Source organism: Schistocerca piceifrons, chromosome 2, assembly GCF_021461385.2.
Source record: "Schistocerca piceifrons isolate TAMUIC-IGC-003096 chromosome 2, iqSchPice1.1, whole genome shotgun sequence".
Lineage (NCBI taxonomy): Eukaryota > Metazoa > Arthropoda > Insecta > Orthoptera > Acrididae > Schistocerca > Schistocerca piceifrons.
This window is the reverse complement of record NC_060139.1, coordinates 1,027,903,746-1,028,047,924: the sequence shown is the minus strand read 5'-3', so window position 1 is coordinate 1,028,047,924 and position 144,179 is coordinate 1,027,903,746. Positions and strand designations below refer to the sequence as shown.

The 144,179-nt window shown below is 41.5% G+C and overlaps 1 protein-coding gene and 1 non-coding gene across 2 annotated transcripts; one reads left to right on the top strand and one right to left on the bottom strand.

The window, feature by feature from the left end:
• Nucleotides 1-10,789: 10,789 nt before the first annotated feature.
• On the bottom strand, nt 10,790-10,861 carry Trnah-gug. Its single transcript has one exon. It is a non-coding gene; the product is annotated as a tRNA-His (tRNA).
• A 23,958-nt stretch (nt 10,862-34,819) lies between these two features.
• LOC124776690 (platelet-activating factor acetylhydrolase-like) lies at nt 34,820-126,759 on the top strand. Its single transcript, XM_047251793.1, has 10 exons — nt 34,820-35,060; nt 77,907-78,004; nt 87,605-87,719; nt 92,638-92,803; nt 100,616-100,742; nt 115,623-115,736; nt 115,835-115,926; nt 116,468-116,656; nt 126,214-126,353; nt 126,459-126,759. Exons 1-10 carry the CDS (start codon nt 34,928-34,930, stop codon nt 126,536-126,538), a joined length of 1,254 nt encoding a protein of 417 aa, XP_047107749.1. The 5' UTR covers nt 34,820-34,927; the 3' UTR covers nt 126,539-126,759.
• The last annotated feature ends 17,420 nt before the right edge of the window (nt 126,760-144,179 follow it).

The window sequence follows — 144,179 nt, the reverse complement described above, 5'->3', positions numbered from 1 at the left end:
AGGATTGGAAAAGGGCACAGATCATTCCCTTTTTCAAGAAGGGACGTCGAACAGATGTGCAGAACTATAGACCTATATCTCTAACGTCGATCAGTTGTAGAATTTTGGAACACGTATTATGTTCGAGTATAATGACTTTTCTGGAGACTAGAAATCTACTCTGTAGGAATCAGCATGAATTTAGAAAAAAACGATCGTGTGAAACCCAGCTCGCGCTATTCGTCCACGAGACTCAAGAGGGCCATAGACACGGGTTCACAGGTAGATGCCGTGTTTCTTGACTTCCGCAAGGCGTTCGATACAGTTCCCCACAGTCGTTTAATGAACAAAGTAAGAGCACATGGATTATCAGACCAATTGTTTGACTGGATTGAAGAGTTGCTAGATAACAGAACGCAGCATGTCATTCTCAATGGAGAGAAGTCTTCCGAAGTAAGAGTGATTTCAGGTGTGCTGCAGGGGAGTGTCGTAGGACCGTTGCTATTCACAATATACATAAATGACCTTGTGGATGACATCGGAAGTTCACTGAGGCTTTTTGCGGATGATGCTGTGGTATGTCGAGAGGTTGTAACAATGGAAAATTGTACTGAAATTCAGGAGGATCTGCAGCGAATTGACGCGTGGTGCTGGGAATGGTAATTGAATCTCAATGTAGACAAGTGTAATGTACTGCGAATACGTAGAAAGATAGATCCCTTATCATTTAGCTACAATATAGCAGGTCAGCAACTGGAAGCAGTCAATTCCATAAATTAGCTGGGAGTACGCATTAGGAGTGATTTAAAATGGAATGATCATATCAAGTTGATCGTCGGTAAAGCAGATGCCAGACTGAGATTCATTGGAAGACTCCTAAGGAAATGCAATCCGAAAACAAAGGAAGTAGGTTACAGTACGCTTTTCCCACATGTGAAGTACACTTGTTCACCCACTGCTTGAATATTGCTCACCAGTGTGGGATCCGTACCAGATAGGGTTGATAGAAGAGAGAGAGAGAAGATCCAACGGAGAGCAGCGCGCTTCGTTACAGGATCATTTAGTAATCGCGAAAGCGTTACGGAGATGACAGATAAACTCCAGTGGAAGACTCTGCAGGAGAGACGCTCAGCAGCTCGGTATGGGCTTTTGTTGAATTTTCGAGAACTTACCGGAGTATGGATGTAGATGTAGATATCCTGGTAAAGGAAGCCTCTGAATTGTTAAATTTTTAAGTGGTGCTCAGTCATACCAATAATTTCAGAGTCAACATCTATAAGCAGTTCACTAACTTTATCACTAATACCTCTTATATTTTGATGAAATATGGTAATTCCTTCTCTGCTTGGTAACATGTCGGCCTCTGAAGGTGAGCCCTTAGAGGAACTTCATTTAAACAGGTATATCTATCAGCTGACTTCAATCTAAAAAAGGTTCAGCTCTAACACCAACGTCTACAGTAATTTTTCCACCCACTACACTGTCGCCTATTAGCTTTGCCAGCCTCCCTTCACATACCTATTGAGGTGTAGGCCATGCCTAGTGAAACCCTATCTACTGATAGATCCACCTGGCACCACTGAAATGTGACCCAAGTCCTCTGCCATCAGTGCCCTCCACAGCCCCATGTTAACACACCTAACAGCCGCATTAAGATGAGGCTGATCATGATGCTGAAACAGTTACACGAAATGCACATTAGTGCCACCAGTTTCAGTAGCTATCTTTGCCATGTCACCACTTATATCATGTGGCCCGTCCATATCAAGACTGTTCCCTGCTCCACCCACTATGTCTTCCTGATCCTCCTTCATAAAATTCCTACATAACTCCCCTATGCTGTCAATCACCTCAGCCAACCCTGCAATAGGGTTGAGTTGTTTGGGGGAGGAGACCAGTCAGCGAGTTCATTGGTCTCGTGGGATTAAGGAAGGACAGGGAAGGAAGTCGACTGTGCCCTTTCAAAGGAACCATCCTGGCATTTGCCTGTAGCGATTTAGAGAAATCACAGAAAACCTAAGTCAGGATGAGTGGATGCAGGATTGAACAGTTGTCCTCCCGAATGCGAGTCCAGTGTGCTAGCCACTGCGCCACCTTGCTCAGTCCTGCACTAGACTTCACAATGCTGGTGACCTGGTACTCACTCCCCAACACTTCCTGCAACTGCTGGCCCACACCTCTACCACGCGAACTACCTAGCAGCAGAACATCCTTCTTTCTGTTCAGCTTTGCAACTGACCTAGGCCTCCTAACTGCTGAGGACTGCTACACATTCCCTACATCTACAGCTACACGAGGCTTATCTCCAGTCAACTTTGACAGTTGGTCAAATCTATTGCATATACGCAAAGTATAACTGTCTGAAAACCTCCTTCTCCTACCTACCTTCTTGCCAACTGCCACTTCCCAATTCCCATGACCCTTCACCCTCCTCAATCTATCTAATTTCTCCTTAGTGTGTTGTAACTACACCTGAAGGGCACAGATCTTATGCTCCTGCTCCTCTATCAACTTATTTCTACTACAGATTCCGCATTCGCAGGATAGGATCTCATATATAGAGTTTAGTTTCTACAGGAACAAGTGATACAGGGCTGTAGTTCCCTGGTATGTTTTTATCATCATTTTTGTATGCTGGAGGTACAACTTTAACTATAAGGCACTTAGGGAAGTACTGTCACCAAAAATTTTTTTACATGATACAGCAGGTGCAATCTGATTTCCTTATTTATATATTTTAGAACATAGGTACTGGAATGATAGTAGTCCTCTGTTCTGGAGTTGTTCTGTTTGTTTACTGAGTTAGTAATGTCTGTAGGAACAATTGTTCTTCAAGTGAATCTTTCTTTTGTCTTACTCTGTGAATGCAGAAGAAAATCTTTAGCATCAGTTGTAGCTTTACTTTGTGATGAAAGGGAGTTTGCAGAGTTTTTAACTTTATCATATACAAATCACCATAAAAACTGATGTTTTCTTTCATGCCTCAATAATCCAGCACATTGCAGGCACATGTTCGGTAACATGCAGGCCACTGCTTTCTGGCAATATTTGTGGCAGTAGAATTCCAGGCCACAAATATTCTACATCTACATCAATACTCCGCAAGCCACCTGACGGTGTGTGGTGGTGGGTACCTTGAGTAACTCTATCGGTTCTCCTTTCTATTCCAGTCTGGAACTGTTCGTGGAAAGAAGGATTGTCGGTATGCCTCTGTGTGGGCTCTAATCTCTCTGATTTTATCCTCATGGTCTCTTCGCGAGTTATACGTAGGAGGCAGCAATATACTGCTTGACTCTTCGATGAAGGTATGTTCTCGAAACTTCAACAAAAGCCCGTACCGAGCTACTGAACGTCTCTCCTGCAGAGTCTTCCACTGGAGTTTATCTATCATCTCCGTAACGCTTTCGCGATTACTAAATGATCCGGTAACGAAGCGCGCTGCTCTCCGTTGGATCTTCTCTCTCTCTTCTATCAAACCTATCTGGTACGGGTCCCACACTGCTGAGCAGTATTCAAGCAGTGGGCGAACAAGCGTACTGTAACCTACTTCCTCTGTTTTCGGATTGCATTTCCTTAGGATTCATCCAATGAATCTCAGTCTGGCATCTGCTTTACCGACGATCAACTTTATATGATCATTCGATTTTAAGCCACTCCTAATGTGTACTCCCAGTTAATTTATGGAACTAACTGCTTCCAGTTGCTGAACTGCTATATTGTAGCTAATGATAAGGGATCTTTTTTTCTATGTATTCGCAGCACATTACACTTGTCTACATTGAGATTCAATTGCCATTCCCTGCACCATGCGTCAATTCGCTGCAGATCCTCCTGAATTTCAGTACAATTTCCAGCCAACTTTCTGTCCCTTTTACTATGTGGGCATTTTGACCGTTTATTAATGCGAGCAGTTCTGGGACCTTTCTATAGACGCTCCTGCAGTTTACTATTAGCACATTAATATTGTTATTCCCTGTTGCATTTTGCCTACTCCTACCTTGCTGCATCTCAGGAGGCGTCTTGTTGGGCCTAGGGAGGGTATTCTCTAACCTAAAAAACCCACATGTGCACTGCACACGTACTCCGCTACCCTTGTAGCCGCTTCCGGCGTGTAGTGCACGCCTGACCTATTCAGGGGGACCCTACATTTCTCCACCCGATAGCGGAGGTCGAGAAATTTGCACCCCAGATCTCCGCAGAATCGTCTGAGCCTCTGGTTTAAGCCTTCCACTCGGCTCCAAACCAGAGGACCGCGATCAGTTCTGGAAACGATACTACAAATACACTCCTGGAAATAGAAAAAAGAACACATTGACACCGGTGTGTCAGACCCACCATACTTGCTCCGGACACTGCGAGAGGGCTGTACAAGCAATGATCACACGCACGGCACAGCGGACACACCAGGAACCGCGGTGTTGGCCGTCGAATGGCGCTAGCTGCGCAGCATTTATGCACCGCCGCCGTCAGTGTCAGCCAGTTTGCCGTGGCATACGGAGCTCCATCGCAGTCTTTAACACTGGTAGCATGCCGCGACAGCGTGGACGTGAACCGTATGTGCAGCTGACGGACTTTGAGCGAGGGCGTATAGTGGGCATGCGGGAGGCCGGGTGGACGTACCGCCGAATTGCTCAACACGTGGGGCGTGAGGTCTCCACAGTACATCGATGTTGTCGCCAGTGGTCGGCGGAAGGTGCACGTGCCCGTCGACCTGGGACCGGACCGCAGCGACGCACGGATGCACGCCAAGACCGTAGGATCCTACGCAGTGCCGTAGGGGACCGCACCGCCACTTCCCAGCAAATTAGGGACACTGTTGCTCCTGGGGTATCGGCGAGGACCATTCGCAACCGTCTCCATGAAGCTGGGCTACGGTCCCGCACACCGTTAGGCCGTCTTCCGCTCACGCCCCAACATCGTGCAGCCCGCCTCCAGTGGTGTCGCGACAGGCGTGAATGGAGGGACGAATGGAGACGTGTCGTCTTCAGCGATGAGAGTCGCTTCTGCCTTGGTGCCAATGATGGTCGTATGTGTGTTTGGCGCCGTGCAGGTGAGCGCCACAATCAGGACTGCATACGACCGAGGCACACAGGGCCAACACCCGGCATCATGGTGTGGGGAGCGATCTCCTACACTGGCCGTACACCACTGGTGATCGTCGAAGGGACACTGAATAGTGCACGGTACATCCAAACCGTCATCGAACCCATCGTTCTACCATTCCTAGACCGGCAAGGGAACTAGCTGTTCCAACAGGACATGCACGTCCGCATGTATCCCGTGCCACCCAACGTGCTCTAGAAGGTGTAAGTCAACTACCCTGGCCAGCAAGATCTCCGGATCTGTCCCCCATTGAGTATGTTTGGGACTGGATGAAGCGTCGTCTCACGCGGTCTGCACGTCCAGCACGAACGCTGGTCCAACTGAGGCGCCAGGTGGAAATGGCATGGCAAGCCGTTCCACAGGACTACATCCAGAATCTCTACGATCGTCTCCATGGGAGAATAGCAGCCTGCATTGCTGCGAAAGGTGGATATGCACTGTACTAGTGCCGACATTGTGCATGCTCTGTTGGCTGTGTCTATGTGCCTGTGGTTCTGTCAGTGTGATCATGTGATGTATCTGACCCCAGGAATGTGTCAATAAAGTTTCCCCTTCCTGGGACAATGAATTCACGGTGTTCTTATTTCAATTTCCAGGAGTGTAGTTAGCTCAGATTCCACCCAGCGAGCGAGGCTTTCCGCCTTCACCAACTCCGCCAACCGCCTGTACGAACTGAGGATGACCTCTGAACCCAGACGGCAGGAGTCATTGGTGCCGACATGAGCAACAATTTGCCGTCTGGTGCACCCAGTGCTCTCTACCGCCGCCGGCAGGGCCTCCTCCACATCTCGGATGAGACCGCCCGGCAAGCAGACAGAGTGAACAGTGGCTTCTTCCCCAACCTTTCCGCTTTTTCCCTAAGGGGCTCCATCACACACCTAACGTTGGAGCTCCCAATAAATAATAAACCCCTCCCCCCGTGTGCCTGCTCGGACCTTGCTGAAGGAGCGGCCACATGTCCACTCACAGGTAGACCAGGCGATGCTACACGCCCAGCTTCCACCTTGACCCTCCGCCTCGTGCGCCGCGAACGCCGCTGAACCCGCCACTCCCCTTGGGGATAGGGTGGCCCAACCGCGCCCGGTACCCGCGAAGGTGTCTCGACAGCAGGGACAGTGGGTGAAGCATGTAACACCTGGGGTGTACCATGCGACGCACCAGACTCCCCACTGCCGCTACATTCCGAGGCAGCAGCCTGAAGACGGCTTACCGCGGCCATCAACACGTTCAGCTGTTCGTGAACAGAGGCCAGCTCCTCCTGCATCCGTACACAGCAGTCACACATCCTATCCATCCTAAGAAATCAATTTACTGTAGAGAGTTAATCAACTTTTAATTAGACTGGTAATTCACTAAAGTCGGCTGATAGTTGACTAAACTGTGGTTACTAGACACTTCTTGTAGAAAACAATGAAAATAGCACTGCCTGTCTCTGGACTGTATTCAAAGCAAACACTAGCACTACTGGCACTATGGTTGACTAAAGGGACTCTGTCTGACAGTATTCAAAACAAACACGAAATCTATGGAACACTATTACTAGCACTCGACAATTAAAGCTTCCTAAAAGCAAAAACATACGGAAGAAGAATTGAAAAATAAGAAAAATACAGTTAATACATAAATTAACGTAGCTCGCTGCACAGAAGACCTGACGCAGACGGCAGTTACGACGGCACATGGGCTGCGGTACCACCACGAGGTGGGCGAAAGCGAATTAGTGAAAGTGAGTAGAGCTCATACACCTCTTTAAATGTGTGCTTCTGATGACCATGCCCCTTTGGTACCGGCAGTTTCCAGTGCTTTAGGGTGACTGGAGTAATTCGTTAACTCTGAAATAATAGCACAATCTTTCTGTTAACGTTCCACTGGGATTCGCCAGTGCTGTGACAGAACTATGAATTTCATAAAAGCGATATATCTAGCAGCTTTAAGGGATATGGAAAGTAATGTATACGAAGTCTATAATCATAAAAAGGGGCAGCTGACAAGATGCTGCCCACGGGCATGGACACATGTCGCGTAGGTTACCAAAAGATTTGAAATTGTTGTACCTGTGTAGTGTGCAATTATGACTCAGCGCTACAAATCTTCTTCTAATACGACGATAATGAGGACAATGTCCCATTTTTTTAGATTGCAGTCTCATAGCTCTGTTTATAGATATATCGCGTTTAGGGAATTCGTGTTTTTCTGGTTTGGCCACTTCTACGTTCTTGTCGTTAACAACAAACAATTCGAGTGCCTCTTGCGCTGTGACGGAAAAGCGCCGTATTACGTATCAAATAGTCGCTATTGCGTGATCTCTCAGCTCAGGATTCCCATTACTTGCGATGTGTTACGAGAATGCGATCCTAGCAATGGTCAGCACCTCTTGCACTGTATGTAAGAAAGGCGATTTAAATACAGAATGATGGTTTACAACCTAAAGCAAAGGGCAATTTATTAGCGCGAAAAAAAATGTTAAAGAAACGTGCCTACTCATATATGAAAAAGTACATATGCCCTGTTTATGTATCTGATATTCCAGCTCAAATCTATTGTTATATTATCTTGAAATTTCGTACAAACAACTGTTTGCACACTCTTATATGACCTGCCTAATGATAATGAATACCAGGTATCGCAAATGAGTTGCAAGTATGTATTGGAACTTGAATGAATATTAGACAATAACTGTTGCAGTTAATTATTTTGCTTGGATATATAATACTATTGTGCCACACACACACACACACACACACTATATATCAGTGGCTTAGTATCATTTAACAGTATTTCTCATGAAAAATACCTGTGCTTGGCTATCAAGATTGATTTACCTCAATAAAATAAGTGATTATAAGTTAAAATCTTATTAATACAAATTTTAGGAACAAAAACTGTAATAAGGAGGTGCACCTACATGAGCAGTTTATCCTCCAGTATAGTTGACTTTCTTGTAACAAAATTGTTTTAAGCACTCGATAAAATATTTAATTAACTTCAAGTCCGATAACCACCTATTACACAACTCATTAATTCTGAGCAGACCTACCGCGTAAGGAATTTACTTACGATACATTTTCGTAGTTAAATGCCAAAAGGCTCATAAAATTGAGAAAATGTCGAAAATTATGCAGCGATGCAGTTTTAGTAGACACTTCGTTTTGTTTCAGTATCAAATAAATATTTGTTTTCCATTATGTGTCCCGGTCTTTTTAAAAACATTTTTATCTTTTTTATTTGAAATACTGCTCACAAGAGGGAGACCACGACACTTGAATCACGGATTTACTCCTGACTCTGTAAACTCTTAGGAGTCCATTAGGGCAACATAACGTCCAAGTAGTAAGGTGTATTACATAGGTGATTCCTAGAGAATCGGAAGAGAAGTCGGTTTTCTACATTCTGGTGACATCTCTTTTTCTTGCTAAGCTTTTTCGTTGTGGAATGCAAACGCATGCGGGCAGCCCTAAACTACTTTTATTTCGTAGTGAAGTATCGATACTTTGCAATCCTGAGCTCGAGATGGCGGCGGTGATGTGGTTAATGTTCGGGATCCGTACACAGCGTATACATTATTTTGAGGATAACAAGCTACCAAATGAAACCCACTTCGGATTTAAACCAAACCTATCAACCATAAAAGCTACTGAAAGCCTGTTACCTGCAATTCACGATGGTTTTGAAAGGTAACTGACCACCTGTGTTACATTTACACAATTCAGTGAAGCTTTTTATTCTGTATCACAGAAGAGTATTTCAAAAAACGAAGATAATATGGTACTGAAGATAAATCACAAAATTTAGTTAAATCTTACCTAAACAACAGGCAACAATAAGTGTATGTCAAAAAGGGAAGATCAAACCTAAAAAAAATTAGGAGAGGTATCCCATAAGGCTCTCTTCTTGGACCATTCCTCTTTGTCGTTTAACTTAATGACTTTTTAAACTATAATGCCTGCAAGACTGTTCTATATGCTGATGATCCTACTTTGGACAAGAAGAGAATAGAAGCTTTAGAAATGTGGTGCTACAGAGGAATGCTGAAGATTAGATGGGTAGATCACATAACTAATGACGAGATATTGAATAGGATTGGGGAGATGAGAAGTTTGTGGCACAACTTGACTAGAAGAAGGGATCGGTTGGTAGGACATGTTCTGAGGCATCAAGGGATCATTAATTTAGTACTGGAGGGCAGCGTGGAGGGTAAAAATCATAGAGGGAGACCAAGATACACTACGCAGATTCAGAAGGATGTAGGCTGCAGTAGGTACTGGGAGATGAAGAAGCTTGCACAGGATAGAGTAGCATGGAGAGCTGCATCAAACCAGTCTCAGGACTGAAGACCACAACAACAACCTACTATGATTTCATCCATGAGAATATGCAATAGACAAAAATAAGGAACTATTTGAACAAAGTAGCTAATTGTGTAATGCTAACCAGTTATCTGTCAACAAAACAAACAGTAAAAATTTAATGTAATCTAGAGATACAACAAGAAGTGAATCAGTGTGTGAAACTGTTGGACCTGATAACACACTAAAGCTTGTAATGGGATGCGCATATAAAATACCTGACTGGTTATCTTGCACATGTCATTTTTCCACTATATAAACTAAGATATTCTATTAACAAAATTTACTGTTTTTTTTTGTTATTATACGTTCTTCCAGTCACAGCTGCATGGGATAATGTTATGGGGAAATTCTCTAAGTACAAATGGCATTTTCAGATGATAGATAAAAGCAATCAGCTGTATTCTAGGACTGGGTCTGAGAGAATCCTGTAAGGAACATTTCAGTCAACCCAGTATAATGACAACCCCAAGTCTCTGTAGGTATAACTGCTAAATATATGTCAAAGAACATATACAGAAAATTTATGCTGAGAATGATTGTACATTTGCACAGTACTGGAAACAACTGCATGCTAGACACATCATTTTCAAGGCTATCACTGATACATAACGGCCACAAACATCTAAATTAGTAAGAGTCCACACCAAGTAAATTTTAAGGTACTATTAGAAATACAGTTTTAAAATTAGGAGCATATTCGGTGGAGTAATACCAGCAAAGTAACCTGAAGAACATGCGTGTAAATCTTCATTACTGGGAAATAAGGGTATCACAGCTGTGAACGTATTCAGATCACATGTGTAATCATAATATACCTTTTCATGCATGTAAATGTAGAGCTACAATATATACTGTATAACGTGTAACTGAAAGATAGTGTTTGTACCTGTGTAATCAATATGCAGTGATATAATGGAAGAAATGATGTATTATCCTTGTATAATTTTGTACATATGTAGTGAGACGTACTAAAACATCATAGATATGTAATGAAATACACTGAAATATAAATTGTGTAAGGAAATTCATCGGTTTGTAAATGTCTTAAAATGTATGACTTTAACTAAAAAGTACGTGTACATATATAACTTCAATTGACGAAGGCAGTTCCATGGTAAACATGCTGAAACCCTAATAAATAAACACCTAGAAAAAGTATAGGAATTTAGCAATGGACTCATATTTTGGACGATGGTGGTTCAAATCCCTGTCTGGCCTTGCAGAACTAGATTTTCTGTGATATGCCCGAGTTGCTGAAAAACGTTACGGATTTGTTAAAAAAAAATCTTGGCAGGCGTTCTTTATCTTTCAGGAAATTCATAAACTTCCTCAACTTCAGCAGAAAAAAATTTTCGATATGCCGTGACCAGGATTCGAACCTGGGTTCTTGCGGCCACAACGCAATGTCCTAACCACTAGACTATCACGGCTGACGGCCTGCGCCAGCGCTAGTAACTGACTTGCTTTCCCTGGCTGGTGGCCGCAGGCTGCTTTAGCGGGTCCCGCATAGCAGGGTCGGTCTCTTCGGCTGGCTCGTGCCATCCGCCTGAGGTACAAAATCCTTTACTATTGCTTATACCTCAGTACAGATTTGTTTCCCTAAACTGCAAAGCTTAGAATCTTGGATTCTAGCAGTATGTTAGCATACGTCGATAACTCTACAAAGAAGAGTGAAGTTGCACTATGAGAAACACTTTCGTTTGTTTGCTGCAACCAGTATAAGAAGTATTTCAGCATCCTACAAAATATAACTACTTGCTCGAGTTATGGGAAAGCATATCCTCTATAGGCGTTGTGAAATATCAAAACACATATCCGTCACTAAGGTGGAAAAGTATACACACAATGGTAACTTTTCCATCCGCTCACAACGTGCCCCGCGCGAAGTGTACAATAATTGCTAATTTTCCACCGGAAATGGATGTTCCCTCGACTACGAACATTTTATTTGAGTATTTACGTCAGACTAAGGCGCAAAAATAAAACAGCTGAAGTTTATTAAGCTTCATCCAGACACCATTGAACTCAATAACGCTTCATGAATATTACACAGATGTATTTTTGATATGAAGTCTATATCAATCAGAAATGAGCAAAGAACGGAAACAGGATGACACACATGCCACAATTAATCAGCCTCAACAAATATGTGTTTACAAATATATGTTTGCATGCCTTTTTTCTATTTTTGACTGGTACTATCCTGTAACAACGTATACACGCCCTGTATAAGATCTTGTATTGTTTATGGGGATACTTAGTGTTACCAATGTGAATTATGTGGCTGGATATACTGACGAATAATGATGCGTGGAACACAGAAGATTTTTATTTTCAATTTGTGGATGAGTGGTTTTATTCTGTAACACAAGGTTTCAGACTATGATGACACTCTGATATACGACTCCTTCATTTGCGTTATTATGAGCTATTCTCTTCCTTGGTACAACCCTGAAGATGGCAGGTAATCCTGAGAAACTATGCTCAAGAGTGTGTAAAAGTACAAAGATATACTCGTATGTCAATAGTGCAATCACTGCGTCCAGGTCCGTAACGCGGAAGGTCAAAAACCGGCCCGCCAAAAATATTCTGAAAGTATAAATTATGTACTCAGATTATTTTAAAAAAAATATTTTTCTGTACATGACAATTCGTTTGAGCACAACCCTTATAATTTTTTCTAGTAGCGTACAATTAACTTCTGAATAATTAGAATGCTTAATGGTTAGTTATAAGTAAATTAAATACATAGTTCCTACGCTTTGCAGCGCAGGGGAGTGCGTTGAAGAGCGGGACGGAAAGGAGCAAACTGTCCAGCCGGCGCAGCATGGTTATATCGATCCACGTAAAAGCTCTGTACACACAAATGCAACGCAAGAATTTTTTTTAATGAACAAGCAAATTTTATAAATCGATTTCAAACTCTGGCAACCTCTGACATCTCTGTTAACTCGGAGAAGGCTTATTTATTTAAACACCTTTTTTTGTGCTCGTAACTCTAACGATAACTTAAGTCTGGTCCACACGCATTGTTTTGTCGTCAGTCTTGCATGATAATGCCAGAAAATGTACCACTGGAGCCCCTAAACACATAAAATTGGCGTCATTAGCCACGGAATGGCGACATGAATTTACCAGTCGATTTGTTTCACCAGAAAGGAAAGTCGAAAGGCTGTTGAGAAATTGGAAGCCATTTGTTCTGATGATGAATTTTATGCTTACGCGAAGCATATAGCGCAAAGATTACGTAATCTTAAAGTGAACGAACATGTATTTGCGAGAAAGCTCATTAATGATGTTATTTTTGAAGCTGAACTGGAAGCATTAACAAAAGACTTTGCATTTGTTAACTGTAGAGGTTCTTCCGGAGGACGGAGTTTAATGCATCAGAGTTTTACTTATAATTATCAGTCTTACGGCTTTGAGTTTCCCACCAGCCAGTCTAAGTACATCAATAGCTGCATCATAGCTTTTAACTGGTTTCTCTTTCTCTTGATAGAAGACTGGTCACTGGGCGATGGTGTGTCACAGCTTGATACACTTTTTGTTACAGGTTCCACTCTTCCCTCTCGTGATGTTAGATAAGTGGCAAATTCAACATCTTCTTTATTTACTAATTCTTGTTCCTCATCCTCCTAATTAAAATAAAACAAATCTTTTTATTTCTTACATTCCACAAAACAAAATCAAAACGAAACATTTATTTAATTTTTCACTATTATTTGACTGATCCACCCCTTTTGCCTTTTCTGTTTCCAAAGATCGAAAGAGAATGGACAGACATAGCTGAAGATTTAAACACGAAATGGTAGTTTCCTCATTCCCTTGGTTTAATTGACGGGAATGATGCCACCAAGGTGTGATGGATCGTATTATTTTAATTACAAAACACTCACAGCATTTTACTTATGGCAGTTGCCAACGTTAATTGCTTATATGTCTACTGTGAACAAATGACCGCACTTCGGATGGACAGGTCATTGCAAACCCAAGGATTTATGAAAAATTGTCGCAAGGTAGCCTCAAGATACTTAAAAGCAGAGAAAGTTTCAAATAGTAATCAAGTACTTCCCTACGTGTTTGTCGGTAATGAAACATATGGACAGCGATTTGATTTTTTTAAACCGCATTGAAGAAGCAGCTTAAAATGAGACACACGAAGTTTTAATTATCGTTTGTCATGAGGTCGACGTGTCGTTGAAAACACATTTGGAATAATGGCATCTCGTTTACGAATTTTGCATACTGCCATTAATTTAGAGCTAAAAAATACTGAAATCGTAGTGATGGCTTGGTTGTACTGCATAATTTTTTAAGAAGACTGTGTTCTCAAAACTATTTATCACCTGAGATACTCGGTGCAGAAAATATAGAGGATGGTTCTGTAGTATTAGGAGCGAGATGTAACTCTGAAATTATGCATGATCTACAACTTGGCAGACAAGATCTGATAATGGAAAGTGCAAGAATGGTAACGGACAGTTTTAAATATACTTCAACAATGAAGGATCAGTACGCTGGCAAGACAAAGCCATCGCGTAATTTAAAAAGTAAATGAAACAGTGTACTTCAAATGGATGTTTACATGTCGCATAGCAAAAATATGTATACTGCGCTTTAAACATCTAGGCACTAATTAGAAAATAAACGCTGCAGAAATTTAGTTCGTTTGTATTGAGTTATTAACTACGTTGCACATTACTTCCTTTTGTTGAAAATACAGGAGAACCCCAATACAACTCACAAAAACTCAGGTACATAATACTTGTAACAGTACTTATAAAAACACAAATTGCCTTGTTTTCTACGGGGAACGCAATAAATAATGGTTGTTGATCAAAAAAATTAAAAGTTATTTTTGTTACTTACCTCCTTTTCTGAACCTTCGATGTTTCATCGTGATCTTCTCGGGTGTTGGCCTCTGACATTCAAGAAGGAAAATAAAGTATCACAAAGAAGGTTTAAAAATGTCTTCCGTTCCAACTCCAGGTCTTATAGTTGCTTTTGTTTTCGTACTCTCCCTGTGGTAAACTGTTCGGAATTTTCTGGTGACCAATTCTTTTGTTGTTCCAGGATACACTTTCTTATACTCATTGACCAAAGCCGCGTATGCTTAGTTTTTCTTGTCTCGGTCGCTGTAATCCTTAGATTTTACTTGCTAGAGGCAAGGAAAACTTTGGTACAGTTTTATGAGCTCCGTGAAAAATTCGAGTCGACCGTCGTAAGTCTGCCATTTTCTTGCGCCGCTACACACAATAAAATAACAGTTGTAACCACCAAAAGTCATCGAGAGTACTATTTGTCCAGAACAATTTGATGAGCCCGCTGGTGCTGCCAACATCGGAGCAAATCGGCACTAGTTGAAAGATGTTCAATTGTCTCCGAGCGCTGCCAACGTTAAGCCGCCCTAGAAGCGTCGTATTAATTGTACACATTTAATGGTTTGTGTCCACTAGCAGATAACTTCTGCAAGCGTTTGCTGAGGTGCTTAAAACAGAAACTTACTCAGGTTTACTTTTTGAAGCCGTTGGGGCAATTTCAGCAACTTGCTGTAAGTACTAGTTGCAGAAGTGTTTCCACTACAGTCGTGTTGTGACATAGACAAGCGGAAGTTCACAGTGTCGTGCTTAAAAAGCAGAGCAGCCACCAATGTTGTTGCATTATTATTAATGAATAAAAATCATTATGAAACACAAAAATAAACAGAAAAAAGAAACGTTCGGTTGAAGTCATGGATACAATGGAGAACATACACAAAATGGCCCAAAATTTAAAGACGTCTGTACTGTCATTCGACTTGCCTTTCTGGTGAAACAAATCGATTCATGTCGTACTTTCGTGGCTGGTGGCGTCAATTATACCTGTTTAGGTTTTCCAGTGGTAGGTACATTTCGTTCGGCCTTTGATCGATAAGACTGACGTTTGTCTATATGCACAAACTTAGAGGCAGCCTTGCATGTACACAAAGCTCCAGCCCATCAGTCTTTCAAACTCCATTCAGTTCACGCAATACTGTCAAACTTTCGCCCACATGCAACGTTTTATTTGACAAATGTGGCATGATCATGCAAGATTGACGACAAAACGGTGCGTGTGGACCAGGCTTTAAGTGTAGACCAGGCTGTAAAGCTACTTTACGAGTTCAGCGGGCGGCGGCGATATTTGTGAATGAAGCGCCTCCTTTGAAGTGCGGCTCCCTTGTAGTGCGGTTCCTTTGGCATACGGAGCACACTTTGACACGGAAGTAGCTCGATTGCTTCACGTTGGCGTTCTAAAGAACGAATCTAAATAAAATACACAAATTTTACCACTTTGTCCGTAAGGAGCGATTCGATATTATCTAGACTAGTGCCGTTTCTTTTGCATCGATATGGATCCTATAAAGCGTGAAGTTTATAGAGAAAATGGGAAATTTTTGACTGAGTCGACTCAACAATATTGTCTTACGCTGTCTGATAGGTCTGGAACTGTTTCAGTTTGCCTCATATGCAACACAACTGTCACTTTTGTTAAAAGCACTCATTCAAAGGCACACTAGGAAACAACTCAGCAGCAGTTCCATAAAAATTGTCTTCTGGGTAGTGAAGCTTGTAAGGACAAACTCAGGTACACCTAGCTTCTTACAAGAAGAGCACAGCCTTCCTAGTTCGCTCACAAGCGAGCAAGACAAATCTGCAGAAGCAGCGATGCGTGTGTGTTGGACGCTTAATAAACACCAGAAACCTTTTTCAGACTCTGAGGTGAATGTTGAAAGTGACCGTGGCACTTCTTGAAGAGAAAAATAATGTTCTTGCCGCATTTCGAGGTATTCTATTGTCGGCAAGATGTAGCAGAAGAAGAACCGAAATTATGGGTGCTGACAATAAAAATGGTTTGCTCGAACTTCTGCAGAAGCCGCATTGTTACGCCGTAGCGCTAGATGAATCACGCGACGTTGTTGAATAGCTGTCCCTTTTCGTGCGATTTTTGGATATTGAAAGTAAAGAATTTAGGAAAGTATTGCTAACAATATTGTCGTGCAAAGGAAAGACTCGCAGAGAAGATATATTCAAGACTTTTGATGACTTTATGATAAAAGCAAACGCTAGTTATGGTAAAATGGTGTCTGAAACTTCCTGGTAGATTAATACTGTGTGTCGAACCGGGACTCTAACTCGGAACCTGACGGTTCCCCAACGATGGTTGGCAAAAGAAAAGGACTAGTAGAGAGAATCAAAGACAAGAACGCTGTCTTATTATCTTTTCAGTACATAATTCGCCAGGCAGCCCTTTGTAGAAAACTTTTAGCGTACCTCTGAAAGAAGTAATGGACAGGTTGAATCGAGTTGATTAATGTTAAGAGGTATCGTTCTGCTCTTCAGCACAGACAGTTCAAAGAGTTGCATTCTGAGTGTGATTCGGCGCATTCTGACTTCCTGCAGTACAACAATGTTCGTTGGCTAAGTAAATGTTGAACGTTTTTGGCAAATGGTACATTTAAATGCGCTCAATACCTTGCCGACACGGTTGCTCAGCGTGTACGGTCAGAGGGTTAGCTGCTCTTTGTAATAAAAAAAACTGAGTGCATGGATCAACGATGAACTTGAACATGCTTCGTGGGACGTCCACCACGAACAACGACAACGACCGACCGATCATGAACAAAATGAAATTAAAAAAAAAAAAAAAAAAAATACTAAGCCTGAGCAAAGTGACGCAATGGTTAGAACACTGGTCTAGTATTTAGGTTTCCCGTGATTTCCACAAATCGCTCCGGGCAAATGCCGGGATGGTTCCGTTGCAAGGGCACGGCCTATTTCCTTGCCCCTCAGTGGCGACGCTAGGCGAAAACTGAACTTCGGCGACGAATCAGCTTTGCGAGGTTCCTTCACTTTCCAGTCAGAAATAAAATGTTAAATTAGCTGAATTGTACACTAATAACAATTATACACAAATTTTATTATTATAATACACATGGGTTATTGCAATGACAAAAATTACATTAAACAAACACACATTAAAATTAACGAAACTTCCTGCTTTTCGCCTCACTGAACTTTTTTTTACGATTACGTCGCAGTTAATACCAGCCGCTGTTTCCGCTTCAACTGATAGTGCTGAGAACGCATATAGTTTTTCTGGCACATCGTGCGTCTTAAGTATGTCTTAATCAATTTTAACTCTGAGAAACTTCTCTCGGCAGAAGCTATACTGACCAGGACTGTGAGCATTATTCTGATTGTTATGTAAAGATCTGGATATCTTACAGTTTCTAGTATGTACTGAATTGTTTTTGATTGAGTCTTGTAGGCTGGATTTTAGAAGTTGAGAGTTCATCATAAACTTCGAAAGGCTGTATGACGCTATTTTCGCTTTTGGAAGATGGTTCAAATGGCTCTAGGCACTATGGGATTTAACATCTGAGGTCATCAGTCCCCTAGACTTAGAACTACTTAAACCTAACTAACCCAAGGCTATAACACACATCCATGCCCGAGGCAGGATTCGAACCTGCGACCGTAGTGGTCGCGCGGTTCCAGATTGAAGCGCCTAGAACCGCTCGGGCACAGCGGGCGGCGCTTTCTCAAAGTATTGTACCTAAATCATCACAATGTTTGTGAAGGTCGCCCTAGGATAACGATTTCAAATAATTCATACTGTAAATAAAACCAAATCGTTCAAAATATTCGTTGAAAGCTTTGAATCGACAGTCAGCGTCGACTATTATAGCTTCTATCATTGTGTTAAAAAAGCTAACCCTACTGCATTTCAGCAGATTGTATAGGTTCATCAATTTCATCATAACCGAACATTCGTTTTTTTCTGTGCTATTCTTTTGAGTCTCAATTTCGTAATTACTTTTTTCTACAAACAGTCGAGCTTCTGTAACGCTTGTTTCAAATCCCGTGTTACGGAATTTTCGAATCCAGTCACGAAATGAACTTAAAGTATCAGTAGCGACTTTCAGGTTCACTTGAACCGATTGACATAGTTTCCTTATATTGTTGGGACGTAATAAAATCTCATAAGACACGTTTATTGCAACAACAAACTCAAAAATTAACATTTCCTTCAAGACTACTTCACAGTCGCTAAGAGTTTCAGAATTATCCTCTATTTTTCAGGTCACTCACACTATCGATGACATCATCAAATTCCAAATATCGCTTTTACAGCTCCGATTCTACTTTCCCATCGTGTTTCAGACAGAGGTTTCAATGGAAATTTCAATTTAGTTTTTAACTCTTGCTTGATTTTGTAAAAGACACATAAACTTTATTGATGAAGCCGAAAACGTTTTATCTATTGCAAAAGTGGAAGCGGCACCTAGGAAAAGCAAATTCCAACAATGCCATCCGCAGGGTGTGAACAAAGCTCATGGCTTAATATTGAGTATTCTTGTTCTAAAACCTTTATTGACGCCAACCGTATCGGCACTGTTATCATATCCCCGTCCTCGACAGTTTTGGATGTCTACGCCATTATTTTCTAGCTCCTCTAAAATGGCATTTGTTAAATACTCTAACGTTGTTTCTGCGACGGCAACAAACCCAACGAAATGTTCCTCTATATCTCCAGTTGAGGAATTACAAAATCTTAATGTTACTGACATTTGTTCCACAAGGCTCGAATTCCTGGTACAATCGAGCATGAAGGCATAACATTTTGCTTGTTTGACTCTGTTTATATGTAATTAATTTCAAAATGGTTCAAATGGCTCTGAGCGCTATGGGACTTAACTTCTCAGGTCATCAGTCCCCTACAACTTGGAACTACTTAAACCTAACTAACCTAAGGACATCACACACATCCATGCCCGAGACAGGATTCCAACCTGCGACCGTAGCGGTCGCGCGGTTCCAGACTGTAGCGCCTAGAACCGCTCGGCCACCCCGGCCGGCTTATGTAATTAATTCATTTTGGATGTCGTGGCTCAGATAATGCTGACAAGGTTGTTTTTCGTTCATACGTTGCAAGTGCTCTTTTAGTGTTAGATCATATTTGGATGACAATTTAAATAGGTCTATAAAATTTCCACTTTCCCGCTATTGTTCAGGTTAAGGGATTCTCGATGCCCTCCAGACACCGGATCGTGCGAAGCTAAGTATTTTATAATATCGATCAGTCTTTCGAAAAAGTTTTACCAATACTTTTGTGATTCCCTAATCAGCGTCTCGTTTTCCTTATCTACTGTTTTTCCGTATTTAATTCCTAATGATACACTTCATGTGGCCTTGACTTTGTTATGCCTTTGCAATATCCTACTCAGATCTTTTCAGTAACAATGTCCTTCTTTTAAGTGTGAAAAAGTCGACATGGAAAGCAATAAACTTTGTCTTGAGATATGGCATAAGTTAACCATCTGCGATGTTGCTTTTCGCCGTTACTCAATTTTCTAGTAAAATGAAATTTAGTGAAATGTCTTTTATTTACATCTTTGGGGTAACTTTCATCAGGTTTCTCTAGGTTTTGTTGGGGACCATTTTGAGTTAAATTATCACGATGCGAATCTGTTACTGATAATACCCACTTTCCCAGATATAATTCTGTAAATGACTCTCTTATGTGAACGGTTTGCTCTTGATTATCACTTTTGAAGTCTTTATTGGGCTCACAATACCGGATCACAGCAGTTTCACCCAACTCTGATGCTTTATCAGAAAGGGTAACAAATTCATTCGACCCTGAAGCTGGTTCTGTTTCAGAAGCTAAAGACACTTGGATAAGAGCTTCATCGGAGGCCTCTGGAGCAGTTACACCTGAAGTTTTCTTAGAAACTTCATCATACTCGAACTCGTAGCTTGGATGGATATAATCGTCTCAGCTTTCTTTTTCTTTTTGAAGCACCGGATTCCCATTTTCTCCCTACGCCTCTCTCTCTTGAAGGTCCTCCAGAAATGATGATCTAAGAAACATTTTGTGATAAGTACGCTGATAAGCACAGTAGGGTACCCAGTGTCATAGCATTGAGCGATTAGGCTGTGCGATTATAATACATGGCAGAACCTTTTTTTTACTATGTCATGTATGATAGCAGCCAAATAAATACGCCAAGAAATGTATTTCTATATTGACTTACCATAGGATGGTATATATGTATGGCTGAAATTGGTACAACCACACCTTCAGAGATAAATGACTTGTTCACTCGTACCAGTTCAATAACTTGAAAAAAGAGTGAAGTGTCACATCGTAGGATTGGTTTCAGAGAGCTGGCATTATTGACCAAGACAATGCTCCTGCGCGTTTTGTCTCTTCCACGGCTCATTGTTGCATTTGCTTGTTGTTGGATCGAAATGTCAGTACTGAAAAACTATTCATACCAAGCAGGCTGTAAATGTGGTATAAAGAAAAGTAAGTGTATTTTCCGTTTAACATACATCAGTCTTTACTATGACGATCAACTACCTCTCTAAGTATATAATTTAATTATTTATTTTGCAAAACGTTTTTAGTCTGCATGAACGACTTTACAACACAAGTCTCCTTCGAGTTGCTGTGCTCATGCGCATGCGCTTATTCGCGACAGGTAAACCCTGCGTGAATTGTGTAATGTAATAGTCCTACCAGAACCAGACTGCAGTCTCAAACTTGTACGCTTGGCGCGCTGCCGCATCGGTGTACGCCTTAGATGCATCTTGTAGTGGAGCATAACTGTCATAATGTTGCTAGACGACCCTAGATAAATAGTACTACATTCATACAGAAATAGGGACGGACAACTAAGTAGCTAAAGTGTTAAGAGCTTCAACAACTTTTTTGCGAGACCCCCATAGATGCGGGGCTGTCAGCGGTCCCCGACGTCGCTGACCCCTAACTGCTCCTCTGCTCCCCATCCTTACTTAACCGACCCCGTGATCCGTCTCTGATGACCTCGTTGTCGACGGGGCGTTTAACACAATCTTCTCCTCAATATGGAGCTACAGGATGAGGGAAATTAATGTGTGATCTGATAAAGTGAGTCTTCTTTCCACCGCAAGCTTATATCCTAGAAAAAGACATGGCAAATTAAGAATTTTATGCACTCTCCAACAATTTCTGAATATAAAATTAATTCGGAAACAGTCATTTCGTTATTCCCAAATTGTATGTCAGATCTTCAGAAGGAATTTGTAGCAAGATTCCAAAATTTTTCAGAGATACAGAAACTGTCGCGATTCTTAAAATCGCCTTTTGAAGTGTCTCCAGCGACAGACTGGACGAATAAGGCTGCAAAGTTGGTCTACCTTTCAAAGCCTTTACTCAAAATCGAGATAATAAATTTGCAGGAAAACATTTCCCTACAAACGTACAGAACTCCATCCGCTGAAGGATTCTGGAGGAAGCATGTCCCAGAAAAAATTGAAAATTGCAAATAATTAGTTATAGATCTGGCTAGCATGTTTGGCTCGACAGGTATTTGTGAAATTCCATTCTCAAAAATTAATTTTTTGAAGAGCAAGCATCGCTCATGATTAACAGCCGTCCACCTTGAAGACACTATTCACATAACCTGCTCCCCATGTGAAACTAACTTTAATAACCTAGCTCAGGACAGTAAATGTAATTCCTCCTGCTGATTTTTAGCACAAATATGCCAAATTAAAAATAGTACTGAATACACGTTTCTTTCATGGATTTTTCAATACAAATGTGCATTTATATTGTATTTCATATTTTTGTGAGTGAAAAAAAATAATAAATACTGAAGAATGTAAGTTTTTCTGGATTTTTAATACAAATATGCCTGTCTATTGCATTTCGTGTTGGTTTAAGACTGAAAATTAAAGTAAAAATTAGTAAGAAATATGAGCTTTTTTCTGGATATTTGGATACAAATATGCGAACCTATTGTATTTCAGATTATTTTGGGAGTGAAAATTAAAACATAAAGTTAGTAAGGAGTATGAGTTTTTTATTTTCGACATCGATAAAAATTTTCAAATGTACCCGGATCTCATCTAAAATTTAAGAATTTTTAGCATATTGCATCCCCGTCAGCAACTGTGATAGACTAATATTTTGAAGAATCAGCCTCAGTTGCGCAAATTTTTCGGTCTTTAGGAAGTTTCGGCTAAATTGATCTAGCCTTCTTCAGAAGCATAAAATTATTATAACATGCCTGAGTAAGGCACAGTCAACACTAAAATTAAAACTTTTAGTACCGTGGTATCATGTCGAATGAAGCTACTTAACTGAAATCCAGCCGCGGCATGTCTTCACCACGCGGTTCGTTGACAGCAGCAAGTACGTTGGCACTGACCGTTGCACGCGGAACTGGATATGGTACCACGCTACTATAGGTTTTAATTTTAATGTTGACTGTGCCTTACTCAGGCATGTTATAGTAATTTTATGCTTCTGAAGAAGGCTAGATTAATTTAGCAGAAACCTGGCAAAGACCAGAAAATTTGCGCAACTGAGGCTGATTCTTCAAAATATTCATCTAAAATCACTTGGCGACCGCTGTCATAGGATAAATCGAAAACGCCTACGAGTCTTCTGTTTACTCCGACATGCCATCACGCACAACGATTGAAGAGAGAGGCGGCAAAAGCGTACTCATTCGCACTATGGGCAATGAGAAATCGCGAATGACCGTGATGTATGTGCTTACCGATAGACCAGATAAGCGACCCTGCGTCATCCTCAGTCATAAAGCAACACCAACACTTGGTGTCGTTTTCCGTTGCAAAGGAAAGGAATTGATGCCCAGCGAGTTGGTTATAGATTGGCTCCGAACAGTCCGAAATACATTACTGGCCATTAAAATTGCTACACCAAGAAGAAATGCAGATGATAAACGGGTATTCACTGGACAAATATATTATGCTAGAACTGACATGTGAATACATTTTCACGCAATTTGGATGCATAGATCCTGAGAAATCAGCACCCTGATCAACCACCTCTGGCCGTAATAACGTCTTGATACGCCTGGGCATTGAGTCAAACAGAGCTTGAATGGCGTGTACAGGTACAGCTGCCCATGCAGCTTCAACACGATATCACAGCTCATCAAGAGTAGTGACTGGCGTATTGTGACGAGCCAGTTGCTCGGCCACCATTGACCAGACGTTTTCAGTTGGTGAGAGATCTGGAGAATGTGCTGGCCAGGGCAGCAGTCGAACATTTTCTGTATCCAGAAAGGCCCGTACAGGACCTGCAACATGCGGTCGTACTGAAATGTAGGATTTCGCAGGCATCGAATGAAGGGTAGAGCCACGGGTCGTAACATATCTGAAATGTAACGTCCACTGTTCAAAGTGCCGTCTGTGTGAACAAGAGGTGACTGAGACGTGTAACCAGTGGCACCCCATACCATCACGCCGGGTGATACGCCAGCATGGCGGCGAATACACGCTTCCAATGTGCGTTCACCGCGATGTAGTCAAACACGGATGCGACCATCATGATGCTGTAAGCAGAACCTGGATTCATCCGAAAAAATGACGTTTTGCCATTCGTGCACCCAGGTTCGTCGTTGAGTACTCCATCGCAGGCGCTCCTGTCTATGATGCAGCGTCAAGGGTAACCGCAGCCACGGTCTCCGAGCTGATAGTCCATGCTGCTGCAAACGTCGTCGAACTGTTCGAGCAGATGGTTGTTGTCTTGCAAACGTCCCCCTCTCTTGACTCAGGGATCGAGACGTGGCTCCACGATCCGTTACAGCCATGCGGATAAGATGCCTGTCATCTCGACTGCTAGTGATACGAGGCTGTTGGGATCCAGCACGGCGTTCCGTATTACCCTCCTGAACCCACCGATTCCATATTCTGCTAACAGTCATTGGATCTCTACCAACGGAGCAGCAATGTCGCGATACGATAAACCGCAATCGCGATAGGCTACATTCCGACCTTTATCAAACTGGGAATCGTGATGGTACGCATTTCTCCTCCTTACACGAGGCATCACAACAACGTTTCACTAGGCAACGCCGGTCAACTGCTGTTTGTGTATGGGAAATCGGTTGGAAACTATCCTCGTGCCAGCACGTTGTAGGTGTCTCCACCGGCGCCAACCTTGTGTGAATGCTTTGAAAACTAATCACTTACGTATCACAGCATCTTCTTCCTGTCGGTTAAATTTCGCGTCTGTAGCACGTCATCTTCGTGGTGTAGCAATTTTAATGGCCAGTAGTGTAGGAGCCTATGTGCTCTTCTAAAGAATCGTGGGATGCTGTTCCTTGATCCTTTCAAGGGGCAATAACACCTGCAGTGAAGATAGAAACTAAAAATTAAACGTACATCTTGTCGTCATTCCTGGAGAAATGACTTCGCAACTAGAAGTGTTAGATGCGCTAATGAGTAAACTATTTAAAGGCAATCTGAAACAGTTGTGGAGTGACTGTTTATTTCAAGGTGGTCAAGCCCTGACCCCCAGCCAGGAGTTAATGAAGCCTTCAGTCTCTCTAATTGCGGAATGGATCCAGACTGCTTGGACACGCATATCCAGTGCATCACTTGTGGATGGGTTTAAGAAGCGCTGTGTAACGCATGCATTAGATGGGAGTGAAGACTGTCTACTATGGGAAGAAAGGCAAGATACCCACGACAGTGGCAGTGACATTGCAGATTCTGTGGATCATTCCAGCGAGGAGAAGTAAGTGGCATATGTGTCTGACTAAGGGAGGTCTTTATCTGATTTTCATGTCTGTGTACCAGTACTTTTATTGTTTCCTTCAGCTACCTGTTATAGTACCTATGTGTACGTTTTCAAAATAAACCTTGTGTGTATAAATGTTATTCTGTAATGCTCTGTTGAATAATTAGTGGTCGTCTTGCATTCGGAGTTGTCTTAGATTCAGAGATATATAGTAATACTGGCCCTTGAAATTTGATAAATATGCTTTCGCGTGAAAATTTACGTCTATCTTCAAGAGCGCGCCAATTTAGTTTTCGAACATTTTAGTGGCGCTTTCCCGTGGCTCAAACAAGCCTGTGACTATTATGAAGTACCTCGAAGAAAACAATTGGCACATAGTCATCACGGTTTCAGAATATATCGTTCTTGTGAAACACAACTAGCTGTTTATACTCATGAAGTAATAAGCGCTATCGACGGGGAATGTCAAATTGATTCCATATTCTTCGATTTCCAGAAGGCTTTCGACACCGTTCCTCACAAGCATCTTCTAACCAAACTGCGTGCCTACGGAGTATTGCCTCAGTTGTGCGACTGGATTCGTGATTTCCTATCAGAAAGGTCACAGTTCGTAGTAATAGACGGAAAGTCATCGAGTTCAACAGAATATTGGCGTTCCCCCAAGGAGGTGTTATAGGCCCTCTATTTATTTGTTCCTGATCTATATTAACGACATAGGAGACTATCTGAGTAGCCGTCTTAGATTGTTTGCAGATGAGGCTGTCGACTTGCAAAATGATTTAGATAAGATATCTGTATGGTGCGAAAAGTGGCAATTGACCCTGAATAAGGAAAAAATGTTAAGTTAATCACATGACTACTAAAAGAAATCAGCTAAATTTCGATTACGCGATAAGTCACACAAATCTGAGGTCTGTGAATTCAACTAAATACTAAAGGATTACAATTACAAATAACCTAAACTGGAACGATCACATAGATAATATTGTGGGTAGAGCAAACCAAAGACTGCGATTCATTGGCAGAACACTTAGAAGGTGCAGCAGGTCTACCAGAGAGACTGCTTCCACTACGCTTGTCCGCCCTATTCTTGAGTATTGCTGTTCGGTGTGGGATCCGCATCAGGTGGGACTGACGGATGACATCGAAAAAGTACAAAGAAGGACAGTTCGTTTTGTATTATCGTGAAATAAGGGAGATAGTGTCACAGACATGATGCGTGAATTGGATTGGCAATCATTAAAACAAAGTCGTTTTTCGTTATGACGGAATCTTTTCATGAAATTTCAGTCACCAGTTTTCTCCTCCGATTGCGAAAACATTCTGTTAGCACCCACCTACATAGGGAGAAATGATCATCATGATAAAATAAGAGACATCAGGGCTCGCACAGAAAAATTTAAGTGCTCGTTTTTCCCGCGTGCCGTTCGAGAGTGGGACGGCAGAGAGACAGCTTGAAGGTGGTTCTTTGAACCCTGTGCCAGGGCCTTTATTGTGAATAACAGAGTAATCACGTAGATATAGATTCGCATTACAATTCTTCGTCTACTTTCAACATCTCATAATAATTTTGTGCATTTGGTGTCCCACAGCTGGTAAATATTTGAGAAAAATTTATGTCACTGAAGATGATCAGTCGACTGAAACATAGTTCTTGGTGGTTCTTAAAAACAGCTTTTTTGAAATCCTTTGTTAGTCCTATTTCGGCAGGTGCGCACACAGTTCTTACGAATGCGATGCTATGTTGCGTCTGTGGATGACGCTTACATTGACGGATCTCCATTTGGAATTTGTTTTTCTACTGGAACCCTCTGAAATCTCCGTATTTTTCAGGCTGTTGTTGTTGTGATCTTCAGTCCAGAGACTGGTTTGATGCAGCTCTCCATGCTACTCTATCCCGTGCAAGCTTCTTCATCTCCCAGTACCTACTGCAACCTACATCCTTCTAAATCTGCTTAGTGTATTCATCTCTTGGTCTCCCTCTACGATTTTTACCCTCCACGCTGCCCTCCAGTAATAAATTGGTGATCCCTAGATGCCTCAGAATATGTCCTACCAACCGATCCCTTCTTCTAGTCAAGTTGTGCCACAAACTCCTCTTCTCCCCAATTCTGTTCAACACCACCTCATTAGTTATGTGATCTACCCATCTAATGTTCAGCATTCTTCTGTAGCATCACATTTCGAAAGCTTCTATTCTTTTCTTGTCCAAAATATTTATAGCCCATGTTTCACTTCCATACATGGCTACACTCCATACAAATGCTTTCAGAAACGATTTCCTGACACTTAAATCTATACTCGATGTTAATAAATTTCTCTTCTTCAGAAACGCTTTCCTTGCCATTGCCAGTCTACATTTTATATCCTCTCTACTTCGACCATCATCAGTTATTTTGCTCTCCAAATAGCAAAACTCCTTTCCTACTTTAAGTGTCTCATTTCCTGATCTAATTCCCTCATCATCGCCCGACTTAACTCGACTACATTCCATTGTCCTCGTTTTGCTTTTGTTGATGTTCATCTCATCCACGTTGTTTGCTATCTCTGACAGACTTAGAATGTCATCGGCGAATCTCAAAGTTTTTATTTCTTCTCCATGGATTTTAATACCTACTCAGATTTTTTCTTTTATTTCCTTTACTGCTTGCTCAATATACAGATTGAATAACATCGGGAAGAGGCTTCAACCCTGTCTCACTCCCTTCCCAACCACTGCTTCCCTTTCATGTCCCTCGACTCTTACAACTGCCTTCTGGTTTCTGTACAAATTGTAACTAGGATTTCGCTCCCTGTATTTTACGCCCGCCACCTTCAGAATTTGAAAGAGAGTATTCCACTCAATATTGTCAAAAGCTTTCTCTAAGTCTACAATTGCTAGATACGTAGGTTTGCCTTTTCTTAATCTTTCTTCTAAGATAAGTCGTAAGGTTAGTATTGCCTCACGTGTTCCAACATTTCTACGGAATCCAAACTGATCTTCCCCGAGGTCCGCTTCTACCAGTTTTTCCATTCGTCTGTAAAGAATTCGCGTTAGTATTTTGCAGCTGTGACTTATTAAACTGATAGTTCGGTAATTTTCACATCTGTCAACACCTGCTTTCTTTGGGATTGGAATTATTATATTCTTCTTAAAGTCTGTGGGTATTTCGCTGTCTCATACATCTTGCTCAGCAGATGGTAGAGTTTTGTCATGACTGGCTCTCCCAAGGCCATCAGTAGTTCTAATGGAATGTTGTCTACTCCCGGGGCCTTGTTTCGACTCAGGTCTTTCAGTGCTCTGTCAAACTCTTCACGCAGTATAATATCTCCCATTTCATCTTCATCTGCATCCTCTTCCATTTCCATAATATTGTCCTCAAGTACATCACCCTTGTATAAACCCTCTATATACTCCTTCCACCTTTCTGCCTTCCCTTCTTTGCTTAGAACTGGGTTCCCATCTGAGTTCTTGATATTCATACAAGTGGTTCTCTTCTCTCCAAAGGTCTCTTTAATTTTCCTGTAGGCAGTATCTATCTTACCCCTAGTGGTATATGCCTCTACATCCTTACATTTGTCCTCTAGCCATCCCTGCTTAGCCATTTTGCACTTCCTGTCGATCTCATTTTTGAGACGTTTGTATTTCTTTTTGCCTGCTTCATTTATTGTACTTTTATATTTTCTCCTTGTATCAGTTAAATTCAATATTTCTTCTGTTACCCAAGGGTTTCTACTAGCCCTCGTCTTTTTACCTACTTGATCCCTTGCTGCCTTCACTATTTCATCTCTCAAAGCTATCCATTCTTCTTCTGCCGTATTTCTTTCCCCCATTCCTGTCAATCGTTCGCTTACGCTCTCCCAAAAACTCTGTACAACCTCTGGTTCTTTCAGTTAATCCAGGTTCCATCTCCTTAAATTTCCACCTTTTTGCAGTATCTTCAGTTTTAATCTACAGTTCATAACCAATAGATTGTGGTCAGAGTCCACATCTGACCCTGGAGATGTCTTACAATGTAAAACCTGGTTCCTAATTCTCTGTCTTATCATTATATAATCTATCTGAAACTTTCCAGTATCTCCAGGCTTCTCCATGTATACAAACTTCTTTTATGATTCTTGAACCAAGTGTTTTTCGGACTAAAAGAGGAAAATTAACTGGAGATGGAAACCTGTGTCCGAAACTGCCATCCACCGAGGCAGCAGAGGAGCCAAGGCCTTTCTACACAACAGCTAGCCTCATCTTGTCCACTGACTATCGTGGCACTGAATCGCGATCAACGACCCGTCAGCGTACGAAGTCACTTTCGACGCCGTAGGGGAGACCTAGTGGGAGGTGCCGGCATCTAAAACTTTGACACCCTGTAGCGTGTTGGATGATGTTTCCGGACACGGGTTCCTATTCTCAACTTGTCCCTCAAGACACCCTCTACAACGCTTCTAAGTTTGTCGCATCATTTCTGGAACATCCTGTATAATCGGCCGTCATTACATGAGACATAAGCATTTGAATATTACGGTATTAAGAGTACACGCCTGGAGCTGTGTTAAAATATCGTGCTCGAAACAATAAGAAACGAAACAGGCCAAAACAACACCTCTCCCTTTATTTCTCTGATTATTAATCCATTCATAATTTTGTGTTCCCAAATAAAGTGGCTACAGTGAGACGGAAATAAAGTTATTGTTCTGTTATATTCTCTCGCCCCTTGTAAAGAAGCGATACGGTAATTAACTGTTTTACAGACTTAGACGTGAGACTCGTGGCAATGTACACTGAAGAACCAGAGAAACTGGTACACCTGCCTAATACCGTGTCGGGCCCTCGTGAGCACGCACAAGTGCTGCAACACGACGTGGCATGGACTCGGCTAATGTCTGAAGTAGTGCTCGAGGGAACTGACACCACGTATCCTGCAGGGCTGTCCATAAATCCGTAAGAGTACGAGGGATGGAGATCTCTTCTGAACAGCACGTTACAAAGAATCCCAGATACGTTCAATAACGTTCGTGTCTGAGGAGTCTGGTGGCCAGCGAAAGTGTTTAAACGAAGAAGAGTGTTCCTGGAGCCACTCTGTAGCAGTTATGGACATGTGGGGTGTCGCATTGTCCTGCTGGAATTACCCAAGTCTGTCGGAATGCACAATGGACATGCTTACGTACGTGCCACCTGTCAGAGTCGTATCTAGACGTAACAGCGCCCCCATATCACTCCAACTGCACACGCGCCACACCATTATAGAGCCTCCACCAGCTTGAACACCTTCCTGCTGACAAGGTTGTCTCCATACCCGTATATATTCGTCCGCTCGGTACAATTTGACACGAGACTCGGCCGACCAGGCAACATGTTTCCAGTGATCAACAGTCCAATGTCGGTGCTGATGGGCTCTGGCGAGGCGTAAAGCTTTGTGTCGTGCAGTCGTCAAGGGTACACGAGTGGGCCTTCGGCTCCGAAAGCCGATATCGATGATGTTTCGTTGAATGGTTCGCACGCTGACACTTGTTGATGGCCCAGCTTGAAATCTGCAGCAATTTGTAGATGGGTAGCACTTCTGTCGAGTTGAACGATTCTCTTCAGTCGTCGTTGGTCCCGTTGTTGCAGGACCTTTTTCCGGCCGCAACGATGTCGGAGATTTGATGTTTTGCTGGATTCCTGATACTCAAGGTACACTCGTGAAATAGTCGTACGGGAAAATCCTCACTTCTACATCTACATGGATACTCTGCAAATCACATTTAAGTGCCTGGCAGACGGTTCATCGAACCATATTCACAATTATCTATTATTCCAATCCAGTATAGCGCGCAGAAAGAACGAACACCTATATATTTCCGAACGAGCTCTTATTTGCCTTATTTTATCGTAGTGGTCGTTTCTCCCTTTCTAGGTCGGTGTCAACAAAATATTTTCGCATTTGGAGGAGAAAGTTGGTGATTGGAACTTCGTGCGAAGATTCCGTCGCAACGAAATATGCCTTTCTTTTAATGATGTCCAGCCCAAATCCTGTATCATTTCTGTGACATTCTCTCCCATATTTCCCGATAATAAAAAACGTGCTGCCCTTCTTTGAACTTTTTCGATGTACTCCTTTAGTCCTATCTGGTAAGATTCGCACACCGCGCAGCAGTATTCTAAAAGAGGACGGACAAGCGTAGTGTAGGCAGTCTCCTTAGTAGATCTGTTACATTTTCTAAGTGACTTGCCAATAAAACGCAGTCTTTCGTTAGCCTTCCCCACAACATTTTCTGTGTGTTCCTTCCAATTTAAGTTGTTCGTAATTGTAATACCTAGGTATTTAGTTGAATTTATGGCTTTTAGATTAGACTGATTTATCGTGTACCCGAAGTTTTAACGAATTCCTTTTAACACTCATGTGGATGACCTCGTTATTTAAGGTCAACTGCCAATTTTCGCACCATTCAGACATCTTTTCTAAATCGCGTTGTCGCTTCCCGAGCACGGGGTCCCGGGTTCGATTCCCGACGGGGTCAGGGATTTTCACCTGCCTCGAGATGACTGGGTGTTTGTGTTGTCCTCATCATTTCATCATTCATTAAAGTGGCGAGATTGAACTGAGCAAAGGCTGGGAATTTATACGGGCGCTGATGCAGTTGAGCGCCCCACAAACCAAACATCATCATCATTCATTATATAGGCGTTGCCGACCGTAGCGCCGTATTCAGCCTGTTTACATATCTCTGTATTTGAATACGCTTGCCTATACCAGTTTTTTTGGCGCTTCAGCGTATTACCCAAACAAGATAATTTTATCGTCTTATATAAACTTCCTATTGTAACGAGGAGGGGATATAATTGTAATTTCCGCTCCCTTTTAAACAATAGCTGGTGTTGTGGAAATTATACCCGCCTTCGAACGGGCTCGAGATTTCCTGATACGTTCAACGCACCATTCGATGCAGAATCGAGCTAGTTCGAACAATCAAGTGACGTTTGTCTCACGGGGTGCGAGTGCAAAGAGATATGCAATAAACTAAGAGCATCAATGAGCTGTGGTTCCACTTAAAATCCGACAATTTTGTGAAACACTGGAGGAAACAGTATCCTATCACCGGAGAAACTCCTCTTGCGTTTGTACAGTTTTACAAAACAATTTCTCATGTAGTACCGACATGTATGTATATGTAACCGTTTACGCTGATTTTAAATTAAAGGTAATAGGCAAAGTCGAAAATGTTGTCCTCCAAAAAATAATGTTTCACTGAACCTAGTATAATATTTTATTTGTTTATGGGAAACTGTAACGATGTGCAGATGATAAATTCAATCCCTGTTCACATAGTAGAATAACAGATAAAAACGTTACCAGATTTTAGTCATTTTTTAAAACAAGACGACGACATTCAGATGAAACAACCAGGGCAAATAATACAGAATTAAGTGCCGAACAAACAAAATAGATCGTAATAATGTGACTAATTTTTTGCGCGTGACTGGAGACCCATCTTGGTACCATCAGACATCTCTAGATCGTGCGACGAACGAAATCTTGAGAAGAATAATTTATTTCTTAGTTGCCTTTGCTACGCATGTCATGCACCCTAGAAGATATTTGAGGCCGTATTTCACAATTACTTTTATTATTAAAATCCAGAGTACATTAAAAACTCTAATATAGGTCTCTGCAATAGTGCCAACAAAATTCATTGGATCGCAGGCCGATTACAAGATCGAACAGACCCCGAGATTTCCCCAACTGTGACATAAACTGTTCGAACGGTTCGAGTCGTGTTCAAATACGGCCCTAAAATAACTAGTTTTTCACGCATATCAATGTTTATGACTTAATATCTCTGAACTATGTTTCGTACAATGATATAATGATACAGGTACATTCAGTGGGATGAGTTGATACCGTCTGCAAAATGTGTTGCCAATAGAGTTAGTACTAGTAAGTTAATTAAGACGTGATGTCTGATCCCGAAGTTTTACTGCGTGAACAGCGTTAATGTAAATAGCGATAGGCTTTTTTCCCTTTCATCATTTTGCAGGGGGTATAAAGGAGAAAAAGTTTCGCAAAGGGTCTGAAAGTGAAACTATGTCTAAAGTTTGTTGCAAGTCAGTAAGTGTTCCCAATCTCTTACTGGATGAATATAGCCTGGGTATCTGCACGCCGTTGAGTTATGCTACCACCAGACATATACGGTTTCTAACTGTAATACTAACACAAAATCTATCGCTTAATGAGCAGAGTATCACAGCATTTTAAAATCTTAAATTCGGCCATTAATTATGTGAAATACTGAAAATCAAATTTTTGTTGCCCCTGAAAGCCGATAGACAGGCAACATGCGAATGGAACCGTGCACTATGAAAGACGAACCTTGATTAGCCGTTTGGTATATAGATTAAAATCAAATGAACTCGCAGTTGCGAATAAGGACTACCATCAGCTGTCGAATGTAATGACGACAATTAAAATACGTGCACAAATTTTCATTGTCGTCATTCCATTCTGCAGCTGATGGTTGTCATTCGCAACTGCGAATTCATTTGATTTTTTCGTAACGGCTGTGGACACTGCAGTGCTTGTTCCTTTGGACATGAAGACATGTCCAAAGGAACTTTGCATCGTTATCAGAATAACACAGGCGCTGCAGTATTGTGATATTTATACGAACCAATAATAAAGTCGAAGCATAATATAGCCTTGAACAATTTGCTCACCAAGACAGGCATACATTTCTCGTTGTGTTCCATTTCACAGAAAAAAAACCGCTGTCTCTCACTTTTATAGTGCCGGTAATTTATTCCACCGACTTCCTTCGGATCGCTGTTATTTACATCTCTTTGAAATTATACGGTCACAACATCTCAAACCGTTAATGCAGAAACGGGAATTCAAGAAAATGCGTTTGTTAACTGTTGGTTGATAGGTTTGTTTATAAATAAATAAATCTTCTACTACCAGTCACGATTTTTCTTTATTTTACTATTCGCACGACGCGTTTCGAGAAATAATTCCCATTTTCAAGAGCGTTTTCTTGATGTGTGTTAAGCCATTTATTTTGATGTTGTCAGTGTGTGTGAGTCTGCTTCATTTTGTTGACTTTTACTGTAATACTAAGAAATCGCGTTTCTTATGTATTACAGTAAAAGTCAACAAAATGAAGCACTCACACACACCGACAACATCAAAAGAAATGGCTTAACACACATCAAGAAAACGCACTTGAAAATGGGAATTATTTTTCGAAACGCGTCGTGCGAATAGTAAAACCCAACTAAAAAATCGCGTTTCTTATGTATTACAGTAAAAGTCAACAAAATGAAGCAGACTCACACACACTGACAACATCAAAAGAAATGGCTTAACACACATCAAGAAAACGCACTTGAAAATGGGAATTATTTCTCGAAACGCGTCGTGCGAATAGTAAAATAAAGAAAAATCGTGACTGGTAGCAGAAGATTTATTTATTTATAAACAAACCTATTGTATCTACAGTCGCAGGCTTTCAAAAACCATTTATAATGGATCAAATCAGATTGTTGGTTGATGTTTGGACGAGTCCGCTAAGACGACAGATGGCACAAATTTAAGGACTCCACCGTTCTGCAGAATCTACTGCCCGGTGTAGAAGCGGTATTGCACCTACACGCCCTTTCAATGTTGTCATATCCTCCCACAGCCTCATTCAGTAACACACTCCCATTCGCACGCTCACGAACCAACTGTCGCGCGCGCCGCCACTGTGGCAGCGGAGAAATTGGGCGCACAGAAGCGCGTCTGCGCCTGCGCGTACGAGGTCATTGCGCGAGGTGGGGCGGTGGATGGGAGAAAGAGAGGGGGCGCCCAGCCAGTAACTATTCAGCACAGTACTGTAGAAGAGGTGGGGTCGACGGTCCGTGCCGCGAGAGGGGCTGCAGTCAAGATGCCCGTGACTAGTCGAGCCCTGTCAGTGGGCTGTTGGAAATGACGTAAAAAATGTCCAGCGGTAAACGATCTCGACCTTGTGCCTCGTTTCCAAGATCTGTCTACAGTATTACGGCAGCCTCAGTGTTGAACATGTTTCTCAACCTCCTCAGGAGATCGTGCCGGCGTCTACCGAAGGCAGAAGGTAAGTACAAACTGAATTTTTACTGCTCTTCGCGCCAAGTGTTTCGTTTCACGTTTTTCATTGAGTTACTACGTGCATCTCCATATCTGCTAAAGCAGCAAAGCGGCTTTTTACGTACGCAAGCGTATAGGTCGTAGTCTGTAACAGTGGAAAATGCTTTGACAGCGCTGACTCCTGCGCGTCCGTTTTTCGTGTGTGTCATCTTTGGGCTTAATACTGCTGCAGGACCTGTACAGTGTCGCCGTAGTATACAGTTCATGGGCGTGTAGCGTCCCACGGATCCCACTGTTAGTGCTGTACTAATCGGTAATTTATAGTTGGGGATCGGCTTACTTATATGAAATGATACAATGCAGTAGTGTGTGAAACGTATTGACAACGTAATTATTCAAGATGCGTGCTCTTTTTGCACTATCTTCAAGGTGCGCAAAATATCAACACTTATACACTGCAAATAACTGTGAAGTGAATGGCAGAGGAAACACAGCATTGCACAATTTATAAGGATTTCCTCACGTTCCATTAAAGGTTGAAGGACGGGAAGAATGATTGTCGTCTGTGCACTCTGTAATTAGTATACTCATGATTTGGCTACCCCCACGGGAGCGATACTTGGAGGGTTGTAATATATTACTGGATTCATCACTTAACGCAGGTTTCTGAAATTTTGTAGTCAGATTTCCAAGGGTAATTTGCGTATATCTCCAGATTTTTCAGTATCTCCGTGACTCATATCCAGAGGTCGTACAAACCTGTGACAATTCGTGCTGCCCTTCTTACACATTCAGTATCTCCAGATAGTCCTACACGGTACGAGTGCCACACACTGGAGCGATTCTAGGTTGGTTCGCAAGAGTTGTTTTGTAAGCAATCTCCTTTACAGACTGATTAAATTTTCCCCAAAAATGGTGCAGAGTACCTTCGATGGAATGTCTTCATCGAGCACTTTACGACAATGTGTAGGATAAAATAAAAAGTTACGGTATTTATTGTTATGAAGGTGAGTAAATAAATTCATGACATTAGTCGTACGGTACATTTACGTTAATTTATTTGAAGCTGCGTCCGAAGTTGAAGGCGTACATGTTCTTAGCCCCACTAAATCACAGCCAGTCTGGAATAATGCAACCTAGCCTCTACATTCCATCTATATGTAGGTTGACCATTGTTTCCGTTGCCTGAATTACACCATGAATACTTCAAAGCATGGCCGTGACGAGTCTGCATACCTGTTAGCGAGTTTACAAGCCAGGTACAGCTCCCAGCTGCAAATTGTAGTTAGCAGTTTCTCTTACTCGTCTTTGAATTTGACCATTAATCATTTCAGACGAATGTTCGCATAATTACTTTTGAATACATCGTAAGAGCAGACAGTAATTAATGTTATTACTAATAGTTACTATTAAAATCAGTCTTGATCACAAATTTATTTATTCTGGTAACCGGTTTCGACCACGCCTGTGGTCATCTTCAGACCAAAATGCTGTATGAGCAGGAGCCTCCTCCTGGTGGTAAATCAGTGGTCGAAACCGGTTACCAGAATAAATAAATTTGTGATCAAGACGGGATTTTAATACACTACTGGCCATTAAAATTGCTACACCATGAAGATGACGCTACAGACGCGAAATTTAGCCGACAGGAAGAAGATGCTGTGATACGCAAATGATTAGCTTTTCAGAGCATTCACACAAGGTTGGCGCCGGTGGCGACACCTACAACGTGCTGACATGAGGAAAGTTTCCAACCGATTTCTCATACACAAACAGCAGTTGACCGGCGTTGCCTGGTGAAACGTTGTTGTGATGCCTCGTGTAAGGAGGAGAAATGCGTACCATCATGTTTCCGACTTTGATAAAGGTCGGATTGTAGCCTATCGCGATTGCGGTTTATCGTATCGCGACATTGCTGCTCGCGTTGGTCGAGATCCAATGACTGTTAGCAGAATATGGAATCAGTGGGTTCAGGAAGGTAATACGGAACGCCGTGCTGGATCCCAACGGCCTCGTATCACTAGCAGTCGAGATGACAGGCATCTTATCCGCATGACTGGAATGGATCGTCCAGCCACGTCTCGATCCCTGAGTCAACAGATGGAGACGTTTGCAAGACAACAACCATCTGCACGAACAGTTCGACGACGTTTGCAGCAGCATGGACTATCAGCTCGGAAACCATGGCTGCGGTGACCCTTGACGCTGCATCAGACAGGAGCGCCTGCGATGGTGTACTCAACGACGAACCTAGGTGCACGAATGGCAAAACGTCATTTTTTTCGGATAAATCCAGGTTCTGTTTACAGCATCATGATGATCGCATCCGTGTTTGGCGACATCGCCGTAAATGCACACTGGAAGCGTCTATTCGTCATCGCCATACTGGCGTATCACCCGGCGTGATGGTATGGGGTGCCATTGGTTACACGTCTCGGTCAACTCCTGTTCGCATTGACGGCACTTTCAACAGTGGACGTTACATTTCAGATGTGTTACGACTCGTAGCTCTACCCTTCAAAATGGCTCTGAGCACTATCAGACTTCACAGCGGAGGTCATCAGTCCCCTAGAACTTAGAACTACTTAAACCTAACTAACCTAGGGACATCACACACATCCATGCCCGAGGCTGGATTCGAAGCTGCGACCGTAGCGGTCGCGCGGTTCCAGACTGAAGCGCCTAGAACCGCTCGGCCACTCTGGCCGGCGGCTCTACCCTTCATTCGATCCCTGCGAAACCCTACATTTCAGCAGGATAATGCACGAGCACGACCGCATGTTACGGGTCCTGTACAGGCCTTTCTGGATACAGAAAATGTTCGACTGCTGACCTGGCCAACACATTCTCCAGATCTCTCACCAATTGAAAACGTCTGGTCGATGGTGGCCGAGCAACTGGCTCGTCACAATACGCCAGTCACTACTCTTGATGAACTATGGTACCGTGTTGAAGCTGCATGGGCAGCTGTACCTGTACACGCCTTCCAAGCTCTGTTTGACACAATGCCCAGGCGTATCAAGGCCGTTATCATGGCCAGAGGTGGTTGTTCTGGGTACTGATTTCTCAGGATCTATGCCCGCAAACTGCGTGAAAATATATTCACATGTCAGTTCTAGAATAATATATTTGTCCAAAGAATACCCGTTTATTATATGCATTTCTTCTTGGTGTAGCGATTTTAATGATCAGTAGTGTAGTAACTATTAGCATGGTTGCATGGTTAATTCAAGAAGACTATGACGGTTTCATGCCCTCCTCATTGTCTCTCTCAACTAATACTCCGTTTCTGATTACATCCATGTTGATGAAATGCTCGTTCCTTCCTTCTTTCCTTCCGTAGGTCTTGCACGTCTTGCATTTTGTGTTTTTTTGGTTCCATGAACTATGTCTTAAACGTGCCCGTGTAAGGAGAAATTGCTAACGTGAGTGTCTGCAAAAGAATGGGAATAAATACAGAATAGCTGCGAATGTTGTCACATCGACCTCCCTAGTGTGACATCTCACAGCTACATCTTCTGAAAAAGGTGTGCCGTGTATGTAAACAGATGCTGTTGCTGCCGAAGCATTTACACTTGTGGTATTTGCAGTCTATGCGAAATTGACTTCGTCAGAGTTCTGATGACGCTGGGCCATATTTGTTTATCTGTGCGTCGATGACAATTTAACAGCGTCTACCCGTGAATGAAACTTTACATTACCGTTATTGTACCACGTCCTTGTTGGGCAGTCCTCCCGGATTCTATGTCTGTGCATCTTCATTGCTTGGTCTGACAAATAATGCTATGGCGCAAAGAACAGGAATTTCGAGTTTTACATCCGATCAACATCGAGATCAGAAGAGGAGAAGCACTAGGATGAAGAAAGAAATCGCTCTTGACCCTGCTGTAGGAACCAATCCTGTATCTGAAACTTCCTGGCAGATTAAAACTGTGTGCCGGACCGAGACTCGAACTCGGGACCTTTGCCTTTCGCGGGCAAGTGCTCTACCAACTGAGCTACCCAAGCACGACTCACGCCCCGTCCTCACAGCTTTACTTCTGCCAGTATCTCGTCTCTAGTTCTGGAAGGTTCGCAGGAGAGCTTCTGTAAATTTTGGAAGGTAGGAGACGAGATACTCGCAGAAGTAAAGCTGTGAGGACGGGGCGTGAGTCGTGCTTGGGTAACTCAGTTGTTAGAGCACTTGCCCGCGAAAGGCAAAGGTCCCGAATTCGAGTCTCGGTCCGGCACACAGTATTAATCTGCCAGGAAGCTTCATATCAGCGAACACTCCGCTGCACAGTGAAAATCTCATTCTGGATGAATCCTGTATTTCCCTAAAGTGATTTACGAACAGTACCAAAATGTTCACATAATTATTGAGGAGGCATTGAATAGAATTGGGGAGAAGAGGAGTTTGTGGCACAACTTGACAAGAAGAAGAGATCGGTTTCTTAGGACATGTTCTGAGGCATCAAGGGATCACAAATTTAGCATTGGAGGGCAGCGTGGAGGGTGAAAATCGTAGAGGGAGACCAAGAGATGAATACACTAAGCAGTTTCAGAAGGATGTAGGTTGCAGTAGGTACTGGGAGATAAAGAAGCTTGCACAGGATAGAGTAGCATGGCGAGCTGCATCAAACCAGTCTCAGGACTGAAGACCACAACAACAACCAAAATGAGAATTTAAATATGAATCTAATGCCATAACTATTACGCACACTCTCTCTCTCTTTGACGGCTCAGAGGAAGTAAAACAAAATGACAAAGATCTAAATTCTTTAGGCATGCGGGCCAACATTCAAACGAGGAAAATGTCTTTAAATGAGAATATGCTAGGTTAGACTTGACTCTGACAGTTATGAATTTCAAAAGTACGGGTATCGTTCTAAAAGTAAATAACATTTGGATCTGACGAGCAGCTCAGTTCATCCCCCTAACCTCCCCCCCCCCCCCCCCCACACACACACACACACTCCCTTTAGCTTCCTGTCGTAGATGTGATGTCAAACAGCGTGTAGGAACGGCTGTTTGGGTTTATATGTGCGATTTTAAAATGTGTGACAAAATTAACTATCCCACTAAGTGTGTGACTCGTAGTTTAATAGGCTTCTGAATGCAGAAAAAAGCTCGACTTTTGAGAGATGAATACAATAAACATCGAATGGGAACTGTATTGATTTTTTCTCGATCAGTAAGACAAAGATGGAGAGCAGTTTTTGAACCACATCGTTGCTGGTGACGTGATCTGGGTTTCGTACAAAAGTCCAGAGACAGTCAGTCAGTGAAATGGCATGATAACGACCTCAATAAAACCAAAAAGCAAAACAAATTCTGGGCACCGTGAAGGTTACAGCCAAACTGTTTTGGAATCGAAAGGGCGCCCTGTTCGTCGACTTTATGCCTAGAGGAGGGATAGCGACCTACTGTCACACCCATCACCGACTACGACGCGCCGTTCAAAACCAATGACGTGGATTGTTGTCATCACTATAACGCTGACTCGTATTCTCTCTGTTGACCAAGGGGTTCCTGCGACAGCTTTAAGTGGGAAGCTTTTGTACATGTGCCAATGTGCCTTATTGCCGGAGTTGACCCCGAGTGATTCCATCTTTTACACAAATTTAAGGATTTTTTTTTTTTTTTTTTTGCCAGAAAGCACTACAGAATTGACAATGAACGGAAAGAGGTCGTTAGTGACTGGTTCAACAACTTGGCGGCAACTGAGTTTGCAGAAGGCATAGGAAAGCCTGTGGAGCGCGACGGTAAAGGTTTAAATTTGAGCAGCGATTATGTAAAAAATAGCTAAGATATCAAAATATGTTGTAAATTAAGTTTCTTTTAATTATCTTGAATAAAAATTTCTTTGTTTTTAGAATGGCCCTCGTACAAATTGCTGTAAACAGTCACATTTATAATTTAATACTTTCCACTACTCATTCCAGAGCACCATACATCCACCAAGAGGTGGGTTTTATATCGATGAGGCTTGCATATGTTGTATGTACAACTTTTTGAATAACCTGTAGCTTTGTGTTTCGTTGGTCACAGGCACTCTTATGAGTTCCACAAGGCTCAGTGTTAGGTCCACTGCCGTTTCTCATGTGTGAAAACGACATTCGTATAATTTACAACAAGCAGAAGTAGTTATTTTTGCGGATCAATCTAAACATATAAACAGCAGCAGAAGAAATGGTGTGTAAACTTCTTGAAAGGTATTAGTCATTGTTTTCTGCTAATGGTCCCATTCTCAATTTCGAAACATAGTCAGTTCTGCACCTGTAGATATGCAGTATCAATGATAAATGTAACACATGGTGAGAAATAATAATCTTTCGGTGTCTGTATTCATGAGAATTTAAACTGGGTGAAACATTTTAAAACTCCTAAAATAACTTCCTTCTACCACATTTGTACTTCAGTTTATTGCAAATCTTGAGGAGATGTCAATCAGTGAACTAACATATTTTGCATATTTTCATTCAATTATGTCATTGGGGTAATGCTCTGGGCTAACTCATCATAAGAAAGAAAGTCTTCACTGCTTAAAAACCTGCTATAAGAATAACATGTGGTGTCACCCACGATCATCATGTAGACGACTGTTCAAGGAAGTAGGAATTTTGCCTCTGCTTCACTCTGTATTTATTGCCTCATAAAGAACCTATTACAGTTGAAAAGGAACAAAATGTACAAAATTTTAATACCAGAAGCATAAATGACATTGATTATTCCACTTTAAGGTTGCCTTTAGCACAAAAAGGGGCGCACACTGGTGCCACTAAAATGTTTGGTCACTTACCTAAACGCGTAGTGAGATGTGTTACATAATAACAATGACTTGTTGCAGCCGTATGTGACACCAATTGAAGAAAGTGACTTTAAGAGGTTTGAAGCAACGCTCATTGTACTGGAGTTCTCTTTTTATGTCTCCGCTACAGCACTACGGAAGCTGTCTCCCTGTTTCTCTAGAATGCTAGGCGTTTATTTGTGAGGCATTTGGTGCTACTCTCGATGCGTTATACTTACTGAAAAAGATAGCTTTAATTTGGTTTGTCGTTAACAAACAAGACAGTATTTGTTAGCAGTTACTTTTTTTACAGTTTCAAGTAGTGCAGCCCACTTCCATACAGCTAAAGCAAGAAGCCATCACCTGAAATATCGCTGATTCTGTCCCTGATACGATTGTTGATGTGGATTCTGAGTTATTTTTCTCCCTTCTAAATGTGAAGTTCTGATTGTGAGTTGTCTTCCGGTGATGGCTAAAGTAATGTCAACCTTGTCAGCATAGACATCCGGTGGTGTATCGATGCACTGGGATAAAGATAGGAAAATCCGTTATACCATGAAGCAAAAAGGTGAAAAGATCATTAGCACGTTATTCATTACTGGAGGAGGATGAAATAATGAAAATTGCAACAGTTACTTATTTTTTGCTGCTTAGCACAACGCATTTGGAGAATTTATTTTCATTTTCAAGTGCATTTTCGCGTTTGTTTACATGAATATGGTTGGCGGTGTTTGCATGTGTGCCTTTCTACCTCTCTTGCGTCTTTTCGCAGTTAGAAGGTATTATGCCTCCTCCATTATACAGTATATCACACAAATGCAAATCATCACTATAATGATTGGGGTGTGTGTGATATTCTGTATAATGGAGAAGGCACAATACCAGAAATTTCTAAAAGATGCAAGAGAGTCAGTAAAGCACACATGCAAATATCAGCAAATGTATTCATGTAAACAAACGCACAAGTGTACTAGAAAAATGAGAATAAATTCACAAAACACATTGTGCTAAACAGCAAAAGATAAGTAACTGGTGCAGTTTTCATTATTTAAATCATGAATGACACAACTGCAGGCCTTCCCAAAACATCTAATGTGATGAACGAAATTAAGGGTGAAATAAGTCGATAAAACGCAAACAAATTACACCCATTTTCGTGTTTTGTATTATAAATCATCGGAATGAAATAAGACTCGAAATGGATACACAGTTACATTTTCCGATAAGTCACATCACTATTGCTAATGAATGCCGTAGACTTATAGGTGGCAACATGCAATACAGACCACAACTCCTTGTTATCATCTTTTCGCGTTACTGAAAGTTAGGCTACGCTGTTTGTTTGGAAACAGTGATAAGTTGCACATGTTAAAAAGCACGATAACTACCGAGTAAGATAGCGTTGGCTAAGAAAATTCCTATATACCTTTTTACCTGTGCCTCAGCTGTGAAACGTTCTGATGTATTTATTTATTTTTGACCTAGTGGGTCCGTATGAAGTCTCAAGGACATTGTCGTTATTGTTTAACGGTGTCTGTTCTGCAACGTTATTAAAACTTCTGATTGTGCAGACACAAAATTCTACATGGGAAACTGCGATTCTATGGCATCGCTCTTACATGGACGGAGTCTTACTTTCACAACAGAACCAAGGGATTCACATTGACAGACTGCGTCAGTGGAATCAAACTAATCCCAGAAATATTTTATTCGTGGCTGTAATTTGCAGCAATTGAAATATTATTTTTTTCAAGATAAATTTCAGTCACCAGTTTCAAATAAATTTTGTTATGCTTTACCGGTTCCGACAAATTAATTTTTCATCTTTAGAAGCCTACAAAATTAGGGATATTATAAATCCTTAGAACTTGGCAATATATTTATTTGAAGTGTAAAAAGTGTATTACAGAAGCTTGCTTAGTTTAGCAGACAGCACTTGCTCAACAAAGAGGGCGAGAATTCATGTAACAGCAAACAGTTTAATTCTTAATCGAACAACGACAAACAGAAACCTTCCGCTGATACCAGACATAAGTGTTAGTAGGCATACGTTGCATGACACATTGTGTGAATTTCTGAAGAATCCATCTGGAAGTTAGAACGGAGTCAACAGATACATGAAGTAACCAAGAAGCCCAATTTGGCATGTTTTGCACTTGTTGATTTAAGAATCGGGGCGCTAATGTATTTTACAGTCTTTCGTTCATTATTTTCTTGCGGAAATATCGTCTGGGGTAAAGCACTTAAAGCAAATAAAGGAGGTATTAGTTCAGTAAAAGCAAGGATTTCATGTTTTGCACTTAGAAAGTTCTCTCATTTCGTTGACTTAATATTCGGGGCGCTAATGTATTTTACATTCTTTCGTTCATTATTTTCTTGCGGAGTTATCGTCTGAGGTAAAACACTTAAAGCAAATAAAGCAGGTATTAGTTCAGGAAAAGCAAGCAGTAAGAACACTGCGTAAAGTAGATAAGCAAACACCTCGTACAGGCCTCTTCAAAGACCTTGGACATTTTCCGCTCATTTCCAAGCAAACTTACTCTTTAATAGTATTTATCGCCAGTAACAAACATCTGCTTTAGTTACCTGCGTTTTACAAAATCATAATACAGAAAAGAAATTATCATGTAGACTTTGCCTTATTGTCTGGTGTTCAGAGTAGGATCTTATATTCTTACGCTAGGATCTTCAGAAGTTTCGGGTTCACACAGGGTAATAAATTGGTTACCAGTGTGATTTTGTAGATATTAAGCCATCAATACAAGATAAACAGATGTTGTTTGCTGTAACTGAGGAAGTATCAGATTTTCTCAAGTTACCAGTTTATTCTGCGTTAAATTTAGCACGTGTAAGCACAAATAGCTTCCAGCAGTTTGTTGATAGTTATTTATCAATGTAGCTTCTAACAGATTATTGTATTTGCTAAGTGTTATATCTGCCAGCGGCCTTGCCGCAGTGGTAACATCAGTTCTCGTCAGGTCACCGAAGTTAAGCGCTGTCGGGCTGGGCTAACACGTGGATGGATAACCATCCAATCTGCCGAGCCCTGTTGGTAGGCGCGGTGCACTCTGCCCTTGTGAGGCAAACTGAGGAGCCACTTGATTGACAAGTAGCGGCTCCGGTCTCGTAAACTGACATAAGACCGTAAGAGCGGTGTGCTGACCACATGCACCTCCATATCCGCATCTAGTGACGCCCGTGAGCTGAGGATGACACGGCGGCTGGTCGGCTCCGTTAGGCTTCCGTGGCCCGTTCTGGCGGACTTTGGTTTTTCAAGTGTTTTATCTGAACTCTTCTACATTTTAATAGAATTTCTAAGTAGGTATAGAACTGCCGTGACTGTCAGTTTTGTATTCAGTTGTTAATTTGCTACTTTCACATTTCCGCAAAATTACTGCTTTGCGTTTTGAGTCAATAAACTTGTATATGAATATACCGAACGTTCCAAGAATTACAAATAACGTTGCCGCCAAACCAGTGACATACTATTTGGTGACAACGATTCAAAGAATCGCCAAGACAGTCCAGAATGGCAACTGCAGAATTCACGGAGCAGCACAACGTCACGGGATCAAAAGTCAAGTACACCAGCGTTTTCCGCGTACGAAAGAACAAAGGAACAATGGAACACGCTCGGTACTTGTGAATCGCCTAGATCAGTATTCTGCAGACTAATCACGAAGTCTCATTACCCCCTATTGTGTGTCTACATATTCATAGATGGTCGCATTGTATATGTGGGATCTTGAAGAGACCAACTTTGAAGTAGTGTGACTTCTCTTTGTTAGACTGAAGCACCATAGAAACTGGTATAGGCATATAAACAGACAGACAGTACGGCACTGCGTTCGGCAACGCCTATATAAGACAACTGTCTGGTGCAGTTGTTAGATCGGTTACTGTTACTACAATGGCAGGTTATCAAGATTAAAGTGAGTTTGAATGTGGTGTTATAGTCGGCGCACGAGCTATGGGACACAGCATCTCCGAGGTAGCGATAAAGTGGGGATTTTCCCGTACGACCGTTTCACGAGTTTACCGTGAATATCAGGAACCCGGTAAAACATCAAATCTCCGACATCTCTGCGGCCGGAAAAAGATCCTGCAAGAACGGGACCAACTACGACTGAAGAGAATCGTTCAACGTGATAGAAGTGCAACCCTTCCACAAATTGCTACAGATTTTAGTGCTGGACCATCATCAAGTGTCAGTCTGCGCACCATTCAACGAAACATGATTGATATGGGCTTCAGAGCCGAAGGGCCCATGGTTTACCCTTGATGACAGCACGACACAAAGCCTTACGCCTCGCCCAGACCCGTCAACACCGACATTAGACAGTTCATGACTGGAAACATGTTGTCTCGTTTCAAATTGTATCGAGCGGATGGACGTGTACAGGTATGGAGACAACCTCATGAACCCATGGACCCTGCATGTCAGCAGGGGACTGTTCAAGCTAGTGGAGGCTCTGTATTGGTGTGGGGTGTGTGCAGTTGGAGTGACGTGGAACCCCTGATATGTCTAGACACGACTCTGATAGGTGACACATACGTAAGCATCCTGTCTGATTACCTGCCTCCATTCATGTTCATTGTGCATTCCGGTTGACTTGGGCAATTCCCGCAGGACAATGCGGCACCCTACACGTCCAGAATTGCTACATAGTGGTCCTAGGAATACTCTTCTGAGTTTAAACAATTCCTCTGGCCATCAGATTCTCCAGACATGAACATTATTGAGCATATCTGGATGTGACGCAACGCGCTATTCAGAAGAGATCTCCATCCTTCGTTTGTGGACAGCCCTGCACGATTCATGGTGTCAGTTCCCTCCAGCACAGCTTCAGACATTAGTCGAGTCCATGCCACGTCGTATTGCTGCGCTTCTGAGTGCTCACGGGGGCCATGCACGATATTAGGCAGGTGTACTAGTTTCTTTGGCTCTCCAGTGTATATTCTAGAGTATCTGTGTGCACACTATCGTTTTCATAACAGAATATGATTTCCCTCTCCGTTCAATGTGACATTCTCCTCAACATCGCTGGCGTGATGGCAGAAAATATGCGTCGAAGAGCACCCTTAAGTTCGTCAACTGTCTCGTAACGTGTGGCAGCAACCTTCTGTTTAACGAAGCCCCAAAATGCATTGTCGCAAGATGACAGTTCAGTATTTCGGGATGACCATTCCAAATCTGCAGGCAAATGGACAGAACGATGTCCAATCCGTTTATCACGAAATATCACATTGAGATAGTCTCTAACGGTAATAGCGTAATGGGCTGGTGCTCCATTCTGCTGGAACTGTGCACGACCGATTTGTCCCCGATCTTCCAGATGTAGAATAAACAAATGATATCATTGAAAAATGATATCATTGACGTCGGTTTGCAGTAGGGTTCAAAATGGCTCTGAGCACTATGGGACTCAACATCTTAGGTCATAAGTCCCCTAGAACTTAGAACTACTTAAACCTAACTAACCTAAGGACATCACACACACTCATGCGCGAGGCAGGATTCGAACCTGCGACCGTAGCAGTCCCGCGGTTTGCAGTAGGGGTTTGGAGCATACACTGTATTCAAACATTATGAATCACCTCGAAGGGAACGATCTATTGATGCGTAATCAGCATGGTTTCAGAGAACATCGTTCTTGTGCAACGCAGCTAGCTCTTTATTCGCACGAAGTAATGGCCGCTATCGACAGGGGATCTCAGGTTGATTCTGGATTTCTGGATTTCCGGAAAGCTTTTGACACCGTTCCTCACAAGCGACTTCTAATCAAGCTGCAGGCCTATGGGGTATCGTCTCAGTTGTGCGACTGGATTCGTGATTTCCTGTCAGGAAGGTCGCAGTTCGTAGTAATAGACGGCAAATCATCGAGTAAAACAGAAGTGATATCAGGTGTTCCCCAGGGAAGCGTCCTGGGACCTCTGCTGTTCCTGATCTATATAAATGACCTGGGTGACAATCTGAGCAGTTCTCTTAGATTGTTCGCAGATGATGCTGTAATTTACCGTCTAGTAAGGTCATCCGAAGACCAGTATCAGTTGCAAAGCGATTTAGAAAAGATTGCTGTATGGTGTGGCAGGTGGCAGTTGACGCTAAATAACGAAAAGTGTGAGGTGATCCACATGAGTTCCAAAAGAAATCCGTTGGAATTCGATTACTCGATAAATAGTACAATTCTCAAGGCTGTCAATTCAACTAAGTACCTGGGTGTTAAAATTACGAACAACTTCAGTTGGAAAGACCACATAGATAATATTGTGGGGAAGGCGAGCCAAAGGTTGCGTTTCATTGGCAGGACACTTAGAAGATGCAACAAGTCCACTAAAGAGACAGCTTACACTACACTCGTTCGTCCTCTGTTAGAATATTGCTGCGCGGTGTGGGATCCTTACCAGGTGGGATTGACGGAGGACATCGAAAGGGTGCAAAAAAGGGCAGCTTGCTTTATATTATCACGTAGTAGGGGAGAGAGTGTGGCAGATATGATACGCGAGTTGGGATGGAAGTCATTACAGCAAAGAGGTTTTTCGTCGCGGCGAGATCTATTTACGAAATTTCAGTCACCAACTTTTTCTTCCGAATGCGAAAATATTTTGTTGAGCCCAACCTACATAGGTAGGAATGATCATCAAACTAAATTAAGAGAAATCAGAGCTCGAACAGAAAGGTTTAGGTGTTCGTTTTTCCCGCGCGCTGTTCGGGAGTGGAATGATAGAGAGATAGTATAATTGTGGTTCGATGAACCCTCTGCCAAGCACTTAAATGTGAATTGCAGAGTAGTCATGTAGATGTAGATGTAGATGTAACATAGTGAGATACGGACTCTGATTCACAGCAGCGTCAAAGAAATGTGGACCTACCCCAGTGGGTTCCAGACACTGCAGCCGAGGTAATGCGTGACATGTGATGAGTTGTGTTCATATTCTTCATAAAAGGGTTGTTTTTCTCTATAAATAAATGTTTCTTGCTTTTGGTTTACGAGTATTCCACCCATGACCGAGAAAAACTCTTTCCTCCTTCAAGATAGAGTTATTAAAACATCAACCATTCGCCCGCAGGCCTTATGACGTATCTGCACGACATTATCACTCAGTTCATTTGCAAACGAAGGTGTAAATGCCTTTAACTTCAATTCATTCTTCATATGTTTTTCTAATGTCGAGTTTGAAACTCCTGATTCCTGTGGCTTACGAATGGACTTCTATGGCGAACGATCGACGGACAGTGCCTGCCTCCGGGCAAGTTTCCAGCCGTGTGTCGGGACGTCCTCAACGGGGTTTATTTTTAGTGCAACCTGTTGCAAAAAGCCTTTTTTTCGTAAAATTGTTGGTTTTAGTGGGGGAAGATTTCTGAAACCTTACTGTGAAATCATGCTCAATATCTCTCACTGATTTTCCTCTGTGTGGTTCTTTGTGAACCCACTGCTCATTACGATTCCTTCCTTCATAGTGTAGGTGGGTGGGCCCATCAACCATGATTTAGATGTATATCAGCACCTGCAACGAGGAAAAACAACAATTCAGTAATATCTACGAAATACATACGGAGTAATGGGACATTGCGATCACTCTGTATGTCCTTGAAAGTCCTTAGTTATTTAATCAACGGAAAACGATTAATGAATGACTCAGTGAATGATCTTCACTGTTCACGAAATGATTGAATGTCAGCTTGCTGTACAACCCCACACTGTCCATCTTACAACACGTCATTAAATGCAGATTGGTTGACTTAAATTCTGGTGTTGCTCCAGCGAAATCCACTGCACAAGTTACGAACCTGTCAGGAATTTCTTGTGAGGTATTCTGTTACAGTCGGCCTTAGCTCTTGGAACCAACTAATCCAATCTTCGGTTACATACATTTTCCCTTAACTTCCTTCCACAATATGTAACAAAATGGTATTTCTCATCGTTCACTGGAGGTTTTTTGGGGTTATCCATATTTGAGCTCACGTTAACATTAGGACCATCCGCACCTCGGTCAACACGTCGGTCAATAGTGAATGTGGTGTCCTGGGCAACCCTCATTATACAGTGATCAGTGACGGCGAAGGGAGCAACGGATGCACATTTTATGCGCTTAATATATTTATTCCTTGGTTTACGTGGTTTCCGAGCATCTCGTGTGTTGCGCCTCTAACAACATCGTCGCCGATGGAACATCAACACGTAATGTTCGTTCTCCCTTTTTCTAGATGTTACACCAAAATTCGCCTGGCAGCTTTCGCTATTGATACCGCATAAGTGACATTCTTACAACGCCACACTTTCCTCTCGCCGCTTTTCATGTGAACCGTGTTCATTTCGTACCTCATGGTTACGAAAAGAGGGGGGGGGGGGGGGGGTTGAAAGTTGAATTTGGCACTAGAAAATTCAACCTTTTCTTTTGCATTGGCTCGTTCGTTTTGCGTGCTGGTCTCTGACTACGCTGGCACGAAGCAAACTGAGGTGAATCTTAAACTGTGTTAGTGCATGGCCTGTTCAGAACCTTCGGTCCACCGATTCATTCTTCCGTGGGAAACTTCCTACTGTTGTCAGCTTAAGGGGCCACTGCCATAAACATTAGCAGTAATGACTCGTCGGCAGCGGTTACGCATTGCTGACTAGTGCATCTGTCTGGGTGATAATACACGTTGGCTGTCTAGCCATTAGTTCGAAACAGAATGTTTGAATTGCTTTGTAGGCGTACGAAGCTGTTTCTTACAGCAGTTTCCCAACTTTCTCTCATCCACGCAGTGCGTCAAGAGAGTATTTGTGCTTTGTGTCCTTGTACAATACTGCGATGTGGTTGTGCTATTACTGACAAGTGTGGAATTGAAAGGGATGGAAAGTGTCGACTGTCCCACTCTTCCCGAATACGTTCAAGGTCTGTTCAAAAAGTCCCTGGACATTCGTAATTTCGCGACAATGGTCGTTGGAGCGAAATGCGGTTGGCATCTCTGCACTCGCCTATGCTTAATGTGGAACTGCCCTAAGTGTCATTGTTGTATGTCTGTTCGTTATTGTTCAATGCCGTATACGAGGTGCATTCAAGTTCTAAGGCCTCCGATTTTTTTTTTCTAACTAACTACTCACCCTAAATCGATGAAACTGGAGTTACTTCTCGACGTAATCGCCCTGCAGACGTACACATTTTTCACAACACTGACGCCATGATTCCATGGCAGCGGCGAAGGCTTCTTCAGGAGTCTGTTTTGACCACTGGAAAATCGCTGCGGCAATAGCAGCACGGCTGGTGAATGTGCGGCCACGGAGAGTGTCTTTCATTGTTGGAAAAAGCCAAAAGTCACTAGGAGCCAGGTCGGGTGAGTAGGGAGCATGAGGAATCACTTCAAAGTTGTTATCACGAAGAAACTGTTGCGTAACGTTAGCTGGATGTGCGGGTGCGTTGTCTTGGTGAAACAGCACAGGCGCCGCCCTTCGCGGACGTTTTTGTTGCAGTGCAGGCAGGAATTTGTTCTTCAAAACATTTTCGTAGGATGCACCTGTTACCGTAGTGCCCTTTGGAACGCAATGGGTAAGGATTACGCCCTCGCTGTCCCAGAACATGGACACCATCATTTTTTCAGCACTGGCGGTTACCCGAAATTTTTTTGGTGGCAGTGAATCTGTGTGCTTCCATTGAGCTGACTGGCGCTTTGTTTCTGGATTGAAAAATGGCATCCACGTCTCATCCATTGTCACAACCGACGAAAAGAAAGTCCCATTCATGCTGTCATTGCGCGTCAACATTGCTTGGCAACATGCCACACGGGCAGCCATGTGGTCATCTGTCAGCATTCGTGGCACCCACCTGGATGACACTTTTCGCATTTTCAGGTCGTCATGCAGGATTGTGTGCACAGAACCCACAGAAATGCCAACCCTGGAGGTGATCTGTTCAACAGTCATTCGGCGATCCCCCAAAACAATTCTCTCCACTTTCTCGATCATGTCGTCAGACCGGCTTGTGCGAGCCCGAGGTTGTTTCGGCTTGTTGTCACACGATGTTCTGCCTTCATTAAACTGTTGCACCCATGAACGCACTTTCGACACATCCATAACTCCATCACCACATGTCTCCTTCAACTGTCGATGAATTTCAATTGGTTTCACACCACGCAAATTCAGAAAACGAATGATTGCACGCTGTTCAAGTAAGGAAAACGTCGCCATTTTAAGTATTTAAAACAGTTCTCATTCTCGCCGCTGGCGGTAAAATTCCATCTGTCGTACGGTGCTGCCATCTCTGGGACGTATTGACAATGAACGCGGCCTCATTTTAAAACAATGCGCATGTTTCTATCTCTTTCCAGTCCGGAGAAAAAAAATCGGAGGCCTTAGAACTTGAATGCACCTCGTAGAGTAGAGCATTGTGTCGCATAGCTTGCGGATTTAGAGATGGCAGAGTTAGAGGAACAACGCGTCTGCATTAAATTGTGCATGAAACTCAAGAAAACCTTTACAGGGACACGCCAAATAATGTAGGAACCCTACGGCGACAAGTGCTTAAGCCGTACTCTGTGTTACGAATGGTTCACACGGTTTAAATGGCCGGAAGGAAGTTAACGGTGACCCTCGTTCGGGCCGCCATTCGACGTCTGCCGATGACGTTCATATCAGGAACATCAACGAAATTGTGCGTGCAAATGGAAGACTGACTGCGCGAGAGTTTGCAGAAGGATGTAAGATGTCAGTTCGATCATGTCATGAAATGCTGGCTCAGCATCTTGGAATGCATCGTGTTGCCGCCAAGTTCGTCCGACAGCTCGAGTGACAAGAACAGAAAGACCTTCGCCTCGCTGTCTGAGACGAACTTATGGATCGCGCTAATGAGAACGAGATGTTACTTAAGAGAATCATAACTGGTGATCTCTACATCCATACTCCGCAAGCCACCTGACGGTGTGTGGCGGAGGGTACCTTGAGTACCTCTATCTGTTCTCCCTTCTATTCCAGTCTCGTATTGTTCGTGGAAAGAAGGATTGTCGGTATGCCTCTGTGTGGGCTCTAATCTCTCTGATTTTATCCTGATGGTCTCTTCGCGAGATATACGTAGGAGGGAGCAATACACTGCTCGACTCTTCGGTGAAGGTATGTTCTCGAAACTTCAACAAAAGCCCGTACCGAGCTACTGAACGTCTCTCCTGCAGAGTCTTCCACTGGAGTTTATCTACGAGGGCTATCCACAAAGTACATTACGTTTTGGAATTAAAAATAAAGTATTGGAAATTTTTTTTATTATGTACAGATGAAAGCCACACTTAAATACTACTTTTATACATAGTTGCCATTTAAATTAGGGCACTTATCGTGGCGATGGACGAGCTTGGAAATTCCTGCGCCTTCAACCACGTGGTTACCTCTTCTTGAAGCTGTGCGTCGTCATCAAAACGCTGCATAGCCAACCACTTCTTCATTGCTGGGAATAAGTGGAAGTCGCTCGGTGCCAGGTCGGGACTGTACGGCGGATGAAGAAACAACTCCCACTTAAAAGATTCGAGAACGTCACGAGTGGCATTTGCCGTGTGGGCCCGGGCGTTGTCGTGAATCAGCAAGATCTTTGAGCCCAACTTTACCCTGCGCTTGTTTTGTATTGCTCTTCTGAGGTTGTGCAGAGTTTGGCAATACCTTTGAGAGTTTATTGTAGTGCCTCTTTCCAGGAAATCCACAAAAATCACACCTTTTCTGTCACAAAAGAAGAGGTAACCACGTGGTTGAAGGCGCAGCCGGCCGGATTTTACGACGAAGGAATTTCCAAGCTCGTCCATCGCTACGATAAGTGCCTTAATTTAAATGGCAACTATGTAGAAAAGTAGTATTTAAGTGTGGCTTTCGTCTGTATATAATAAAAAAATTTCCAATACTTTATTTTTAATTCCAAAACGTAATATACTTTGTGGATAGCCCTCGTATCATCACCGTAACGCTTTCGCGATTACTAAATGATCCTGTAACGAAGCGCGCTGCTCTCCGTTGTATCTTCTCTATCTCTTCTATCAACCTATCTGGTACGGATCCCACACTGCTGAGCAGTATTCAAGCAGTGGGCGATCAAGCGTACTGTGACCTACTTTCTTTGTTTTCGGATTGCATTTCCTTAGGATGAGACGTCGGTCTGTGGTTATGATGTTGTGATCAAGGTTCAGCCTTCACTATGGGTTGGGAAAGGTTATCCAAGACCAAAAAAAGCTCGTCATGTCAAATGTCGAAACTTTGCTGATAGCTATCTTTGACTTTGAAGTATTAGTCCATAATGAATTCGTTCCACAGGGGCAAACTGTTAATCAATAGTTGCATCAGGACGTGTTGTAACGCCTGCGAGAAATTGTGAGAAGAAAACGACCTGAAATGTGGCGAGACAATTCACGGCTCTTGCATCACGATAACGCACTCGCACATTCATCCATATTGGTGCGTCACTATTGCACGAAAAACGAAATTACTCTGCTGCCTCATCCTCCGTACTCTCCAGATCTGGCCCCTGCGGACTTTTTTTTTCCAACGTCGAAAACCACGTTGAAAGGAAGAGATCGTAACGTTAGAGGACACCCAAGAAAATTCGCAGATGACGCCTCACGCGATCCATCAAGAGGCGTACCAAGACTGCTTCCGGACGTGGGAGCGGCTTATCAGTTGCGGAGGAAAGTACACTCCTGGAAATTGAAATAAGAACACCGTGAATTCATTGTCCCAGGAAGGGGAAACTTTATTGACACATTCCTGGGGTCAGATACATCACATGATCACACTGACAGAACCACAGGCACATAGACACAGGCAACAGAGCATGCACAATGTCGGCACTAGTACTGTGTATATCCACCTTTCGCAGCAATGCAGGCTGCTATTCTCCCATGGAGACGATCGTAGAGATGCTGGATGTAGTCCTGTGGAACGGCTTGCCATGCCATTTCCACCTGGCGCCTCAGTTGGACCAGCGTTCGTGCTGGACGTGCAGACCGCGTGAGACGACGCTTCATCCAGTCCCAAACATGCTCAATGGGGGACAGATCCGGAGATCTTGCTGGCCAGGGTAGTTGACTTACACCTTCTAGAGCACGTTGGGTGGCACGGGATACATGCGGACGTGCATTGTCCTGTTGGAACAGCAAGTTCCCTTGCCGGTCTAGGAATGGTAGAACGATGGGTTCGATGACGGTTATATGTACCGTGCACTATTCAGTGTCCCCTCGACGATCACCGGTGGTGTACGGCCAGTGTAGGAGATCGCTCCCCACACCATGATGCCGGGTGTTGGCCCTGTGTGCCTCGGTCGTATGCAGTCCTGATTGTGGCGCTCACCTGCACGGCGCCAAACACGCATACGACCATCATTGGCACCAAGGCAGAAGCGACTCTCATCGCTGAAGACGACACGTCTCCATTCGTCCCTCCATTCACGCCTGTCGCGACACCACTGGAGGCGGGCTGCACGATGTTGGGGCGTGAGCGGAAGACGGCCTAACGGTGTGCGGGGCCGTAGCCCAGCTTCATGGAGACGGTTGCGAATGGTCCTCGCCGATACCCCAGGAGCAACAGTGTCCCTAATTTGCTGGGAAGTGGCGGTGCGGTCCCCTACGGCACTGCGTAGGATCCTACGGTCTTGGCGTGCATCCGTGCGTCGCTGCGGTCCGGTCCCAGGTCGACGGGCACGTGCACCTTCCGCCGACCACTGGCGACATCGATGTACTGTGGAGACCTCACGCCCCACGTGTTGAGCAATTCGGCGGTACGTCCACCCGGCCTCCCGCATGCCCACTATACGCCCTCGCTCAAAGTCCGTCAACTGCACATACGGTTCACGTCCACGCTGTCGCGGCATGCTACCAGTGTTAAAGACTGCGATGGAGCTCCGTATGCCACGGCAAACTGGCTGACACTGACGGCGGCGGTGCACAAATGCTGCGCAGCTAGCGCCATTCGACGGCCAACACCGCGGTTCCTGGTGTGTCCGCTGTGCCGTGCGTGTGATCATTGCTTGTACAGCCCTCTCGCAGTGTCCGGAGCAAGTATGGTGGGTCTGACACACCGGTGTCAATGTGTTCTTTTTTCCATTTCCAGGAGTGTATTTTGAAGGAAACCAATCGCAGTAAGGAGAAGGTAAGCGTAGAAAAATTTTTTGGACAAAGTTCTGGAATTTTTTGAACAGACCTCGTACAAATCTTAACATGCACTTGCGCCGGAAGAAAGACTATAAGCAATATCAAATGGAATAGCGTGACGATTTAGTTATTTGTAAATTTCGTATAGCACTGGTACGTTTTCAGTCGAAATGGTGTTGAATGAATCAGTTTACACACATGTTCTATCGGACCACAGAATTGGAAATTTTGCCTGTCATGGGAAGTACTTCACATCACGTAAACTGTTCATAGAGGCACGTGCCGTGTGTGGACGAGCGTTATCCTGTTGAAAAATGACACTATGCTTCTTCCACATGAGAAGTACCACACGAGGATGCAGGATGTCCGTGACACGCTATTGTGGCGTCAGAGTTCCGTCGATCACCGACAGCCGTGACTTGAAATCATACCCGATGCCCCCCATACCATGACGCCACGGGTAACACCGCTGTTTTCCTCCAAAACATTGGAAGACTGGGTCCTCTACCCAAGTCGTTGACATACTCGTCGAAGCTCATCCGGGATCGTGCATAAAGCCAATTCATCTCTGTAAACAATGCGGTGCCATTCGTCAGCAGTCCATGTTCCACAGTCACAGCACTATTCCAAACGCAGCTGTTTGTGTTGTGGTGTTACCTGCAGCCTGCGCGAGGGACATCAATTCCGTAGCCTCGCTATTGCTAGTTATGACCAATGGTGCCGATGACACAATGTTGCAGGGAGTCCATTACCTGCTCACGGGTGGTAGGCGCAGTATGAAGGTGTGGCAGTGTTCTTGTTGGACAGTACGGCTATCCTTCCTAATGGTGTTCTGGTGTAGTCGAGTGGAACCTTGACAACGATTATGCATGCCCTGACATTACCATGCAGCCCAACATCAGGTCACTGCGACAGCCTAATCTCTAACAAATCTCGATATTGCACTATTCGACCAGCCGGCTGAATGCAGATCCGTAATGAGGCCCCTTCCGCACTTTGGCAGGTGTTGGTAACGCTGTCTCATACGAGTACGTGGCATTTCCGTGTCCTTCACAGCACCCTGGTGCCCGTTCTACCTATCAGCGAGAATTACAACATAAATCATTTACATACTCGCCGATGATATGTACGTGTACGAAGTTGTATTGACACCCGACCACGTCTTCTGGGTGCTTCACCATTTTGACATGCAGTGTTTATACAGGGTGAGTCAAGAGGAAAGGTACATGCTTTGAGATGCGATAGTATTGCTGATTCTGAACAAAAAACTTCATGTGGACATATGTCCTATTGCGGATGGTTCCGAGATAGAAGACGTTTAATATCTCGTTTGTACGTTTTTCTTTAATAATTGGAAAACCGCACTCCAACGAAAACGTATTTCAGTACACAGTTAAACTAAATTTGCTACAAAAAATGTCCTATTTATTTTTTGTCTAGGACTTCCAGTTTGCGCGGAGACATCGCGAGAATACTGAAGACCTCGCGCTATGCGCGTTCGCTGTAGCGTAGGTGCTTTTTGTAGACCAGTTTGAGGTAGTTTTCCGACTAGATAGACCGCAAGCGTCCTGTATCAAAATGTTCGCCTCAACTTCCTCTATAGTACTGTGGTACGGTGTATAGCCGAGCGGTATAAGGCACTACGTGATGGACTGTGCGGCTGGTCCCGGCGGAGGTTCGAGTCCTCCCTCGGGCATGGGTGTGTGTGTTTGTTCTTAGGATAATTTAGGTTAAGCAGTGTGTAAGCTTAGGGACTGATGACCTTGGCAGTTAAGTCTCATAAGATTTCAAACACATTTGAACATTTGGTACATTGTAAACAATGACAATGAATAATACAGGAAATAAATAGAAATGTACATTAAAAATGTTCTATCTCGGAAACCATTCGGAACAGGGCATATATCCACATGAAGTTTTTTGTTCATAATCACTAATGTTATCACCCGTCGAAACACGTACCTTTCCTCGTGACTCGTCCTGTATGAGTGACAGCAAGCTGTTCATTTAGAGCTTACTAAATATGGGCCCGGATGGGGATTGCATTGTTGATAATTCCAAGCGACAGTTGCGGTGCGCGCAGGCGTATGCTTTCCGCTTGAAGAAAGCGTATGTCCTGCAAATTATGTCTCTCGCTTACTTATGCAGAATTTATCACTTACCACCACACTCAGTGATCACAACTCGCAACAAATGGAATCGATATTCACTAAACAAGTAACTACGATCACGTTTAATGGTATCGTTAGCTACGACATTCACAGCAGAGCGCTCAGAACATAACGAAAACTCAATGGCTGTCGGGGCATACGTGACATAGGTGCGCAGAGCAAGTCTAAACTCGACATCATTCGTGACTCCAACTATAGCGAAGCTTAAAGTTAGCAATAAAGGTAAACTGCTCTTTTGCTAATTTTGATTTGAAAAATCGTCTATATAAGAGCAGTTGTCGAGAAGTTATTTTTTATAATACAGGGTGAATCAACAAGAATCATCCGATTTGGCATTTCTATATTTCTGAACCTAATGAACATACAATGAATTTCATATCTTTTCATATGTGTTCAATATGCCCTCCTTGAGTTGCACAGCATATCCCAATGCGATATTCAAATTGTTCCCACAATGCAGCGAGCATATGTTGAGTTACAGCTTCCACGGCTGTTATTATGCATTGTCTCTGTTCATTCATTGTTGATAGTAACGGAGGAACATAAACAGTCTTTTATAAACCCCCACAAGAAATAATCACATATTGTCAGGTCCGGTGACCTTGGAGTCTAGTAATGTAAGGCTGAGTCATGTGTCGAGTACAATCTATCGATCAGTAATCCTTTTATTTAAAAATTCCTGCACTTCCAGGTGACAGTGTGCTACCTTGCGGGAACCATGTTTCCTCTTTCCAACAGTACGTTGTTCACTCTCATATCTCAAATAACATAATAGTTACGATTTTTTTTAAAATCGGATGATTCTTTTCGATACACCCTGTATTTATGTTGTGCTATTCAGCAAATAATCGAAGATTGTTGTGGGTGCATACTGAACCTTTTCCTGAGCTACTAACACCCTTATTAAGCACTAATTAGTAATCAGTTTTATCTTTCTTCTGTTATTGTCGCTGTGTTTGTGTGTGTGTGTGTGTGTGTGTGTGTGTAGGAATGTGGGAGTTGTATGGAGGCACACAGTGTGTCGCGTGGCCACCAAGAGCTGTTGCATAGCGATTTGATTCACGGACCCAGTTTTATGGCTCCTTCCGTGTATAGCGTTTTGACGACTATGACGTGTGGGGACTGAAGATGGCATCAATGTAATACCGAAACTGGTAGCACATAAGAAGTTCACAAAATAAATTTCTACAATACATACGGCTGTTGGTAAATTATTGCATCAAGAAATAGCCACTTCACTCTTCGCCCTCATGCTTGGATCCAGAACCGTTCGGTTCCATCGCGGGTTCGTTTTTCCAGCATATCAGCTGTACGTTAACTGTGTTACACAGCACTATGGGTCGGTTTACAGTTCAAGATATGGCGGATACGTACCTCATGTACGGGTTCACTCAAGGTTAGCAGGAAAACTAAGTTCCCTCAATGCAATGGAAGAATGGCAAATCGACACCACTGTTCCCGCAGTGACGGCAACCACATCGCAGTACGTTTGCATCTGTCTGAGGGTTCTTGCATTGCTTAAGCGGTTTGAGTTTGCAGATTACAGGCTTTTTCAGTTTTGTAAAGATATTTTCACAGAAACAAAGGTAACAGGGAAACGAAACCGAATAAATCGTAATTACATCACTGCTCTGTAACGAAACCGAATAAATCGTAATTACATCACTGCCCTGTAACGAAGCGCCAGAGTTCGCTGGTTCCTTTATACCACAATACTCCGACAATATCCCCGAACAACCTCCGCACTCTTGCCGATGGAGTTCGGATTCGCTGTGCATAATCTGTAATACAGCAATATTGATAACGTTCTTTTTCTATCAATTGTGATGAGTTCGGCTTCTCAATAGAATGATCTTCCGTATGAAACAGCGAGACCGACAACAGAACTACGGTACAATATTATGTCTACATCTACACCTACATCAGTACTTGCAAACCAGTGTGAGATGCATGCAGAGGGTACGTCCCATTGTACCGGTTATTAGGGTTTCCTTCGGTTCCATTAGCGTGTGGAGCGCGGGAAGAATGATTGGTAAATGCCTCTGTGCGCGCCGTAATTAATCTAATCTTTTCCTAGTTATCCCAAGGGGCGATAGGTAGGGGTAGGTACAGGGTGATTCATATAAACCTGAACTATTTCAATGGTTCATAATTTCCCTCCGAAAGCTCATAGAAACGTGAAAGATGTTTTAATGATCTCAGTAGTTCTGGGAGAATGAGAAGTACCGCCCATTGTTGGCAAGTTGATTTTTGTTTGTGCGCACGAGGTCCTTTGTTCCGGCTTGTTCGGCTCGTGTTAGTTCGTTATTAACCTAGTCGGTCGCGGTATGTGAGGTTGGTTTGATTTGGGGGAAGAGACCAAACGGCGAGGTCATCTGTCTCATTGGATTAGGGAAGGATGGGGAAGGAAGTCGGCCGGGCCCTGTCAGAGGAACCAACCCGGCATTTGCCCCGGAAGCGATTTAGCGAAATCACGGAAAACCTAAGTCGGAATTGAACCGTTGCCCTTCCGAATGCGAGTCCAGTATACTAACCACTGCGCCACCTCGCTCGGTGTTTGTGAAGTCTCTGAGTGTGTAGTTCGGGCCTCGTGACGATAACGAGCAAATTAGCGATTCGTTCGCAGTCTTTAACTGGCAGAAACATGCAGCACATAAATCGAGAACTTGTTTTTATTGTGAAAACATATTGAAAGACAGATCCATTGGCTACAACACAACGAGCATTCCGGAGAGAATTCAGTGTGTGCAATGTCCCAAAAAAAGGCAACAGTTTCATCGATTGTAAGGAAGCTGTAGACAACTGGAGTGCTGAACAGTGACAGTGGTAAACATAGACCATCTTTCAGAGCAGAGTTTGCTGATAATGTTGGAGTACACTTGGAGAACTCTCCAAGGAAATCGTTGCGTCGACTGAGCCAGGAGAAAGGCATTTCATATGGCACACGTCGGAGAGCTGCTAAGAAAACGACATTGCGACCATACAGAGCGTACATCATGCAAGCATTGCAAGAAACAGATCATGAGAAAAGGCTGCGTTTCTGTCGATGGTTTCAGGGCTTTCTTATTCAAGGTTCACATATTCTCTCCATAGCTTGGTCTCCAAATGAGGCACGTTTCCATCTGTCAGGTTACATCAACACACAAAACAGCAGATACTGGATTGGTGTAAGCCCCCATAACATCCACGACACATCACATGATGAAAAGGCTGAAATATGGTGCGCGGTGTCACCTACCAGGATTACCGGCGTCACTACAGTTTATGTGGGCATCTTCAGTACATTTGAGGTGCAGCTGGATGACGTCAGGTATTTCCAACAAGATGGAGCAACGTGTCACACGTCTAACGCTTCCATGCAACTTGTAACCAGCTTCTTAGGTGAGCGAATAATCTCAAAAAATTTGTGCACCCTCTACCCCACCCCCGATCATCTGACCTGCCCCCCCGTCCCCCTGCCCCAATATTTTTTGTTGCGGGGTCGTCTAAAAGGCCGAGTCTACAAGAACAGACCACAGAAAGCTAAAGAACTCCGTGAGACCGACAAGAAATAAACAACATTGGCGAGGGTACACTAATAGAACGGCGCGAAATATGGTGACATGAGTACACTTGCACATCGATTCTGGTGGAGGGAACTTTCAACAATTGCTATGAGGGCTTCTTCGCATGTATATATGTGTGTAACCTCACGACTGCCTATTATCATTTCCCAAAATCGCACATGTGTTCCACTTTTGGTTCAAATGTTATGACTCATTTAAATAGTTCAAGTTTGTAAGAATCACACTGTAGTATATTTCTAGAATCATAATTTGAAACGGATTCTGAAACTTTATAACTAGACTTTCTCAGGATAATTTGCATGTATTTTCAAGTGTCTGTCAGTTCAGTTTCTTCAGCATCTCTATGACATTATCGCATGGTTCAAACAAACCTGTGACCACTCGCACCGTCCTTCTCAGGATATGTTCAACACTTGCTGTTAGTCCTCTTTGACGTCGGTCCCACATACTTGAGTATATTCTAGGATCGGCTGCAAAAGTGATTTGTAAGCACTCTCCTTTCCAAACTGACTGCATTTCCCTATGTGTGTGAGTTCATCCATATGAGTGCTAAAAGGAACTCGTTAAACTTCGGTTACACGATAAATCAGTCTAATCTAAAAGCCCTAAATTCAACTAAATACGTAGGTACTACAATTACGAACAACTTAAATTGGAAGGAACACATAGAAAATGTTGTTGGGAAGGCTACCCAAAGGCTGCGTTTTATTAGCAGGACACTTAGAAAATGTAACAGACCTATTACGGAGACTGCCTACACTACGCTTGTCCGTCCTCTTTTAGAATACTGCTGTGCGGTGTGGGATCCTTACCAGGTAGGACTGACGGAGTGCATCGAAAAAGTTCAAAGAAAGGCAGCACGTTTTGTATTATCGCGCAATATGGGAGAGATTGTCACAGAAATGATGCAGGATTTGGGCTGGAAATCATTAGAAGAAAGGCGTTTTTCATTGTGACGGAATCTTCTCACGAAATTCCAACCACCAACTTTCTCCTCCGAATGCGAAAATATTTTGTTGACACCGTCCTACATAGGCAGGAACGATCAACTCTATAAAATAAGGGAAACCAGAGCTCGTACGGGAAGATATAGGTGTTCATTCTTTCCGCGCGCCATACGACATTGGAATGATAGAGAAGAGTGAAAGTGGTTCGATGAACCCTCTGCCAGGCATTTGAATGTGATTTGCAGAGTATCCATGTAGATGTAGATGTAGATGCTCTGCTAGTACACCGAAGTCTGCCACCTGCTTTACATACGACTGAGTCTATGCCATCATTCACTTCATATCCCTACCCACGCATTTGTATGCGACTGCCGATTCCCTCTACTACAACTCGTTGATGCTGTACCCACAGGATATTACTATTTTTCGTTTTGTTAAGTGCACATTTCCTTTCATTTTGAACGTTTAAAGCAAGTTGCCAATCTTTGCACCATTTTGAAATCTTGTCAAGCTGACTCACTATTTATGCAGCTTTTTTTCAGCCCGTACTTTACTTCGTTATAGATAACTGCACCATGAGAGAAAAGTCTTAGGTTTTTACTGATCTTGCGCACAAGATTATTAATACCCAACACGGACAGCAAGAGTTCCAACACACTTCCCTGGGGTACAACCGAATTTATTTCTACACATGCCAATGACTCTCCATCCAAGATATTATGTCGCTTCCTTCCTACCAAGAAATCATCTCTCCACTCAAAAATTTCGCTTGGTACCCCATACGATCGTTCTTTTGGTAATAAGAGTAGACATGGTACCGAGTCAAATGCTTTCCGGAACTCAAGAAATACTGCATCTACCTAGCGGTCTTGATCCATAGCTTTCAGGACGTCATATGGGAAAAGTGCGAGTTCGGTTTCGCATGATAGTGTTTTCGGAATGGATGCCGGATGGCGTGGAGGAGGTCATTCTGCTCGAGATACCTCATTGTGTTTGAGCTCAGAATATGCTCTATGATTCTACAACAAATCGATGTCATAGATATGGGACGGTAGTTTGGTGGATCACTTCTGATGCCCTTCTTGTAGATGGGTGTGACCTGTGCTTTGCTCCAAGTACAGGCCACAGTTTCCTGTTCGAGGATTCTACGGTAGATTACAGCTAAAAGAGGAGCTAATTCGGCTGCAAATTCGGTACATAATCTGGAGCTTTGACAATTTCAGCTCTTTTTCAACATCATGGATACTAGTATCTGTACCACACATCTTTTCAGTGGTTTGAGGATTAAATTTGTAAACGATTGCTTTGCTATCCTCAATTTCATTTCCTGTCTCGTCCATTAGGATCTTGACATTAAATTTGGTACCACTAACAACAAGTATGGCCGGCCGAGGTGGCTGAGCGGTTCTAGGCGCTACAGTCTGGAATCACGCTACCGCTACGGTCGCAGGTTCGAATCCTGCCTCGGGCATGGATGTGTGTGATGTCCTTAGGTTATTTAGGTTTAAGTAGTTCTACGTTCTAGGGGACTGATGACCTCAGAAGTTAAGTCCCATAGTGCTCAGAGCTATTTGAACCAACAAGTATGATCAGAATTTCTTTGGGTTTTGTGAGAGGTCCTTCGATAATAGTCTGGCCCGGAGGTAGTTGAAAGCTTCACGCATGGCCGTATTGACGGTCAAATGTGTTTCATTCAGCATATCCGTATCTCTAGCCGTATGCTTTGTTTTACACCTATTATGCAGAAGTGTCTGTTTCTTCAGACGCTTCCTCACCGTGTCACTATTCCATGGAGGGTCTCTCGTCATGAGCTATTTATTATGTTTTAGGCACATATCTATCACATGCATGGTCAATTATTCTTCTAAAACTGAGGCACAGCTGTTCAACGTGCTTCTCTGCGCCTCTTTATCTAGTTTGTTCAACATACACATCTTTCTACTTTGGTTATCATTGTTGTTACAACTGTCTTATGATCACTGATACCAGTTTCTATGTGGACATTCTCAAAGAGGTCAGACCTACTTTTAGATCCACTATACAAGTATTTCCAACGTGGGTGAGCTTCCAGACATTTAGTAATGTTCCTCCGGACTTCTTGTCACGCCCACCACTTACAAAACTGTAATTTTACCAATTGACTGTTGGATGTTTAAAGTCTCCTCAAGTGATGACATCATGATTGGAGAACTTACATACCGGTACTAGTAAACTTAGGTTTCCTCGAAGTTTTCATAGAAGTTGCCAGCACATGAATCACCGTCAGTTGACTATTTCCAGCCGGCCAATATCCAAACAAAATGATCACAAATGTGGATAAGTCTTAAATTTCGTATTGAAAACACTCGCTTGGCTGAAATACCTGCGGTAAGAAAGCTTTTCACCTAGGTGCCTTAGGCCTGCATGTTGAAATCGGCAGATCGTATTATTGATTTATTCCCTTGCCATGTCCGAAAGACATGATTCCTTCCAATAGTAAAAGTGACGTCTGAAGAGCTAATGCAATTACAACAGTAGCCCTACAGGAAAGACTGCAGCATTTGTAGCTTGCGAAGCGTTCGTGTGATCTGTCAATATTTTCTAATGTAATAACTGTTTGATGTTTATTGACTCCAGAAAAACTATTTTGTGTTGTTACAAATGGATATGAGACAAATTAATTGGTATAAATATTACAATTAACAAATTTCTTGTGGTGGCTATTTTCGCAACGACTGAATATAAACTACTGCATTTTATTATAATTAACTCAATCACTGGATAAGGGACAAGTAACAATTACATTATTTTTGACTAGTAATAAGAAAAAATAACAGATACATCTATAGAATGAACTAATCAGCCATAAACTTGTGGCACATAAGAAAGTACTTAACTAATGGAAGGAAACGAACAACAAGAATAATTAACGCGCTGTAAAGTGATGTCGACCATAATAGCACAACTGTAGCGGCACAGTAATTGATAGACGTCACTTTGAATATTGATTGCTGTTTCGTGTTTCGTAGCCTACTATAAGTTCTTATGATGTCCTGTAATCCGTTGTTATTTTCTAATGCAGTAAATAGTGACAGAAGGAAATGAACAACACAAAAAATAGACAGACAGTGAACTGATATCAACAGTAATGGTATAATTGATTCAGAAGAGTAATTGTATATTTTGCTGTTTTATTTCTTATTACTCTTATTGAGAAACGTCTATAGTTTAAAAAGGACATGTTTACTGCCCAAGCCACACAAGCCACTGTTCAGATTTCTGTACTGTGCGTATCGGCATCACAATGAGCGACGCTTGGTGCGCCAAACTGATAGTGAAGGGGCCGCCAGAGGCGATCAAGTGGAAGGTATTTGCACCAGCGGAAAAATGATCCCATCGGAACACAAAAAATGCGAAAAATTCCTGTTAACTTGAAAGAATCTGACTGAAAAGTGGGGTACCACTACCTCATTCTACCTTCCTCAGCAGCTTCAAAAGCTGTCCCAAAAAATTAGGCATGTAAACATATTCGCTCTTTTTTAACACACCTCAAATTCCCACTTACTGCTCTTACTGTAAATCACTCACTGCCGCTAGTCCATCGCTGTTAAGTCGCTCATACCCATCCACTCCCAGTTGCCCTTTCTCACTCTCTCATTCAGCCCAACTCATTGTCATTATCTCTTTGTGTCTCTCTGTTATGGTCTCCTGTGTGATAGACACAGTCCCTTTCATTCTGTACTACAATGAAGAGTCAAAGAAACTGGTACACGTGCCTAACATCGTGTAGGGCCAACGCCAACACGCAGAAGTGCCGCAACACAACTTGCCATGAACTCGGCTGATGTCTGAAGTGGTGCTGGAGGGAACTGACACCATGAATCCTGCAGAGCTGCCCATAAATGCGTAAGAGTACGAGGGGGTGGAGATCTCGTCTCAACAGCGCGTTGCAGGGCATCCCAGATGTGCTCAGTAATGCTCATGTCTGGGGAATCGTAGCCAGTGGAAGCGTTTAAAGTCAGAAAAGTATTCCTAGGACCACTCTGTAGCAATTCTGGACGTGTGGGGTGTCGCATTGTCCTGCTGGAATTGCCCAAGTCAACCGGAATGCACAATGGGCATGGGCATGGAGGCTGGTGGTTAGACAGGATGCTTACGTACCTGTCACCCGTCAGAGTTGTATCTAGACGTATCAGGGGTCCCACGTCACTCCAACTGCACACGCCCCCACACCATCACAGAGCCTCCACCAGCTTGAACAGTCTCCCCTGCTGACATGCAGGGTCCATGGGTTCATGAGGTTGTCTCCATTCGCTCGGAACAATTTGAAACGAGACTCGGCCACAATTTGAAACGAGACTTGCCCGACGAGACAACATGTTTCCAGTCATCAACAGTCCAATGTCGGTGTCGACAGGCCCAGGCAAGGAGTAAAGTTTGTTTCGTGCACTCATCAAGGGTACACGAGTGGGCTTTCGGCTCCGAAAGCCCATCAATGATGTTTTGTTGAATGGTTCGCACGTTGACACTTACTGACGGCCCAGCACTGAAGTCTGCAGCGATTTGCGGAAGTGTTGCACTTCTGTCACGTTGAACGATTCTTTTCAGTCGTCGTTAATCCCGTTCTTGCAGTATCTTTTTCCGACCGCAGCGATGTCGGAGATCTGATGCTTTACCGGATTCCTGATACTCACGGTACACTCGTGAAATGGTCGTACGGGAAAATCCCCACCTCATCGCTACCTCGGAGATGCTGTGTCCCACCGCTCGTGCGCCGACCATAATACCACGTTCAAACTGAAATCTTGATAACTTGTCATTATAGCAGCAACTGCGCCAGACACTTGTTGTCTTATATAGGCGTTGCCGACAGCAGCGCCGTATTTTGGCTATCTACATACCACTGTGCTAGTGGCACAAGTTGACTAGAAGAAGGGATCGGTTGGTAGGACATGTTCTGAGACATCGAGGGATCACCAATTTAGTATTGGGGGGCAGCGTGGAGGGTAAAAATCGTAGAGGGAGACCAAGAGATGAATACACTAAGCAGATTCAGAAGGATGTAGGCTGCAGTAGATACTGGGAGATGAAGAAGCTAGCACAGCATAGAGTGGCATGGCGAGCTGCATCAAACCAGTCTCAGGACTGAAGACCACAACAACAAAAACACATACCTCTGTATGCCTATACCAGTTTCTTTGTGCTTCGGTGTACTACTGCAGTCTCCTGTCACTGTCATTGTTTCCCACTTGCTCTCTCTTACTGTTAATATCTCATTCCTTCCCTCCTACTGCTGCTGTCTCTTCTCACTGTCAGTATCTCTCTCTTTCTCGTTGTCACTGTCGTATACTCTGTCTCTAATTATCACTGGCTCTCACCCACTTATACTTTCCCTTAATCCCCCCCTCTGGCGCTGTCCCCTTCACTCTTCTCCTAGCACTGTTCTGTCACTATCAACTATGTTCCAGTGCCATTGTGTCCTTCCGTTTCTCTCACAGTGCCATTGTTTCCTTCGCTCTTTCTGTAACGTAACCACTGTCTACTATCTTCCAGTATTTATTACTTTTCCGTCTCTTCGCCACTGCCACTGTCTTCTTTCTCAGCATAAAAACGCGGGAACATTTACCCCTGCCAAAATTTTTTAAAACGTGCTCAGGAATATAGAATGAGACAGCTGGTTCCCCACTCACTCTTAAATGCACAGAAACATATTCGCATTTTTTGCGCTCCGATAGGTGCATTTTTCGCTGGTTCCCTTCTTTTCCCTGCTACAGCTGGGCACGTAACTCATGTGAAAAGAAATGTATTAGTCAGTAAAATTTAGCTGTTCACTTATGTGAAATTGAAATAACGCGAAATAATTTTGCATCTCAGACCGGATTTCGCGTGCAAAATTTTTTTGCATGTGCTTCAGTACTACAACACAGGGTTCCCAAATGATAACGGAGACACTTTACAGCATGATTCTTCGTGCTACGTCACTTTGTAAACTACTTTTTCGCCTCACATCGGATTTTGCGGTCGTAGTTTACGTATACACGTAGGGTAACTTTGAACCTCAGTATGTCGGAAACGGTTAAGATATGAAGAAAATTTTCAAGGTTATTCGAGATCGGAATCTTAGCAATACATCGTAAAAATTGCAGCCATTTGCTGTGAATAGCCATCTTGGAATCCTCGGCTGTGTTTTGATCTCCTGGTGACGGCGATAATGGAATCAAAAACCATTTTTGTGGTATCTTCCGAGGAACACTCTATGAACTAATGATGCCTCCATAAGTCCTGTCAAGCCCACCGTAGACCACATCAAATTCAAAAGGAGGCAACCGATTTGCTCCATTTGCTTAAGCTTGAGGAAGTGTGGAATATTCAAATTTTGAGCCTGTACTGTAGAGTAGTGACATTAAGACAGTCCTCGTGTTAAACAAATGGTCCCAAGTCCAAGGTCTATCCAAAGCACTTGACCCTACCTAAATTAGCAATAAAACCCGAGATGTGAGCATCGAAAATCCCTTTTTTATGCGCGGTGCTTCGGAACATGCCGCATGCGTACCGATATAGCGCGTATCACAAATAGCGAAAACTGGCGCTGCTGAAAATGTCTGATGGACAAGGGGAAGGGAAATGCTATACATTAAGTACATGCGTTTGTATGTTGTAAATCGTATTGACCGAGCACTCTCAGTCAACAGGTGTACAGATTTCGTTGCCTGTGCTACTGCACAGCGCAATAACAAACAAAATAAAGGGGGGGGGGGGGGTCGCCAAATGATAAGTTGGTCGTGTTGAAAAATGTTCTCGAACCGGCCCTCGTTTTAAACCACCTCGTGAAGCGGGCGGTAGCCGTTACGCAATAGAAGTGCAAGCACTCAGCTGGAGGAAAAAGATAATGGCCCGCCAGTGTCAACACGTAGCCCCACGGAATGTTCTCGGATGCGTGGCCGACAGGTTTGTGCCGTATCGGTGCGTCTGCCAGGTGCACAAGACTGATAGCAAGGATCAGGCACTTGAATGGATATTATATTATGAAATCTCGTGATGGCCAAATGGTAAACGAACAGCAAAGTTTGGTGCTTGGTCTCATGAACATGACAAACTGAACTGTTGAAACACAGGTTCTCAGATAGTCGCATTAGACGGTCTCAAATCCAACCGCTATACTTTTTGAACTACAAGAATAGATTAAAGCATATCCTGGACTTGAGCTGGTGGTGAGGGGGAAGGACGAGTGAGTTACTCAGCCAAGTTTTATGGTGATTGATAAAAAAGTAGTTTTCGAATTTAACAAGTGGCTCTAGGTACATTTGCTGCAAGTCAATATCCGTTACATATGCTGGCATTCTTCTGAAGAAGTAAGTTTGTCTGTGTGACGATGCAGTCGTGGGTACAGCTTGCGAACATTTTTCCCTCCCCTTTCCACCGTACTGTAACTGGATCTGTTTGTACCTTCCTTCTTTCTTTCCGTCTCTGCTTGTGCATGTATTTCTTCCTGCAATTGGATTTCCATTTGCTTCCATAAGTTTTTCTCTTTCTGCACGTTTAAAATTCATGCATTGTTGGAACCAGTTTTGATGTACCTTTGCATTTTAATTGCTGTAGGATATTTCCAAACATTTAAAGCATATTGGTTGTTAAGTAATTTTTAGAGCAAAAATCTCGTAATATACCTTGTTTTTTAAGAATATTGACTGGATTTTGGATTCTAGAAATTCTCTCTGAGGAACTTGTCTGCTATGCTACTCCTCTGCTTGCTGGAATCACTTGCAATAGTTTATACACTACATCCATGCCAGTAGTCTGCCAATCATTTTAAGATGCGTGGTAGAAGGTTTATCGTGGATGATTTGTGTAAGAGATACTTGTTTCTAATTACCGGTACTGAAATCCTCAAAGGTTTAGTCAACACCCTCATTCATTATATGGCATTTCTTGGTGCTCTCTATCAGATTATACATGCTACAGATGCACTTTGATTCTCATACCCTTGTGCCTCAGTGCAGAGATGTGCTGTGTTGAAATTAATACTATATAAACTAAAACAATAAATACAACTGAGAGGATACAGAAAGAAGTAGTAACAAGATGGGACTAATAGGTACCATATTCATTTTCCTTCTTGCAGCTCATATACTCAACATTTTCATTTACACCTATGCTCCACAAACCACTATAAAGTGCATGGGAGAGGGTTCATCCCATTTTACCAGTTATTAGGCTTCTTTTCCATTCCATTCACTTACAGAACACAGGAAGAAAGTTGTTGCAGTGCCTCCATCCATGCTGTAATTAATGTAATCTTGTCCTCACAATCACAATGGGAACAATATGTAGAGGGTTGTGATATATTCCTAGAGTGATCATTTGAAGCCGTTGTTTGACTTTCTCAAGATGGTTTGGGTCTATCTTTAAGAGTCCACCAGTTCTGTTCTTTCAATATCTCAGTGACACTGTCCCATGAGTCAAACATGACCATTCATGCTGTCCTTCTCCGCACACATTCAATATCCCCTGGTAGTCCTGTTTTGTACGGGTCCCACACACTTGAGCAATTTTCAAGAATGGGTCACACAAGTGATTTATTAGCACTCTCGCTTGTAGACTGATTACTTTTCCCCAGTATTTTACCAATAAACCGATGTCTGCTACATGCTATATACATGACTGAGCTTATGTGGTCAGCTGACTTCGTATCCCTACAAGTATTTGTATGAGCGTACAGATTCCATCCTTAACTCACTAATATTATATTACAGGATACTATATTTTTTGTTTTGTGAAGTGCACAATTCTATATTTTTGAACATTTAAAGCAAGCTTCCAATCATTGCACCACTTTTAGATCTCATCAAGGTCCGACTGAATATTTGTACCACTTCATCAGATTGTACTTCGTTGTAGACAGTTATATCATCTGCAAACAGTCTGGGGTTACTATAAACATTGTCCATTAGATCATTAATATACAACATGAATAGCAAGGGACCTGACCCACTCCCCTTCACTCACCTTCCAAGATAACATGCTGTGTCCTCCCTACCAAGAAACCTTCAGTCCAGTCACATATTTTGTCTGGTACCCCATATGACTGCTCTTTTGGTAATAAACATAGGTGTGATAGTGAGTCAAATACTTTTCAGAAATCTAAAAATACAGCATCTACCTGACTGCCTTGATCCATGGCTTTCAAGATGTCACGTGAGGTAAGTACAAGTTGGGTTTCACGTGATCTATAGTTTTGAAATCCATGATGGTTGGCATGGAGGAGGTTGTTCAGTTCACAATATCTCATTGTGTTTGATCTCAGAACATATTGTAAGATTCCACAACAAATGGCTGTGAATTATACTGGATGGTAGTTTTGTGGATCACATCTATCACCCTTCTTGTAAATGGGTTAGACCCGTGCTTTCATCCTTCCACTGGGCCCAGACTTATGTTCTTGGGATCTACAATAGATTATATTTAAAAGAGGAGCTAACTCACCTGCAAACTCAGTATAGAATCTGACTGGGATTCCATTGGGTCGTAGGGCTTTGTTAAATGTTAACAATTTCAGCTGTTTCTCAACAACACTGACACTAACATTTATTACACTCATCTTTTTCATGGTATGAAGATTAAATTGGGGTAGTTCTACAGGGTTTTCCTGTATAAATCATTTGCTTTTCCCTTGCTACTCTCAATTTCAGTTCCTGTCTCATCCACAAGTGATGATTTCTTTGGTGCCACTAACAACCTTTATACATAACCAGAATTCCAGTGGGTTGTGTGAAAGGTCATCTTACAATACCCTGCTTAGAAGTTTCTTTACAGTGGCTGTATACCATGGAGGATCTCTCCCATTATAATCTTGTTCTACTGGGTACATATCTACCCAATGCATGGTCAATTCTTCTTATAAATTTGAACCATAGTTCCTCTATATGCGCCTGTCCTGAGCTAAATTTTCGAGTTCCTATTTGAGATATGACACTACTGCTTTTTTATCTAGTTTACTGAACACACATACTTTTCTACTTTGTTTTAATCACCCTCTGTACTTTGGTAATCTTTGTTGACACAGCTGTATCATGGATACTGATACCATTTTTGATGTGCACATCCTCAAAGAGGTCAGGTCTGTTTGTTACCATTAGATCTAACATACCTCCATTATAAGTGGGGTTCTGAACTATCTGCTCTAAGTACTTTTTCAGAGAAGGTATTTAGTGATGTTTCACAGGATGTCTTGTCACACATACCACAAACAAAATTAAAATTTTCCGAATTGATTGTTGGATGATTAACATCTCCACCAATGATTACAATATGTTTGGGGAACTTACGTACAAGGGAACTGAGGTTTTCTCTGAAGGTTTGGTGACATAAGAATGTGAGTCTGGGAGGTTGATAGAAGTATCCAGTAATGATTTTATGTCCATCTCTGATACTGTGTGTTGCACAAATAATCCCACATGCAGCTTCTGTTTCTTTTGGTGGATTTGAGTGCCTTCTCTAATGCAACAAATACCTCCAATTCCCATTAGCCTGTTGTTAAATTTTTCACAAAAATCTCACTGCTGTCAAATTCAAGTTTCAACCAGCTTCCTATACCTAGCATTATGTGAGCTTCATTGCTTTTCAGGACGACTTAAAAACTGTGGCACTATGTTGCATATTCATCTGCACAGTTCACTACTAGGATTTTAATTCTCTCACCTGCAGGGGGCATTCCTTTGGATCTTACACTAATATTTCCTTGTCTCCTACAGCTGTGTGCACCCTACACCTTACAGCAACTTCTAATGTGTAGTGTGTACCTGAGCCATTTAGGGGCCCTACAGTTCTCATTCCTATGGTTCAAGTCCAGGAAGTCACAACCTAGTTTGTCACTGGACCTTTGAAATCTCTGGTTCAGTCCTGTAAGTCAGCCAATAACCAGGGGCTCAGGATCAGTTCTGGGGACAAAGACACAAACTTTCAGTTTTGTTGAAACTTTGTGCCCAAGGCTGGTCTTTCCAACCTTCTCTGCCAGTCACTGGAATGATCCAAGCATGACCTCAGAGCCCAGAAGACAGGCATTATTTGTTGCAATGTGTACCACAATCTGCAGTTGGTTGTTCCATCAATGACTGCTGAAATGCCCTCCTCAATGAGTTTAATGAGGCTCTCAGGGAAACACAGCGAGTGCACCTGCTGTTCTTTCCTGTCCTTTGCTGCCACTTCCCTAAGAGATATCATTATTCACTGTATGTTTGATCTGCTGGTGATTAACAGACAACTACCCTTTTGCGTTTTCCTCATCTTGACTCAGGACAAAATAGATTTACCTACAAGTGAAATGAGTCCTTATGACTCAGTTTCAGTTTCAGTGAAAGACATGATGTTGAACCTGAATCTTTCCTTGTACCTCTCTACCCAGTACAGAATATCTAGACCTATCTTTGACATGCCACTTACAGTCATGTGGACAAGTAATGGCAGATCCCGTACTTCATGCAGAGAAGACAGGATCCACAGGAGAGGATAGTACTTTATGTACCTATGGTACACAACTCTCACAGGCTCTCCTAAAACACCAATTTGCGGGAGCTGCCGGTAATTTTACAGTAGTCAGGACGATTTCCAAATGCTTATGAACATCACCTAATTCATCCCCTGTTTGAGAACAGTATTTGTAATGGGGTTTCATTGTGACTGGTCCATTGTTGTACAGGACAGTGAACAAATAACTTTAAATTAAGTTTGCTGATTATCTTTTTATCTGGTGAGCTAAAAATATTACTAATTCCCTTTCATCACTGTGGAAACTACAGGAAAATTACTTGAATTTGTTGTCAACGACCATCCAAGAACAGTGTCTTAAGGTACTTAATTTCAGTTATGTATTGTCTTTCCTTAGCAATGTTTACTATATACTTGTAAACTACAGATCAACTGTATGAAATTTCAGAGTTGTGCAGACTCAAAAAGGAAGAGACTACAGGTGATTGTCTGTTAAACAGTCTGGGATGATAAAACTGACTGCTTCATTAGTGCTTTGCAAAAGGAGAAGGATATATGCTGTGAATAATCTCGGCCTTGCTCTTCTTTGATCACGCTATCAGCAGTAGAAATAATAAACTACATTCATTGCAGTCACACATAGTAAACCATTACATTATCACATAATACTCACACTTTGCAAGTGGTGCTTCTATTGTATGTATGTTAAGGAAAATTTTATAGGTGAGCTACCTACATTTTTAAGTTGAATTTTCTAGCCAAAATTCCAACATAACTTTAGATCTAAGGTAAATTGGATTTCATCATATTGGACAGCATAACTGGTGAAATCAAAATTGACACATAATCTTGTAGAAGTGCAGACACACCTTCAGACAACGCTTTCATCACTTTTTCCGATATTGCTTTAGCACATTACATCAGGAGTCCATCCTAAAAGTCTTATGTCTCAGAGATCACTTGAAATTTTGTTTTTGTGGTTTGCTGGTGGAGATTATTGATTATGATAGGTAGAGTTCACCCAAACAAAGATTGCTGGTTGGGTGCATAATGTGGTTCTAGCACCAAAAGTGAACATCTTCTTATGATATTAATTACTAGGTAACTTATTTGAGGAGCAACAAAACACAAGTCAGAACAATGATTGAACCGCGGGAATGCTACGGTCGCAGGTTCGAATCCTGCCTCGGGCATGGATGTGTGTGATGTCCTTAGGTTAGTTAGGTTTAATTAGTTCTAAGTTCTAGGGGACTGATGACCACAGAAGTTAAGTCCCATAGTGCTCAGAGCCATTTGAACCATTTTAGAACAATGATTCCAGCAGGATAACAGCTATGTGGCAGAATGGAGAAGACAATGTGGTACAGAACACACCTTTGTCATTTGCTGCTGGGACACTAAATTATTCTTCATGTTCTGAATAAACATTTCACCACAATAATATTGTAACACTGTATTAACAGGGTACATCACATTACATTCACATTTAAAAAAAGAAAAGAAAAAAGAAACTCTTCACTTTGTAACTCGGATAAAGGAGCATTTTCTGTTGGTACTGGTCATTGTAAGAACACCTAGTGAGCAGTCTTTGCTTGGGCCTAATCCATCTAATAATGACAAAGAAATTGAAATTATCTTCTGAAACACAAAAAGTCACCTGATCCCTCATATAAAAGACACATAATATATTTGTGGGTTCTATGCAACATGCAACCTATAATTTCAGAAATTTTTCTTTTCACGAGGTACTCAATCTCAGAATTTTGACTCAAGTACTGATGTCTTAACAAATTGTTGAAAACAATAACCAATGTACACAAGGTCATTTCATTTAAGAGACACCCAAATCTTACATCATTTTATGTAATCAAATTTTGAAATTATTTTTCTCTTTCTTTAAACATTAATTACCTAGAAAACTTATCTTTGCAGACAGCAAGATCCATACTATCCAGGATAATATGGAGCCAAGACAACATGGATACAATTATCAGAAATTTGCTATTCATGTTTATTAAAATTCTTCATAGTCTCCAAAATCTCAGTATAATTATTTATAATAATAATGATAATGGCATGTGACGAGGGCCTCCCATCGGGTAGACCGCTCGCCTGGTGCAAGTCTTTCGATTTGATGCCACTTCGGTGACTTACGCATTGTTATTTATAATTTATGTAGTTACAAAAAATGTCACATGTCACCACTGAAAAAGTAACATGTATCATTTACTTGTTACTCACCCAGAAACTGACAAATTATGTACAGACGTATTTGAAACATGCTGTACTTCATATCACATGCTTTCAGTTAACTTTCAGGACAGTTTTGTGTTTTTCACTCATATCTTCCCAGTCAACTGTCCTCATTTTCCAGAGAGTCAAAACATTGGTATAGTGGTGTGAATTTTCTCCTGCATACTCTACTAAAAGATCACTGCATTTAAGTGCCTCAGCAGGCATGATAATGGGTTCCTTGTCTTTGCTCTATTCCTCTGCTAAACATACTTTCTTCACCATATCCACTTCAGTTAACTGCTCAAATTGCAGCTGGTAGGCTATTACCATTTAACCATTCATCATCTACATCTTGACAGTCATAACTTTGTATTATAAATGAAACTATTTGTTCTATTTATAACAATTCATTTGGCCTTGTTTTTATTCTAACAAAAATCCACACTGCTGTACTACATTTAAGCTGACTACATAATTTTTCAACAACAACAATTTATATCCATCAAATTGTTAAATGTAACTAACATCAGAATATCAATATCAATACAAAAATGGATATGTAAAGTATACTTTTCACAAGGTGTACCACCAAGAAACAAAAATGGGAAGTGTAATGTCTCTGTCATTTGAAGCTGAGGCTTTTCACAGTATGTGGTTACAGGATAAACATGCACATAATTGCCTACCTCAATAAAAATAAAACTCACCAGTGCATTAAATAAAACTTGATGGTGCTTGTTGATCTTAAGAGGTTCTGTATGTGTATTACATCAATCACATCAAAGTGGAAATATACAAAGGCTTAAAGGAGAATTGAATGGTGTATGATGCTTCTGGGAAAATAGTTTTATGTTATGCTAATTCCTACAGAAGATCCATAAATCTACTGGAATATGCGGAGAGTCAAACACATGTTTCTCAGAACTGTGACAGGACTCTTCAAGTAAAAATAAATGCCAAAGATTGAATCATTTGGGAAATGGAACACTTTCTTTCAACTAGTTCTAATACAGAATGTTGACACAACAAGCATTCAGAGAGTAATCCCAGTCTTAAGTAGAAAATCTGCACAACTATTCTCCTATTTCACACCTGAATTAGTTCTTTAGTTACCGATGTTATATTTGACATATTTATGTAATTTAAATTTTGACACTTGTATTTTTTCTACTAAATTTTAGAGACATTTCTAATCTACAAGTCTCTATTGTTTTCCTCCTAGATAAATTATTGTCATCAGTGAATTATATCTAGCTATTTTATGCAGCCACTTCTGATTCAATGTTTCCACTATGATGGAAATTAAAACAATAAGTAATGAAAAAATAATATTACCAAGGGCTATATGTAGTGATTAATGCACATCTTTGCATGCTGCTTTCTCATATCCATAAAAGCAAAAGTTAAAAATAGTATACAAACAGCATTTAGACTCTAATAATGAGACTACTAATTACTTTCATGTTAGTGACAGACTTCTGGAACAGTAATTTCTGTCAACAAAATAAGACTTTATAACATCAGTCTCAGTTTCTTTCAATATATGCTGTACATTTAAAAATGTTTAACACTTATGTGTATTTATAAGTATGCTTTTCTTGCAGGTCCATATATTCCAGGATGCACCGACATAATGACTGGGTACTCTCAAGGAGGATGTTTATTGAGGCTGTATTATCCCACATCACTCCCACACAATGTGGTATGTTATTGACGTAGTTTCATGTTTATATCACATGCGCAAATAATTGCTGCATACCTTTTCTTACACAGTCCAATTACAAATATGTGGACACCTATTAGTGGACATTATTAACATATTGTGTGTTCATCATTCGTATTTGTGATAGCTTAAACTCTGCTGGGGACTTTTTAATAAGCTGTCTAGATGTCTGTGGAGGAATGGTATCCCATTCTTCCTTGAGAGCCAAAGACAGAGAATATAGTGATTGTGAATGCTGGGGTCTAGTGCAGTCAGCATGGTAACTCACTCCAAATGTGTTCCATTGGGTTCAGATTGAGACTCTGGACAGGAACGGTGTTGTCCACAAACCATTTCCTCACATATGGTGCTTTATGACAGGGTGCATTGTCACGCTGATACAAACAATCATTATCTGCAAACTGATCCTCTATTGTATACAGTACATGATGCTGTAAAATATGTTCATATCCTTTAACAGTTATCATTTTCATAGGTGCAATTAGTTGACCATACCCTAACCATGATAAACACCCCAATACCATAACACCATCTCTTTTGTGCTTCAATGTTGACATTGCACATGATGGCAGGTGACTTTCTCAAGGTATTTGCCAGAACCAAATCCTTTCCTTGGATTTCCACAGGGTATAGAATGATCCATCAGTCTCAGCACTTATTTCCAGTCATCCATTGTCCAGTGGCACTGCTCTTCATATCACCTCAAGTTTCACTTAGCACTGACTGCAGACATGTGTTGCATATGAGGAGATGCCAACCCATCGTACCCCATTTGTTTTAACTCTCTAGCACCCCTAATTGTACTAGCTAGACTGCTGATAAAACTTTGGAACACATAAGTGATTCCTTCCATTGATAAGTGATATTTTACAACCACCCTCTGCAATGCTCCATGTCCATCAGTATATGAGGTCTGTCTGGTCGTAGCTTACCTGCTGTTGTTCCTCCACATTTCCATTTCACAGTAACCTCACCAATGTTCTACTTGAGTAGCTTTATAAGTGTTGAAATATCCCTGATGTATTGAGTACTCAGGTGACATCCAGTGACTATTTGACTTTTGAAGTTACCGAGCTTTCCTTACTGACCCATTCTGCTGTTACTGCTTTTTGACTGGCAACAGTCCCCACCTCCTTTTGTAGTGGCAGATCCACCTCTTGTAACATTTTGTGGTCAGTTCTGTGTTATGTGAGGTATCTAGATACTTTTTAAATCTATTTTTAAAGAGCACTTATAGCATCACAGCAGACCTCATTTATCCGCAACAACACACAAGTATTTCACAGTCCTACATATCTTTTTCATGAGACAGTTGTATTCAGTATAAGCATATTGTTATGCTTGTGTTGTTATCAAAGCAGAACCACAAACAATTCAATAAAGAATTGTGAAAAATACGGCGTACAGTGGGTAGACATACAAACTTGAAGCTGATCATTGTAATTCAGATTTTGAGCTTCTGCTCTTCAGAGGGCTACATTTTCACCTTTCTTCAAATTATGACTCTACAGACTTACGATACACAGATCTGTAATCTGGGCATTGTGTATTATTCAAGTTCCTTCATTGATGATGGCATACAGCTGCATTTCATGGGCTTTTCAGAAAAGTTTAGACTTTGTACTTGTTGATATTACATAGTCTTATTGTAGCAGCACAGATGAACAATATTTTTCAGATTTAAACACAATGTTGTCCACATTCCATATCAGCAGTGTATGTTCCTTTTCTTTTTACCAGCTGTTCCAAGTCTTTCATTTACTAGCTCTTTCTCCATTTGCTTCCTGTATTTAATGTTTATTTCCAAAGCATAATTCCAATCAATAGATGCAACTTTCCTAAAGGGCTCCATAATGCACCCTTGTATTGGAGCTCCCAGTAACTAGAATCATGTATGTTTGCCTGAATCCTACTGTAGGAGTGGCCAGTTGTCCACTCATAGGGTGAATGTGCAAGGCCAGTTGGCCAATCCCCACACTGACCGTCCAGCACGTACATGTTACAACCTGCCACTCGCATTGCTGTGAGGACGGTTGTCCCGCATCAGGTATGCCAGAAGGTGCCTTGGCAGCAAAGCCAGTAGGTGAAATAAGTGACACTGGAGGCGTCCCATGCAACGTGCCAGTTTCTTCACCAGTGCTTTATGCCGATGCAGCAGGTGACTGCCTGTAGCCAGCAGCATCTTCAGATGCTCCTCCTGCTTGTACACACTACATGCACACTCCCTATCCATCCTACTGTTAAAATTTGAATGAGAAAACAGATCTGTGCTTTCAAACTTGCAGAAACACACATGCAAGTTACTAGACAACAATGAACCTGTCACTGACAGTCATTCTTTGTGTGTTGGCAGATGCAAAGGATGTACTCTCGTGGCAGTTTGCGAAACGAGGCTGGCACCTGACAAGGAAATGCAAATGGGGGAGGTTACTTAAGAATTAAAACAGAATATAATAACCACCCCTATTGTCTTTTTTGTATGGATTTGCACTACCAGATTTTTTAGGATTGCAAACACATGCTACTAGACTGAGACTGTTGACGAGGCTACTTCACTGTATGCTAGCTGACATAATAAAAATTCTTTTCTTCTCATCACAGCACTTCACTAAGTCACAATATATGTAACTTGTACCTATTCATGTATCTTTTTAAGTTCCCTTATCTACCACTGCCTGACTCATGTAACACTAGATTTGTTTTTCCTTCTGATGACATATCCCTGAAAAATCCCCAGCCAGAAATATGAAGGAGAAAGTATTTTACTTCCAGAATACAGGGTGATTTTAATTAAAGTTCCAGTTTCAAAACACAGTAAAAGAACAACTACCGCTCAGAATGATGTTAAATTTGAATGGAATATTATCGAAGAAGGAGGAAACATTATGGAAACAAAACAAATTTAACAAACATTTTACCACTAGATGGCACTGTGAATGGCAGAATATGCAAAATTAAAGATTTGTGTTATGTTGCTGTTTCTCATTCACATCTGAGATACTTGGCATGACTATCTCAGTGTAGGTGTGTGTGTTGCTGGTGAAGCTCTGTTACAAGAACAGTGACAATAAGCTCTTTGGAAGTTCTGGACACACAAAGGTATTAAAAAAAGCATTGGACAGTGTCTGCCAAGTGTCTGGAAAAAAAGATTACAAAATATGAAAAGACAGGTTTTTTTGGAGTGCAATGTGGCAGAGGAAGGAAAACAATTGATCTGACATCAGTAGAAGATGGAGGCCACAGTATTGCAGGAGGGGTGGAGCAGTGGAGTGCAAACATGCAATACACAGGGAATTGCCCAAGCTTTGGACATGTCTGTCAGCATGGTGCCTCAAACTCTACAAAATATCCTGCATTGTCATCCATACAAAATTACTCATGTTCAGGAGTTGCTCCATGCTGATCTGTCAGTAAGATAAATGTTTGCCTCAGAATTTTTTGCTCACATTGAGGTGGACAATGAATGGCCATGGAACATTCTGTGGATAGATGAAGCCTGTTTCCACATTAAAGGACATGTCAAAACATGGATTTTCAGAATATGGGCAATGGAAAATCCACTCACCCCCATCAACCAGTACCGCTTCATTCTGCAAAGATAACTGTGTGTTGCAACCTGATAGCAACATTTATGGTAGGGCCAAATTTTTTTGAGGAGATGGGTCTTCTGGGTTGTATTACCTGTACGATCACTGGTAAACACTATTAATGTCTTTTGCATGCAAACATAATTTGAACCATTCAGTAGTGTGGATGTGCTCACACATCAACCAGTACCACTTCATTCTGCAAACATAACTCTGTGGTGTGACTTGATAGCAACATTTATTGTAGGGCCATATTTATGTATTTATATTTTTTATTTTAAAGAGATGGATCCTGTGGGTCTTATTGCCTGTACCATCACTGGTAAAGACTGTAAATGTCTTTTGCACACCAACAACATTTGAACCATTCAGTACTGTGGATGTATGGGTTGGATCATTTATATGCAAGACTGCACTCCCCTGCACATTGCACAACCAGTGAAGAAGCTGCTGCAGAAGCATTTTGGAAATGCTAGTATTAGCAGTTGCCATTTCCCTAACGTCTAGCTGTTTAGGTCACCTGATTTTAATCCATGTGACTTCTGGTGGTGGGGTTATCTGAAAGATGCTGTGTGCAGTGGTCCAATTATGAACATAGCTGAACTAAAGACATGCATTGCATAGTGCTTTCTGAACGTGACTCCCGAGACACCCTGTTCTGTTGTGGAACATGCTGTTTCTCAATTTCAACCTGTGGCAGAAAACAATGGACAGCATATTGAACATGTCTTGTGCCAGTCTCATGACAGGTAGAAACCGATGTCTTTTTGCTTTTTATGCAGTTTTGGCCCCCAAACAATTAAAAACCAATATCATTTTGCTCTTGTGTGGTTGTTGGAATCAGGACAATTAAAAAGCAATTTCTCCCATCTAGTGTGGTACAACCTTGCCATGGTGGATGGGCTTACCAAACTAACAGTGCCACAACTGTTGAATGCCAAGCTTGTGTGGTGATGCCTGGTCTTTCAAGCAGCTGCAGGGGTGGCTACCGGATGTCATGGTGGCCCACGAAGTTTGACATTTGTTTATGATGGATTCTAGTTGGGAGCAGTTGATCCATCATTCCAGTCACATGTTTCTGTGACCTGTTGGACCCTTGGCACTGCTGTCTCCAAGCCAACCAGGTAACGGGGTCAGTCACAGCTTTGTTCCAGAGGCAGACTCCCAATTGTGACAGCATGTCACCCCATGCCACTCTTTGTCATCCTCCACTGTGGAATAGAGCATGACGAGGGATAGTTCCCATGACTGCCAGTGTGAAGCCCATTGAATTTGAATGGGTCCCCTCCTTCCTCCACTCCCCAGTGAATGGAACCTTACTCCCACCATTGCCAGCAGACCAACCGTTACCCCCAGTGTCTGCAATGTTCTACCCCTCCCACACAAGAAGCTGCACTAATTTTGTCTCCTTTGGTGGTCAATCTGCTGCCAAGGTATCTCGCATTCACATGTTTCATGCCAGAGGTTGCGGCACAAACCTGGCCATTTTCAGGTTATGTGGCCTTTTCAAGGGGTATTCCCAACAGTGAATATCAAATTGTTGAAGGTGAGCTGGCTTGGGTATTGCAGCAGAAAAGGGCAGAATGCTAACATGGAGGGCATGCACAAGGTGTTTCATGGGTAGAGCCACTGACCCACGTGTTTACCTGTCAGCAGCAGTGGGCCTGGTCCACCAGTTCTTACATGGACATCAACTATCACGGACCTGGTCTTCGCCTTGCACTGTGCTCTGTTTTCCATGTGCTTAGTTACTCAGTTGTTTACACTAGTGATGTTGTGCTTGCTCCGAGCTCATCTCTATGTGGTGTTTGTGTTCTCTGCTCTCCTTTCAATTGACTCGCATATCAAGTTTCATTCCCTCTTCGCAGATTCAGCTCCCCTGGCTTGTAGACAAGCCACTATCAGCAAGAATACTAATATTTTGTGCTGACAGTGATGGTATCATGGCATTGTCATGCCTGTGGAGATACAAAAACCTACTTAACATTTGAGCTCCCAGGGACAAGTAGTCTCATCCTCTGTGCTTGTTTGGAACTTTCAGGAAGATCAATCCCACTTATACTTTCAGCATTGGGCAATACCTCAATTCTGTTTTTAACATGTAGGGGGATAGCTGTGCAGTCAGTAGGCTTTTTTACCTCCATAACCTTGCCATTCACTGTCAGGTAAGTGTCAACTGGCCAGGACAAGTGAATCTGAAGGTGCTAAGACATCAGAGATTCAGGTGAAACTATAGGCTCCAGGGGTGCAAAAGCATTCATCTCAAGTACCCCAATGCCACCGCAGCCCAACGCAACAGCCTGAAGCATGTTGACCATGACTAACACACCTTACAGCTACTTACAGGCAGTAAACAATTCTCCCTGCATCCATACACAACAGGTACTGTTCCTATCCATCCCTAACCAGTTTTTGGCAAAACTATACCTAATATAACTCTAACCCAAGGAGTTGTTCCTGCAATCTAAGTTCTGCCTTTTTTTTTAATTCACTTCTTCACAAATGCACTTGAGACAAAAAATAAACTAAATCCTGTGTATATTCAGAAACTGATGCTGTCTTAACTACATTACAGAATTTCAGAACTTCTAATATAGTTGATTTAATAGCCTAGTTTTACCCAGTAAATGTGACAGAAAAATTGTGTGTAATAAAGCCAGCCTTGAGTGGGAATTTAGAATTTTCTTAGCTTTGGCTGTTCAACTGAAACAATTACCTTGAACCAGTGTAACCAGGAACTGAGTTATGTGGCATAACAGGTATTAGCTAGGGAATTTAGGCTGAATTCACACAATTTCACGTCCTTGTCATTGACTGACTGCCATTTATTGCTGCAGCTCTGCAACAGTGCATTTTCAGCCCATGGTTATCTGGCAAATTTCACTCTATTTTAAATTGCGTGTCTTCCTCTGCATTATTTATTTATTTACTTGTTTATTTATATCCCATAAATCCAATACTGTGAGGAATTCGCATGGATGTAGGACGTGTCAGAATTATTACAAATAATACAAAAGGAATACATAAAAGTATCTCTTGCAAGGGGATATCTGGTATAAGACAAAATACACATTAATAGGTATCGAAAAAATTACATTAAAAAATATGGTAGATCTTAATAGCTAAATGAAAGACACAGTAATGTTAACAGGGATTGTGAGTATCATAATGCACAATGACATGAGCTGTTGTTTAAATTTAGGAAGCTTGTGGATAAGTAATTTCAGTGATGGTGGGAGACCATTGAACACCTTGCAGCTCATGTAATGGACTCCTTTTTGTACAATAGTAAGGTTTTTTGATTCATAATGGAGGTCATCTTCCTCCTGGTATCGTGGGTATGGTATGAATCATTGGTTTTGTATGATTGTCCATTTTTACCAATGAAACATAACAGGGAGTAGAATATATTGTCATGCAGTTGTCGGTACACCTAATTTTCTGAAAAGGTTCCTACAAGAATGTTATCCTAATAACTCTCTTTTGGGCAATGAATATTTTTTTGGGTAGTGGCTGATTACCCCAGAAAACTATACCATACAGCAATAATGCATGGAAATAACTAAAATAAGCAGTTTTTGTTTTGTCTCAGTCACATATAGTGGAAATAATATGCACAGCAAATGTTGCTGAGCTGAGTTTTTTGTGGAGGTGCAAAATATGTTCAGACCATTTTAGACTGTTGTCAGTGTGAACACCCAGAAACTTGGTTGACTCAACTTGTAGTAACTCACTACCATTCAATATAATACTTAATTGATCCTCAACTTTTTTCCTTACTTGGAAATGCACAAACTGGGTCTTATTAACATTTAGTGATAACCCATTATTTACAAACCAATTACATACTTCACTAAAGACAATATTGGCCGATTCCTCAAGATTGAGGTTGGGAATTTTGTTGATGAGGATAGAGGTGTCATCAGCAAAAGGAGTAAAGTGAGTTGTAAAGCTAGTATGCAAGGGAAGGTCATTGATAAAGATGAGGTAGAGAAGGGGGCCAAGTACAGAGCCCTGAGGAACACCACAGCCAATAGAGCCCCAGCTAGATGACACAGAGTACCCCTCAGAGTCGTTCAACATGACCTTCTGCTCTCTTCCAGCTAGGTAGGATTTAATCCATGAGCCAACTGCGCCACTTATATCATAATATTCAGCCTTTGATAAAAGGATTTCATGATTAACACTATCAAAGGCCTTAGAAAGGTCACAGAAGATACCAACAGGAGATAATTTATTATTAAAAGACTCTAAGATTTGATGGGTGAAGGAAAAAATAGCTTGTTCTGTTGATACACCCTGTTGAAATCCGAACTGGCTACTGTTTAATACCTTATAATGCATGAGGTGTTCAATAAGTCTTTTCTGAACCAATTTCTCAAGAATTTTAGAAAAGGTCGTTAAAAGGGAGATAGCCCGATAGTTGGTAACGTTGGCTTTATCGCCTTTTTTAAAGAGAGGTTTGACAATAGCATACTTTAGTCTCTCAGGAACAATCCTGTGCTGGATGGATTCGTTGAATATGTGGCACAGTATTTTGCTTATCAGCTTATAACACTCCTTCAGTAATCTTGAAGAGATACTATCTATGCCAACAGAATTCTTGCTCTTCATCTCTCTAATTATATTCTCAATTTCATGTACTGTGACAGGAGACACTTTAATCATTGGTTTTTTTTTATTAATAGCTTTGTGAAGGGATAACATGGCTTCATTAACAGAACTTATTTTTTCTGGTTTGTACTTCTGATGCCAGAAAGTGGTTATCAGGGTTTTTTCTCCTCCCCATGGAAAAACCCCTGATTCAGAACTGATTGATTCGAATACCACAGTGAATTACTAGGCCATGTTGTATTGGAGGTGGTGTGCCTTTGAAATGACTTACTCAACCATTTATGGAGGGACTTTCAGCTTAATCATGGTGCAACTAGTTATTTTTTTACATAAACAATTCATTACCAGTGGGGAGAGAAGTGATAGGTGAAATCTTGGGATCTAATGAAGATTTAATCCCAGGCCTTTAAATTTTTTGTCTGACACTTAGCCTTTGATGCACACTAATTGTTACATAGAAGAACCAAAATGAATGAGAACCTTTGAATGTGTCAATAACTTATTTGATAACAAATGTCAGATATTAGCTGTTGCTCTTTACATTTTTCCACAAGTAGAAAATCTGCCATTCTTGATTGTTTTACTTGTTTTGTAACTGTATGTTTCTACACATATTTCAGTCTAAGAAGTTCCTGTTTTTCATCTTCTGCATTAAAAACCTGTAGTACCAATTATAAGCCATAACACATACCACATTTGAGATCAATTATGCCTGTCTAGAATTCCATTACTTTTCCCAGTATGTTTGATTTTCCCATGTCTGATCATAAATAACACATTCCTGATGAACTGCAGTAATCATAGTAGTAACAACAGGGGAAAAACTAGAATCAGATGTAAATGACTGTAATATATCTGGTGGGTTACTTCTGGTTAAGCTAATAAGACAATATAGGAGTCCATAATAAGCTAGTTCTTAGAAAGGTAAGGTATATTATTACAGTTGTACTACTTGAGAGAAATCACTGCTTCTTGTTGCAAATCAAGTGTTATAAGCAATGAGTACAGGAGAAAAATATGATGTGGTGCCAACAGAAGGTCCAGTAAGAGAGAAAGCAGGAAAGGTTGAATGGAACAGCATCTTAGATAATTGTAAGAAAGTAATATTTAATATGACTTCTTAATAATTTAAGAAGTAAAAGTAACAATTCGTTTAACTATATAACTATGAAAAAGGATTTGCCTTTTGATGACTGAACACCTCCATCATTCCAGAAAAATAGCTCCTTCACAAATGAGAATACCTGTGTGAGGCATCATGGACTGCTGCTTGTTGCACTTGTATTAAAAAAAAAAAGTCAAATTCTGGTTTCGTTAAATGTATGGAAATTTCTGAAATGGATTACTCTAGCAGCTCATTATTTTTCATATTTTACAGGATCATTCCAGCAAGTGGTTCTCTTGGATGCCAAGTAATGAGTATCTTGATGGATTTGCCTATGTTATGGGACTGTGGAGGTTTCTTTTCCGGCTTGTGTATTACCTGCTGGCAGGTTAGTAGCAGACAGTGATTTATTCTTACCATCACTATTAGTTTAAGGGAAAACATTTAAGTTATCACATACTTATTCTCCCCCAACTTCTTCCACTTGTCTCCTCATTCTCTCAGTTGATTTCAGTGTCCTCCATAGTTGGCAAGTGAGTTATATGTAAATACAAAGAGTGTGTAAGACAATGGAAATACACTGTCCAGTCACATTAATGTGAGCACCTGTCAAGAGCCTGAATAACCACCTTTTGCAGCATGGACTGCTGTGAGACATGCAGGAAGAGAGTCTGTGAGGTTCTCGAAGGTACTAACAGGGATGTAGAGCCACGCCGACTCCAGTGCCGTTGCCTGCTGCACTACGTATCTTGGTAGAGCACCCATCAAGTGATCGAGATGGTCTCACAGATTCTTGATAGGGTTTAAATCTGGGGACTTTTGGAATAAACTCATCCTGATGCTCTTCGAACCATGCACCTACACTGCAATCTGTGTGACATGTTGCAATGTCCTGCTGATAGATGCTATCAATCCTGAGGAAAGACAAACGTATGTAGGGGGGATATGGTCTCAAAGGATAGATGCATACACGTGGCCATTTTGGCTTCCAGAATTATGAGATCACCCAGGGAATGACGCAGAAACATTTCTAGATGGAAATGCTCCCTCCTCTGGTGTGGATCCTACCGACAATTGTTGCAGGGTATTTGCTTTCAGACATTGTACGCTGTACATGCCAGTGACCACCCGTCCCATGAAGTGTAAACCATGGTTCATCTGAAAAGGCCACCTGTCACCGTGCAGCAGATATCCGGTAGTGGTCTTAGTGTGCAAATTCCAGACTTTCTCACTGATGCACTGCAATAAGGATGGGTGCATGAACCAGACACCTGCTGCAGAGGCTCCTTATCAGTTAAATTTGCTGAACGGCTGTTGAGGAGACAGTGTTGGTAGACCCTTGGTTCATGTGGATAGTCAGTTGCTTAACATTTACACATCTATTTGGCCACACACATCTCTGCAGCCTCATTCACCCCTGTCATCTATGCCTCATAGTTTTTGGACGTAGCATAAATCTCTCTGTTTCCACAGTACACCAATGAATTGCACTGTTTTCCATGTCCTCCATGACACATTTTATGTACTCTCCACTGCTAGTGCTGCCATCTGTAATTGGTTATTACATGTTGGTGTCAAACTAAGGCAGTGATCACATTAATGTAACTGGAATGTGTATCATGCCACTGGAAAGTTTCTCATAGCTGGTACCATGTGTAGTGGTTCTCTTTAAGTGTCTTTCACTGCCACAGTATTATTAGATATTTCACTTTTTTTTTCTTATTTTCTTTTTCTTTTTTTTTCTGTATACAGTATATCAACATTTCATGTGCAACAGATTACAAGCGGTTCGTGCAATATGATAAAGCTAACCAGAGGTTGTCTTGCATGCCATTAGCTGAAAAATCAGTTTCAGATCCTGAAACCTTATTCAATCTATGAAAACCTACACATTGTTCTCATTTTTGTCTTTCAATGTCTGAAGAACTGTACATGTGAGATTTTGTGACACACGAAATGATGTTGTACATAAAATTATACATGTGAAAAATGTAGAATATGTAAATAAAAATAGTATTACATACCACACATAAACTAATAATGTTATTTAATATTTTTCAAACTCTCGTTCATGATGTACTTCAAAAGTTTACCAATGGGGACAGTTGTAATGTTTTGTGTATGTAGCCCTTTGTTTCATGAAAGAGGAAGTATAAAAAATATGTGTATTTGTGCGCTTTCCTGCCACAGATTTGTAAACGATATTTGTAGCTTTAAAATTTGAAACATATTAGGTGTGTTAGGAAACAGTACGTAGAGCAAATAAGAAGAAGAGACTGATAACCATTCCCTGGGAAGCTGAGGGGGTAAGTAGTTCACAGGCACATAAACAATACTGTAAATGTTGCTGAGTCTCCCATCCCTGTTGTCTTTTGAAGTCAATTAGTGGAGAAACACACACACACACACACACACACAGCACACACACAGGTACGCACACACACACACACACACACACACACACACACACACACACACACACACACACACACACACACACACATGCATGCAGAATATCCTGTCAGTGTTTCAAATGTTTTCCAATGATAATTCCCAGTATTCACTTTAAGTGATTTGTGTAGCCCTCTGAAAACTTAAAATCTGGATGTCTGGACAGGAATTTGAACTACTGTTCTCCTGAATGTAAGTTCAGTGTCTGTGCCATCTCACTCAGTCAATGAAATGTAAAAGTGGGTTGGAAATGTATGAAGATAGATACTATAAACGAGTGGGAAGACCACAGGGACAAAGTTTGAGTGTATATTAATGAGGTGAAATGGGAAGCACTGCAACAGTGGTGGTGTTGGGTGTGGGGCGGGAACTAGTACAGACTGTAAAGACAAATGTCACATCTATGTTACTGAGAGAAGCCAGTATTTGGGACAGAAGAGCAGGGCATTGGAAGGGGGGAGGGATGGGGGTGCGGGGGGAGTTCTTATGTGGATGGTAACTTTGCTCTTCATTCATTCATTCTGGGTTACAGTTTGGCAATGGAAGTGTGTTTGTGTAGACAGGTGGTTCATAATCAGTGCTGTATAAAGGGATGTGTAGAATATACAAACTTTGTTGTAACTCCAAGTTTCAACTAAAGATGCCATTTATAGGAGTTTTTATTTCTCAGGGAAAAAACCTAAAAGGATTTCTGTTCATGATTAACCATCTTTGCTGAGAGCACTTCATATTGTATGCTGGAGAAACATTTTATGCACACTAAATTGATGTCTTCGTTCTTTCATTGTATGTTGAATCATCCTGTACACCAATTTAAGAGTTTATCCTTGTTATGCAAATATCAATGGGAACAGGGACACAAATCCAGTCAATTTTAGCACAAATATAAGACTAGGCTAGGATAACATGAAATTTTAATTGAAACCTGTTCAATTATTAACAAACAGAGTAAAAGGATATCTGCAATAATCCAAGGCTGACAGCTGCAAAAAGAACTAAATGTAGGGAGTAATTGAATACTGCACTGTCAACGGCTCAACGGAGCTGAAATAACTATCAGGAAAAAAAAAAAAAGAAAAAAAGGTTTACTGATGGTATTCAGTATTCATACATAGATAAAGTGAAGCAGTTCAAGGGCAGATTGTGCACATTTTACAATTTTTTGAGACACTGGCAATGTATCTCTCAGCAGGAGACTTTCCCAAACCACAAATTATAAATGCTCTGCTTAAGCTGTATGTTAATAATATTTCATATTTTTGGTTTAATTTAGCCTCTCCAAAATAGCATGGCTACATTCGTTTCTCCCATTATTATCATTATTATTGTAATTGTGAGTCCAAGTGAAGTGGTGCCAGAATAACAACTAATGCAGTACTGTTGTGCATTGGTATGAAATTTTGAAGTTAGATGGGAAATTAATTGAGATGTTCAGTATTGTATTACTGTTTTTTTTTTCTTTTTTTAAAAAAGTGTGTAAAGCTTCATTGCATCTTTGGAACATATCTATCATGTATTCCAGTTTTCGAGTTTTTTACTTTATTGAAAATATGAATAAGATTGCTTGAAATATTTTATCATTAGTTCACGGCGAGTGACTCTCTATTCTAACATTGTACTCAGTTCTGACATGATCGTTAACTGTGTATCTTCACTTTGCTCAGTATTTGTTACTTAGTCTTCATTTTTAAAATCAGAACAAAATAGTTTCTAAAATCTGTGTATGATCAACTTACATAATTTCTTCGCTAAACAGAAATAAGTTCCAACATTTACTGTCAATTAAGGGCATTTATGTATACCAGAACAAATTCTGCTTACCAACAGCCATAGAAGTATCAGTCATAGAACTATCTTTCCACTTGTGGTAAATAAACAGTTTTGCCTACTACTGAAAAAGAATTAAATTTTGCATGTAACTGAGCTGACTTCATGTATCTTTTGAAAAAATAATGAACTTCTTTGTATTAAAATATGGCTCAAGAATAATAGCAATTTTGTATGAAAGTTTTTCTCAGTGATATGTGCATTTGACATTAAGATCAATTTACTATCATGAAGTCAAAATATATGACTGATGGTTAATGGACATACATATTACATAGTGCTGTTAGCAGGAATTGTAACTCCTGCTGATGGAGTAGTTGTTGCTGATTTAATGTACATTTGTGTACACTGGTTCACAATACTACCTTGCAAGTAAATTGAGACGTGTTGCACACCCACACTGTCGCACAGTATGCAGTGTTCACTCAATGGCCATGTCGAGATCATTGATAAACTGCAAACATTTTCATACACTAGCTGAGGATTTTGTCAGTGAGGAGGGAATTCATGCACAAAAGAAAAGTAGTTTCACTGAGCTTTTGGGGACACTAGATTGCTATGCTCAGGAAAATAATGTGGTATCTGTACCAAGCATAGTGATAGAATGCACTGTGCTTGCTGTATGTAGAAAGCCAGTTTCAAAATTTCCACTACTCACATATTTTGGTTTATCGTTTCCTCAAATCATGTTAGTTCAGATTGCTTTATCAATTATTTTAAAGTTATGCAAGTACACTACAGCACTAGCAACAAAACATGAAAATAGCCAAAGTAGATGATTATTCTTGTTCTGTTTTGTATTACAGATTTTTTCATAATGTGCCAACCATACACAAAGTTCAGACAACATTTAGTATGGATGATGGCTTAAGTCCTGAAAAACAGAATGAAAAAATATTATGAGGTGTATTAAGTTTTTAGTATCTGCATAGAAAATGTAATTACAACTCTCTTATTTGTAATTTCACATTCTCTTTGATTACCTCTATTTGCTAACAGGAACTCTTGCTGCTGAAAACATTTTACAGGCGATGCAAAAGTTACTGCTGCTTGGGGAGCAGATGTTAATACTAAACTTAAAAAGCTACCAGTCATTATACTTTCACATGGGCTTGGAGCATCACGTTTTCTCTATTCCTGTGTGTGCAATGAACTAGCTTCTCACGGGTACCTGGTTGCTGTCATTGAACACAGGTTAGTGAAACTAATTTTTGCCAATACATCATTTATCATAAAATAAAAGTTAATTGGTTTTCTAAAGGCATTTTATTGTACAGGATGTAATGAAAATCATGGAAATTTTCAATTATACATTTTTCACAAGTAGATTGTTGCATCCACATTGATTCAGAAGTGTGCAGTTTATTTATTTATTTGGTTCATGTGCTCTAATTTTACACAGTGTGCTACAGACATTAAACAAAATGATGTCACTATTCATACTGGGTATGTTATGATATACAACACATTGCAACAGTTTCATATAACATTTGTTTCACTCAGTAGTTCTTGTGTTCCATTGCATCATACCTAGTACATTTATTGCTTGGGTATTCTTTATTAGAATGTAAACAGTGACACAGCAGATAAGATTTCATACCCTTATAAAATTATATATTGTCTTCAATAGGCTTTATACTTGTGAGGAGCTTATTGAAGAGCTGAAGGTCCACGTGGAAAGCTCCCTTTTGGCAAAGTTGTGTATTAGCATGCAACACATGAAGATCCAATTTTTTTGTAGCGTAAAGTTGGCGAATTTTGCTGTTTTTCTTTAGTCTACATTCACTTGGCACTAGGTGCTTTTTTAAAACAATTTTACAGCCTTCAGAATAAGCATGTAAGGTAGTGTTAGGATCCCCAGCTTTCTGAAAACGAGTTTGCAAGAGTCTCCCATTTTCCATTAACACTAAGAGGTCCAGAAATTCTGGGTCCAAAAAACTAGACATTTATATCATTATTTAAAATGTTATTCGTTCACCTTCATTTGAGATACCTTTAAAAAAAACTGAGCATCAAAATTTGTTTTTCATCTTCATTTGAGTTTTGTAACAGATTACAAATTTTATTATTGTAGTGACTGAAAAATTATTACCCATATAAAAGGGGGGTAAGATGAGTTGTTGTTCAATTTTACAGGTAATTGGCTTTTATATGGAAAAGCCTGAAACATCCTGGTGTTCACAGAAGTATGTTACGATCAGGGCAATACCAGCTTGCTTTCTTTCAGCTTGCTTTGCCAACAGATCGCTTCATCTTGTCCAAACAAGTCTTGCAAACTCATGTTGGATGCTGTTTCATCTCAGTTAGTATGTATGTACCCCAATCATACTGACATCATTGGAGGAAACTACTCATCCAACAAGCAGTTGTAATAATTAGTTTTGTAGGTGGTAGCAATGGCAACACTAGCTGTAAACAATACCAAGTGCTTTCTCAGAAAACTCTTTAGAACAGGTAGTTTGGAAGCCCACCTATGATGGAAATATATTAGATCTGACTGCAACAAATATACCTGACCTTTTTGAGGATGTTCACATTGAACTGATATCAGGGACCATGAGGCAATTAAAACAAGTAGAAAGACATACACTGCACTGTAAAGTAGATGTATAGGCATTACGCTAATATCTCAAGGAAGACGGTTCTCTGAGAACCATTAACTGTAGTCACAAGCACATAGAGGGGGCAAAAAAAAAAAAAAAAAAAAAAAATAGACAGGCAAGCATTGGATACACATGTATAAGCTAGAAGAGTTCATTATGGCAGTGACCCTCCAAGGCATGCAGTATCTGTAAAGAAACCTTGTAAAAAACAGTATCTACTTCATAAGAGGTGTAAAACAAAGCATAGGGCTATCAAGAGAGAAAAGTTTAATGAAATTTGTTTGACAGTAAGAAGGGCAATCCATAACTACTGCAGGAGAATCTTATCAAAAGACTCCTCACAAAACTCAAATAAATTCTAGCCATATGTAAGGGCTGTTATTGCCACTGATGGATGACAAAGGAACTGAAATTAAGGGTAGCGAAGCCAAAGTAAAAATGCTCAACTCTGTTTTCAAACGTTTCTTTACAGAGGAAAATAAGGGAGCACTGTACCATTTTAATACTCACATGACTGCAAAGATGACTGCAAGACATATTAGTATCAGTGATGTAGGGAAATTGTTTGAAACAAGGCCCAGGGTCTACTGTAATTCCAATCAGATTCTATACACATTTGTGACTGAGTCAGTCCTTTCTTAATAATAATAAACCATAGAACCCTTGAGTAAAAAACTATGATCAGTATTGTAAGAAGGCATGAGTCACACTTTTTTGTATGAAGGGTGGCAGAAGTGATCCACAAGACTATCATACAGTATCTTTGACATCCATCTGATGTAGAATCTTACAACAAACTCTTAGCCCAGACATAAAGGAATGATGAATGGAATAACCTCTTTCATTCTAACCAGCATGAAATCTAAAAACATCAGCCATGCAAAAGCAAACTTGTACTTCTCTACATGACACCCTGAAAATCACTAATCAAGGTAATCATGTGGATGCAGTATTTCTTGGCTTCCAAAAACCATTTAAATCAGTATCATCCCAACATTTATTAATGTAAGTAAAATCATATGGAGTATTTCAAACATAGGATCTGTGGAGGATTTCTTGTAGAGTGACACAGCATGTTATCTTGAATGAAGGGCCATTCATAGAAGTAGAAAATACTTCTGGTGTGTCCCAGGTAAGTGTGTTGGGACCTTATCATTCAAGTTCTACATTAATGATCTTGTAGACAATATTTTGCAAATGATGCAATTATCAACAACAACAAAAAGCTGCACAAATATCTGGTCAGGTCTTGACAAGATTTCAAAGTGGTGCAGAGGTTGGCAGCTTGTTTTAAATGTTCAGAAGTATAAAATTATACACTTTACAAAACATGGAAAAGTAATATCCCATGACTACAATATCAGTGAGTCACATTGGAATCGGTCGACTCGTGCAAATGTCCTGGTGTAACAATTGTAGGGATATGAAATAGAATGATCACATTGGCTCAATTGTAGGTAAAACAATGGAAATGCAGCCAGTCTATAAAGAGAACTGCTGATAAAATCTGTGTGACCCTCCTAGGATATTGCTCAAGTGTATGGGATCCATACCAAATAGGACTTACTAGGGACATTGAACATACACAAAGTATGGCAGCACGAATAGTTGCAGGTTTCCCTGAGCCATTGGAGCATCATGGAGATGTTGCAAAACCAGAACTGGCAGACACTTGAAGATAAATGCAAACTATCTTGACAAACTGTACTTATAAAGTTTGAAGAAGCAGTATTAAATGAGGAATCATGATCTACATAACTATGTCCTATATTCTGTTCCCATAAGGACCACAAAGACGAGATTCAAGTAGTTACTGCTTGCACATAGGTATTTCAGCAGTTATTCTTTCTGCATTCCATACACAAATGGAGTGGGAAAAAATCCGAATATATGATATAATGGGAAGTGCCTTGCGCTATGCATTTCTCTGTGGTTTGCAAAGAATGTACACAGATTTAGATTAGTGCAAGGTTTCTTGGTGGTGACTAATTTTTTTTGTGGTTGTCCTTGTACAGGGTGTTTCTGATTATGCTCCACTGAACAATTTGACGTAGGTAACCTGCAGTCAGAGAAGCCAACCTAAGGAGATTGGAAGTAAAGTTGTCTACCGCTTTGTCTGGCATTACTGTTTTCCAGCTTATTTACAACTAACATGTGTACAAGTTTACATGCAGTGTGCTGGTTATTTACAAGTACATTGTTTATTTCCTGCAAAGGAATGAGGAGGATGAGCCTTATTACTAGGAAGTCATGATGCAGTTTTTGTTTACTTTACCTGTCCATAAGGTGGCTCTGTTGTATCATATTTACATTGTCCCATGATGGAACTTGCTGCGAACCAATGACAAAGCCATTCATTACTCAGTACTGTTCAGGGACATACAGTACAATACAACAAAGCAGAAGTGGTACAGTTTTGCAGAACTCACTGACATGCACCTTGTGTATGGAGAAGTATGTTGCAAGGCTCTCACTACTGAAAGGCTGCACAGGGAGCAATTTCTTAACAGGCATCATCCATCATGACAAGTGTTTATTTCACTTGATTGACAAATGCAGGAGACTGGTTCATTGGAAAGAAGAAACAAGGGACCTGGCAACATGGGGCTCACTCGCACACGCAATTTTGAAGAGGAGGTGCTGGAACATGTAGCAGTGGACCCCACTACAAGTACTCGTAGTATTGCTCGTGAAATGGGCACTGCACACACTAGCATGTGGTGCATATTCCATGAGAAACAATTACACCCATATTACCCACAATGAGTCCATGCAATGCTTGTGATTCACTTTGCACCAAGGGTCACATTGTGTCAGTGGTTGCTCCAACAATCAAATGATCGACCAGATTTTCTCCAGATCATGCTGTTTATTCATGAGGCCTCATTTGATCATGATGGTATTATGAACAGGAGGGATAGTCATGTATGGGGTGAGGAAAACCCTCATGCTGTAGTAGAGTCACAGTATGTTTTGTTGTGAAGTATTTGGGCCAGCAGTGTAGGCAACAGTCTCGTTGGACCATATGTTCTACCTGGTCGTCTGAATGACCACCTGTACTTGAGGTTCATGGAAAGAGTTCTGCCTGAGTTGTCGGAGAATGTACCTTGGCTGTTCATGAAAGGAAGTGGATACATGATGGTGCACCACCTCACTTCAATGTGGATGTCCGCAATCATCTCACTGCTGTATTTCTTGGTCACTGGATTGGAAGGAGAGGTCCTATTCCATGGCCTGCGAGATCATCTGACCTGAATCCCCTTGATTATTTCCTTAGGGATATCTAAAGTCACTTGTGTATGAGATTCCAGTGGATACACAGATGGAATTAGTTGCCAGAATTGTAGCTGCTTGTGACATGATTTGAAACACGCCAGAATCTTGTTCGTCAATGTCATGCTTGCATTGAGGTTGATGGCCATCAGTTGCAGCACGTTTTGTAAGGTGCAGTACAAATGGTACATTCATTGTGTCAGTGATTATATGTGTAGTTAACTGTAACTAACGGAAATAAAAATGTACATAGTAATGTGGTTTTATTCGTATTATCTCCATAATTTGGCTTCTCTGATCCCAGGTTCCCTACCTCAAATTTTCGAGTGGAGCATCCTCTATGCCCTGTTAAATTTTTGCACGTTCTTATGGAAACATTCTGTATGTACAGGGTGTAAATGATAACTGTCTACAACACACCCCAGTGGTTTAGAATTAAGTCAAGAGGAGCCATTTGATATAGGATATTATCTCCATAATTTGGCTTCTATGATCCCAGGTTCCCTACCTCAAATTTTCGAGTGGAGCATCCTCTATGCCCTGTTAAATTTTTGCACGTTCTTATGGAAACATTCTGTATGAACAGGGTGTAAGTGATAACTGTCTACAACACACCCCAGTGGTTTAGAATTAAGTCAAGAGGAGCAATTTGATATAGGACACTTGTGGCCTGTCAAGTCAGAAAACTTTAACAAATCGACCTGCAAAACCATTTAATCTACAGAACATCTGCATTGGGATACATTTTCATTACAGGCCACAGTGTTTGAGTTATTGAAGAGGAAGGTACAAAAGTGATGTTCAAACACATCCCCACCAACACATTCACCAACCAATGGCCAGAATACAAAAACTTGTGATTACATGAATCATTTGCCTTATTCAGCCTGTTTGGCCTTCACTGACTCAGCTGTTACACCACTGGGTGTTTTATTAACAGTATTAATTTAAGTAATGAAAGGAAAAAGATTTTTGTAAATATTATGTAAAATTTAATTACATTTGCAATTTGGTCTAAACTGAACCCTGACAAGCACAGTAGTTTCATAGTAACGAGGACAGACAAATAAAATGATTTCATTTTTAATTTTATGCAGTTAATATTCACAAAATTGTGATGTAAAATTTACACAAATGACAAATTTATTATTTTTAAGTGGCATGAATAACATATGAAAAACCCTGACTGGTGTGGGGTGAGCGTGGAGGTGGGGGTGCATTGGAAGGTCTCTTTTGCATTTTTTTTTTTTAATGGCTCGACAAACACAGCCTCTAATGAAAACATGCCCCAGCAAAAAAAGTAAAATACATTAAATTTCCTACAAAAAGGTCCTACTCATTCTTTCTCTAGGACTAGTTGTTTTTTCAAATACAGCGATAGAATATGGAAAATCTTATGTGACATGCAGATGCTGCAAAACATATGGTTTTTGTAGGCCAATTTGAATTAGTTTCCTGAATTGATAGATGACAAGAGTTCTTTATCAAATTGTTTGTCTCGAATTCTTGTAAAGCTCTCACCAAATATTGATAGACCTAGGTCATTGTTTACCTTATTCCATCATATAGCATCAATTTTCAGCTGACTAATAGCATATATTGTAAAAACTGATTCACCTCTGGGTTGTAAACAATGCTTCATCCACAAACAAAATCTTACATAGAAAAGCTGATTCATTTTGCAGTTTTTGTAGGCATTAGTTGGGCAGCTGTACTGATTTTGGAAGTCATTTCCGTTAAGATATTGAGGGAGCAAAATTTGGAAAATACGAAATGCTTTTGACTGTATTATTTGCAGAACACTCCTGTGGCTGATTCCATTCAGATGTTCAAGCTGCCTTGTAGCAGCATGTGGATCGTTTATTACTGCTGTTAAAATGTTAGTGACATTTCTGCTGTCAGTTACTGTTGTTATTTGTTGGTATATGTTATTAATCACAGTTCCTTGAAATAGTTTTAATAATATTTTCAAAGACAGATTGTAAGGGCTTGGCACAATCAGGATACACTTCAGCATACAACTGCACTGCTGCTCTAACAATTTGACAGCAATCACCCTAAACTAAAACCACATCAAATTTTTGTTTTTCATACACGTTGTGAGAGACTTCATAGCTTCAGTAACAAGTTGTTTGGTCACTACAACATTAGGGCCCAGACTTATGGGCTACAAGTATGCAGATAAACACACAGAGTGTGCCTGAGTCATGTGTTTTTTATCAGTTCATAAGTTTGCATGGTGGAGACACCTAATATACATACATATTTTTAGTTTTTGTTATTGTATGTGAAGTACTAATGCTTTAGAGGTCCACACATAAAGTATTTATCAATATATGATTGAGCTAAACTCATGCCAACCTGTTTTATATAAACTGAACCATTCTTCCCTCTCATTTTCCACCTACACTTGTCACTTCTTTTCAGCCTCATCATATACATCTTTGGTGACTGTTCTGCATATCTTTGGGCACCAATCAGGCATAATTTCCTAACTCTTTATTTCCTCCTTTGTATAATGCTTCATGCTGAAGGCTTTCCATTTTATGATATTCATTTTTTTCTTTTTGTTATGGCACTCACCATGTCTCATTGTTCCTGTGTCTTGCTTCAGAATTTCAGAAGTAAAGGAACTGCAGCTTTTGTTAGAGGGGGTTACCTTCAATTAACAGCAATTTCTATGTTTTTATTTATCTCTTGCCAGTCAGTGCCATGAAATAATTTAGTCTAGCATTCAGAGTGACTTATATTATTGCTTCTTAACTCAGCTTACCCTTACATACATTACTCAAATGTAAATGATATAATCTGCAGTTCTGAAATATTAATGTTTCTTGTTCTGATGAGCATCAACTTCAACTTCAGATAACAATCTGGAACATGTATATGCAAAACTGAGTGTGCTGTATGTATATGATGGCGACTTGTAAGTCAGTGAGACAAAAACAAAGGAACTGGTGTAACAAGACAAATGATATAGATGATATATATTATTTTGAAAAAATCATGTTTGTATTAGTTGGAGAATACTCCAAACTCTTTCTGCGTAATGTGTCTATAACTTGAAATTTTTGCGTACAATATGGGTGCATTAAATTGTTTTCTCTTATTACTTCGGCATGTCTTTCAGAGAAAATTCAGCAGGTGCTACTTGGTATTATGAATCACAGAAGGATAGAGATGAGGACAAACGTACCTGGATAAAATTCAAACATATTCCACTAGGAAAGGACCATTATGCAGAACGCAATAAACAGGTTTTACATTACATTATTATTTATATTGATTTATCTATTATTATAGTATTGTTTATATTACATTATTAATTATATGCAACCATATTATTGTAACCCTCATTTGAAGGCCAACAACATTTGTTGAACGCAAATAAACTTTCTGTAACAACAGATTAATATTGTTTGTTAGTCCAGAAAATCAAATAATAATAGTCCTTGACAGAAATAAAATAAGCGATAGTTTCTGATTTAAATTAAAATGTAATAGTTCCGGGCTGCATTTGATCTAAGTCCAACTTCACCATGCATGTTCATTGAAATTAAAATATAAATAAATGGAAACTTCATGCTCATCAGTTGAAGCATTATAAAATACATGTCTAAATCAGACCAGGTAAACTGCAATGGTGATCAAAGTTCACTTGTAAATGCAAAGTTGAATAACAGAAACCGACAGTAAGTCCACCACTGGGAAACCTAATATTTGTCCACTACAGATGTTCATAGAAGTGGCCTGCTGTTCATGGTCATTGTTACATATGTTGATATATCCCTACCTTCCATTTGCACACATAGTGAGATACAAAACAAGTGATATTTTACAAGTCTATACTTCTAAGTAAAAATTGCTTAAATCATCTGATGCTTAAATCTAATGCATTTTTTCGTGTGTAAGACACTGATTAAGAGACTAACTGGTATACTGTAATAGCTAATTACTTCTGCAGTAAAAGGCAGACAGTGTGGAATGTGTTCTTGGAAATTTGATGAACATCAGATGCTTTGTGTATTGTTGGTGCGGTAATGAAAACATGAAACTGGTCAGATTTGTTTTCTTTGTAAATCTGTTACTCATGCTACTACTACTACTGATACTACTACTACTACCACCACCACCACCACCACCACCACCACCAATAATAATAATAATAATGTCTTATATTATTTGGAATCAATTACCAGTTACAACAGCAGCATTGTCAACAAGAATCATCACTCCACATGGTAAATAGGTTCATTGAGCACACACAGAGCTGAACAGCCTGATACAGCAGTGTGTGCACGTGACTACATGTTCAAGCAATTACAATATTCCATAGATAGGAAGACCCAAAACCATTTAGAAGTTGTGAATGTTGAATTATAAGTAATTGCAGGAGGTAGGAACTGAACCAGTGATCCGGACATCACCAGTTAGTGATTATAACTACTTCATGATTGTGGACGATATACTGCAGATGCTATTGCTTCCCTCCATGTAAAACATTGACGACCTCTTTCAGAATGGAGCATAGCTTTCTGGATATTGATTTAGTCAGTGGGTCTTTGAATGGTGGCACTAGCATTTTCATGCATGCTGCTCATATGCTCATATTGTCACTGTGATGTTCAAATGGAATTATTGCAGTTGAGATACGGCAATTGTTGGGCAAGTCTACATTTCCTTGTACAGCTCTCAACTACGAGTCAGGTAAAAAAGCATGAAACCTGCCAACATCTTATTAAAACATTTTGTGATGCCATTTATCTGCAGATGGTAGGCACTTACTTCTGACACCGGTCTTGCCTGAGACACTTTTCCATGATCAGAGAGGTGCTCCATGTTTCAAAATTACATCTTCTATAAGGAACCTCGCAATTTCTGGAGCTTCAGCAATCTGTCTTACCATGATGACACCTGTAATCGATGATATAGTCCAGAATGAGATTTTCACTCTGCAGCGGAGTGTACGCTGATATGAAACTTCCTGGCAGATTAAAACTGTGTGCCGGACTGAGACTCGAACTCGGGACCTTTGCCTTTTGCGGGCAAGTGCTCTACCAACTGAGCTACCCAAGAACGACTCACGCCCCGTCCTCACAGCTTTACTTCTGCCAGTACCTTGTCTCCTACCTTCCTAACTTTAGAGAAGCTCTCCTGTGAACTATGCAGGACTAGCACTCCTGAAAGAAAGGATATTGCAGAGACATGGCTTAGCCACAGCCTAGGGGATGTTTCCAGAATGAGATTTTCACTCTGCAGCGGAGTGTGCACTGATATGAAACTTCCTGGCAGATTAAAACTGTGTGCTGGACCGAGACTCGAACTCGGGACCTTTGCCTTTTGCGGGCAAGTGCTCTACCAACTGAACTACCCAAGCACGACTCATGCCCCGTCCTCACAGCTTTACTTCCACCAGTACCTCGTCTCCTACCTTCTTAACTTTACAGAAGCTCTCCTGTGAACCATGCAGGACTAGCACTCCTGAAAGAAAGGATATTGCGGAGAGCTTCTGTAAAGTTAGGAAGGTAGGAGACGAGGTACTGGTGGAAGTAAAGGTGTGAGGACGGGGCGTGACTCGTGCTTGGGTAGCTCAGTTGGTAGAGCACTTGCCCACGAAAGGCAAAGATCCTGAGTTCGAGTCTCGGTCCGGCAGACAGTTTTAATCTGCCAGGAAGTTTTTTTCGATGAGATAGTCATTCCACACTGTTCTCATTCACTGAACCTTACCACGAGAACAATTCCAGTCTAGTGAAACAGGAGCACCTGTTGAAGGAAATGGTACCAAATGCCCTCAAGATACTTGTGGCATGTGCTATTTTTGTTGGCACTTCCTATAATTGCTTACATGATGTCTGACATATGAGTAAAGACCTAGCTGCTGATACCTGATTCTTTTCTGTCAAGAGTCTTCGCAAATCCTAGATGGCTTGATGTCAAAGCATTGTGAAAACACTTCAGTGTAGCTGGCCGTAAATAACAGGGTTGACTAACAACCATTGATGCCCCATTGAGTCATAATTCCTTTTACACAATGTTCCATCCACCATTCAGAAATTTCCTTAGACAGGATCTTCCTTCTGTAATGTGTCTGTGGTCCTCAGAAATATTCCTTTGTTCAGCTGCTATTTTTCATTAGTGCAGTGGTGACTGAGGCACCACCAGCATTGTACTGTCCCTCCAGTGGATTATACAAACTCCATTTGGCATCCATGTGTTTGTATCAATGCTTGTATATTACTGTGACGTCATATTCGTGAAGCTGCAGTGCACATCTTTCCAATTGTCCTGATGATTTCTTTGAGACTTGTTTGCCACCAAAAAAGAATGGTGGTCAGTCACAATAGTGAATGGTCTGTCATATATATAGCTTAGCTTACTGATTGTCCAACCAACTGCAATACTACCTTTTTCAGTGTGAGAAGAAGTTTTCTTAGACCGAGACATAACCAAACACTGTTCCATCATCTTTCTGGATTTGCAATAGAACTGTGCCGATATAATTATTTGCTTTAGTGTGTAGTTTTGTCTTGGCATTTTTTCTCTCCTTAAGAACACAGAAACACATTTCAGGCTCCAAGAAAATTTCAGCATCTGAATGAGCAATTGGAACTTCAGTATGGAGACAAGGAATGACTGCAATGCCTTGAAGAGTGACTTAAGCTAGGGTTTGGCAATGGGCTTCATCCTACAAGTCAGAAATAGGCATCTTCAGTTACCTGGTGTGCAAAGAATTGAAGACATATGCAGAAAAACGGGTTAACCCTTAAATGTAAAATGTTAGAGATAAGTGTTGCCATTTGTTGCTGGGTACAGGAACTATCAAAATTGACATTGGTCTCACCCTTCAATATCACGTTGGGATATTTAGGGGTGAAAACAATGTCAATTTTGATAGTTCCCGTACCCAGCAACAGATGGCAACAGTTACCTCTAAGTTTTTACGTTTGAGGGTTAGCCTGTTTTTCTGCTCGTGCCTTTGATTGCCTTGTCAGACATTTTTTAGCATAATAGCCATCAAACACTCATCATTTTTCTCAGGGCATCCATGATGTAAAGATACTGGTGTATTGCCCTCCACTCTCATAATGTCCATTTTTACTGAAAGGGAATAGAATTGGCAAGTGTGCTAGTTATTTCTGTCATCAAGAATCTTCAATTTTGTGAGATAATTGTGTCTTAAGTCCAAATTGTGTCTTAAGTCTGAGATTTCTAACTCCATTCCATAATGTTGGTCTGTCTTGTTGAAATTAATGCCAATGACTGACAAAGCTCTTCTTTAATTAGTGGTTTTAGCTTTTCCTAGCTGGTCTTCATATTCACAGCTTTTCCTTCTAACCATCTTGGTCTGGCATTAACAGGCATTGTAGACCTTTGTATCACTTTCCTTACTATTTACCAAATTAGTGATATGAGTTTCTGAAGGTCTTCCATGACAGCCCTCAATATTACATTTTTAATCTGTCAAAAATCTTTCAGCGTATTATTTAGTGGTGCATGCCTCAATGTGCTAGCACTACTTTATGATGTCCTATGTTGTGGCACCCTTCAATTGTAGTGAAACTTTGTCAGCTTTTGTCATATTTGGGCTCACTGTTTGAGACACAGCACCAGAACTCTTTTATGTAACTATCATGCATTAGACTCTGTTCTTCAGTTTTTCTCCAGCTGTGAGGACTTGTTGCTGGTTGCCTCAAATGTGTTCTTCATTTCCACATGAAATTTGTCCATAATTTAGCTTTTGCTCATTGTTCTCGAATCACTGTGTGGCTGTAAAGTGTAAGTAAAAGTATATGGTACAAGACAGATTGTGCCATCCCACTGTTGTATTTAATGACAAAGTCAAATCCCTTCAACCATTTTGTTGAATCCTGGCCAGCATGTCCTAGAAACACTGCTGGATGACTGATGGGCATCTGTGTTACTGATGCATCTGTATCCACTGGTACATTCAAATGTATTTACTATTTATACTCACATTCCTGCCCAAAAAAATCAACAGCTTTTGCACAAACTTATGTACTCAAGGCAGTGGAAATGTTGATGTCTGAGGTACCCAGTGTCTTCACCAAACTACCATGTAAAATCCAAAATCTTTACCAGTTATGAGAGCAATGCTGTCAAATGAACTAACATTACACACTTAAAGTATTTTATGGAATACATGCGGAGCTGAACTGCCTGCCTTAGCAGAAAGTGCTCCAACTTATTTATACATACCAGATGTCCATAATTAAAGTTCCAGTTTCAAAATGCTGTAGAAAGATAAAGACTGCTGAGAATGATTTTAAATTTGAACAGCATATTATTGACACAGGGAGAAATGTCTTGGAAGAAACAAACAAAAACAAATTACAAAAATTATGTCAATAGATGCCTCCGCAGGCATCTTAACATTAATGGGGTTGGCTACACATGACAGATGGATCGCAATGCAATGGCTATGGTTTGAGTTGCACATTACATCATCCATACTGCACAAGCTTGGCAGTCAACACTTGTGGCAGTGTTAGTACACAGCAAGGCTGTACTGCATTGTATGGTAAAAACCAGTTTTTAGTTGTTCTGAGGCCAAAAACCACATAAAAAGCAAAATGACATTGGTTTTTAATTGTTGTGGGACCAAAAACTGCATAAAAATCAAAATGATATTGATTCCTAATTGTTATGAGACTGGCTCAAGACATGTTCAATATGCTAGCCAGCATTTTCTGTCACAAGTTGAAATCCACAAAGGGCATGTTCCCCAACAGATCAGAGTATCTCAGGGGTCATATTCAGAATGTGTTGAACAATGCGTGCTTTCAGTTTAGCTGTGTTCATAACTGGAGCACTGAATACAACCTCTTTCTGATAACCGCACAGCCAAAAGTAACACAGATTAAGATCACATGATCTGGATGGCTAGGCTGTGGAAAATGAGGGCTGATAATTGTAGCATTTCCAAAATTCCTCTGCAGTGTTCACTTCATTGGCTGTGCAAAATGTGGAAGAACACCATCTTGCAAAAAAATGGCCCCACCCACTCATCCACACTGTCGATGGATTGGAATAACATTGGTGTGCAAAAGACTAATAGTGTTTACCAGTGATGGTATAGGTAACAGGACTTGGAGGACTCATATTCTCAAAAGAATATGGCCCTGAGATAACCAGTGTCATCAACTGGCACCACACAGTCACCTTTGTAGAACAAAATGCTACCGGCCAATGTGCATGCAGATTTTCTATTGCCCAAATCTTGCAATTCTGCATATTGATATGTCCTTGGAGATGGAAAAGGGCTTCATCTGTCCACAGAATGTTCAATGGCCATTCATTATCCACTTTCACGTGAACAAGAAATTCCAGATCAAACATTTTTCTTGCTGGCAGGTCAGCAGGAAGCAACTCCTGAACATGGGTGATTTTGTATGGATAGCAGTGCAGGATGTTTCATAGGATTTTATGCACCTTGCTCACTGGCTTGTCCAACATTTGGGCAATTGCCCTTGCACTGTGTGTTTGCACACCACAGCTCAACCCCTCCTGCAATGCTGTGGCCACATCTTCGATAGACATCGTACTAACTGCTTTCACCACTCTACCACACTGCACATCAAAGGAACCTGTTCTTTTGAATTTTGTAATAATTTACTCCAGACCTTTATCATGAATTGGAAAATGCCTTTTTTATACCCTTGAGTGTTCAGAAGAATTGCAGGGCTACTGGCACCCAGTCATTGCTCTTCTAAAACAGCTTTACCAGCAATGGAGACACCATGTTGGGTGCCTCGGACACAAACTAAGGAACGACTGTGTGCTGTACATCTGTTGTTGTGCATATTCTGATGCTTACAGCACCATCTACTGGTTTTTTCTTCTTTATTTTTTAGTATTTTCTCAGTAATATGCTGTTTAAATGTGATATCATTCTGAGCAGTGGTTCCTTTGCTACAGCATTTTGAAACTGAAGCTTTAATTATGGACACCCTGTACATGCTACATTCTAGAAAATTCTGGTATTCCATGAACAAGCCAGTCCCAGGACCTTCTAGAAATTATAATGTTGACTTACAGATATTTGCAGGAGATGAGAATTAAACCAGTGATTCACACATTATTAGACAATACACTATGGTTGGCAGTACAGAGTTCACAGAGACAATAATACAAATAAGTCAGGAGTTGTTGCTCTTGTTGTTGTGGTCTTCCATCTGAAGACTGGTTCGATGCAGCTCTATCAACCGTTCCCTTCTATTAGTCAAGTTAAGCTAGAAATTTCTATTCTCCCCTGTCCTCTCCAGTATTTTCTCATTAGTTGTGCAACCTATCCATCTGATCTTCAGCATTCTTCTATAGCATCACATTTCAAATCATTCTTTTCTCTCCTTGTCTGAACTGCTTATTGTCCACATTTCATTTCTGTACAAAGTTACACTCCAGACAAATACTGTCAGAAAAGACCTCCTGACACTTAAATCTAGTATTTAGTGTTAACAAATTTATTTTCTTCAGAAACGCCTTTCTTGTCACTACACTTTCTATCCACCCTGCTTTGGCCATCATCATTTATTCTGCTGCCCACATAATGAAATGCACCTCCTACTTTGTGTCTTGTTCCTTAATCTAATTTTCTCAGTATCACCTGATTTAATTCAGCCACATTCCATTACCCTTGTTTTGTTTTTGGTGATGTTTATCTTATACCTCCAAGTCCTTTGCTGTCTCCGACAGAATTATAATGTCACCAGCAAACCTCAAAGTTTTTATTTCTTCCACCTGAACTTTAATTCCTATTCCAGTTGTTTCTTTTATTTCCTTTACTGTTTGCTCAATGTACAAATTGAATAACAAGGCAATAGACTACAAACCTGCCTCACTTCCTTCCCAACTACTGCTTCCCTTTCATACTGTTCAGCTCTTATAACTACTGTCTTGTTTCTGTACAAGTTTTATATAACCTTTCATGATCTACATTTTACCCTCATTACCTTCAGGATTTCAAAAAATGTATTTCAGTCAACACTGCCAAAAGCTTTCTCTAAGTCTACAGCTGCTATAAACATAGGTTTGCCTTTCTTTAAGGGGGTAGACCAGGGTGAGACTCAATTTTGGAACTGATATTCAAGATTTTTTTCAATAAAATAACACACAAATTACAAAACTGACTTTAGACCTTTATTGTTCACCTCTAAGATTGTATTATGTATTTTTATCAAGTAAAAATCTTGCACCCAGAGGACAGTCCACAGAAATTGATGAAAGGCAATTGCTGTGTGTGATGGCAGTTGGTGGGAGCTCTGAACACCACAATTTTCAGCCTAGAACAAAATTTTAAAAACTGCTTTGAAACTGATAATATTGTCTAATGTAGTACACAAGGATATTTACAAAAAATGGTTTTTAACAAATTGGCAACAATCTGAAACAAGTCATTTTTCTCAACAAAAATGTTGTAATAGAAACATGCACCAAAAATTGAGATTAAAATATATTGCGAAATTCCTAGATACTACTGTAGAAAAAAATGCTGACTCACAAGTCAAAAAGGGTATACTGTAATTGGATGTATATTTCATGAGTTACAATTTCTGCCAATTTGAAAACTGTTGTTTTGAAAAAACAAGCATGTGAAGTTTTGGCTTTTGTACTCTTATCATTGAAAGTGAACAAACCATTAATCAGCAGTGATGATGCCAAAACACTGTCACCTTTTGTTGAGATTATATTGATTCCACTTTTACCAATTGTTATAACCTTTAATCACCAATAATTGCATGGATATTCAAACACACTCACTTAGGAACAATAGCTTGTTACATGATAACAACTCAGTATCTCTTATTCGACTGCCGTGCCGTGACATGCGGCCGGCGCCGTTCGTAGCTAGGTGGCGCTCCCGCGCTCAGCCGAGTTGCGGAGTGCCTCTATCGCCGTTTGCACGTACTGTCGTGGTGTCACTATTAAATGTCGTGGCACTGTCATAACACTTTTCCCCCCTTGAAAGAAAGAACAACACTCACTTCCTTGGAGACATGGACAGTGCGGAGACATCCATGGCCTCTTGTGAGGCCCCGAGAAGATCCTGCGGAGAGACTCGAGAGTATGGTCGAAAATGTCCAGGACGGAAGCTCGTGCATGGAACGTGCCTCCTGGACGAGATGATGGGTGAAAACTCCGGAGCAGCATCCATAGGTGTTGTGGACCCGGAGAAGGTGGCGTCGCAACTGGGGCCGGTTCTGGCATACTCGGAAGCGGTAGCGACGTCGGCTGCATCAACACGTACGGTAGATCGGCAGCAGCGACAGGACTGGCTTCTTGGGCTGGTGGAGGGGAAGGAAGGGGCGGTGGCATTGGCATGGCCACCACTTGTGGGCGCATCTGGTCGTAATGGCGAACAACCATGCCGTTGTCCATACGTATTTCACAAAGCCGGCGGCTGCGAAGAGCCTTGACCACCCCTGGAATCCATGTAGGGCGAGATCCATACCCTCGTGCCCACACGTCGGCGCCCACCGAGTATTTTCCCGCACTAGGGGACACAGCACAAGGCCTGACAGGATGAAGCAGGTGCAGTAGAGTGTGCGGTTGGTGGCCATGCAAGAGTTCAGCAGGGCTGCGATCACCCAGAGGCGTGAAGCGATAAGAACTCAGAAATTGCAGCAGAGCGTCATCTGTGGAAAAATCATTAAGGAATTTTTTCATCTGGCTTTTGAAAGTGCGGACAAGGCTCTCGACCTCCCCATTCGATTGCGGATGGAAGGGCGATGCTGTAACATGATGAATCCCTTGTCCAGTACTAAAATCACGGAAGGCCTGCGAAGAGAACTGAGGGCCATTGTCCGTGACGATCATGGATGGAAGACCTTCTAGCGCAAAGAATTTGGACAAAGCCAGCGTCGTCGCCACAGTGGTGGGGGATGGACATCGAACAACAAACGGAAACTTCGAGAAGGTGTCAATCAACAGTAGCCAATAAGTACTGAGGAAGGGGCCGGCAAAGTCAGTGTGCACCCGTTCCCATGGCTGCACTGGATCAGGCCACGGAGAGGGCATTGTACGAGGTGCAGCCAGTTGTGGAGCACACTGACCACATGCAGCAACCATGTGGGCGATGTCCTAATCAATACTGGGCCAATAAATGTGCCTGCGGGCCAGGGACTTAGTCCGAGAAATACCCCAATGGCCTTCATGCAACAGTTTGAGAACATCTTTGCGAAGAGAGGCTGGCACCATGACCCATGGAGATGCGCCACCCGTGGCCAGAAGAACAACACCATCACGAACAGACAGACGAAGGCGCAAGGCATGGTAGTTGCGAAGGGGATCTGATGCCTGGCCCTCGGTCCTGTCCGGCCAACCCCGTTGAACAAAACTGATCACCTGACGCAGGACCGGGTCCTGTGCAGTAGCCGACGCGACCTGCGAACCTGTAAGCGGAAAACCCTCGACCGCACGACAATCTTCCTCATCAATGTGGAAACAGAGTAGTTCATCATGATCGAAAACCGGGTCGGGGCCCATCGGCAATCGCGACAATGCATCAGCGTTGGCGTGCTGGGCCGTGGGGCGATAGTGAATCTCATAGTGAAAACGAGACAAGTATAAGGCCCAACGTTGCAGGCAGTGAGCTGCCTTATCCGGAAGCGACGCCGATGGGCTGAACAGAGAGACCAGCGACTTGTGGTCGGTGATGAGGTGAAACATAGAACCATACAAAAAAACGCTGAACTTTTTTAGAGCATAAATGATAGCGAGCGCCTCCTTTTCGATTTGAGAGTAACGCCGTTGCACATCGTTGAGGGTCTTGGAAGCATAGGCGATGGGTCGTTCCGACCCATCCTCATACCGATGGGCAAGAACAGCCCCTAGGCCATACTGTGACGCATCAGTCACCAGAACCAAGTGCTGACCCAGACGGAATGTGGCAAGACAAGGCGCCGACTGCAAATGAGCCTTCAGGTGGACAAAAGCCTGCTCACACTCGTCAGACCAACAGAAAGGGACGTTTTTGCGTAACAGCTGATGCAGAGGATGAGCTACCGCCACCACGGATGGAATGAATGTGTGATAATAAGCAATCTTGCCTAGAAATGCCTGAAGTTCTTTGACCGTAGACAGCCGGGGTAGAGCGTTAATGGCCGCAACGTGCTGACGTATAGGACGCATACCCTCACAGGACAAGTGGAAACCAAGATACACAATGGAGGGTTGGAAGAACTGTGACTTGTCCAGATTGCACCTCAACCCAGCCGAATGCAAAACCCAAAACAGTGGAGGCCCCTGTGACAACAATGTCATCCAGATAGTTTATGCAGCCGGGAACGGAAGCCGTGAGCTGTTCCAAAAACTGTTGAAAAATGGCCGGCGTACTGATACAACCCACAAGGAGTGTTGATGACGAGAAATTCCTTGGAAGAAGCATCCAACGGCAACTGATGGTACGCCTCCGATAAGTCAAGTTTGGAAAAGAACTGGCCCCCAGCGAACTTGGTAAATAACTCCTCAGGACGGGGAAGAGGATAAGTGTCAATGAGGCTCTGAGCGTTGACAGTGGCTTTAAAATCACCACACAATCGCAGACTCCCATTTGGTTTAGAAACCACCACGATTGGTGATGCCAATTTGCTGGAGGTAACAGGAAGGAGAATCTCTGAAGCTGTTAACCTGTCTATCTCAGCCTTGACAGGTGCACGCAATGCCACCGGAATAGGGCATGCCCGTAAAAACTTAGGGCGAGGTGTAGGTTTAAGAGTAATGTGGGATTCAAAATCCTTGGCACGACCCAGACCAGCAGAGAAGATGGACGAAAATTCAGAACACAATCCATCCAGCTGTTGATACGGAATATCCTCAGATATGAGATGCACATCATCATCAATGGAGAACCCGAACAACTGGAAAGCATCATAACTGAACAGGTTTTCAGTGCCCCCATGATCCACCACATAAAACGTGAGGGGCCTAACAACAGACTTGTAGGCAGTGGAAGCATCAAACTGGCCAATGATAGGAATTTTCTGTTTATTATAAGTTCTCGGATTTCGCGTAACTGGAGACAAGGGAGGGGAGCCCAACTCCAAATACGTGCGAGAATTAATGAGAGTTACTGCAGAGCCAGTGTCCACTTGCATGCGAATGTCTTTATCCAGAACACGAACAGTAACAAACAACTTATTTGTTTGAGAAAGCACACAGTTAACATCCATGTCCGATGCCTCGTCCTCGTTGACAGGAACTTTAGGGGACTGACACACAGAAGCAATGTGGCCTTTTTTCCTACATGAATTACACGTGGCCCAACGTTTTGGACACGCGGCCCTGTCATGCTGCACGAAACAACGTGGACAAGAAGGAAGTGCGAAACGAACCTGCTTCTGTGGTTGTTGTTTTTGCTGTGAGCGTTGCGGCCCAACACGAAGTTGTTTATGCGAGTGAACCGCTGCCACATCTTTGTTCTCCTGTGAAACAGGCAAATTGTCCGTGTCGAAAGTTGACTGTACAGCGCCTACATCACACCACGCGTCTATTTGCGCGCCAGCAGCGTGAGACATTTCAAAGGATTGAGCGATGCTTAGAACTTCCGACAACGACAGGTTTGGCAGTTGTAGGGCACATTGCCGAACTTCTTTATCAGGAGCAAGCCATAGAATAGCATCCCTAACCATGGAATCAGCATAAGACTCATGATGAGTGTCCGTCTTCCTACTCAGACCGTGTAGTTCTGCCGCCCAAGCCCGGCAAGATTGATGGGGCTGTTTACGACACCGGTAGAACGCCACACGGGCGGCAACGACGTGGGTGTTTTTTCGGTAATAGTTAGACAATAAGTCACAAATTTCTGGAAGGACAGAGAAGCAGGTTCCCGCAGAAAGGCTAACTGAGATAGCAGCTGATAGATCCATGGGGAAATCCAAGATAGAAATAACGACTTACACATAGGAGCGTCGGCAACACCAAAAGCCAAGAAGTGTTGCCACAAACGCTTCTCGTAATCCTCCCAGTCTTCAGCGGCCTCGTCGTAAGGAGGGAATGGAGGCAGAGAAGAGGAAGACAGACGATGAGTAAGCGACGTCGACAATGCCTGAATAGCAGCCGTCAGCTGTGTTTGTTGTACCTGAATAACAGCTGTCAGCTGTGTTTGTTGTTCAATGAGTGCTTGCTGTTCCATGTCTGCCCCGTCACGAACACACACAAATCCACAATGCAGTGAAAATATCCAACCTCGTCGCCAAAAAGTGCTATAACCTTTAATCACCAATAATTGTGTGGATATTCAAACACACTCACTTATGAACAATAGCTGGTTACATGATAACAACTCAGTATCTCTTATTCGACTGCCCTGCCGTGACATGCGGCCGGCGCCGTTCGTAGTTAGGTGGTGCTCCCGCGCTCAGCCGAGTTGCGGAGCACCTCTATCGCCGTTTGCGCGTACTGTCGTGGCGGCACTGTTAAATGTCGTGGCACTGTCACAACACCAATCAAAGCATATTTTGCATGGTTTGGATTTCTTTTCAAACCTTTTCTGTCCATATAAATGTGTTTGCTTGCCATTTTCAAGCACTCATATTTTACTTCATATAAAAAATAAATGAAATGATAAGTTAAGCAGGCACAAGATAAGCCCGGTAGCTGAATGGTCAGCGCGACAGAATGTCAATCCTAAGGGCCCGGGTTCGATTCCCGGCTGGGTTGGAGATTTTCTCCATTCAGAGACTGGGTGTTGTGCTGTCCTAATTATCAGCATTTCATCCTCATCAACACTTAAGTCACCGAAGTGGTGTCAAATTGAAAAACTTGCACCCAGCGAATGGTCTACCTGATGGGAGGCCCTAGTCACATGACATTTATTTACAAGACAAGCACTTGCTTTCAGACTGTTTGCCATAAAAAAAATCATGTTATAAAGAGAAATCACATTGAGAATGGTATTTTAGTTGATACTAATGCCCTGTGTGATATTATCCTTTTCCATTGGTAATTATTATAGTATTACGTCAGTTGCATTCAAGCATCAGATGCATGAGACCCCCATGTAGTAAATCCCAGTTTTAACATAATTTAATATTTATGGCACACTTTATATGAATGAATCTTAAAAATAAACTCTCTAAGGAACATTTTAAGCCAATGAAAAGCTTAGGCTAAAACAAATTCTACCCTGGTCTGTCCCCTTAATCTATCTCCTAAGATAAATGTTTAAAGTCAGTGTTGCCTCACATGTTCTAACATTTCTCTGGAATGCAAACTGTACTTATCTGAAGTTGACTTCTACCAGTTTTCAAAAGTATGATGCAGTAATGAAATCCCAAGGATTTTATTTACTTATACAGTCATCTATAGAGATCTATATCTAAAAACAAAGATGATGTGACTTACCAAACGAAAGCGCTGGCACGTCGATAGACACACAAACAAACACAAACATGCACACAAAATTCAAGCTTTCGCAAGAAAACTGTTGCCTCATCAGGAAAGAGATCTCTGCCCAAACTCTTTGTCATTAAATATGTCTGCTTGTGTCTGTATATGTATGGACGGATATGTGTGTGTGTGTGTGCGAGTGTATACCCGTCCTTTTTTCCCCCTAAGGTAAGTCTTTCCGCTCCCGGGATTGGAATGACTCCTTACCCTCTCCCTTAAAACCCACATCCTTTCGTCCTTCCCTCTCCTTCCCTCTTTCCTGATGAGGCAACAGTTTATTGCGAAAACTTGAATTTTGTGTGTATGTTTGTGTTTGTTTGTGTGTCTATCAACGTGCCAGCACTCTCGTTTGGTAAATCACATCATCTTTGTTTTTAGATATATTTTTCCCATGTGGAATGTTTCCCTCTATTAATTCATATCATCTATAGAGATCGTTACTCATGAAGAAGCTGATAACTACTTTAAAGTTTCTCATTTCAGTAAACAGTATTATTCAGTTTCTACTATTAATTGCAAATCAGTCCTATTCCTAAGCAGTAGATAAATTTCTCTTTTGTCAGTATTTTACTGAAACATCTTCACTTTTCCCTGTTTCTCATCATTTACTCACATCATTGAAGTAGCTGAACCTGGTGTAAATTATATTATATCAAGCATTCCACTCTTATAAGTAATGCTTACATATATTAGAAAGCTATGTAATCTTTTCCTCCTACTTTGCATTTCAGATTAAGAAAAGAGCGAGTGAGTGTGTTAAAGCTGTTGACCTGCTAGAGAGGATAAATGCAGGATCTAATGTGGAAAATATTCTCGACAATGGCTTCCTTCTGACTCAGCTTAAGGTAAATGACAAAAATTAATTTAATTCCTTTTTAGTTCTTACTTTATTTGTGCACTTTATCTAAAGGACTTATACACAATTTTTGTAATTCCCATGTAGGATCGCTTGGATCTGAGTAATCTGGTTATGATGGGGCATTCATTCGGTGGTGGTACAGCCCTGCTGGCCCTAGGGACAGATTCTCGATTTAGGTAAGATGTATTTCAGATTCTCCCAATTTTTATTATGCTTTACCTGCTTGCCATAATCCTGATATACTTCGCCTTATGGATGACACTTATACCCGTCAGTGTGTTGGTTTGGTACGCAACAGCACACCAGATGTTGATTTGGTTGAAGTTCCAACATTTAAAAATGTGCTCTTGGCAAGTGATTAGTCAGCACTATTGAAATATGACCTTGCTTCAAACATCCCTGTTAGTATGTCAGGAACGCATGGGTGTCATGTTTTTGTTTTCACCATGTAGAATATTTTGCATGAGTTGATAGCAGCTTTACGTAACACTAATTTTAAGGCAGTACTGGTAATGACTATGTTGATCTAAAATATATGACATCAGCCACTCCTAACATGTTCATAGCAGTCTTGGTCCTCAGTTAATTTAAATAACTAACAACCTGTGTAATAAGGAGAAAATTAAATTCCCCCAATATTACACCCATAGTTCATAATTCTGTAAATCTAAACACAACATTGCTGTTTGTTTAAAGAAAATCTACTACTTGTTTCAGGCTTGGCATAATTTTGGATGGTTGGATGTTTGCTCTAAAGGAAGAAATTGACTTGCCGAAGAAGGTTACTCAACCAGTAATTTTCATCAACACACAGACTTTCCAAATACCAGCAAATGTCTCAGTCATGCAAAGATTTATAGAAGAGAGACCAACACAAAACACAGAACGAGCAGGATATACAATAAGGTATGATTAATACTGTCATACCATAATGTTATTGAATGTTCTTTTGATTCCTGCTTCTGTACTGATAATATTTGAACTTTATTATTCTTTAATCTTTGACCATAGTTTTGTTATGATATTAGATATATCAGAGCATGCATACATAAAAAGCTAATAGGGCTTCACAGACAACAGAAATTAAAGCAATATACAATATTTAAAATCCATTAAAATATGCATACACAGTTGTTAATACACAAACTTACAAGGGAGGAAGTGATACTTCAGACACAGAGGAGCAGTCAACTAGGTGTGTAAAGCAACTACTATAAATATTTCCTCTATTTTCAAACAGTGGAAAGTCTAAGATGAAATAACAACAATGTTATGAGTGCTACTTACCCTACAGAGAAGACACTGAGTCACAGACAGGCACAGTGAGAAGATTGCTATACATTCAAACACTCAGACAAAAAGTTCTTCTTCTGAAATAGAATGCACACACACACACACACACACACACACACACACACACACACACACACACACACACGTACACACACACACACACATACACACACATACACACACACACACACACACACACACACACACACACACACACACCAACATGATTCACACACACACGTCTACTCTTTCTGGCTGCCAGAGACGATATATGAATATAATGGAGGGAAACATTCCACGTGGGAAAAATATATCTAAAAACAAAGATGATGTAACTTACCAAACGAAAGCCTTGGCATGTTGATAGACACACAAACAAACACAAAAACACACACACAAAATTTCACGCTGATCACCTGCCACCCTACCTAACACCTCTTTCCTCATTACCTTCGCCAGCTTCATCCTGACTCACAACTTCTTCACTTTCGAAGGCCAGACATACCAACAATTAAAGAGAACAGCCATGGGTACCAGGATGGCCCCCTCGTACGTCAACCTATTCATGGGTCACTTAGAGGAAGCCTTCTTGGTTACCCAGGCCTGCAGACCCAAAGTTTGGTACAGATTTATTGATGACATCTTCATGATCTGGACTCACAGTGAAGAAGAACTCCAGAATTTCCTCTCCAACCTCAACTCCTTTGGTTCCATCAGATTCACCTGGTCCTACTCCAAATCCCATGCCACTTCCCTTGACATTGACCTCCATCTGTCCAATGGGCAGCTTCACACGTCCATCCACATCAAACCCACCAATAAGCAACAGTACCTCCATTATGACAGCTGCCACCCATTCCACATCAAACGGTCCCTTCCCTACAGTGTAGGTCTTCATGGCAAACGAATCTGCTCCAGTCCGGAATCCCTGAACCATTACACCAACAACCTGAAAACAGCTTTCGCATCCTGCAACTACCCTCCCGACCTGGTACAGAAGCAAATAACCAGAGCCACTTCCTCATCCCCTCAAACCCAGAACCTTCCATAGAAGAATCCCAAAAGTGCCCCACTTGTGACAGGATACTTTCCGGGACTGGGTCAGACTCTGAATGTGGCTCTCCAGCAGGGATACGACTTCCTCAAATCCTGCCCTGAAATGAGGTCCATCCTTCATAAAATCCTCCCCACGCCACCAAGCGTGTCTTTCCGCCATCCACCTAACCTTCGTAACCTCTTGGTTCATCCCTATGAAATCCCCATACCACCTTCCCTACCCTCTGGCTCCTACCCTTGTAACTGCCCCCGGTGTAAAACCTGTCCCATGCACCCTCCCACCACCACCTACTCCAGTCCTGTAACCCGGAAGATGTACACGATCAAAGGCAGAGCCACGTGTGAAAGCACCCACATGATTTACCAACTGACCTGCCTACACTGTGAAGCCTCAACCTCCGCTAATTTCAAGTTGCCGCCGCTCATACCTCACCTGTCATTCAACAACATCTTTGCCTCTGTACTTCCGCCTCGACTGACATCTCTGCCCAAACTCTTTGCCTTTACAAATGTCTGCTTGTGTCTGTATATGTGCGGATGGATATGTGTGTGAGTGTGTGTGTGTGTGTGTGTGTGTGTGTGTGTGTGTGTGTGTGTGTGTGTGTGTGCGAGTGTATACCTGTCCTTTTTTCCCCCTAAGGTAAGTCGTTCCGCTCCCGGGATTGGAATGACTCCTTACCCTCTCCCTTAAACCATATCCTTTCGTCTTTCCCTCTCTTTCCCTCTTTCCTGACGAAGCAACCTGGGGTTGTGAAAGCTTGAATTTTGTGTGTGCGTGTTTGTGTGTCCATCAACATGCCAACGCTTTCATTTGGTAAGTTATATCATCTTTGTTTTTAGATATATTTTTTCCATGTGGAATGTTTCCCTCTATTTTATTTTATATATATAATAGAGGGAAACATTCCACATGGGAATCTTTCCTGATGAGGCAACAGTTTGTTGCGAAAGCTTGAATTTTGTGTGTATGTTTGTGTTTATTTGTGTGTCTATCGACCTGCCAGCGCTTTCGTTTGGTAAGTCACATCATCTGTGTTTTTAGATATATTTTTCCCACGTGGAATGTTTCCCTCTATTATAACCATATTATTAATTTGAACCCAACAATTACGTTTGTTATTGTCACTGTTGCATTTCGAAATCTTTCCTGTCGTCTTATTTTCTCTTTATTTTCTCTTTCTGTTTTTACCAGTAGACTCACTTTGTATTCACCTTCCCCTTTTTACCGTAAAAAATATATATATATATATATATATATATATATATATATATATATATATATATATATATATATATATATATATATATATAAAAACAAAGATGAGGTGACTTACCGAACGAAAGCGCTGGCAGGTCGATAGACACACAAACAAACACAAACATACACACAAAATTCAAGCTTTCGCAACAAACTGTTGCCTCATCAGGAAAGAGGGAAGAAGAGGGAAAGACAAATGTCTGCTTGTGTCTGTGTATGTGCGGATGGATATGTGTACAATGGATATGTGAGAGTGTATACCTGTCCATTTTTCCCCCTAAGGTAAGTCTTTCCGCTCCCGTGATTGGAATGACTCCTTAGCCTCTCTCTTAAAACCCACATCCTTTCGTCTTTCCCTCTTTCCTGACGAAGCAACCATTGGTTGCGAAAGCTAGAATTTTGTGTGTATGTATGTGTTTGTTTGTGTTTCTATCGACCTGCCAGCGCTTTCGTATAGTAAGTCACATCATCTTTGTTTTTAAATATATTTTTCCCGCGTGGAATGTTTCCCTATTTTTTTTATATATATATATATATATATATATATCTGTGTGTGTGTGTGTCTTTTCTCTTTTCTCTTATTGAAGGAGGATTTTTTTCTGAAAACTTAAATATTTAGTAGCCTTTTAATTGTGTCTGGGACTTCTTGTCTAAAGCTTAAATGTTTAGTAGCCTTTTAATTGTGCCTGTCTGCAACTCAACCAGCTTTAACCAGTGTTGCTATTTAGTTCTAGCTCTACTCACAAAACAAAACAGGATACAGAGTCAGTAGCAAAAATATTCAGAGGTAGCATATGTCTATATTCAAGAACATTAATCTGATACTTATGAAATAGCACACCCATAACATAAGTCATACCGCAGTTTTATTATTATTATTACTACTACTATTATTATTATTTAGTTTTAATACAATGCTGAAAACCCTGAATACAGTACGCACTATTTGAGGACTGACAACTACCACTTACCTTACAGAACTATTCATAAAAACTGAACAGTATTTAAGGAACAGTCCAGCCTGCATGTTTTCTTCCTTCCCTGTTTTTCTTTCATTGATTATGAGACAAAAACAGAAGTGGAAACTAGAGGTGTATTGCAGTGTTTAATGTACTCTTACAAATACCTAATGAAAAATGACAACATTTTGGCATGTTACAAATATTTCTTATTGTGACCTTTACACATGAATTTAAAATACAGGATGGAATATAATGTACCCCTGCAATCATTTCCAATGGTCCATGTTCTCACTCTATCACTTACTTCATTCTCATCACTGGTGAAACCTACTACAGCTCAGGGAGAGCAATATGAAAAACAACTTGCTGTTTGCTATGTGACATGTGTGTAGTGCAAGGCTTTTTATATAGGAGTGACTTCCATTAAAGTGGCTAAATACACAAATGGACACAGAATAACTTGCCTGCTTTGAGGACATCCATCACCTAGTTGCTCAGCATGCTCTACAGTATGACTAAAGAGACCAGAGTGTCTGCTATACTACATATGCCACTTGGATGCTCCCATGTGGTATTAGTTTCCTCAGATCACATAGATGGGAAATTGCTCTCCAACATGTCCCCTCATTCAGTGGTTCCTAACCCTTCTGAAACCATTTACGCTGAACAAGATCATATAAAAAGCAATACCCCCATTAGAGTTTAGTATCTAACAAAAATTAAGATTGGAAAAAACTTGTTTCAGCATTACTATTTTTAGAATTACAGGAAAGTACATAATATTTCACTGACATTCAGCAAATAAAACTTACATGCTTTTGTAGGTGCTATATTAAAACAAGAAATAATAAAAGTCAGTTACATTGTTGGTACTGCATATTCAAACAATCATTATCATTTTTGGCTTTGTCTCAGCCATTGCACAATGTGACTCCAGTCTGTGAAGAAAACTAGCAACTTTATATTGTGCTTTCAAAATATTCACCATAACTCCTTGCAAGCCAAGGTTAAACATATTGCAAAGAAATTACAAGATATGCCACTTTAAGTGAATTATCTGTTATTTTGTCATGAGTCTTGCTCCATTTACACCCTTTCCAGAAAAAAAGCAATTTGCTGTCAAAGTCTGAGCAAGCAATTCAACATCTTGCCATGAGATAGCCTTCGCACTTCTGTGAAGAATTCTTTGAGAATGGTTGTGTTTGTTGCACTACCTTGGATGTGGTTTATGGCCTTTACTACCTCAGTGAATGTTTGTACATTTAACAAATCAGATGGAAGCATTTTCACTACCAAACGATAAAGATGTATAATCGAATTTGCATTTGGAGCAACTTCTTTTAAGAATGTTCAGAGTCCAGAATGATTGTCCAACATGGAAGGTTCTCTGTCTGTGCATAGTGCTACCAACTTTGATCAGTGCACCTCATTTTCCTCAGTGAAATTCTTTAGTAATCGGAAAACCATCTCCACTAGGTGTAGTACTTTCCAGTGATTCTTCCTTCAGGTTTTCTCGGTGTTATTGGTTGATGGTGTGCTTCTGGGTGTTCAACCAAGTTGTTGATTCCATTTTATGCTCAATATTTTGACAGCCAACCCAGATATCTTCATCAGGTGCTGCAAGTTCTGTTTTTATGTGTACTCATTGCTTATGGACTACTGTTGGTCTCACATCATTACCGTTAACTGACTTCTGTTCCAGATACTGACTGCACCCTTGATGCTCTTTTGTTTTTCAGAGCCCACACTGATTTTCTATTAAATGCACATTGTCTCAGAGTTTCCCAGTTCTGGTGAATGTGGTGGCTGGTAAAATCTTAATTGAGTGCTAGATCCCAAGACTTTTTTAAATTGGAATCTCCCTCACAGTTTATTAAAAATGAAACATAATCTAATGCTTTCTGTTTATACATCTACACCCTGAAAATCACTGTGAAGTGCATGGCAGAGAGTACATCTCACTGTTCCAGTTATTAGGGTTTCTTCCCATTTCATTCACATATGGAGTGCAGGAAGTATGATTATGTGAATGCCTCTGTGCATGTTGCAATTATTCTAATCTTATCCTCCTGATTGCTGTGTAGTGAAATGTAGGGGTTTGTAGCAGATTCCTAGAGTCATCAGTTAAAGCTGATTCTTCAAACTTTGTTAATAGACTTTCTTGGGATAGTTTATGTCTGTCTTCAAAAGTCTGCCAGTTCAGTTTCTTTAGTGTCTCTGTGACACCCTCCCATGGATCAAACAAACCTGTATACATTCCTGTTAATCCTATTTGGTACACGTCCCACACACTTGAGCAGAATTCTAGAACTGGTTGTACGAGTGATTTGTAAGCAATCTCCTTTGCAGACTGGATGCACTTCCCCAGTATTCTACCAATAAATCTAAGTTTACCATCTACTTTGCCCATGATGGAGCGTATGTGATCATTCCATTTCATACCCCTTCAAACTATTACACCCAGTTATTTGTATGTGTTGGCTGATTCCAACAGTGACTCATTGGTGTTATAGTTACAGGCTATTACATTTTTTGCTCTGTGAAGTGCACAATTTTACATTTTTGAACATTTAAAGCAAGTTGCAAATCTTTACACCACTTTAAAACCTTATTAAGATCTGACTGAATATTTATTGTGCTTCTTTCAGATAGTACTTCATTCTAGATAATTGAATCATCTGTGAAAAGTCTGAGGTTACTATTAATGTTGACTGCAAGGTCATTAATATACAGCATGAACAGCAAAGGCCCCAATACACTTCCCTGGGGCACACTCAAAGTTACTTCTACATCTGACGATGACTCACCATCCGAGATAACATGCTGTGTCCTTCCTGCCAAAAAGTCCTCACTCCAGTCACAAATTTGACTTGATACCCCATATGATCACCCTTTTGACAATAAGCATAGGTATGGTATTGAATCAAATGCTTTTTGGAAATCAAGAAATACAGCATCTACCTGGTTGCCTTGATCGAAAGCTTTCGGTACGTTGTGTGAGAAAAGTGCGAGTTAGATTTCACATGATAGATGTTTTTGGAATTCATGCTGTTTGGCATGGAGGAAGTCATTCTGTGTGAGCTACTTCATTATGTTTGAGCTCAGGATATGTTCTAGTACTCTATAACAAATCAGTGTCATGGATATTGTACGGTGCTTGTGTGGATCTCTTCTACTACCTTTCTTGTAGACAGTATGGACTGTGCCTTTTTCCAAGATCTGGGCATGGTCTTTTGTTCCAGGGATCTACAATAGATTATAGATAGAAGAGGAAGTTAGTGCAGATTTAGTATAGAACTGACAGGGATTCTATCGGGACCTGCAGCTATGTTCACTTTTAATTATTTCAGTTGTTTCTCAATGCCACTGACACTAATACTTATTTCATTCATCTTTACAGTGGTACAAGGATTAAAGTGGGGCAGTACCCCTTCATTTTTTTTTGTAATGGAACATTTGAAAATGGAGTTAGACATTTCAGCTTTTGCATTGTTAGCCTCAGTTTCAGTTCCTGTTTCATTCACTGTCAACTGGAAATTGACTTTGGTGCCACTAACAGCCTTGACATATGATAAGAAATTCTTTGTGTGTTGTGGAAGATAATTTGACAATATTCTGCTATGGTGGTCATTGAAAGCTTCATGCATTGCTGTCTTGACAGCCAAACATATTTCATTTAACATCTCTCTATTTACAGCCCTATACTTTATTTTATGAACTGTTCTACTTGGAACATATTTATCCAGTACATAGTCAACTATTCTTTTAAACCTGAGCCACAGTTCCTCTACATCCCTGTGCCCTGTGCTGAAAGTTTCAAGTTCCTAATTGAGATATGATACTACTGATTTTTTATCTGGTTTACTGAACACATATGTATCTTTCTGCTTGTGTTAGTTGTACTTTGGTAATCACTATTGCCACAACCATGCCTTGATCACTGATACCAGATTTGATGTGGGCATCCTCAAAGGTGTCAGGTCTAATTGTTGCTATTAGAACTGATATATTTGTAGCATGAGTGTGGTTCCAAACTATATATTCTAGGTAGTTTTCAGAGAAAGCATTTAGAGATGTTTCTTAAAGCCTTTAGAGATGTTCATAGAATGTCTTACCTTGCCCACCACTAACAAAACTTGAATTTTCCTAATTGATTGTTGGATAATTAAAGTCTCCATTGATGATTTAAGTATGATTTTGGAACTTACATACAAGTGAATTGAGGTTTCTTTCTAAAGTTTTTGGCTACATCAAGAGAAGAGTTTGTTGGGTGATAGAAGGATTGAGTTATCATTTTGTGCCCACCCCTCATACTGAGTCTTGCCCAAACAGTCTCACATACAGCTTCTATTTCTATCTTGGTGGCTTTGAGTTTTTTGTTTACTGGATTTAATACGTATACCACCTCCATTTCCCATTTGCCTATCCTTTTGATACACGCTTCAGTTTTCCCCAAAACTCTCACTGCTATTAATGTCAGGTTTCAATCAGCTTTCTTTACCTAGTTTTATATGAGCTTCACTGCTTTTCAGGAGTGCTTGATCCTCTGGCACTTTGTTGCAAATGCTTCAGCAGTTAGCCTTTAGGATTTCAATGCTCTCACCTGTGGGAGACATTTTTTTTGTCCTTACACTGATACTTCTAGGTTTCCTACAGAAATCATTATCTGGATTGGATGGAGAGTCACCTAATCTAAAAAACCCTTGCGTGCACCCCACACACAGTCAGCTATCAGAGTAGCAGTCTCTGATGTGTAGTGTTGACCTGACCCATTTAGGGGGGACCATCCCATTCTCAACCCTATAGAGCAAGTCCAGAAGGTCATAGCCTAGCTTATCACAGAACCTTCGAAGTCTCTGGCTCAGTCCTTCCACTTGACTTGAACCAAGTGGCCGCCATCAGTTCTGGGTCAATGCTGCAAACTGTGAGCTTTGTCAAAACTCAATGCACAAGGCTGATCTTCTCAACCTTCTCTGCCTCTCATTGGAATGCCAAGTGTAACTTTGGAGCCCAGACAACAGGCATCATTTGTTCCGATGTGAGCAACAATCTGCAGTTGGTTGCACCATGTTCCCTGATTGGCTGCCAGAATAACCTCTTCAATATGTTGAATGAGGCTCCCAGCCATACACACAAAGTGCACCGGGTGTCCTTTTGTGCCCCTTTTTGCCATTTCCCTAAGGGGTACCATCAGTCACCATATGTTTCAACTGGTGATGATTACCCTTTTGAATTTGCCTCCTCTTGACACCAGACAAAACAAGTTTCTCCAAAACAGGTGAAGTGAGTCCTACTAGACTCCCAAGGTTGAGAACCACTGCCCTCATTCCACCACCCTCTGGATTTACCCTCTGATAACAACAATAATTACATTATTCTTTCCACTTTCATTTCTCTTCTTCTTTTAATACATGTTTGGTTCTAACTCTGTGCCTTCTATCATGTCTGAACTGTTCCTGACACAGTACATACAAGTTTATTGTATTTTACCTCCTACTCACTGAGACACAAAAGGCGGTCCCTGCTAATGTAGAATCTGAGGTGCTTGCTTCCCCTTTCCAAACTTCCTTAAAAAATTCCATTTTCTCTATGAAGAAGGAATATAAAGTTTCAAGTGCTATGATTACTGTTGTAAGCATTTCTAAAAGTCATACTAGAAAGTCTAAAGTTCCTCAATAGAAATAGGTAAATCTTAGTAAAACATTACAGAGAAGGAAAATGCAAACTTATCTACCAATTCAATGCAACTCTAAATTGCTTACTTACATCAAATATTTGATCTCATTACTTTATTTATTGTAATTTATTACCAAAGAGAACAGTACAAGGAAATGCATAAAGCCAACTACAGAGCTGAGAAAATGATTTTATTCAAGATGGATGTTATGTTACAGAGCAACAACACATGAAAGTCAGTCAGATACGCCTTTTCTCCTAGGCTACTGGCTCAATCTCACCATGAAGAAGATAAATGCTTTAACTGCAATAAGGGTTAATAATCATCTAATACTGGATTTTCTTCAGAGGCATATTGGTAGGGAAATAAGTAATTTTAACTAACGCTTTGCATGAAGTGAATTTAAACGTATTAAGTAATTAAACCCATAATTTATCTGTGTCTTTACAACTTTTTTTCCAGGTGTCCCTGAGGATAACAGAAGCCAAGAATACCTCAAAACACAGTCTCATCATATCGCCAAAGCACTTGCCATCATTTGAATCACATGACAGAATATTAAGCTGAACTCATTGACTGGTTGTAAATAAGTAATTGACCAAAGGGCCAAGCACTTGGCATTACTAGTAAATAGTTACAACTCTTGTGCTAGTGGCAGCATTCACTTTTGTCCAACACAAAGAGGTTTTTGTGATGTGTAATGTATCTCTGTTTGACAAAAAATGTGTAAAAGGCCACAAATAAAATGCAGCACAAAACCTGATGTGAAATTGTATGTTAGCATTATTGTACATAAAAACAAATACAGATTAATGATGTAAATCTTACTGTAAAATATCATTAAAACTGTAATTCAAACATTCAGTAAATACAGCAGTAAATGTGTCCTTAATATCAAGGAAATAGGAAGTGAATGACAATATGGAGGAAAAATCATAAGTTGTGGTTGGTATCACATTCACAGTTTATCTGCATTCAGTGTTGTTCATCTCTTGCAGTAAACGCAACTTTTGTGGACTGGAGGTACAACATATGTAGTTGCACAACTCAACCTTTCTAACACTGCCTGCCCCTTTATGATATAAGTTGGCCACATAGACCATGAAAGGCATTATTTATTCACTCCCTACAGCTTGAAAAGTTACTGCCAGCCATCATATGTCCACATAAGAAAAATGAATTCTAATTTCTTAATCAACTCACAGCACTGTACGTGTACAGCTTTAACAACTACAAGGACACAGTTAAAAATTAGCAAGGCAGTAAATATAGAGAAAATATACACTTACTTTTGATGTAGTTCTCTTTTATAGGTCAATATACTTTGCCCTATGTATTTCTTGATGATAAATTCCAATTACTGATTAATGATTCCATAGGTTCCACAAAATACCCACTGGATGGAAAACATTTACAGTCATAAATTTATTTCGATGAGGGAATATGTGGACATCACAGTGTGACAAATCTGTTGAATAGAGTGGGTGTTTGAACAACTCATATTTCAGTTCTATCAAATTTACTATTGCCCAAGCACTTTTGCAATTCAGGTCTCATCTCTCTGTTTCTCTTCTGCATCGAGTTGATGCAGAACAGTTGCATAGTGAGGTAATGCTCCACCATTTGTAAGATTATAAATAGACTCTTTTTTTGCATCCCAGATGACATTGCTCATAAGCTGTCTATTAGCTGCAGTTGACTTTGCTCTTTTTTGGTGCCTGCACACATGATTGAAATTTCATTTCTGGTCCAAAGTGGTGGACCCACATCTTATACAATGTAGAAAACGGCACAAAAATATTTTGGTTGTGTCTGAATGGTCACAACATTGCTGACAAATTTATTTTAGCTACCATATTATAGACAGAATTGGGCAAATCTAGCACCCACATTTCATTAAGCTTTATTATAGCCAATTCTTCAGATTACATGTACTTTTCATTACATACATAAATAGTGAGAACATCCAGAAGAAAGTAACAAGGCAGAAAACAAAAATACACAATATATATTACAAAGAAAATAGATATGCTAATGTACCTTTCACACATCCCAAGTGAAATGTTCCATATGGATGTGGACTAAGTTAGAAAATCTTTTCATTTAAAAGGAAATAACAATTTTGTCACAAAACATGTAAATGTATCATACATGGAGGTGCATATAATAATTTTTAGGCTATTGTAGCCACAGATAATCAAAGACAAAAAGCAGTTACAAAACTTATTCACATTGACCACCTTACTCCACTGAAGATGACAGATTTTATGTAATGCTCTTGTAGTTTGCTATTATTGTTACACTGTAACCAGAATAAAGTCTAAATTTCAAAGCAGGATAATCAATTAAGTATGACACTTAAGCACTGAAAGCATGTTTATTATGTACACCAATGCACAACCAAAACATAACTGAACTCCTGGATGGAGGGTTCGGCTACTTATACAAACATCAAATATTCCAGAATATACAAACATTAAATACAGAAGTTTTGAGAGCCTTCCAGAATTGGTAAATACTAAGTGACAAGCAATAGCAGGTGGTCAGGTTTGAAATGGTGACCCATGACAGGCCAGTTGTCAATGCTAACAGCAATGCCACACTGTATGCAATATGGCTTGTAGCATTTCTCTCTCTCCTGGAGAAATTGCCCCACTGTTTCAGATGTTATTATTAGAGCCAGCTGCAGCACTGTGAATATAGACCTTGTTGATGATCCTCTGTATGGCAGCACTGGCAGAGCCTCACATTCTAGTCATGTTGTCACACCCTCTTTACTGTGATAAACATCGAAGGTAGCATCTCTCATCAAAACTTTGGGATTGTGGGGCGTATCTTCAGTTTCCCTGAATGAAAAGCACTCATCATCGATCTGCAGCTCAGGATTGTAGTATAGCTTCATATGGAGGATATGGGTGACATCCCTACGCTTTTGTCTGCTTGATGAAGGACCAGAATCTTCAACTTTGTATGAGACATAAGACAAGCAATGAAGGATATGGTTCTATCCAACATAGCAAAGGGGGCTAGGAAAGTCCGATTTGTTAAAGAGGACTTTAAAGCGACTCATGTTTTTAATCTATTTTGAAAATATCTATAAAGAATGAAAAGCCATTTTATTCAAAATGGTCTTAGTGTTTTCACCAAATGGAGATATAGTCTATGTATGAGTGCTGCGTTTTGGCAAACCACTAAGAAGCAGTCATGCTCCAATCTCCCTTCACCCTTGAAGGTCATTTTACACTCTTCTTCTTTCAGCCTGGATGTAGAATGTGAGCTGAGGAAATGATCAGGAATTTGAGGCACCATAACTATTACTGACAGGGCTTTTGGAATGAAGAGATCTCTGTTCAACAGAGAAGCTAGTGAAAGTGCAAAGGATCTGGAATTATTCAAACTTACACTTTCCCAAATTTCCTCATGCATCTGTCACTTCTTGAAATGTAAGAAAGATCATTTTCTGCATCGAAAAATGTCACAGTAGACAAATGCATGAGTCAAAATGAGGAGAATTTTGATTATTATTTATTTATCGTATGGCTTCAATCCAGCTCTTTTCATTTAAATAGAGGGTCTGCATCTTTAAGGAAACTGGAATCCGTGAGGAAACAAAGGTATTCAGAAGAAGTTGGCTATGGGCTATAGTAAAGGACCAACCTCGGCATTTGCCTAAACTGAAAATGGGAAACCACAGAAAACCATTCTCATGGTTGTTGGCACTTTGATTCAAACCATCCTTCCTCCTGAATCCAGGGAGCACTAGCTCAATGGCTCAAAACACAGAGCCACCCCAAGTCAGTGGAGAATTTGGAAAAAAAATGTTGTTGTGCGTTATTTTAAAACAAAACAAAATGCATCACAACAAAACATTGAATTCTGACATAGCGTGCTTTTCCTTCAATTGTGCATGTTCAGTCATTGGATAGATATATAATAGGGAAACATTCCACACGGGAAAAATATATTTAAAAACAAAGATGATGTAACTTACCATACAAAAGCGGTGGCAGGTCGATAGAAACACAAATAAACACATACATACACACAAAATTCTAGCTTTCGCAACCAATGGTTGCTTTGTCAGGAAAGAGGGAAGGAGAGGGAAAGACGAAAGGATGTGGGTTTTAAGGGAAAGGGTAAGGAGTCATTCCAATCCCAGAAGCAGAAAGACTTACCTTAGGGGGAAAAAAGGACATGTATACACTCGCACACACACACATATCCATCCGCACATACACAGACACAAGCAGACATTTGTAAAGGCAAAGAGTTTGGGCAGAGATGTCAGTCGAAGCGGGAGTAAAGAGGCGAAGATGTTGTTGAAAGACAGGTGAGGTATGAGCGGCGGCAACTTGAAATTAGCAGAGGTTGAGGCCTGGCGGATAACGAGAAGAGAGGATATACTGAAGGGCAAGTTCCCATCTCCGGAGTTCTGACAGGTTGGTGTTAGTGGGAAGTATCCAGATAACCCGGACGGTGTAACACTGTGCCAAGATGTGCTGGCCATGCACCAAGGCATGTTTAGCCACAGGGTGATCCTCATTACCAACAAACACTGTCTGCCTGTGTCCATTCATGCGAATGGACAGTTTGTTGCTGGTCATTCCCACATAGAAAGCTTCACAGTGTAGGCAGGTCAGTTGGTAAATCACGTGGGTGCTTTCACACGTGGCTCTGCCTTTGATCGTGTACACCTTCCGGGTTACAGGACTGGAGTAGGTAGTGGTGAGAGGGTGCATTGGACAGGTTTTACACTGGGGGCGGTTACAAGGGTAGGAGCCAGAGGGTAAGGAAGGTGGTTTGGGGATTTCATAGGGATGAACTAAGAGGTTACGAAGGTTAGGTGGACGGTGGAAAGACACTCTTGGTGGAGTGGGGAGGATTTCATGAAGGATGGATCTCATTTCAGGGCAGGATTTGAGGAAGTCGTATCCCTGCTGGAGAGCCACATTCAGAGTCTGATCCAGTCCCAGAAAGTATCCTGTCACAAGTGGGGCACTTTTGTGGTTCTTCTGTGGGAGGTTCTGGGTTTGAGAGGATGAGGAAGTGGCTCTGGTTATTTGCTTCTGTACCAGGTCGGGAGGGTAGTTGCGGGATGTGAAAGCTGTTTTCAGGTTGTTGGTGTAATCGTTCAGGGATTCCGGACTGGAGCAGATTCGTTTGCCACGAAGACCTAGCATGTAGGGAAGGAACCGTTTGATGTGGAATGGGTGGCAGCTGTCATAATGGAGGTACTGTTGCTTGTTGGTGGGTTTGATGTGGACAGATGTGTGAAGCTGGCCATTGGACAGATGGAGGTCAACGTCAAGGAAAGTGGCATGGGGTTTGGAGTAGGACCAGGTGAATCTGATGGAACCAAAGGAGTTGAGGTTGGAGAGGAAGTTCTGGAGTTCTTCACTGTGAGTCCAGATCATGAAGATGTCATCAATAAATCTGTACCAAACTTTGGGTTGGCAGGCCTGGGTAACCAAGAAGGCTTCTTCTAAGCGACCCATGGATAGGTTGGCGTACGAGGGGGCCATCCTGGTACCCATCCTTGTGACTTACCATACAAAAGCGGTGGCAGGTCGATAGAAACACAAACAAACACATACATACACACAAAATTCTAGCTTTCGCAACCAATGGTTGCTTCGTCAGGAAAGAGGGAAGGAGAGGGAAAGACGAAAGGATGTGGGTTTTAAGGGAGAGGGTAAGGAGTCATTCCTATCCCGGGAACGGAAAGACTTACCTTAGGGGGAAAAAAGGACAGGTATACACTCGCACACACACACACATATCCATCCGCACATACACAGACACAAGCAGACATTTGTAAAGGCAAAGAGTTTGGGCAGAGATGTCAGTCGAGCGGAAGTACAGAGGCAAAGATGTTGTTGAAAGACAGGTGAGGTATGAGCAGCGGCAAATTGAAATTAGCAGAGATTGAGGCCTGGTGGGTAATGAGAAGAGAGGATATACTGAAGGGCAAGTTCCCATCTCCGGAGTTCTGACAGGTTGGTGTTAGTGGGAAGTATCCAGATAACCCGGACGGTGTAACACTGTGCCAAGATGAGCTGGCCGTGCACCAAGGCATGTTTAGCCACAGGTTGATCCTCATTACCAACAAACACTGTCTGCCTGTGTCCATTCATGCGAATGGACAGTTTGTTGCTGGTCATTCCCACATAGAAAGCTTCGCAGTGTAGGCAGGTCAGTTGGTAAATCACGTGGGTGCTTTCACACGTGGCTCTGCCTTTGATCGTGTACACCTTCCGGGTTACAGGACTGGAGTAGGTGGTGGTGGGAGGGTGCATTGGACAGGTTTTACACCGGGGGCGGTTACAAGGGTAGTAAGGTTATTTACATTCCCTCTGCAAACATGCCTTCGCCCTAGCCAGATTACGTTCCCATATTTTATTTTCTCAGGCTTGTCTGACATTTGGCATTACCCCCAAAGGCCTCACACTTAAAGTTCCCATCTCTGGCTGCAACCCTTCTTTCCATCAGTCCCTATACCAGTTCCAAATTGAACAATCCATTGCCCTCACCCACCTAATCCTTCACCTACACATCAACTCAGCCAATGAACACACCCGTTAACTCCTATCCTTAATAAAAGTCCTCAATCTTTCCTCTCCATCATCCACGCCAGCTGTTCAAAGCATCCTCCAACAGGCCAACTGCAAATTAGCACAGCATGCCACCCTCCACCTCAAAAAATTATCCAACCTCCTGGTTTCCCACCTCCGGAAAGGCAACTCACTCACCCTTCACAAGCTTTCCAGCAAACCTCAACCTCCTCTCATTGCACACAAACCCAGTCTCTCCCATCTACTCAATCTCCCACTTCCAGCTCCACTCCCTCCAAAACTCAAAATTCCAATAAACGCAATCTGGAACCACAACACCCCAATTCAGTAGTTAACCTTTCCTCCGAACCTCTCTCCCAATCCGAAACCTCTGTCCTGTCCAAAGGCCTCACCTACAGCCCCACTCCCAGATTCAACCAAACAGACCTCGTCAAAGATTTATTGTCCTACACTCGTACTCTCTGCTGGAAATATCACTTTGCCACAAAGAAAAATGATCCTAATCCTACTCCTAATGATCCAACTCCCCAAGACACTATCCAAATTGAACCCTGCCTGGAACAGTTCCGTCCTCCGTCACAGCGGGACCCACCTCCTCTTCCTCAAAATCACCCTCTCCAAACCTTCCAGGAATTTCTGACTTCCAGCCTTGCTTCTCAATCCTTCTTAAAAAACCTTAATCCTACTCCCAACATCACCACTGCTGAAGCCAAAGCTATCCATGATCTGCAGGCTGACCTATCCATCATCATTCTTCCGGCAGACAAGGGTTCCACGACCGTGGTACTTGATCGTCGGGAGTATGTGGCTGAGGGACTGCATCAGCTTTCAGACAACACCACATACAAAGTTTGCCAAGGTAATCCCATTCCTGATGTCCAGGTGGAGCTACAAGGAATCCTCAGAACCTCAGGCCCCCTACAAAACCTTTCACCTGACTCCATCAACCTCCTGACCCCACTGACACCCCGCACCCCTACTTTCTACCTTCTTCCCAAAATTCACAAACCCAATCATCCCGGCCGCCCCATTGTAGCTGGTTACCAAGCCCCCACAGAACGTATCTCTGCCTACGTAGATCAACACCTTCAACCCATTACATGCAGTCTCCCATCCTTCGTCAAAGACACCAACCACTTTCTCGAACGCCTAGAATCCTTACCCAATCTATTACCCCCGAAACCATCCTTGTAACCATTGATGCCACTTCCTTATACACAAATACTCTGCACGTCCAGGGCCTCACTGCGATGGAGCACTTCCTTTCACGCCGATCACCTGCCACCCTACCTAAAACCTCTTTCCTCATTACCTTAGCCAGCTACATCCTGACCCACAACTTCTTCACTTTTGAAGGCCAGACATACCAACAATTAAAGGGAACAGCCATGGGTACCAGGATGGCCCCCTCGTACGCCAACCTATCCATGGGTCGCTTAGAGGAAGCCTTCTTGGTTACCCAGGCCTGCCAACCCAAAGTTTGGTACAGATTTATTGATGACATCTTCATGATCTGGACTCATAGTGAAGAAGAACTCCAGAACTTCCTCTCCAACCTCAACTCCTTTGGTTCCATCAGATTCACCTGGTCCTACTCCAAATCCCATGCCACTTTCCTTGACGTTGACCTCCATCTGTCCAATGGCCAGCTTCACACATCTGTCCACATCAAACCCACCAACAAGCAACAGTACCTCCATTATGACAGCTGCCACCCATTCCACATCAAACGGTTCCTTCCCTACATGCTAGGTCTTCGTGGCAAACGAATCTGCTCCAGTCCGGAATCCCTGAACGATTACACCAACAACCTGAAAACAGCTTTCACATCCCGCAACTAACCTCCCAACCTGGTACAGAAGCAAATAACCAGAGCCACTTCCTCATCCTCTCAAACCCAGGACCTCCCACAGAAGAACCACAGAAGTGCCTCACTTGTGACAGGATACTTTCTGGGACTGGATCAGAGTTACATAATCCAAACAGTATAACTTTGTACTCATACAGGCCATCACGAGTTATGAAGGCATTATATTCCCAGGCAACCTCATCAACTTCAATTTGTCGGTACCACTTTTGAACGTATGTACTTGAGAAATAGTTTTCTCCTCTCAAGCAATCTACAGGTACCATCAATGCACAGCAATGGGTTGATATCTTTCTTCATGATGTTGTTCATTCGTTGGTAGTCAATGCAGAAACCCCATATACCATTCCTTTTTTCACAAGGACCACAGGACAGGACCAAGGACTCTTTGAAGGTTCAGTGTCATCATTTTGCTGCTCTTCTCCTCTTCCTCGAGGATTATCCATCGTTTAGCTGGTGACACCCAATATGAGCACTATCTAATTGGTGGATGACCATCAGTATTGATATGGTGTTTTACCATGGGCGGTTTGGTTTTTCTTTCTCGACTGCGGATGTGAAAATATCCAAAATGTGGCCAGAATGGCTATCACTCACAGACAATGTTCGTCTTGGCAATTTGACAAGCTGTTCTTCCTGAATTGATTCAGCTGTGCTTATGCACAAACCTTTATGGTGAGTTGCGGCTACTTGTGATGCTTAGTGATCCAAAATCCTCGTTGACCTTCTTGCTTATGATTGTCAGTGGTGTGTAGACTTCATTTGTCATTTTACTGTCAACCAGAGCTTCATAATTTAACTGAGAATCTAGACTGATGACTGGGAGCCACTTTGTTGATGGCGATGGGATAACAATGTCTTCAGTGGCAAATAACTGCCCAGAACAATCTTTGGTACGTGTACTTGTGGAATAGCTTCATCAATCTGGAGCTCAGATCTTCCACAGTCTATGACTGCTAGTGATGCCTTCAACAAGTCCCATCCAAGGATAAAATTGTGACTACTTTCTCATAAAATAACAAATTTAAAGAGCTATGTTCTGTCATTGAGAATCAGTCTTGCAATAAATGTTTCTGTTGGCTGGATGTATTTCCCACTTGCAACTTTCAGCAAAATCACTTTCACAGTCTTAGATAGTCTTTCTTAGCTGGTGATGATAAGCATTCAACATTATGGAAAAAGAAGTCCCTGAGTCAACTAGCACCTGGATAGGTTCTCCATCTGTGACAACATTGACGAGATTTCGTGACATCTAGAGAGGATTTCATCTGTGGCAGCCTCATCTCCTGAATTTGATGGCTCAGTGAGTGGCTGATACCTTTGTATGGTGATGGGGAACAACTACAGTTTGCTAGTGAGTGACCTCACGCAGAAGACGCCAATGGGCTTCATCCCACAGTCAACTATAATCATCTGTAGTTGACTGGCATGAATAGGACTGTTGTGATGGTTCACATCTTGTGGCATAATAGTCATCACTCATCTTCTTTCTCTGCAATCATGTGTAATGTGTCCAGGATGTCCACAGTGTAAATGTTCTGGTGTGTTGTCCTTCCTGTTCTCCAAATGTCAGTTCTTCTACAGAGTGTTATACTTGGTGGAGGAGTTGGTTGTTATCTGTGTAATATCTCTTTATATTCGATGAATTATTCTGATACAATTCTACCCTTGAATGATGTTTACTAATTTTCTATCTTCATACTCGCAGAATCCATGCACAAAGTAGTTTCATACAATAGCTATGCCATGAGCGCATAATTATTCTTTGTAGTACTCTCTCTGGGGGTTATTAGAAATAAGCTTCCAAGATTGTCTTCGTGCCGATTAGCCTGAGCATTGTTTGAAGAATTGTAATGTGAATATTGAGATTTATGACAAAAGATAACTGATACAAAATTGTACAATTAAAAGGGAAATGTATATATGTTGCTCCTTCATACAAAAGGTGTGTAACAATTTACATTATTTGACATTTGAGAATCGATAGTTGTGTAGCTGTTAATCAGAAGGGAACTTCCAAAAGACTGGATACGAACATGCATTTAATAATCCAAGAGCTTCATTACTTCTTTGGGAGGTTAAACTTCATCAAAGCCAAATATCCGCTTGATCTGAGGTTTCCCGACTAACACTCCCAAAAATACGAGGCATTTTATTTGTACAGATTAGCAGACTGCCGCAAAGCACGAGCCTGCAGAGAAGAAGAATCATCGCCTGATTTCATTGTAACAAGTAAAATTTCTGAATCATTTTGAGTGACTGAGTTATGACTGTGTTTCCTATTATGAATGATTGATTGCTCGAATGAATTGAGAACTACATAACTACATAATTATATCTAAAAACAAAGATGATGTGACTTACCAAATGAAAGCGCTGGCATGTTGATAGACACACAAACACAAACATACACACAAAATTCAAGCTTTCGCAACCAACGGTTGCTTCATCAGGAAAGAGGGAAGGAGAGGGAAAGACGAAAGGATGTGGGTTTTAAGGGAGAGGGTAAGGAGTCATTCCAATCCCGGGAGCGGAAAGACTTACCTTAGGGGGAAAAAAGGACAGGTATACACTCACACACACACACATATCCATCTGCACATACACAGACACAATCCCACTCCCAGGATTGGAATGACTCCATAGCCTCTCCCTTAAAACCCACATCCTTTCGTCTTTCCCTCTCCTTCCCTCTTTCCTGATGAAGCAACCGTTGGTTGCGAAAGCTTGAATTTCATGTGTATGTTTGTGTTTGTTTGTGTGTCTATCAACATGCCAGCACTTTCGTTTGGTAAGTCACATCATCTTTGTTTTTAGATATATTTTTCCCACGAGAAATGTTTCCTTCCATTATAACTACATAATTACATAGATAGGAGGAAAAATTACATCTGCATAGTTCATATATGGGGATGTTGTTTTACAGCTGCAGTATAAGTTTGAGTTGGCCAAGACCATTCTTCCTGGCATGTTTGACTGGTGATGGAGTTTGGTGCTAAACATCGATAAACTTCTTCTTCAACATTCTATCTTACATCATGATGTATGGGGTCAGCATTCACGGCAGCTATTTTTGGCAGTCATAAAATGCTGTATTTATTCTCTTACTAGCTGACATATGAGAGATGGTTCAAATGGCTCTGAGCACTATGGGACTTCACATCTATGGTCATCAGTCCCCTAGAACGTAGAACTACTTAAACCTAACTAACCTAAGGACATCACACAACACCCAGTCATCACGAGGCACAGAAAATCCCTGACCCCACCGGGAACTGAACCCGGGAACCCGGGTGCAGGAAGCGAGAACGCTATCGCACGACCACGAGCTGCGGACATATGAGAGAGATAAGGTTGCAGTGGTCTTCCAAAACTGCTATAGGGATAGCATTCAGGAGTCAGTCAAACTTCATTTGTCTGACTCTTTTCTGTTGCATTTCCTCGATGTACTGGTACCACCTGACAAGTTCCTTGACTTTCATGACATCCTTTACCAGGAAAGCTTCGTATATGTCTTTTGCAAATCCTTTCATCAGGTATGTGATTTTGAGGGCTTCTGTCATTTTCTGATTTACAGTGTGGCATAGCGCCAAAATATTTTGCATGTAAGACTGCATCATTCCCCATGATGCTGACCCCGTTCCAATAGCTAAGTGGTCTTGCTGCTGATTATCACCAAATACTCTCTTCAGTTCAGCCAGAAATCTGTTCCAGTTAATGAGCTTCTCTTCATTATCCTCAAACCACTACTAGCCTGTGCCATCCAAGTGGAAGTACACATTTGCCATCCCACCTATTATATTTGATGACCTCATCATATCCTTTCAGCCACTTCATTAGATCCGGATCAGCATCTACAGAAAATGCTAAGGGATGTAATGATGTGCAGCTGGCTTACAGCTGTTTTGGAATCTACTGGTCTTCTGAATTTGCAGATCTTGGCATTCTGGTACCTATCCATGTAGATGATGGCGTTTATGCTGCCTAATTGGGCCCACAGTCATGCAGATGTACCCAGTGTTTCCAACAACCAATGTCAGGTCATATCCAGAATCAAGTCCAATTCCAAAATAACCATCGTCAGTGAAGTGCAACACTGTTTATTACAAACACCAACGTATAATCAGAACAGAACTGAACTCCTGGACAGGAAGTGCAGCTATTTATACAAACATCAAATATTCCATAATATATGAGGATAATGGTAATCCCAAAAATAAGGCCTCCAATTTTTTTTTATAAGTATATAGACCTCCGACAACGAGGTGAAGTAAGAGGTTCATAACTTTCTGAACAGCATGGTGATGAGCTGGTACGACATGGGCATATAAAAACTGCCACAGTGTCTACAAAAATGCATTGACAGAAATGGTGATTATGTCGAAAAATAGCTAAATGTTCAAGCTGTAAACTGATGAAAACCATTGCAGAAATAAAGAGGTCTACGTACTTACTTTTGGGATTACCCCTGTACAAGCATTATAATCAAGAACCTTTCAGAACTGATAAATACTAAATGACAAATAGTTCCAGATGGTTGGGTTTGAAGTGGTGTCCTGCAGCATGTCAGCCAGTGGTGGTAACCACATTGCTTTACTGCATCCAGCACAGCATGTGGCAATATATGCACATCAGTCAGTTGTACTAAAATAAATTTATTGGAGTAGAAGAAGTTGGCCACCAATAAGTCCTTTAATTTCCTCTTAAACTGAATTTTATTAGTAGTTAACTTTTTATGGGTGCTGGTAAATTCTTGAAAATGTGTGCTCCTGGATAACTGACATCTTTGTGGACCAAAATAAGTGACTTTAGTTCTTAGTGAAGATTATTTTTGTTTCTAGTACTGACATCATGAACTGATCTAGTGACTGATATATCTGTCCCTTTCGTCTGATGTTCTGTTGAGTTGCCTACCCCAGAATCTATAACTGCAATGGTCTAACACCATATCTCACAGTTTCACACTGTTTTCATATGTAGTTGCAGTTCTGTGACACCTTTCATGTGGATCATCCTCAAAAATGCATATGTGAATTCAGCAACTTAATCTCTCATAAATCTTCACCAAATTTTGATATTTTTTATCAGTGATAAACTGTTCAAACAAATAACTTTATGTCACTGCAGTGTTTCAGTTTATCGATTTGGTCAACACATGTGTAATTAAATGGAACAGTGATGGTTTTTGGTATGGCTTCAGTGTTATATTTCCTGTGTGCAATCTCTAGCTCTCTTACACAGTATTTGATATCAGTAACTTTATTTAGTAAGATTTCTTTTGGTCACCCATTCTTGGTGTTTGCTGAGGTGGACCTGCTAGTCAAGTTAACCCAACTATGCTCCAGCAACCTACACAGAACTTCATCTTCTTCTGTGTGAATGGGTGCAAAAAGAGAGTATTAATTGTCCCCCAAGCTACTTGAGTAATGTAAATGACTGATCTTTAAACATTCTGTATTCACACTTCCTTTACAACAACACCATCTCATGCACTAGATGGGTTGGCAGAATGTCTTAAACATATGCAGCTTGTGCAAGACCAAGACAAAAAGTGTATTTTACATAAGCCAATTTGACAGTCATTTTTGACAGCATCCATTCTACCTATAATCTATCCTCTTTTTCTTCCTGCCTTCGAAACACCTTGAAAGCTTGATGCCAAGGAACAAGTGGCTGAACACAGCAAGTGGAGATGCTCACTTACTGTCTCACATTGTATAAGTGATAGGCTGTAAGAGCTGGACTTGATCAGGATGAGAAAATGAGCAGGAAGTGGGGTATCCAATGGTGTTAGGAGAAAAACTTCGAAAGGAAAGTGTTATAACTTCAAGCTGAACAAATATATTTCAAGAACGATGCAACACATGAAAGTCACAGATCAAGTAAACAGAGTAAGATGTGTGTGACCTTAACAGTCAAATCACAACTGAGTCCAAGTCTAGCGGCCGCTGGCTGGCTGGCCGCTTAGGTGGCGCTGCTGCTGCATGGTTGGCAGACAGCGCCGCATGTAGAGGACACGTGTAACTGCGTGGCTGCACTTTGAAAGATCGGCGAGTCACAACACTTTTCCCCCCTTTGAAGTTTTTGCACAGGTCTTGATGGAGGTGGCCTGTAGATTGCTATTGTCCATAGGTGTTGTTTGACTGGCCGTAAAGTCTCGAGGAGGAGGCTTACCATATGGACGGAACTGTCCCCGATGATAACGGGTCGAGAGGACAGGAGACGTGGGGGTCAAATCTGCTGGGGCCCTGTGCACCAATCTGCCCATTGCAGCAAGTCCGGTTGTTATAACAGGAGACATGGGCAATGTGTCCGCATCCGTAGGAGAAGGAGGCGAGTAGAGTTGCTCCGACAGATGATGGTCATCTGGTTCCTGCATGGGCACATCTCCTGTTGGCGCCAGTTCTTGTGCTGGCACCGATATGATGGTGAGAGGACTTTGTTCTGAGTAATGAGAGATTCCAGGATTCCGAGCATCAGGTAGAGCCGAAGGTGGTGTAGTGGCATCCGGAACAGACGTTGCCGGCACCCGAGGCCAAAGCTGGTGCGAATGACACACTGCAAAACCCGTGTCCGTCTGGATTTCATACAGGCATCGGTCACGGTCTCGTAAGATGCGGCCAGGACTCCATTTTGACCGCCAGCCATATCCCTGTACCCATACAAGGTTGCCTGCGGTGAACCGGCCCAGCAAAGGCACCTGTGGCTGTGAGGTGGAAGGCCGCAGAAGATGAAGTGGCATGTGGAGCTGTCAGCCATATAAGAGCTCAGCCGGGCTGTGGTCACGCATGGGGGTGAAACGGTAAGAAGTCAGGAGTTTCCTCATCTGAGCCTTAAATGTGGGGACCAGTCGTTCAGCCTCACTGTTTGACTGTGGATGGAACGGAGGGGCTGTGACATGCATGATGCCATGACGGGCACAAAATTCCGCAAAATCGGAAGAGGCAAATTGCGGACCATTGTCAGTAACAAGAGTAGAGGGAAGCCCTTCCAAAGAGAAAATGTGAGCTAGAGCATTGGTGGTTGCTGTGGTGGTAGGCGACATGCAACAGACAATGAAAGGAAAGTTAGAGTAGGCGTCAATAAGTACCTAAAAAGGGTCCCGCGAAGCGGCCTGTGACGCACAAGGGCCGCAGGGAGTGACCATGAGTATGATTTCAGAGTTGATGCCGGGCCAGTACACATGACGGTGCGCCAGAGATTTTGTGCGAGAGGCACCCCAGTGCCCTTGGTGAAGGAGGTGCAAGACCGAAGCATGCAAAGACGCAGGTACCACAACACGCGATGAAGCATTTTCAGTGGAAAGGTGGATAACACCATCCCTAGCCGTGAGGCAGGAACACAAACCATAGTAGTTCCACAATAGATCAGAAGTCTTAGCGGACGTACTGCAGCCATGTCGGCCGGCGGGGACACGCCATACACTTCGTCAAGCACACAGAGGTTGTATTTCCCCATTGTCACCCCATGCCTCTATTTGCACTCCAGCGGCGCGAGAAATTTCAAAAGGCTGAGCGATGGATAGAACTTCATTGAGAGTCAGATTTGCCAACTGAAGGGCATGTTGCCTAACTTCTTTGTCAGGCGCCGATCGGATAATAGCATCCCATACCATGGAATCGTCGTAGGATTCTTTGTGAACTTCAGTATCAAATTGACACTTTCAACTGAGCCCGTGAAGTTCAGCAGCCCAAGCGCTATAGGATTGATTCAGTTGTCTCTGACAATGATAAAAGGCAACACGAGAGGCTACCACATGTGTATGCTTTTGAAAATAGATGGACAGAAGTGAGCACATTTCAGCAAAGGACAAAGATGCAAGATCTTTCAGAGGAACCAATTGTGACAACAACCGATACATTTGAGGTGAAATCCATGAAAGGAACAGAGACCTACATGTTTGGTCATCTGCGACATGAAATGCCCAGAAGTGCTGTTGAAGACGTTTTTCGTAATCAGACCAGTCTTCCGCCGACTCATCGTAAGGAGGTAAAAGGAGGTAGAGACACCGAGGAGAGATGCCCCGCATTTGATGCCGTGACAGAATCACGAATCGTATTTGTGAGAAGCGTTTGCTGTTCTATGAGACCTTGCAATAGTTGCTCTAAAGTAGCCATGGAGACACGTGGGTCAATGATGAAAAAGAAAAATTCACTACCTCGTCACCAATTGTTCTAACTTCAAGTTGAAGAAAATATATTTCAAGGACAACGCAATACATGAAAGTCACAGATCAAGTAAACAGAGTAAGACGTGTGTTACTGTCACTTTAACAGTCAAATCACAACTGAGGCCGAGTCTAGCGGCCACTGGCTGGCTGGCCACTTAGGTGGTGCTGCTGCTGCACGGCTGGCAGACAGCGCCGCATGTAGAGGACGCGCCTAACTGCGCGGCAGCACTTTGAAAGATCGGCGAGTCACAACAGAAAGACTGTTTCCAGTCACCAGTAGAGGTTCTATGTCTTCAAAAGCCTTTGTCTAAGGGGTACACTAAACTCAAACATATTACAGCAATAGGAGGGTGCTGCAGTTAAACTGAGATGCATTGCACCCCCCAAAGGGAGGAACTAGTGGACACATCTGTTTGTGGACCGAGCTGGCAGGCAAGAGAGCATTCTCAGTACTGACGCATTCTCACTAACCTGTCCAGAGCGCCCTGCTTGACCACCCCCCAACAAGATGGCGGCTAGTGTTGATATGCATAGTGTTCAAGCGAAAAAAAGCGAAAATTACACTGATAAAAACAGCGTGTGCATGAATTGTAGTGATGAAGTCAGAAAGTTAAGTGATTGTGTAAGTAGTCTGCAACTAACCATTAATACTCTGATGAGCGAACTAAAAAAACTTACGTCCAGAAAGTGTGAACCTACATCAAACTTGCCTCACAGTAACCATGAAATTCCAGGCAAAGTGAAAAACAAAGTGCCTTATTCTCAACGAAGCTTATTGTATGAGTCTAATATCGCGTTTACAAGTAGGTTCAGTGTGCAATCAACTGTGCAAGAGAAGAAACATTGTGCATGTGATAAAACTAACTTCCGAGCTGAATATGAAACTACAAATACGTGGAGCAATACATCCAAAAGAATGCCTAACAACTCAACTACTGTTATGAAAGGAAATGAAACTGAAAGACCTGAACACGTGCGTGGCCTAAATATCAAGTATTTGTCCAGGCTGATACTAAACTGTTTGGCCATAACGCCGGTGGGCCTTCTAAACATGCAGAGAAACCTAAACAAAGAAAAGTAGTTGTGATGGCAGAGAGTCATGGTCATGGATTTCCTCACCTTCTGAACGGTCAGTCCAGTGTACAAACAATTGCTTACATAAAGCCTGGTGCTTCTGTGTCGGAAGTTTTCAATCATGTACGATCCACAGACGTTGCTGACTTATCCTCTGAAGACTTTGTTGTGTTAATTCATGGGTCAAATGATGTATATAAAAACAAAACACACAAAGCAAAACAAGAACTAAAAAGGTGCTTAGGACAGTTGACACACACAAATGTTTTAGTGCTGAACATCCCACATCGGCATGACTTACCATCTTGGTCACGCATCAATAAAGAAATAATCAATGCCAACCAACAAATTTCATTACTTTGCAAACATTTCAGAAATGTAGAACTCGTAAATGTTAAAAATATTGGGCGCAGATTCCACACATGACTTGGATTGCACTTTAACAACATGGGGAAAAAACTGCTCATCGGAAAAATTGAAGAAATGATCATCAAGAGGCA

What these genes read in the sequence shown, in the direction of transcription:
- LOC124776690 (XM_047251793.1), top strand. Translation starts at nt 34,928, where the DNA reads ATGTCCAGCGGTAAACGATCTCGACCTTGTGCCTCGTTTCCAAGATCT. An exon ending in CATCACTCCCACACAATGTG is followed by an intron (nt 78,005 to 87,604) that starts GTATGTTATTGA and finishes CATATTTTACAG; the next exon opens with GATCATTCCAGCAAGTGGTT. An exon ending in GGGACAGATTCTCGATTTAG is followed by an intron (nt 115,927 to 116,467) that starts GTAAGATGTATT and finishes TACTTGTTTCAG; the next exon opens with GCTTGGCATAATTTTGGATG.